This window comes from Clarias gariepinus, chromosome 27, assembly GCF_024256425.1.
Source record: "Clarias gariepinus isolate MV-2021 ecotype Netherlands chromosome 27, CGAR_prim_01v2, whole genome shotgun sequence".
Taxonomy (NCBI): domain Eukaryota; kingdom Metazoa; phylum Chordata; class Actinopteri; order Siluriformes; family Clariidae; genus Clarias; species Clarias gariepinus.
Genome location: NC_071126.1, coordinates 585,160 through 729,338, shown reverse-complemented (window position 1 = coordinate 729,338; position 144,179 = coordinate 585,160).

Sequence of the window (144,179 nt, the reverse complement as noted above, 5' to 3'; positions counted from 1 at the left end):
CAACTTGTTCACATTTTGAAGCATAATTAGTCTTAGAAACTCGTTTTGTATGTTTTACAATGACCATACATTAGTTGTGTGAGAAAACTGCTTTCCTGAGCACGTACAGCGTTAAGAACGCAGCAAACGCTTTATCACCATCTAAAAATCTTATATATCTAATTTTGACAACATTCATGAATTTTGGCATACATGTGAAAAACATTTTTTTTTGTTATTGTATTTAATATTTTGACTATGAAAACTGTATATAAACTCGTTTTGTATGTTTTACAATGACCATTTCTTAGCAGTGTGAGAAAACCGCTTTCCTGAGCTCGTACAGCGCTAAGAACGCAGCAAACGCTTTATCACCATCTAAAAATCTTATATGTCTAATTTTGACAACATTCATGCATTTTGGCAAACATGGTGAAATACAAGTTTTTTGTTTTTCTTTGTCACATTTAGATGCCTAAAAATCTGATAAATGATCATTTCCACAATATTCATGCATTCTGGCATACATGCTGCAAAACAACTTTTTCGTTATTCTTGTTCACATTTTGAAGCAAAAAATGTATTAGAAACTTGTTTTGTATGTTTTACAATCAACGGGCATTAGTTGTGAGGGAAAACTGCTTTCTGAGCACGTACAGCGCTAAGAACGCAGCAAACGCTTTATCACCATCTAAAAATCTTATATATCTAATTTTGACAACATTCATGAATTTTGGCATACATGTGAAAAACATTTTTTTTTTGTTATTGTATTTAATATTTTGACTATGAAAACTGTATATAAACTCGTTTTGTATGTTTTACAATGACCATTTCTTAGTAGTGTGAGAAAACCGCTTTCCTGAGCTCGTACAGCGCTAAGAACGCAGCAAACGCTTTATCACCATCTTAAAAAGTCTAATGAATGATCATCTACACAACATTCATGCGTTTTGGCAAACATGTTGAAAAACCACTTTTTTGTTATTCCTTGTCACATTTTGATGCTTAAAAATCTTATAAATGATAATTTCCACAACATTTATGCATCCTGGCATACATGATGAAAAACAACTTGTTCACATTTTGAAGCATAATTAGTCTTAGAAACTCGTTTTGTATGTTTTACAATGACCATACATTAGTTGTGTGAGAAAACTGCTTTCCTGAGCACGTACAGCGTTAAGAACGCAGCAAACGCTTTATCACCATCTAAAAATCTTATATATCTAATTTTGACAACATTCATGAATTTTGGCATACATGTGAAAAACATTTTTTTTTTGTTATTGTATTTAATATTTTGACTATGAAAACTGTATATAAACTCGTTTTGTATGTTTTACAATGACCATTCCTTAGTAGTGTGAGAAAACCGCTTTCCTGAGCTCGTACAGCGTTAAGAACGCAGCAAACGCTTTATCACCATCTAAAAATCTTGTATGTCTAATTTTGACAACATTCATGAATTTTGGCATACATGTGAAAAACATTTTTTTTTTGTTATTGTATTTAATATTTTGACTATGAAAACTGTATATAAACTCGTTTTGTATGTTTTACAATGACCATTCCTTAGTAGTGTGAGAAAACCGCTTTCCTGAGCTCGTACAGCGCTAAGAACGCAGCAAACGCTTTATCACCATCTAAAAATCTTGTATGTCTAATTTTGACAACATTCATGAATTTTGGCATACATGTGAAAAACAATTTTTTTTTTGTTATTGTATTTAATATTTTGACTATGAAAACTGTATATAAACTCGTTTTGTATGTTTTACAATGACCATTTCTTAGCAGTGTGAGAAAACCGCTTTCCTGAGCTCGTACAGCGCTAAGAACGCAGCAAACGCTTTATCACCATCTTAAAAAGTCTAATGAATGATCATCTACACAACATTCATGCATTTTGGCAAACATGTTAAAAAAAGACTTTTTTGTTATTCTTTGTCACATTTTGATGCTTACAAATCTTATAAATGATCATTTCCACAACATTCATGCATTCTGGCATACATGCTGCAAAACAACTTTTTCGTTATTCTTGTTCACATTTTGAAGCAAAAAATGTATTAGAAACTTGTTTTGTATGTTTTACAATCAACGAGCATTTGTTGTGAGGGAAAACTGCTTTCCTAAGCACGTACAGCGCTAAGAACGCAGCAAACGCTTTATCACCATCTAAAAATCTTATATATCTAATTTTGACAACATTCATGAATTTTGGCATACATGTGAAAAACATTTTTTTTTTGTTATTGTATTTAATATTTTGACTATGAAAACTGTATATAAACTCGTTTTGTATGTTTTACAATGACCATTTCTCAGTAGTGTGAGAAAACCGCTTTCCTGAGCTCGTACAGCGCTAAGAACGCAGCAAGCGCTTTATCACCATCTCAAAATCTTATATGTCTAATTTTGACAACATTCATGAATTTTGGCAAACATGGTGAAATACAAGTTTTTTGTTTTTCTTTGTCACATTTAGATGCCTAAAAATCTGATAATTGATCATTTCCACAATATTCATGCATTCTGGCATACATGCTGCAAAACAACTTTTTCGTTATTCTTGTTCACATTTTGAAGCAAAAAATGTATTAGAAACTTGTTTTGTATGTTTTACAATCAACGGGCATTAGTTGTGAGGGAAAACTGCTTTCTGAGCACGTACAGCGCTAAGAACGCAGCAAACGCTTTATCACCATCTAAAAATCTTGTATGTCTAATTTTGACAACATTCATGAATTTTGGCATACATGTGAAAAACATTTTTTTTTTGTTATTGTATTTAATATTTTGACTATGAAAACTGTATATAAACTCGTTTTGTATGTTTTACAATGACCATTCCTTAGTAGTGTGAGAAAACCGCTTTCCTGAGCTCGTACAGCGTTAAGAACGCAGCAAACGCTTTATCACCATCTAAAAATCTTGTATGTCTAATTTTGACAACATTCATGAATTTTGGCATACATGTGAAAAACATTTTTTTTTTGTTATTGTATTTAATATTTTGACTATGAAAACTGTATATAAACTCGTTTTGTATGTTTTACAATGACCATTCCTTAGTAGTGTGAGAAAACCGCTTTCCTGAGCTCGTACAGCGCTAAGAACGCAGCAAACGCTTTATCACCATCTAAAAATCTTGTATGTCTAATTTTGACAACATTCATGAATTTTGGCATACATGTGAAAAACATTTTTTTTTTTGTTATTGTATTTAATATTTTGACTATGAAAACTGTATATAAACTCGTTTTGTATGTTTTACAATGACCATTTCTTAGCAGTGTGAGAAAACCGCTTTCCTGAGCTCGTACAGCGCTAAGAACGCAGCAAACGCTTTATCACCATCTTAAAAAGTCTAATGAATGATCATCTACACAACATTCATGCATTTTGGCAAACATGTTAAAAAAAGACTTTTTTGTTATTCTTTGTCACATTTTGATGCTTACAAATCTTATAAATGATCATTTCCACAACATTCATGCATTCTGGCATACATGCTGCAAAACAACTTTTTCGTTATTCTTGTTCACATTTTGAAGCAAAAAATGTATTAGAAACTTGTTTTGTATGTTTTACAATCAACGAGCATTTGATGTGAGGGAAAACTGCTTTCCTAAGCACGTACAGCGCTAAGAACGCAGCAAACGCTTTATCACCATCTAAAAATCTTATATATCTAATTTTGACAACATTCATGAATTTTGGCATACATGTGTAAAACATTTTTTTTTTGTTATTGTATTTAATATTTTGACTATGAAAACTGTATATAAACTCGTTTTGTATGTTTTACAATGACCATTTCTCAGTAGTGTGAGAAAACCGCTTTCCTGAGCTCGTACAGCGTTAAGAACGCAGCAAACGCTTTATCACCATCTAAAAATCTTGTATGTCTAATTTTGACAACATTCATGAATTTTGGCATACATGTGAAAAACATTTTTTTTTTGTTATTGTATTTAATATTTTGACTATGAAAACTGTATATAAACTCGTTTTGTATGTTTTACAATGACCATTCCTTAGTAGTGTGAGAAAACCGCTTTCCTGAGCTCGTACAGCGCTAAGAACGCAGCAAACGCTTTATCACCATCTAAAAATCTTGTATGTCTAATTTTGACAACATTCATGAATTTTGGCATACATGTGAAAAACAATTTTTTTTTTGTTATTGTATTTAATATTTTGACTATGAAAACTGTATATAAACTCGTTTTGTATGTTTTACAATGACCATTTCTTAGCAGTGTGAGAAAACCGCTTTCCTGAGCTCGTACAGCGCTAAGAACGCAGCAAACGCTTTATCACCATCTTAAAAAGTCTAATGAATGATCATCTACACAACATTCATGCATTTTGGCAAACATGTTAAAAAAAGACTTTTTTGTTATTCTTTGTCACATTTTGATGCTTACAAATCTTATAAATGATCATTTCCACAACATTCATGCATTCTGGCATACATGCTGCAAAACAACTTTTTCGTTATTCTTGTTCACATTTTGAAGCAAAAAATGTATTAGAAACTTGTTTTGTATGTTTTACAATCAACGAGCATTTGTTGTGAGGGAAAACTGCTTTCCTAAGCACGTACAGCGCTAAGAACGCAGCAAACGCTTTATCACCATCTAAAAATCTTATATATCTAATTTTGACAACATTCATGAATTTTGGCATACATGTGAAAAACATTTTTTTTTTGTTATTGTATTTAATATTTTGACTATGAAAACTGTATATAAACTCGTTTTGTATGTTTTACAATGACCATTTCTCAGTAGTGTGAGAAAACCGCTTTCCTGAGCTCGTACAGCGCTAAGAACGCAGCAAGCGCTTTATCACCATCTCAAAATCTTATATGTCTAATTTTGACAACATTCATGAATTTTGGCAAACATGGTGAAATACAAGTTTTTTGTTTTTCTTTGTCACATTTAGATGCCTAAAAATCTGATAATTGATCATTTCCACAATATTCATGCATTCTGGCATACATGCTGCAAAACAACTTTTTCGTTATTCTTGTTCACATTTTGAAGCAAAAAATGTATTAGAAACTTGTTTTGTATGTTTTACAATCAACGGGCATTAGTTGTGAGGGAAAACTGCTTTCTGAGCACGTACAGCGCTAAGAACGCAGCAAACGCTTTATCACCATCTAAAAATCTTGTATGTCTAATTTTGACAACATTCATGAATTTTGGCATACATGTGAAAAACATTTTTTTTTTGTTATTGTATTTAATATTTTGACTATGAAAACTGTATATAAACTCGTTTTGTATGTTTTACAATGACCATTCCTTAGTAGTGTGAGAAAACCGCTTTCCTGAGCTCGTACAGCGTTAAGAACGCAGCAAACGCTTTATCACCATCTAAAAATCATGTATGTCTAATTTTGACAACATTCATGAATTTTGGCATACATGTGAAAAACATTTTTTTTTTGTTATTGTATTTAATATTTTGACTATGAAAACTGTATATAAACTCGTTTTGTATGTTTTACAATGACCATTCCTTAGTAGTGTGAGAAAACCGCTTTCCTGAGCTCGTACAGCGCTAAGAACGCAGCAAACGCTTTATCACCATCTAAAAATCTTGTATGTCTAATTTTGACAACATTCATGAATTTTGGCATACATGTGAAAAACATTTTTTTTTTTGTTATTGTATTTAATATTTTGACTATGAAAACTGTATATAAACTCGTTTTGTATGTTTTACAATGACCATTTCTTAGCAGTGTGAGAAAACCGCTTTCCTGAGCTCGTACAGCGCTAAGAACGCAGCAAACGCTTTATCACCATCTTAAAAAGTCTAATGAATGATCATCTACACAACATTCATGCATTTTGGCAAACATGTTAAAAAAAGACTTTTTTGTTATTCTTTGTCACATTTTGATGCTTACAAATCTTATAAATGATCATTTCCACAACATTCATGCATTCTGGCATACATGCTGCAAAACAACTTTTTCGTTATTCTTGTTCACATTTTGAAGCAAAAAATGTATTAGAAACTTGTTTTGTATGTTTTACAATCAACGAGCATTTGATGTGAGGGAAAACTGCTTTCCTAAGCACGTACAGCGCTAAGAACGCAGCAAACGCTTTATCACCATCTAAAAATCTTATATATCTAATTTTGACAACATTCATGAATTTTGGCATACATGTGTAAAACATTTTTTTTTTGTTATTGTATTTAATATTTTGACTATGAAAACTGTATATAAACTCGTTTTGTATGTTTTACAATGACCATTTCTCAGTAGTGTGAGAAAACCGCTTTCCTGAGCTCGTACAGCGCTAAGAACGCAGCAAGCGCTTTATCACCATCTCAAAATCTTATATGTCTAATTTTGACAACATTCATGAATTTTGGCAAACATGGTGAAATACAAGTTTTTTGTTTTTCTTTGTCACATTTAGATGCCTAAAAATCTGATAATTGATCATTTCCACAATATTCATGCATTCTGGCATACATGCTGCAAAACAACTTTTTCGTTATTCTTGTTCACATTTTGAAGCAAAAAATGTATTAGAAACTTGTTTTGTATGTTTTACAATCAACGAGCATTTGTTGTGAGGGAAAACTGCTTTCCTGAGCACGTACAGCGCTAAGAACGCAGCAAACGCTTTATCACCATCTAAAAATCTTATATATCTAATTTTGACAACATTCATGAATTTTGGCATACATGTGAAAAACATTTTTTTTTTGTTATTGTATTTAATATTTTGACTATGAAAACTGTATATAAACTCGTTTTGTATGTTTTACAATGACCATTTCTCAGTAGTGTGAGAAAACCGCTTTCCTGAGCTCGTACAGCGCTAAGAACGCAGCAAACGCTTTATCACCATCTCAAAATCTTATATGTCTAATTTTGACAACATTCATGAATTTTGGCAAACATGGTGAAATACAAGTTTTTTGTTTTTCTTTGTCACATTTAGATGCCTAAAAATCTGATAATTGATCATTTCCACAATATTCATGCATTCTGGCATACATGCTGCAAAACAACTTTTTCGTTATTCTTGTTCACATTTTGAAGCAAAAAATGTATTAGAAACTTGTTTTGTATGTTTTACAATCAACGGGCATTAGTTGTGAGGGAAAACTGCTTTCTGAGCACGTACAGCGCTAAGAACGCAGCAAACGCTTTATCACCATCTAAAAATCTTATATATCTAATTTTGACAACATTCATGAATTTTGGCATACATGTAAAAAACATTTTTTTTTTGTTATTGTATTTAATATTTTGACTATGAAAACTGTATATAAACTCGTTTTGTATGTTTTACAATGACCATTTCTTAGTAGTGTGAGAAAACCGCTTTCCTGAGCTCGTACAGCGCTAAGAACGCAGCAAACGCTTTATCACCATCTTAAAAAGTCTAATGAATGATCATCTACACAACATTCATGCGTTTTGGCAAACATGTTGAAAAACCACTTTTTTGTTATTCCTTGTCACATTTTGATGCTTAAAAATCTTATAAATGATAATTTCCACAACATTTATGCATCCTGGCATACATGATGAAAAACAACTTTTTCGTTATTCTTGTTCACATTTTGAAGCATAATTAGTCTTAGAAACTCGTTTTGTATGTTTTACAATGACCATACATTAGTTGTGTGAGAAAACTGCTTTCCTGAGCACGTACAGCGTTAAGAACGCAGCAAACGCTTTATCACCATCTAAAAATCTTGTATGTCTAATTTTGACAACATTCATGAATTTTGGCATACATGTGAAAAACATTTTTTTTTTTGTTATTGTATTTAATATTTTGACTATGAAAACTGTATATAAACTCGTTTTGTATGTTTTACAATGACCATTTCTTAGCAGTGTGAGAAAACCGCTTTCCTGAGCTCGTACAGCGCTAAGAACGCAGCAAACGCTTTATCACCATCTTAAAAAGTCTAATGAATGATCATCTACACAACATTCATGCATTTTGGCAAACATGTTAAAAAAAGACTTTTTTGTTATTCTTTGTCACATTTTGATGCTTACAAATCTTATAAATGATCATTTCCACAACATTCATGCATTCTGGCATACATGCTGCAAAACAACTTTTTCGTTATTCTTGTTCACATTTTGAAGCAAAAAATGTATTAGAAACTTGTTTTGTATGTTTTACAATCAACGAGCATTTGATGTGAGGGAAAACTGCTTTCCTAAGCACGTACAGCGCTAAGAACGCAGCAAACGCTTTATCACCATCTAAAAATCTTATATATCTAATTTTGACAACATTCATGAATTTTGGCATACATGTGTAAAACATTTTTTTTTTGTTATTGTATTTAATATTTTGACTATGAAAACTGTATATAAACTCGTTTTGTATGTTTTACAATGACCATTTCTCAGTAGTGTGAGAAAACCGCTTTCCTGAGCTCGTACAGCGTTAAGAACGCAGCAAACGCTTTATCACCATCTAAAAATCTTGTATGTCTAATTTTGACAACATTCATGAATTTTGGCATACATGTGAAAAACATTTTTTTTTTGTTATTGTATTTAATATTTTGACTATGAAAACTGTATATAAACTCGTTTTGTATGTTTTACAATGACCATTCCTTAGTAGTGTGAGAAAACCGCTTTCCTGAGCTCGTACAGCGCTAAGAACGCAGCAAACGCTTTATCACCATCTAAAAATCTTGTATGTCTAATTTTGACAACATTCATGAATTTTGGCATACATGTGAAAAACAATTTTTTTTTTGTTATTGTATTTAATATTTTGACTATGAAAACTGTATATAAACTCGTTTTGTATGTTTTACAATGACCATTTCTTAGCAGTGTGAGAAAACCGCTTTCCTGAGCTCGTACAGCGCTAAGAACGCAGCAAACGCTTTATCACCATCTTAAAAAGTCTAATGAATGATCATCTACACAACATTCATGCATTTTGGCAAACATGTTAAAAAAAGACTTTTTTGTTATTCTTTGTCACATTTTGATGCTTACAAATCTTATAAATGATCATTTCCACAACATTCATGCATTCTGGCATACATGCTGCAAAACAACTTTTTCGTTATTCTTGTTCACATTTTGAAGCAAAAAATGTATTAGAAACTTGTTTTGTATGTTTTACAATCAACGAGCATTTGTTGTGAGGGAAAACTGCTTTCCTAAGCACGTACAGCGCTAAGAACGCAGCAAACGCTTTATCACCATCTAAAAATCTTATATATCTAATTTTGACAACATTCATGAATTTTGGCATACATGTGAAAAACATTTTTTTTTTGTTATTGTATTTAATATTTTGACTATGAAAACTGTATATAAACTCGTTTTGTATGTTTTACAATGACCATTTCTCAGTAGTGTGAGAAAACCGCTTTCCTGAGCTCGTACAGCGCTAAGAACGCAGCAAGCGCTTTATCACCATCTCAAAATCTTATATGTCTAATTTTGACAACATTCATGAATTTTGGCAAACATGGTGAAATACAAGTTTTTTGTTTTTCTTTGTCACATTTAGATGCCTAAAAATCTGATAATTGATCATTTCCACAATATTCATGCATTCTGGCATACATGCTGCAAAACAACTTTTTCGTTATTCTTGTTCACATTTTGAAGCAAAAAATGTATTAGAAACTTGTTTTGTATGTTTTACAATCAACGGGCATTAGTTGTGAGGGAAAACTGCTTTCTGAGCACGTACAGCGCTAAGAACGCAGCAAACGCTTTATCACCATCTAAAAATCTTGTATGTCTAATTTTGACAACATTCATGAATTTTGGCATACATGTGAAAAACATTTTTTTTTTGTTATTGTATTTAATATTTTGACTATGAAAACTGTATATAAACTCGTTTTGTATGTTTTACAATGACCATTCCTTAGTAGTGTGAGAAAACCGCTTTCCTGAGCTCGTACAGCGTTAAGAACGCAGCAAACGCTTTATCACCATCTAAAAATCTTGTATGTCTAATTTTGACAACATTCATGAATTTTGGCATACATGTGAAAAACATTTTTTTTTTGTTATTGTATTTAATATTTTGACTATGAAAACTGTATATAAACTCGTTTTGTATGTTTTACAATGACCATTCCTTAGTAGTGTGAGAAAACCGCTTTCCTGAGCTCGTACAGCGCTAAGAACGCAGCAAACGCTTTATCACCATCTAAAAATCTTGTATGTCTAATTTTGACAACATTCATGAATTTTGGCATACATGTGAAAAACATTTTTTTTTTTGTTATTGTATTTAATATTTTGACTATGAAAACTGTATATAAACTCGTTTTGTATGTTTTACAATGACCATTTCTTAGCAGTGTGAGAAAACCGCTTTCCTGAGCTCGTACAGCGCTAAGAACGCAGCAAACGCTTTATCACCATCTTAAAAAGTCTAATGAATGATCATCTACACAACATTCATGCATTTTGGCAAACATGTTAAAAAAAGACTTTTTTGTTATTCTTTGTCACATTTTGATGCTTACAAATCTTATAAATGATCATTTCCACAACATTCATGCATTCTGGCATACATGCTGCAAAACAACTTTTTCGTTATTCTTGTTCACATTTTGAAGCAAAAAATGTATTAGAAACTTGTTTTGTATGTTTTACAATCAACGAGCATTTGATGTGAGGGAAAACTGCTTTCCTAAGCACGTACAGCGCTAAGAACGCAGCAAACGCTTTATCACCATCTAAAAATCTTATATATCTAATTTTGACAACATTCATGAATTTTGGCATACATGTGTAAAACATTTTTTTTTTGTTATTGTATTTAATATTTTGACTATGAAAACTGTATATAAACTCGTTTTGTATGTTTTACAATGACCATTTCTCAGTAGTGTGAGAAAACCGCTTTCCTGAGCTCGTACAGCGCTAAGAACGCAGCAAGCGCTTTATCACCATCTCAAAATCTTATATGTCTAATTTTGACAACATTCATGAATTTTGGCAAACATGGTGAAATACAAGTTTTTTGTTTTTCTTTGTCACATTTAGATGCCTAAAAATCTGATAATTGATCATTTCCACAATATTCATGCATTCTGGCATACATGCTGCAAAACAACTTTTTCGTTATTCTTGTTCACATTTTGAAGCAAAAAATGTATTAGAAACTTGTTTTGTATGTTTTACAATCAACGAGCATTTGTTGTGAGGGAAAACTGCTTTCCTGAGCACGTACAGCGCTAAGAACGCAGCAAACGCTTTATCACCATCTAAAAATCTTATATATCTAATTTTGACAACATTCATGAATTTTGGCATACATGTGAAAAACATTTTTTTTTTGTTATTGTATTTAATATTTTGACTATGAAAACTGTATATAAACTCGTTTTGTATGTTTTACAATGACCATTTCTCAGTAGTGTGAGAAAACCGCTTTCCTGAGCTCGTACAGCGCTAAGAACGCAGCAAACGCTTTATCACCATCTCAAAATCTTATATGTCTAATTTTGACAACATTCATGAATTTTGGCAAACATGGTGAAATACAAGTTTTTTGTTTTTCTTTGTCACATTTAGATGCCTAAAAATCTGATAATTGATCATTTCCACAATATTCATGCATTCTGGCATACATGCTGCAAAACAACTTTTTCGTTATTCTTGTTCACATTTTGAAGCAAAAAATGTATTAGAAACTTGTTTTGTATGTTTTACAATCAACGGGCATTAGTTGTGAGGGAAAACTGCTTTCTGAGCACGTACAGCGCTAAGAACGCAGCAAACGCTTTATCACCATCTAAAAATCTTATATATCTAATTTTGACAACATTCATGAATTTTGGCATACATGTAAAAAACATTTTTTTTTTGTTATTGTATTTAATATTTTGACTATGAAAACTGTATATAAACTCGTTTTGTATGTTTTACAATGACCATTTCTTAGTAGTGTGAGAAAACCGCTTTCCTGAGCTCGTACAGCGCTAAGAACGCAGCAAACGCTTTATCACCATCTTAAAAAGTCTAATGAATGATCATCTACACAACATTCATGCGTTTTGGCAAACATGTTGAAAAACCACTTTTTTGTTATTCCTTGTCACATTTTGATGCTTAAAAATCTTATAAATGATAATTTCCACAACATTTATGCATCCTGGCATACATGATGAAAAACAACTTTTTCGTTATTCTTGTTCACATTTTGAAGCATAATTAGTCTTAGAAACTCGTTTTGTATGTTTTACAATGACCATACATTAGTTGTGTGAGAAAACTGCTTTCCTGAGCACGTACAGCGTTAAGAACGCAGCAAACGCTTTATCACCATCTAAAAATCTTATATATCTAATTTTGACAACATTCATGAATTTTGGCATACATGTGAAAAACATTTTTTTTTGTTATTGTATTTAATATTTTGACTATGAAAACTGTATATAAACTCGTTTTGTATGTTTTACAATGACCATTTCTTAGCAGTGTGAGAAAACCGCTTTCCTGAGCTCGTACAGCGCTAAGAACGCAGCAAACGCTTTATCACCATCTTAAAAAGTCTAATGAATGATCATCTACACAACATTCATGCATTTTGGCAAACATGTTAAAAAAAGACTTTTTTGTTATTCTTTGTCACATTTTGATGCTTACAAATCTTATAAATGATCATTTCCACAACATTCATGCATTCTGGCATACATGCTGCAAAACAACTTTTTCGTTATTCTTGTTCACATTTTGAAGCAAAAAAAGTATTAGAAACTTGTTTTGTATGTTTTACAATCAACGAGCATTTGTTGTGAGGGAAAACTGCTTTCCTAAGCACGTACAGCGCTAAGAACGCAGCAAACGCTTTATCACCATCTAAAAATCTTATATATCTAATTTTGACAACATTCATGAATTTTGGCATACATGTGAAAAACATTTTTTTTTGTTATTGTATTTAATATTTTGACTATGAAAACTGTATATAAACTCCTTTTTTAATTTTTTACAATGACCATTTCTCAGTAGTGTGAGAAAACCGCTTTCCTGAGCTCGTACAGCGCTAAGAACGCAGCAAACGCTTTATCACCATCTAAAAATCTTATATGTCTAATTTTGACAACATTCATGCATTTTGGCAAACATGGTGAAATACAAGTTTTTTGTTTTTCTTTGTCACATTTAGATGCCTAAAAATCTGATAAATGATCATTTCCACAATATTCATGCATTCTGGCATACATGCTGCAAAACAACTTTTTCGTTATTCTTGTTCACATTTTGAAGCAAAAAATGTATTAGAAACTTGTTTTGTATGTTTTACAATCAACGGGCATTAGTTGTGAGGGAAAACTGCTTTCTGAGCACGTACAGCGCTAAGAACGCAGCAAAAGCTTTATCACCATCTAAAAATCTTATATATCTAATTTTGACAACATTCATGAATTTTGGCATACATGTGAAAAACATTTTTTTTTTGTTATTGTATTTAATATTTTGACTATGAAAACTGTATATAAACTCGTTTTGTATGTTTTACAATGACCATTTCTTAGTAGTGTGAGAAAACCGCTTTCCTGAGCTCGTACAGCGCTAAGAACGCAGCAAACGCTTTATCACCATCTTAAAAAGTCTAATGAATGATCATCTACACAACATTCATGCGTTTTGGCAAACATGTTGAAAAACCACTTTTTTGTTATTCCTTGTCACATTTTGATGCTTAAAAATCTTATAAATGATAATTTCCACAACATTTATGCATCCTGGCATACATGATGAAAAACAACTTTTTCGTTATTCTTGTTCACATTTTGAAGCATAATTAGTCTTAGAAACTCGTTTTGTATGTTTTACAATGACCATACATTAGTTGTGTGAGAAAACTGCTTTCCTGAGCACGTACAGCGTTAAGAACGCAGCAAACGCTTTATCACCATCTAAAAATCTTATATATCTAATTTTGACAACATTCATGAATTTTGGCATACATGTGAAAAACATTTTTTTTTGTTATTGTATTTAATATTTTGACTATGAAAACTGTATATAAACTCGTTTTGTATGTTTTACAATGACCATTCCTTAGTAGTGTGAGAAAACCGCTTTCCTGAGCTCGTACAGCGCTAAGAACGCAGCAAACGCTTTATCACCATCTAAAAGTCTTGTATGTCTAATTTTGACAACATTCATGAATTTTGGCATACATGTGAAAAACATTTTTTTTTTTGTTATTGTATTTAATATTTTGACTATGAAAACTGTATATAAACTCGTTTTGTATGTTTTACAATGACCATTTCTTAGCAGTGTGAGAAAACCGCTTTCCTGAGCTCGTACAGCGCTAAGAACGCAGCAAACGCTTTATCACCATCTAAAAATCTTATATGTCTAATTTTGACAACATTCATGCATTTTGGCAAACATGGTGAAATACAAGTTTTTTGTTTTTCTTTGTCACATTTAGATGCCTAAAAATCTGATAAATGATCATTTCCACAATATTCATGCATTCTGGCATACATGCTGCAAAACAACTTTTTCGTTATTCTTGTTCACATTTTGAAGCAAAAAATGTATTAGAAACTTGTTTTGTATGTTTTACAATCAACGGGCATTAGTTGTGAGGGAAAACTGCTTTCTGAGCACGTACAGCGCTAAGAACGCAGCAAACGCTTTATCACCATCTAAAAATCTTATATATCTAATTTTGACAACATTCATGAATTTTGGCATACATGTGAAAAACATTTTTTTTTTGTTATTGTATTTAATATTTTGACTATGAAAACTGTATATAAACTCGTTTTGTATGTTTTACAATGACCATTTCTTAGTAGTGTGAGAAAACCGCTTTCCTGAGCTCGTACAGCGCTAAGAACGCAGCAAACGCTTTATCACCATCTTAAAAAGTCTAATGAATGATCATCTACACAACATTCATGCGTTTTGGCAAACATGTTGAAAAACCACTTTTTTGTTATTCCTTGTCACATTTTGATGCTTAAAAATCTTATAAATGATAATTTCCACAACATTTATGCATCCTGGCATACATGATGAAAAACAACTTGTTCACATTTTGAAGCATAATTAGTCTTAGAAACTCGTTTTGTATGTTTTACAATGACCATACATTAGTTGTGTGAGAAAACTGCTTTCCTGAGCACGTACAGCGTTAAGAACGCAGCAAACGCTTTATCACCATCTAAAAATCTTATATATCTAATTTTGACAACATTCATGAATTTTGGCATACATGTGAAAAACATTTTTTTTTTGTTATTGTATTTAATATTTTGACTATGAAAACTGTATATAAACTCGTTTTGTATGTTTTACAATGACCATTCCTTAGTAGTGTGAGAAAACCGCTTTCCTGAGCTCGTACAGCGCTAAGAACGCAGCAAACGCTTTATCACCATCTAAAAATCTTGTATGTCTAATTTTGACAACATTCATTAATTTTGGCATACATGGTGAAAAACATTTTTTTTTTGTTATTGTATTTAATATTTTGACTATGAAAACTGTATATAAACTCGTTTTGTATGTTTTACAATGACCATTTCTTAGCAGTGTGAGAAAACCGCTTTCCTGAGCTCGTACAGCGCTAAGAACGCAGCAAACGCTTTATCACCATCTTAAAAAGTCTAATGAATGATCATCTACACAACATTCATGCATTTTGGCAAACATGTTAAAAAAAGACTTTTTTGTTATTCTTTGTCACATTTTGATGCTTACAAATCTTATAAATGATCATTTCCACAACATTCATGCATTCTGGCATACATGCTGCAAAACAACTTTTTCGTTATTCTTGTTCACATTTTGAAGCAAAAAATGTATTAGAAACTTGTTTTGTATGTTTTACAATCAACGAGCATTTGTTGTGAGGGAAAACTGCTTTCCTAAGCACGTACAGCGCTAAGAACGCAGCAAACGCTTTATCACCATCTAAAAATCTTATATATCTAATTTTGACAACATTCATGAATTTTGGCATACATGTGAAAAACATTTTTTTTTTGTTATTGTATTTAATATTTTGACTATGAAAACTGTATATAAACTCGTTTTGTATGTTTTACAATGACCATTTCTCAGTAGTGTGAGAAAACCGCTTTCCTGAGCTCGTACAGCGCTAAGAACGCAGCAAACGCTTTATCACCATCTCAAAATCTTATATGTCTAATTTTGACAACATTCATGAATTTTGGCAAACATGGTGAAATACAAGTTTTTTGTTTTTCTTTGTCACATTTAGATGCCTAAAAATCTGATAATTGATCATTTCCACAATATTCATGCATTCTGGCATACATGCTGCAAAACAACTTTTTCGTTATTCTTGTTCACATTTTGAAGCAAAAAATGTATTAGAAACTTGTTTTGTATGTTTTACAATCAACGGGCATTAGTTGTGAGGGAAAACTGCTTTCTGAGCACGTACAGCGCTAAGAACGCAGCAAACGCTTTATCACCATCTAAAAATCTTGTATGTCTAATTTTGACAACATTCATGAATTTTGGCATACATGTGAAAAACATTTTTTTTTTTGTTATTGTATTTAATATTTTGACTATGAAAACTGTATATAAACTCGTTTTGTATGTTTTACAATGACCATTTCTTAGCAGTGTGAGAAAACCGCTTTCCTGAGCTCGTACAGCGCTAAGAACGCAGCAAACGCTTTATCACCATCTTAAAAAGTCTAATGAATGATCATCTACACAACATTCATGCATTTTGGCAAACATGTTAAAAAAAGACTTTTTTGTTATTCTTTGTCACATTTTGATGCTTACAAATCTTATAAATGATCATTTCCACAACATTCATGCATTCTGGCATACATGCTGCAAAACAACTTTTTCGTTATTCTTGTTCACATTTTGAAGCAAAAAATGTATTAGAAACTTGTTTTGTATGTTTTACAATCAACGAGCATTTGTTGTGAGGGAAAACTGCTTTCCTGAGCACGTACAGCGCTAAGAACGCAGCAAACGCTTTATCACCATCTAAAAATCTTATATATCTAATTTTGACAACATTCATGAATTTTGGCATACATGTGAAAAACATTTTTTTTTTGTTATTGTATTTAATATTTTGACTATGAAAACTGTATATAAACTCGTTTTGTATGTTTTACAATGACCATTTCTCAGTAGTGTGAGAAAACCGCTTTCCTGAGCTCGTACAGCGCTAAGAACGCAGCAAACGCTTTATCACCATCTCAAAATCTTATATGTCTAATTTTGACAACATTCATGAATTTTGGCAAACATGGTGAAATACAAGTTTTTTGTTTTTCTTTGTCACATTTAGATGCCTAAAAATCTGATAATTGATCATTTCCACAATATTCATGCATTCTGGCATACATGCTGCAAAACAACTTTTTCGTTATTCTTGTTCACATTTTGAAGCAAAAAATGTATTAGAAACTTGTTTTGTATGTTTTACAATCAACGGGCATTAGTTGTGAGGGAAAACTGCTTTCTGAGCACGTACAGCGCTAAGAACGCAGCAAACGCTTTATCACCATCTAAAAATCTTATATATCTAATTTTGACAACATTCATGAATTTTGGCATACATGTAAAAAACATTTTTTTTTTGTTATTGTATTTAATATTTTGACTATGAAAACTGTATATAAACTCGTTTTGTATGTTTTACAATGACCATTTCTTAGTAGTGTGAGAAAACCGCTTTCCTGAGCTCGTACAGCGCTAAGAACGCAGCAAACGCTTTATCACCATCTTAAAAAGTCTAATGAATGATCATCTACACAACATTCATGCGTTTTGGCAAACATGTTGAAAAACCACTTTTTTGTTATTCCTTGTCACATTTTGATGCTTAAAAATCTTATAAATGATAATTTCCACAACATTCATGCATTCTGGCATACATGATGAAAAACAACTTTTTCGTTATTCTTGTTCACATTTTGAAACATAATAAGTCTTAGAAACTCGTTTTGTATGTTTTACAATGACCATACATTAGTTGTGTGAGAAAACTGCTTTCCTGAGCACGTACAGCGTTAAGAAAGCAGCAAACGCTTTATCACCATCTAAAAATCTTATATATCTAATTTTGACAACATTCATGCATTTTGGCATACATGTTAAAAAACAACTTTTTTGTTATTGTTTTTAGGATTTTGACCATGAAAACTGTATATTAACTCGTTTTGTACGTTTTACAATGACGATGCATTAGTTGTGTGAGAAAACCGCTTTTCCGAGATCGTACAGAACGCAGCAAACGCTTTATCACGCTAACGTTTTGCTGATGTCATGAATCAGCAAGCGCTATTTTGCTTTTTTTGGATTATTATTTATTTATTCATTCATCTTCCTTAAAACATCTGGATTTTAAAGATCTAATAGAACTGAAAACACGTTTCACATTCACCTATCTCAACAGGCGGTCAAATACAAATACACGAACAAGAACACGCGCACTACACACAGTACCCAGACACTACACTTCCTACACAGACCCACACTGCACACACATTCTCTCTCTCTCTCTCTCTCTCTCTCTCGCTCTCACACACACACACACACACACCACACCCATCAGACTTTATACCCATACTACACAAACGATGTCCTGCTCATGCTCCTGTGGCATTACTGTCACATTAAAAATTATAAAGACACATCCAGCCATGAGGATGGCATAAAATCATGTCATATATGTTTAAGAGGTCTTGGTGTGCTGGAAAAGTACACGGTTCATGAGGTACACCCAAGAGGCCATGGTACAGGTGCTTGGGCCCACTAATTGTTGCTTGTAACAATTTTTCTTCTTTTTATTTTAAAAGGACACAGGAATAAACTGTGTCTTGGACAACCTTCAACGGATGGTTCTTGGGCAACTCCTAAACCCACTGTACTGTGTTAGGGTCTGGGCCTTGGGGGCGTGCACTGGAAAAATCGGTAGACGACAGCCAAATTGTCTGCACAGACCAGATCCTAAGATCTTTGCGGTGGGTATTGGGCCTGGTTTTTAACGGTAACCCCTTGAGAATGTCTCCTTTAAGTCCAACTGTTTGTAAAACACTGGCATGTGATTGGTTCAGATCGAACAACATACAGTGCTTCAGCGTCATCCACATGCTTTACATTTCTGTGAACCACAAGGTGGGTCCTAGGAAAGGTCGTGGCAGACAGCAGTGATAAACTGAGCTGGGGGTTTAGGGTAAGTTCCAGGAATACGGACAAATCCTGAACACACACACACTTACCACACATACTTACCACAGACGCAAGCACTATACATTTTACAAACACACATACACTGCACACACAAACATTACATAGGCATAGTACACACATATAAACACACACGGTCATTACAAAGACACATAACACACACAATACACATCCTAAATACACACAACAAATCGTACAGACAGACATACATATCATAAACACACACACACACACACACACACACACACACACACACAAAAACACACATACACACACACACACACACACACACACACACACATCTCACACACATCACATATCCTACGCATCATACACAAATGATGGCCTACTCAAGCACCTGAGCCATTACAGTCACCACCAAACCCTGACCACATTGAGTGACAGCTAGCAATGGCGTATCAGAAAGACATGTCCGAACATGACGATGACCTAAACTTATATCATATTTGTTTAAGAGATCTTAGCGTGCTGAAAAGGCACACATGTTGTGATGTGCATCTAAGTGGCGATGGCGCCATTACATTCGCCTCCAAACTCAGCCTACATTGAGTGACAGCTAGCAATGGTGTACCAGAAAGACATCCAGCCATGACGATGTATGTCATATTGGTCAAGAGGTCTTAGTGTGCTGAAAAGGCACACAAATTGTGAGGTGCGTCCAAGTGATGATAGCACAGGTGCTCGGGCCAGCTCATCGTAGCTTGTAACTATTTTTCTTCCTTTTTTTTAAAGGCCTCATGGCCTACTTCTTGGTTTTTACATTCCTTAGGGGCTTGCTCTGGGAACATGGGTAGATGGTAACACAATTGGGTGCAAATTGATTGTAGGAAAAGAAGAAAGCCAAATTTTTTTTGGCCCTAACTCCTTGAGAAGACCTCCTTTAAGCCCACCTGTTTGTGAAACACTGGGGAATGTGCTAGTGAGTGGTTGAGATAGCTCAGGCTTTATGACTCTATGTGCTCGACAAAATGGCACAAGTATCCTATGCATTTCCACAAGCCTCCTGCAGCCTACTATGGAACGCGCACCTCCTATCACATCCTACAGCCCTTCGGCCGTCTCCATGTGATTTGATTTTTGTAGCGCAAAGGGGGCTCCTAGCAGTAACACACACACATCCTTTACACTCACACACACACACACACACACACACACACACACACACACACTACAGACAATACATACACTATACACACACAAATACTACACATCATATACAGTACACACACAACCTTCAGACACACACTACACACACACTACATATCCTTTACATACTCAACACACACAAAGACATACCCCACACCCAACCATTTATGCCACACATACAGTAGAAATCCTACACACACACATACACACAATACACAGCCTACACATACCCTACGCATCCTACACAATCCATGATTAATAAAATGACACAGGCCATAAACTTATCACAATGCCTTAAACTTGTACAATATTTCGTGACATTCGTGTCCAGGGTCATTTTAGGGGTCTTAGCATCCTCGAAAGGCACACAGATGGTGTGGTGCGCCTGGGTGCCGATGGCACTGGTATACTATATTTCTTCTTTTAAAAAAAAAAAGGCCAAGAGACCAGAGTGCTGCACAGGTCTGGCTTGAGGTAGGGTTTATCTTCATCAACCAGAGAGTTAGCGGTGGTACACAACCGAAATTAACCCTTGTTGCATTTTAAATCGCCCGATGTACTTCTTGGCTTCCAACTTCAGGGAGGTTCTTGGGAACTTCCAGACCCACTGTCCCTGGGTGAGGGTCTGGGTCTTGGTCTCTTGCTCTGGAAAAACGGATGGACTGTGGCCTAATTGGCTGCACAAAGCAGATTGATCACACAATCCTAGTTTTTTTTGGGGGGGCGAGGGTGGCAGGTCTTGACCCTACCTCTTTGAAAATACCTCTGATAAGTCCACTTGTTTGTGACCCTATCCGCTTGACAAGATTTCACGAGTAACCCATGCATTTCCACAAACTTACTGCCGCCTTCTATGGAACACCCACCACCTAGCACATCATACAGCCCTTCGGCCTTGTCCATGTGCTTTTCATAGAAATACCTACTGCAGCAAAGCATGGTAATCTCCCTAGATGTGAAAGGCCTAGTTACAGGTTCGTGTTCTTGATCAACTGAGCAGTGTTTACAATTGATGATTCAGGGACACCTGGCCCTGAAGCAGATAAAAACCTGGCCAATAGACGCCATCTCTGCTGTTTAGGACTGTTTTGAGAACACTGACTGAAACAAGTTTAGGAAAGCTGCAACTTATGGCAACTTTGCTGACTTGAAGGAATACGTGACATCAACGACCAGCTAAAATCAAGTTCACCAATGACATCAGTGTCTCCAAAAACATCATCTCACGACCAACCAGAAACTGTGGATTACTGCGGAGGTGTGTGAACTTCTAAAGACCCAAGACACCACCATCAGAGCAGGGGCCCTGCATTTTAAATGGCCCGATGTACTTCTTGGCCTCCACCTTTAGAGGGAGGTTCTTGGGAACTTCCAGACCCACTGTCCCTGGGTGTGGGTCTGGGTCTTGGTCTCTTGCTCCAGGAAAATGGATGGACTCTGGTCTAATTTCCTAATTTAGCCTAGCATGATAAATCTATGATATCTATCTTGTCTCCCTATATGTGAAAGGCCTAGTTACAGGTTCGTAATCTTGATCAACTGAGCAGTGTTTACTCAGTGATGATTTAGGGACACCTGGCCCTGAAGCAGATAAAAACCTGGCCATCTCTGCTGTTTAACTGTGGATTACTGCGGAGGTGTGTGAACTTCTAAAGCGAGGGGCAAAGGGACAGCAAGGGGCAAACTTTCCTGGGCAATCAGAGAGGCAAAGCGTACACACGCCCAGAAAATCCTCAACCACTTCAGGAACAGCGGTGACGTACGGCACATGTGGCAGAGCATACAACCTGTTACCAACTACAAGACATCATCACATGCCTGTGACAGTGAAGGGTCACTTCCATATGCGCTAAATAGCTTCTACAATCAGTTCGACATGTAGAACTACGTGACAGCGAGGAAAACCTAGTTTTATTCGGTGAAAATTTTACATTTTAGCAAAAAGATTATTATTACTTATCCCAACATTCAATCTAGTCTAGCCCAAACCCATTTTTTTAGTTTTTTTACAAAATAATTTTCATTTATAACATATAACATATAATCTTAATATAACATTTTAAAATTGTTTTTTTTGTCTAATGTTTTCAGCTGATTGTATTTCTTTTTAAGCATCACAACTCCACAAAACAACTCCTGCATGTCCATGTTTTTGTAACTACAAAACAATAAAGCCACTATGGACAGTGTTTAAAACTTTTTTTTTATATATATAAGAATGTAGACACTTGGACTGTTGTAGCTCCTATAGGTCACAATCATTTGGTAACCTATAAGATTAATGATTTTGGCATCGGTTTAACTATCAAATAAAATAAAATACATCACAACATAATATCATGTAGTAGCATAATTATCACAGAGATGCCACAAAACTTTTGGTATACCTTGATGCATCTCTTCATTGTGTGCCCACATTGTTTCTCCTCTGATATTACTACACATCGGAGCTTTTTTCTCCGGTACAGTATAAAAAAAATGTATAAGGCGCCATATACGGCTTAAATCAAACTTCATTCATGCACATACATGAAACACTAGCATACACATATATGAAACTGTCATACATACATACATATATGTTACTAACTGCTCAAACAACTACATATGAAATGCCATGCACACCTATTAGACACACAAAGACACACAAACTCTGTGTGCACATAAAATGCTTTGGTTTCTCGTGACATCTCGTCAACAGACAGAACATTTCATTTCTGGGGTGGCTGAGGACCTTCATGATCTTCCTGGCCTTGGTGCAGCACCGCTTGCTGTATATTGAGTGCAGGTCAGGGAGCTCGGTGCGGATGATGCGCTCAGCTGAACGCACCATCCTCTGTAGAGCTCGTCTGGGCTCCAGGCGAATGGCAACAGGCGCCACCGAGCTCCTGTTGATGACGGAGGTCTGGTAGTTCCTCTTCTGCTTTGTACTAAAGTCCACTATCAACACCTTTGTCTTGCTGACGTTCAGGAGGAGATTGGCCCTCTGGCACCATTTTCCAGATTTCCAATCTCATCTAGGTAGGCCGTCTCATTGTTGTTCGTGATCAAGCCCACCACTACGGTGTCGTCAGCAAACTTGATGACTTGGTTGGTAGTGGCCATGCAGTCGTATGTGTACAAAGAGACAGCAGGGGGCTCAGAACACAAACTTAGGGGGCTCCAGTGCTGAGAGTGAGGAAGGCTGAGACATGTCCGCACATCCTTACTGCCTGTGCTCTGCCAGTTAGGAAAATGGAGATCCACTGACTCATAGATGAGCTGAGTCCCAGGTGCTTCATCTTGGTGGTTAAGTGTGGAGGGAATTATGGTATTAAATCATGAGCTCTGGTTGATGAAGAGCATTTTAAAATAATTCCCTACTTCGAGTGTCCAGGTGATTGAGAGATGTATGGAGGAGATGAGAGATGGCATCATCTGTAGAGCGGTTCGGGTGGTTTGCAAACTGTAATGGGTCCAGTGTGTCAGGTAGTGAAGAAACGTCCCCCGACCAGCCGTTCAAGACATTTTATTACAACTTAGGTGTGGGATACAGGGCAACAGTCATTGAGAGAAGCAGGATGGGGTTTCTTTGGAACAGTAACAATGGCAGTGCGAGATCTCAGAGCGTGGCGAATGGTATTATCCAGCCATGGCTACCGATTGGAAAACGTTCTGATTTTTCAACGGTATTATCTGCTAGTTTGGCCACCGATTAGTCTGTTGAGTGCGCGACCTCCCTCTGAACTGGAACTTTCTGTTTGAGTCTTTGTTGTATTTTGGCATGAAGAAGATGGCGGCATGGTCGGATTTCCCAAACGGAGGGTGAGATTTTGCCTTGTAGCTCTCCTTGACTGTAGTATAGCAATGATCCAGTGTCCTTTCGCCCCTGGTGGGTCAGGTGATGTGTTGATGAAAGTGTTTGAGGTTGGCGCTGTTAAAGTCCCCCGCCACAATGAGCGGAGTGTTGTGTCTGGTGCTGTGTGAGTCCCTAAGGCAGTGTTCGCGTTTGCTTGAGGTGGAGTATAAACGGAGCTGATTATGACCAATGTAATTGATTATTGACCAACTACTTTTCACCAAGGAAAGTAGTACAGTACCAAGTTGGGTGTGGAGGAGCATGTGAGAGGCACAATGCTCGCAGTGTTGCACCAGCTGTTGTTCACCATTAAACACACTCTGCCTCCCCTTGACTTCCCCGAGTCCCGAGACCTTGGAATGTGGTGAACTCGGCCGGCTGGATGGCGTGGTCCAGCACCGCTGGGGTCAGCCATGTCTCGGTGAAGCAGAGGAGATTGCAGTCTCGATTGTCTGGCCCTGAGGCAGTGGCGGACTGGCCATCTGGAGCAACGGGAGTTTTCTTATTTACTTCCCTAAAAAAGTACTAGTTTACTAGCGTGAGCTAATGCTGCTAGTGATTTTTTTCAGCTTACCTGTTCAGTTTTATTGCAATTCTTTTTACAATCTTGTCCTTATAGTTTTTTATATTTTTTGTCTTGATGTCCTTTCCTTAGTTTCTTTGTTTTATTAATATAACCTAATATATGTTTAGCGATACTTTAAATAATATGTTTAAATAGCATTGATTTCTGCATTGTGTTATATCTTTGTTAACATTAATTATCTCTACATTAATGAGCCAGTGTATTATGATGTGGGATGTGGTTGGCCGAGAAGTCCAGGGCCACTTTTTGCTTCCAGTCCGCCCCCGCCTTGAGACCATCGAGTTTGTTCTCCAGTGACTGGACGTTGGCGAGCAGGATGCTAGGCAGAGGTGTGCTGTGTGCACGGGCTCTCACCCTATTTCTGACGCCGGCTCGTTTCCCTTGAAACGCTTTGCTTCATGTCCTTTGTTTTCCCTCAGGATCTCACTCGGCCAGCTTGGATCCAGAGACAAAAACAAAAACAAAGTAAAAGGGTTCGGAGCAGTTGTGACGGCAGCCGATCTCACCACCGCCATCTTGAAACAGACACACAGAAACTACTTATCCTACACAAAAAGTACACATCCTACACAAAGACACACACAGTACACATCCAACACACACCCTATGCTTATGCTATGACTGGCCCAAGCGCCTCCTCCATTACAGTCGACATCAAGCACTCACTAGCAATAATGCAAGCAAAGACAATGTCCAACTATGACGATGCCTTAAACTTGTGCCATATTTAGTGACATCATTTTCAAAAGCCATACTGGTTGTATGGTGCACCTGGTGCCGATGGCACTGGTGCTTGGGCTCATCCCCTAAGACCCACAAGTGTTCCTCGCTTGACCGTGCATACGGAAGCCCCATCATGATATTGGTGGCAAAGAACTCCAGAGTGCTGCACAGGACTGCCTTGAGCAAGCATGAGGTGGGGTTTAACTTTATCAACCAGTGCATGACCGATGGTGCGCAACCAAAATTAATCGTTGTTGTATCTTAAATGGCCAGATGTACTTCTTGGCTTCCACCTTTGCCAGGAGGTTCTTGGGGAACTTCCAGACCCATTGTCCTGGGTGAGGCTCTGGGCCATGGTCTCTTGCTCTGGGAACATGTGGCCAAATCGGCTGCAGGGAGCAGATTGATCATACAATCCTAGGTTCTTTTGCAGTTTTGCCCTACCTCTTTGAGAATACTTCCGATAAGTTCACCTGTTTGTAATACACTGGGAAAGGTGGTTGTGGGAGGTTCAGATAGCTCAGACCCTGTGACTCTATCTGCTTGACAAGATGTTACAAGTAAACCACGAATTTTAACAAACGCTCTGTGGCCTTCTTTGGAACGCTCACCACTTAGCACATCATAATGCCCTTCAGCCTGTTCCATGTGTTTTACATTACTGGCTGCTTTTCATTCTTTGTGGCTCCTAGCGGAGTTTGTAGCAGACAAGAGGGGTAAGCTGAGCCAGCCAGACTCAGGGTTCCAGGAATTACATACTGTAGCCTAGCATGATAAATCTATGATATCTATCTTGTCTGCCTAGATGTGAAAGGCTTATTAGCAGGTTCTTGCTCTTAATCAACTGACCAGTGTTAAAAGTCGATGATTGAGGGACACCTGGTTCTGAAGCAGGTGAAAACCTGGCCAATAGAAGCAATCTCTGCTCTTCAGGACAGTTTTGAGAACTCTGTTTAGGAAGGCTGCAACATACGGCGCCTTCACTGAGTTGGAGGAGTTCACTGTCTCCAAGAACATCATCTCACGACCAACGAAAAACATTCAAGCACTCATATCCAGACTGTGCAACAGCTTCTTTTTGCAAGCCATCTGTTTCCTTAAAAAAATGAGACTGGACTGATAAACAAACACAAATTATTGTGTTACTGTGTGTAAGTTATAGTGTGTGTGTGTTATTGTGCGTGTGTTATTGTGTGTGTGTGTGTGTGTGTGTTTGTGTGTGTGTTTGTTTGTGTGTGTGCGTGTGTGTGTGTGTGTGTGTTTACAAAGTTTTCTAAAAACTTTTTACACTATAATTGCGCTTTTGCATAATATCCATTACTTGTCATTTGCACAAGCCTATTTGATATTTGCTGCTACTTTAAAGGAATTTGTCACGTTTACTGTTTCTCCTCCCACTACCTTAACTCATTACCTCATTATATCATTATCACGAAGTATTGAAATGTGTCACGTTGTTGCATTGAGTGACTTTGTCACTCTTTGTCACTATTTGCATGAGCACTTTATGTTGTCTCTTTTTTTGGTATAGAACTTTTTTTCTGTTAACTTAAAAATGTCAACCTGTCTTGTCTCAGTCAGTTAAGCTAATTAGGATGCTTAGTAAGCTAGTTAGTTTTTGTTCATTTATGTTGTTAATTTATGTTGGATGTAGGACCTTGGTCCTGGTTCTCCTTATGATGTTGTTCCTCCTCGGCTGTTTAAAGAAGTGTTTCCTACTGTTGGCCCAGCTGTTCTTCCTCTTGTTAACAGTAGTCTCTCTTCAGGTCTGGTACCTAAAACTTTTAAACATGCTGTAATCCAACCTCTCATTAAAAAACCTGTTTTAGATCCCACAGTTCTCGAGAACTACAGAACAATTTTGAAACTTCCCTTTCTTTCTAAAGTGATTGAGAAGATTGTGTACAGTCAATTAATTGCTTTTCTGGGAAAGTATAATATTTTAGAAGTTTTTCAATCTGGTTTTAAAACCTTGCACAGCACTGAGTCAGCTTTGTTAAAAGTGTTTAATGATATATTTTTAGCCACTGACTCCGGTGACTGTGCTGTTCTCGTCCTCTTAGATCTAACTGCTGCATTTGACACAGTGGATCATGAAATTCTGCTTTCTCGTTTGAAGCAGTGGGTGGGCATTAGGGGCATAGCATTGGAGTGGTTCCGATCCTACCTGGCGAACCGAACCGTCTGTGTGTCCCTTGGTGATTGTGTGTCCTCCTTTGCTCCTCTACTACATGGGGTGCCACAGGGATCAGTTTTAGGCCCCCTTCTCTTTTCAATCTATCTGCTTCCACTTGGCTCCATTCTTAGAAAGCATGGCATCTTATTCCACTGTTACGCTGATGATAGTCAGATCTATTTTCCTCTTAAAAAGAAAGATGCCTACTCGGTGAGACCTTTACTTAGGTGTTTTGAGGAAATAAAGTCCTGGTTGACCCTCAATTTTTTACAACTTAATGAAAAAAAGACAGAGGTGATGGTCTTTGGGGGATCTTCTGAGAACCCTTTTGTGGATCTGGGTTCTTTGTCCCAGTATGTAAAACCAGTCATCTCAAATTTAGGTGTCAAAGTGGATGCGGATCTTAGGTTTGACAGTCAGATTAGGGATGTTGTTAAATCAAGCTTCTTTCAATTGAGAAATCTGGCTAAAATAAAATCTGCTATCCCTAGGGAGCATTTTGAGACAGTAATTCATGCTTTTGTCACCACTCGAATTGATTACTGTAATGCACTCTAAGTGGGGGTTAATGCTTCCTCCATTGCTCAACTTCAGCGAGTACAAAATGCTGCCGCACGTCTTTTAACTGGCACACGGAAGTATGAGCACATTTCCCCAATTTTAGCCTCACTTCACTGGCTCCCTGTATATTTGAGGGTTCATTTTAAAATTCTCCTGTTTGCTTTTAAAGCATTAAATGGTCTAGCCACGACCTACCTGTCTGAGCTGCTTCACCCATATTCACCCTACCGCTCTCTTAGGTCAGCTGATCAGTGTGCCGAAAACTAAGCGTAAGCTTAGAGGGGATCGGGCTTTCGCTGTTGCAGCTCCAACAATGTGGAATAAATTGCCTTTGCACATTAGACAGGCTTTTTCCCTTGCTGTTTTTAAATCTCTTCTCAAAACCCATTTTTTTTCCATAGCCTTTGATGACTTGCGAGATGCTGGCATTTGATTCACTTGTTTTACTTTACTTATCTTATTTACTCTACTTTGTGTCATTTGTTCTTATTATACAGTGGTGTGAAAAACTATTTGCCCCCTTCCTGATTTCTTATTCTTTTGCATGTTTGTCACACAAAATGTTTCTGATCATCAAACACATTTAACTATTAGTCAAACATAACACAAGTAAACACAAAATGCAGTTTTTAAATGATGGTTTTTATTATTTAGGGAGAAAAAAAATCCAAATCTACATGGCCCTGTGTGAAAAAGTAATTGCCCCCTGAACCTAATAACTGGTTGGGCCACCCTTAGCAGCATAACTGCAATCAAGCGTTTGTGATAACTTGCAATGAGTCTTTTACAGCGCTCTGGAGGAATTTTGGCCCACTCATCTTTGCAGAATTGTTGTAATTCAGCTTTATTTGAGGGTTTTCTAGCTTTTTAAGGTCATGCCACAACATCTCAATAGGATTCAGGTCAGGACTTTGACTAGGCAGTGGCCTAAGTCTTAACTTTTGTCTTCATTTTGTTTTTCTTCAGCCATTCAGAGGTGGATTTGCTGGTGTGTTTTGGGTCATTGTCCTGCTGCAGCACCCAAGATCGCTTCAGCTTGAGTTGACGAACAGATGGCCGGACATTCTCCTTCAGGATTTTTTGGTACACAGTAGAATTCATGGTTCCATCTATCACAGCAAGCCTTTCAGGTCCTGAAGCAGCAAAACAACCCCAGACCATCACACTACCACCACCATATTTTACTGTTGGTATGATGTTCTTTTTCTGAAATGCTGTGTTACTTTTACGCCAGATGTAACGGGACACGCACCTTCCAAAAAGTTCAACTTTTGTCTCGTCGGTCCACAAGGTATTTTCCAAAATGTCTTGCCAATCAGTGAGATGTTTTTTTAGCAAATTGAGACGAGCCTTAATGTTCTTTTTGCTTAAAAGTGGTTTGAGCCTTGGAAATCTGCCATGCAGGCCGTTTTTGCCCAGTCTCTTTCTTATGGTGGAGTCGTAAACACTGACATTAATTAGGGCAAGTGAGGCCTGCAGTTCTTTAGATGTTGTCCTGGGGTCTTTTGTGGCCTCTTGGATAAGTTGTCTCTGCGCTCTTGGGGTAATTTTGGTCGGCTTTGGTTTGACTAATAGTTAACGTTTTTGATGAGCAGAAACATTTACGTGTGACAAACATGCAAAAGAATAAGAAATCAGGAAGGGGGCAAATAGTTTTTCACACCACTGTATAGTTGCTTTTTTAAAAAAATTTTTATGTCTTTTATTTGATTCTGTACAGCACTTTGGTCCAGTGTGGGTTTGTAAAGTGCTTTATAAATAAAGTTGATATGGTATGGTCCTGGAGGAAGGTGGTTTCGTTTAACTGTGTACTAAACTGTATATGGTTGAAAGAAAAATAAAATTCTACTTGAACTTGGTACCACACATAAAGCAAACAACAAGCTAAAGACCCATGATTAGTTTTGACCCGCATGTGAAAGCCTACACCTAGAAATTGGGGCACGCCCCATTCCTGGGATGCTGGGGTCCAGTTCGATGTGTCTCTCCACTACAGAAACATTAGCTCACACTGTCCCCAGGCTGACCCTCCATCAGAAGTAGTCATTGGGGCAGGCGGACGTCCGTAAGCCACCATTTCCCCATGGTTCCTCTCTTCTGTCCCTGCTCACCACTTACTGAAGGAGTCCTTATTATTTTCTTCTATAAACTATAAACAATGTGAAGTATATGTAATATGTAATAAAAATATATTCTTATTTCGTATTTATTTAAACGTTTTCTGATTTATACTGTATTTTTAAAAATTATTATAGTCATATTAATATTCTTAGTCATAGGAAGTTGTAAAAGCATTTTTTTTAATATCATATTGTATATGGCTGTGTATGTGACAAATTAAATTAAAATTTCATTTGAAATAAAAATTCATTTAAATTAACATTGGTGATACGGTCCCTTTTTTTTACTTTTTTTTTTAACTATTATATAAATGTCATGTTCGCAACTTCCGTCATTCATATTGCTTCCTTTTTAGCTGTATTTAACCACATAAGCGTGTAAATCTGCTTTCGAATAAAGTGAAAATCAGATTTCTCATAATGACTTATTATGAACATGTAGAAATCTTCATGTAATGAAATCTTTTGGATTATTTGACCGAGGTCAATTTACTGATTGTTTGGTAAACAATGACGTGTGTAAATTCTAATTCATTATTAATGTGTCAAACACTACTTTTTAAAACTTTATTTTACTCAATGATGTACAAGTGTTGCAAGATCTCTGGGGTTCTAAGCTTGAACAATGTGTAGAACTCGCATGCTTTGTGCGTCTGCTTACCAATAATAATTATAAAATATCATAATTAGAACTAATAATCAATATTTAAGTGATAAGTTCCTTAATTCTAATTTATTTTATTTTAAGTTAAATCTTTAAAGTTGTCTTTTTGTTGACAATTTGTCAAAACAAATTTGATGGCATATTAAACAATAATAAAAATGTCATAAACATGATTGAATTACTAGAACGATGTATTTCAATTGAAGGAATTTCTTTGTTCCATGTTTACAAAATCTCAAAAATTTTAATGTATATTAAAAATGTTTTTCCGACAATTCGTCATTCATTATATGCATAATTTCAGCATCAGCAGTATAATTTCAGCATCAGCAGCCAAAAAGAATGATGAGATCTAGCATAAATGTTGAAAAAAACATTTGTTTGTTAATCTTTTTTCACATTTTAATGAATAAAAATGTATATGGCTTATCTCAGCGTAACAATGCAAAAAATCTAATAAATGATCAACTCCACAACATTCATGCATTTTAGCATACATGTTGAAAAAAAATTTTTGTTATTGTTTTTAAGATCTTGACCATGAAAACTGTATATAAACTCGTTGTGTGAGAAAAACGCTTACCTGAGCTCGTACAGTGCTAAGAACGCTTTATCACCATCTAAAAATCTTACACATCTAATTTTGACAACATTCATGCATTTTGGCATACATGTTGAACATTTTTTTTTTGTTATTGTTTTTAAGATCTTGACCATGAAAACTGTATATAAACTCGTTGTGTGAGAAAACCGCTTACCTGAGCTCGTACAGTGCTAGTTTTGACAACATTCATGAATTTTGGCATGCATGTTGAAAAACATTTTTTTGTTATTGTCTTTACGATTTTGACTATGAAAACTGCATATAAACTGGTTTTGTATGTTTTAAAATGACCATACATTAGTTGTGTGAGAAAACCGCAAGTTTTTTGTTTTTTGTTGTCCTTTGTCACATTTTGATGCATAAAATCTGATAAATAATCATTTCCACAGCATTCATGCATTCTGGCATACATGCTGCAAAACAACTTTTTCGTTACTCTTGTTCACATTTTGAAGCAAAAAAAGTATTAGAAACTCGTTCTGTATGTTTTACAATGACCAGGCATTAGTTGTGAGGGAAAACTGCTTTCCAGAAGACGTACAGCGCTAAGAACGCAGCAAACGCTTTATCACCATCTAAAAATCTTATATATCTAATTTTGACAACATTCATGAATTTTGGCATTCGTGTTTGAAAAACATTATTTTTTGTTATTGTATTTAATATTTTGACTATGAAAACTGTATATAAACTCGTTTGATATGTTTTACAATGACCATTTCTTAGTAGTGTGAGAAAACCGCTTTCCTGAGCTCGTACAGCGCTAAGAACGCAGCAAACGCTTTATCACCATCTAAAAATCTTATATGTCTAATTTTGAAAACACTCATGCATTTTGGCAAACATGGTGAAATACAAGTTTTTTGTTGTTCTTTGTCACATTTTGATGCATAAAATCTGATAAATAATAATTTCCACAACATTCATGCATTCTGGCATACATGCTGCAAAACAACTTTTTCGTTACTCTTGTTCACATTTTGAAGCAAAAAAAGTATTAGAAACTTGTTTTGTATGTTCTACAATCGACGAGCATTTGTTGTGAGGGAAAACTGCTTTCCTGAGCACGTACAGCGCTAAGAACGCAGCAAACGCTTTATCACCATCTAAAAATCTTATATATCTAATTTTGACAACATTCATGAATTTTGGCATACATGTGAAAAACATTTATTTTTGTTATTGTATTTAATATTTTGACTATGAAAACTGTATATAAACTCGTTTTGTATGTTTTACAATGACCATTTCTTAGTAGTGTGAGAAAACCGCTTTCCTGAGCTCGTACAGCGCTAAGAACGCAGCAAACGCATAATCACCATCTAAAAAAATCTTATATATCTAATTTTGACAACATTCATGCATTTTGGCAAACATGGTGAAATACAAGTTTTTTGTTGTTCTTTGTCACATTTAGATGCCTAAAAATCTGATAAATGATCATTTCCACAATATTCATGCATTCTGGCATACATGCTGCAAAACAACTTTTTCGTTATTCTTGTTTACATTTTGAAGCAAAAAAAGTATTAGAAACTTGTTTTGTATGTTTTACAATCAACGGGCATTAGTTGTGATGAAAACCTGCTTTTCTTGAGCACGTACAGCGCTAAGAACGCAGCAAACGCTTTATCACCATCTAAAAATCTTATATATCTAATTTTGACAACAATCATGAATTTTGGCATACATGTGAAAAACATTTTTTTTTGTTATTGTATTTAATATTTTGACTATGAAAACTGTATATAAACTCGTTTTGTATGTTTTACAATGACCATTTCTTAGTAGTGTGAGAAAACCGCTTTCCTGAGCTCGTACAGCGCTAAGAACGCAGCAAACGCATAATCACCATCTAAAAATCTTATATGTCTAATTTTGAAAACACTCATGCATTTTGGCAAACATGGTGAAATACAAGTTTTTTGTTGTTCTTTGTCACATTTTGATGCATAAAATCTGATAAATAATCATTTCCACAGCATTCATGCATTCTGGCATACATGCTGCAAAACAACTTTTTCGTTACTCTTGTTCACATTTTGAAGCAAAAAAAGTATTAGAAACTCGTTCTGTATGTTTTACAATGACCAGGCATTAGTTGTGAGCGAAAACTGCTTTCCTGAGGACGTACAGCGCTAAGGACGCAGCAAACGCTTTAATCACCATCTAAAAATCTTATATATCTAATTTTGACAACATTCATGAATTTTGCCATGCGTGTTTGAAAAACATTATTTTTTGTTATTGTATTTAATATTTTGACTATGAAAACTGTATATAAACTCGTTTTGTATGTTTTACAATGACCATTTCTTAGTAGTGTGAGAAAACCGCTTTCCTGAGCTCGTACAGCGCTAAGAACGCAGCAAACGCATAATCACCATCTAAAAATCTTATATATCTAATTTTGACAACATTCATGCATTTTGGGAAACATGGTGAAATACAAGTTTTTTGTTATTCTTTGTCACATTTAGATGCTTAAAAATCTGATAAATGATCATTTCCACAACACTAATGCATTCTGGCATACATGCTGCAAAACAACTTTTTCGTTATTCTTGTTCACATTTTGAAGCAAAAAAAGTATTAGAAACTTGTTTTGTATGTTTTACAATCGACGAGCATTTGTTGTGAGGGAAAACTGCTTTCCCGAGCACGTACAGCGCTAAGAACGCAGCAAACGCTTTATCACCATCTAAAAATCTTATATATCTAATTTTGACAACATTCATGAATTTTGGCATACATGTGAAAAACATTTTTTTTTGTTATTGTATTTAATATTTTGACTATGAAAACTGTATATAAACTCGTTTTGTATGTTTTACAATGACCATTTCTTAGTAGTGTGAGAAAACCGCTTTCCTGAGCTCGTACAGCGCTAAGAACGCAGCAAACGCTTTATCACCATCTAAAAATCTTATATGTCTAATTTTGAAAACACTCATGCATTTTGGCAAACATGGTGAAATACAAGTTTTTTGTTGTTCTTTGTCACATTTTGATGCATAAAATCTGATAAATAATAATTTCCACAACATTCATGCATTCTGGCATACATGCTGCAAAACAACTTTTTCGTTACTCTTGTTCACATTTTGAAGCAAAAAAAGTATTAGAAACTTGTTTTGTATGTTCTACAATCGACGAGCATTTGTTGTGAGGGAAAACTGCTTTCCTGAGCACGTACAGCGCTAAGAACGCAGCAAACGCTTTATCACCATCTAAAAATCTTATATATCTAATTTTGACAACATTCATGAATTTTGGCATACATGTGAAAAACATTTATTTTTGTTATTGTATTTAATATTTTGACTATGAAAACTGTATATAAACTCGTTTTGTATGTTTTACAATGACATTTCTTAGTAGTGTGAGAAAACCGCTTTCCTGAGCTCGTACAGCGCTAAGAACGCAGCAAACGCATAATCACCATCTAAAAAAATCTTATATATCTAATTTTGACAACATTCATGCATTTTGGCATACATGTGAAAAACATTTTTTTTTGTTATTGTATTTAATATTTTGACTATGAAAACTGTATATAAACTCGTTTGGTGTGTTTTACAATGACCATTTCTTAGTAGTGTGAGAAAACCGCTTTCCTGAGCTCGTACAGCGCTAAGAACGCAGCAAACGCTTTATCACCATCTAAAAATCTTATATGTCTAATTTTGACAACATTCATGCATTTTGGCAAACATGGTGAAATACAAGTTTTTTGTTGTTCTTTGTCACATTTAGATGCCTAAAAATCTGATAAATGATCATTTCCACAATATTCATGCATTCTGGCATACATGCTGCAAAACAACTTTTTCGTTATTCTTGTTTACATTTTGAAGCAAAAAAAGTATTAGAAACTTGTTTTGTATGTTTTACAATCAACGGGCATTAGTTGTGAGGAAAACCTGCTTTTCTTGAGCACGTACAGCGCTAAGAACGCAGCAAACGCTTTATCACCATCTAAAAATCTTATATATCTAATTTTGACAACAATCATGAATTTTGGCATACATGTGAAAAACATTTTTTTTTGTTATTGTATTTAATATTTTGACTATGAAAACTGTATATAAACTCGTTTTGTATGTTTTACAATGACCATTTCTTAGTAGTGTGAGAAAACCGCTTTCCTGAGCTCGTACAGCGCTAAGAACGCAGCAAACGCATAATCACCATCTAAAAATCTTATATGTCTAATTTTGAAAACACTCATGCATTTTGGCAAACATGGTGAAATACAAGTTTTTTGTTGTTCTTTGTCACATTTTGATGCATAAAATCTGATAAATAATCATTTCCACAGCATTCATGCATTCTGGCATACATGCTGCAAAACAACTTTTTCGTTACTCTTGTTCACATTTTGAAGCAAAAAAAGTATTAGAAACTCGTTCTGTATGTTTTACAATGACCAGGCATTAGTTGTGAGCGAAAACTGCTTTCCTGAGGACGTACAGCGCTAAGGACGCAGCAAACGCTTTAATCACCATCTAAAAATCTTATATATCTAATTTTGACAACATTCATGAATTTTGCCATGCGTGTTTGAAAAACATTATTTTTTGTTATTGTATTTAATATTTTGACTATGAAAACTGTATATAAACTCGTTTTGTATGTTTTACAATGACCATTTCTTAGTAGTGTGAGAAAACCGCTTTCCTGAGCTCGTACAGCGCTAAGAACGCAGCAAACGCATAATCACCATCTAAAAATCTTATATATCTAATTTTGACAACATTCATGCATTTTGGGAAACATGGTGAAATACAAGTTTTTTGTTATTCTTTGTCACATTTAGATGCTTAAAAATCTGATAAATGATCATTTCCACAACACTAATGCATTCTGGCATACATGCTGCAAAACAACTTTTTCGTTATTCTTGTTCACATTTTGAAGCAAAAAAAGTATTAGAAACTTGTTTTGTATGTTTTACAATCGACGAGCATTTGTTGTGAGGGAAAACTGCTTTCCTGAGCACGTACAGCGCTAAGAACGCAGCAAACGCTTTATCACCATCTAAAAATCTTATATATCTAATTTTGACAACATTCATGAATTTTGGCATACATGTGAAAAACATTTTTTTTTGTTATTGTATTTAATATTTTGACTATGAAAACTGTATATAAACTCGTTTTGTATGTTTTACAATGACCATTTCTTAGTAGTGTGAGAAAACCGCTTTCCTGAGCTCGTACAGCGCTAAGAACGCAGCAAACGCTTTATCACCATCTAAAAATCTTATATGTCTAATTTTGAAAACACTCATGCATTTTGGCAAACATGGTGAAATACAAGTTTTTTGTTGTTCTTTGTCACATTTTGATGCATAAAATCTGATAAATAATAATTTCCACAACATTCATGCATTCTGGCATACATGCTGCAAAACAACTTTTTCGTTACTCTTGTTCACATTTTGAAGCAAAAAAAGTATTAGAAACTTGTTTTGTATGTTCTACAATCGACGAGCATTTGTTGTGAGGGAAAACTGCTTTCCTGAGCACGTACAGCGCTAAGAACGCAGAAAACGCTTTATCACCATCTAAAAATCTTATATATCTAATTTTGACAACATTCATGAATTTTGGCATACATGTGAAAAACATTTATTTTTGTTATTGTATTTAATATTTTGACTATGAAAACTGTATATAAACTCGTTTTGTATGTTTTACAATGACATTTCTTAGTAGTGTGAGAAAACCGCTTTCCTGAGCTCGTACAGCGCTAAGAACGCAGCAAACGCATAATCACCATCTAAAAAAATCTTATATATCTAATTTTGACAACATTCATGCATTTTGGCATACATGTGAAAAACATTTTTTTTTGTTATTGTATTTAATATTTTGACTATGAAAACTGTATATAAACTCGTTTGGTGTGTTTTACAATGACCATTTCTTAGTAGTGTGAGAAAACCGCTTTCCTGAGCTCGTACAGCGCTAAGAACGCAGCAAACGCTTTATCACCATCTAAAAATCTTATATGTCTAATTTTGACAACATTCATGCATTTTGGCAAACATGGTGAAATACAAGTTTTTTGTTGTTCTTTGTCACATTTAGATGCCTAAAAATCTGATAAATGATCATTTCCACAATATTCATGCATTCTGGCATACATGCTGCAAAACAACTTTTTCGTTATTCTTGTTTACATTTTAAAGCAAAAAAAGTATTAGAAACTTGTTTTGTATGTTTTACAATCAACGGGCATTAGTTGTGAGGAAAACCTGCTTTTCTTGAGCACGTACAGCGCTAAGAACGCAGCAAACGCTTTATCACCATCTAAAAATCTTATATATCTAATTTTGACAACAATCATGAATTTTGGCATACATGTGAAAAACATTTTTTTTTGTTATTGTATTTAATATTTTGACTATGAAAACTGTATATAAACTCGTTTTGTATGTTTTACAATGACCATTTCTTAGTAGTGTGAGAAAACCGCTTTCCTGAGCTCGTACAGCGCTAAGAACGCAGCAAACGCATAATCACCATCTAAAAATCTTATATGTCTAATTTTGAAAACACTCATGCATTTTGGCAAACATGGTGAAATACAAGTTTTTTGTTGTTCTTTGTCACATTTTGATGCATAAAATCTGATAAATAATCATTTCCACAGCATTCATGCATTCTGGCATACATGCTGCAAAACAACTTTTTCGTTACTCTTGTTCACATTTTGAAGCAAAAAAAGTATTAGAAACTCGTTCTGTATGTTTTACAATGACCAGGCATTAGTTGTGAGCGAAAACTGCTTTCCTGAGGACGTACAGCGCTAAGGACGCAGCAAACGCTTTAATCACCATCTAAAAATCTTATATATCTAATTTTGACAACATTCATGAATTTTGCCATGCGTGTTTGAAAAACATTTTTTTTTGTTATTGTATTTAATATTTTGACTATGAAAACTGTATATAAACTCGTTTTGTATGTTTTACAATGACCATTTCTTAGTAGTGTGAGAAAACCGCTTTCCTGAGCTCGTACAGCGCTAAGAACGCAGCAAACGCATAATCACCATCTAAAAATCTTATATGTCTAATTTTGAAAACACTCATGCATTTTGGCAAACATGGTGAAATACAAGTTTTTTGTTGTTCTTTGTCACATTTTGATGCATAAAATCTGATAAATAATCATTTCCACAGCATTCATGCATTCTGGCATACATGCTGCAAAACAACTTTTTCGTTACTCTTGTTCACATTTTGAAGCAAAAAAAGTATTAGAAACTCGTTCTGTATGTTTTACAATGACCAGGCATTAGTTGTGAGCGAAAACTGCTTTCCTGAGGACGTACAGCGCTAAGGACGCAGCAAACGCTTTAATCACCATCTAAAAATCTTATATATCTAATTTTGACAACATTCATGAATTTTGCCATGCGTGTTTGAAAAACATTATTTTTTGTTATTGTATTTAATATTTTGACTATGAAAACTGTATATAAACTCGTTTTGTATGTTTTACAATGACCATTTCTTAGTAGTGTGAGAAAACCGCTTTCCTGAGCTCGTACAGCGCTAAGAACGCAGCAAACGCATAATCACCATCTAAAAATCTTATATATCTAATTTTGACAACATTCATGCATTTTGGGAAACATGGTGAAATACAAGTTTTTTGTTATTCTTTGTCACATTTAGATGCTTAAAAATCTGATAAATGATCATTTCCACAACACTAATGCATTCTGGCATACATGCTGCAAAACAACTTTTTCGTTATTCTTGTTCACATTTTGAAGCAAAAAAAGTATTAGAAACTTGTTTTGTATGTTTTACAATCGACTAGCATTTGTTGTGAGGGAAAACTGCTTTCCTGAGCACGTACAGCGCTAAGAACGCAGCAAACGCTTTATCACCATCTAAAAATCTTATATATCTAATTTTGACAACATTCATGAATTTTGGCATACATGTGAAAAACATTTTTTTTTGTTATTGTATTTAATATTTTGACTATGAAAACTGTATATAAACTCGTTTTGTATGTTTTACAATGACCATTTCTTAGTAGTGTGAGAAAACCGCTTTCCTGAGCTCGTACAGCGCTAAGAACGCAGCAAACGCTTTATCACCATCTAAAAATCTTATATGTCTAATTTTGAAAACACTCATGCATTTTGGCGAACATGGTGAAATACAAGTTTTTTGTTGTTCTTTGTCACATTTTGATGCATAAAATCTGATAAATAATAATTTCCACAACATTCATGCATTCTGGCATACATGCTGCAAAACAACTTTTTCGTTACTCTTGTTCACATTTTGAAGCAAAAAAAGTATTAGAAACTTGTTTTGTATGTTCTACAATCGACGAGCATTTGTTGTGAGGGAAAACTGCTTTCCTGAGCACGTACAGCGCTAAGAACGCAGCAAACGCTTTATCACCATCTAAAAATCTTATATATCTAATTTTGACAACATTCATGAATTTTGGCATACATGTGAAAAACATTTATTTTTGTTATTGTATTTAATATTTTGACTATGAAAACTGTATATAAACTCGTTTTGTATGTTTTACAATGACCATTTCTTAGTAGTGTGAGAAAACCGCTTTCCTGAGCTCGTACAGCGCTAAGAACGCAGCAAACGCATAATCACCATCTAAAAATCTTATATATCTAATTTTGACAACATTCATGAATTTTGGCATACATGTGAAAAACATTTTTTTTTGTTATTGTATTTAATATTTTGACTATGAAAACTGTATATAAACTCGTTTGGTGTGTTTTACAATGACCATTTCTTAGTAGTGTGAGAAAACCGCTTTCCTGAGCTCGTACAGCGCTAAGAACGCAGCAAACGCTTTATCACCATCTAAAAATCTTATATGTCTAATTTTGACAACATTCATGCATTTTGGCAAACATGTTGAAAAACCACTTTTTTGTTATTCCTTGTCACATTTTGATGCTTAAAAATCTTATAAATGATCATTTCCACAACATTCATGCATTCTGGCATACATGTTAAAAAACAACTTTTTTGTTATTGTTTTTAGGATTTTGACCATGAAAACTTTATATTAACTCGTTTTGTATGTTTTACATGTCGATGCATTAGTTGTGTGAGAAAACCGCTTTTCCGAGATCGTTCAGAACGCAGCAAACGCTTTATCACGCTAACGTTTTGCTGATGTCATGAATCAGCAAGCGCTATTTTGCTTTTTTTGGATTATTATTTATTTATTCATTCATCTTCCTTAAAACATCTGGATTTTAAAGATCTAATAGAACTGAAAACACGTTTCACATTCACCTATCTCAACAGGCGGTCAAATACAAATACACTAACAAGGACACGCGCACTACACACAGTACCCAGACACTACACTTCCTACACAGACCCACACTGCACACACATTCTCTCTCTCTCTCTCTCTCTCTCTCACACACACACACACACACACACACACACACCACACCCATCAGACTTTATACCCATACTACACAAACGATGTCCTGCTCATGCCCCTGTGGCATTACTGTCACATTAAAAATTATAAAGACACATCCAGCCATGAGGATGGCATAAAATCATGTCATATATGTTTAAGAGGTCTTGGTGTGCTGGAAAAGTACACGGTTCATGAGGTACACCCAAGAGGCCATGGTACAGGTGCTTGGGCCCACTAATTGTTGCTTGTAACAATTTTTCTTCTTTTTATTTTAAAAGGACACAGGAATAAACTGTGTCTTGGACAACCTTCAACGGATGGTTCTTGGGCAACTCCTAAACCCACTGTACTGTGTTAGGGTCTGGGCCTTGGGGGCGTGCACTGGAAAAATCGGTAGACGACAGGCAAATTGTCTGCACAGACCAGATCCTAAGATCTTTGCGGTGGGTATTGGGCCTGGTTTTTAACGGTAACCCCTTGAGAATGTCTCCTTTAAGTCCAACTGTTTGTAAAACACTGGCATGTGATTGGTTCAGATCGAACAACATACAGTGCTTCAGCGTCATCCACATGCTTTACATTTCTGTGAACCACAAGGTGGGTCCTAGGAAAGGTCGTGGCAGACAGCAGTGATAAACTGAGCTGGGGGTTTAGGGTAAGTTCCAGGAATACGGACAAATCCTGAACACACACACACTTACCACACATACTTACCACAGACGCAAACACTATACATTTTACAAACAGACATACACTGCACACACAAACATTACATAGGCATAGTACACACATATAAACACACACGGTCATTACAAAGACACATAACACACACAATACACATCCTAAATACACACAACAAATCGTACAGACAGACATACATATCATAAACACACACACACACACACACACACACACACACACACACAAAAACACACATACACACACACACACACACACACACACACACACATCTCACACACATCACATATCCTACGCATCATACACAAATGATGGCCTACTCAAGCACCTGAGCCATTACAGTCACCACCAAACCCTGACCACATTGAGTGACAGCTAGCAATGGCGTATCAGAAAGACATGTCCGAACATGACGATGACCTAAACTTATATCATATTTGTTTAAGAGATCTTAGCGTGCTGAAAAGGCACACATGTTGTGATGTGCATCTAAGTGGCGATGGCGCCATTACATTCGCCTCCAAACTCAGCCTACATTGAGTGACAGCTAGCAATGGTGTACCAGAAAGACATCCAGCCATGACGATGTATGTCATATTGGTCAAGAGGTCTTAGTGTGCTGAAAAGGCACACAAATTGTGAGGTGCGTCCAAGTGATGATAGCACAGGTGCTCGGGCCAGCTCATCGTAGCTTGTAACTATTTTTCTTCCTTTTTTTTAAAGGCCTCATGGCCTACTTCTTGGATTTTACATTCCTTAGGGGCTTGCTCTGGGAACATGGGTAGATGGTAACACAATTGGGTGCAAATTGATTGTAGGAAAAGAAGAAAGCAAATTTTTTTTTGGCCCTAACTCCTTGAGAAGACCTCCTTTAAGCCCACCTGTTTGTGAAACACTGGGGAATGTGCTAGTGAGTGGTTGAGATAGCTCAGGCTTTATGACTCTATGTGCTCGACAAAATGGCACAAGTATCCTATGCATTTCCACAAGCCTCCTGCAGCCTACTATGGAACGCGCACCTCCTATCACATCCTACAGCCCTTCGGCCGTCTCCATGTGATTTGAATTTTGTAGCGCAAAGGGGGCTCCTAGCAGGAACACACACACATCCTTTACACTCACACACACACACACACACACACACACACACACACTACAGACAATACAAACACTATACACACACAAATACTACACATCATATACAGTACACACACACTACATATCCTTTACATACTCAACACACACAAAGACATACCCCACACCCAACCATTTATGCCACACATACAGTAGAAATCCTACACACACACATACACACAATACACAGCCTACACATACCCTACGCATCCTACACAATCCATGATTAATAAAATGACACAGGCCATAAACTTATCACAATGCCTTAAACTTGTACAATATTTTGTGACATTCGTGTCCAGGGTCATTTTAGGGGTCTTAGCATCCTCAAAAGGCACAAAGATGGTGTGGTGCGCCTGGGTGCCGATGGCACTGGTATACTATATTTCTTCTTTAAAAAAAAAAAAGGCCAAGAGACCAGAGTGCTGCACAGGTCTGGCTTGAGGTAGGGTTTATCTTCATCAACCAGAGAGTTAGCGGTGGTACACAACCGAAATTAACCCTTGTTGCATTTTAAATCGCCCGATGTACTTCTTGGCTTCCAACTTCAGAGGGAGGTTCTTGGGAACTTCCAGACCCACTGTCCCTGGGTGAGGGTCTGGGTCTTGGTCTCTTGCTCTGGAAAAATGGATGGACTGTGGCCTAATTGGCTGCACAAAGCAGATTGATCACACAATCCTAGTTTTTTTGGGGGGGGCGAGGGTGGCAGGTCTTGACCCTACCTCTTTGAAAATACCTCTGATAAGTCCACTTGTTTGTGACCCTATCCGCTTGACAAGATTTCACGAGTAACCCATGCATTTCCACAAACTTACTGCCGCCTTCTATCGAACACCCACCACCTAGCACATCATACAGCCCTTCGGCCTTGTCCATGTGCTTTTCATAGAAATACCTACTGCAGCAAAGCATGGTAATCTCCCTAGATGTGAAAGGCCTAGTTACAGGTTCGTGTTCTTGATCAACTGAGCAGTGTTTACAATTAATGATTCAGGGACACCTGGCCCTGAAGCAGATAAAAACCTGGCCAATAGACGCCATCTCTGCTGTTTAGGACTGTTTTGAGAACACTGACTGAAACAAGTTTAGGAAAGCTGCAACTTATGGCAACTTTGCTGACTTGAAGGAATACGTGACATCAACGACCAGCTAAAATCAAGTTCACCAATGACATCAGTGTCTCCAAAAACATCATCTCACGACCAACCAGAAACTGTGGATTACTGCGGAGGTGTGTGAACTTCTAAAGACCCAAGACACCGCCATCAGAGCAGGGGCCCTGCATTTTAAATGGCCCGATGTACTTCTTGGCCTCCACCTTTAGAGGGAGGTTCTTGGGAACTTCCAGACCCACTGTCCCTGGGTGTGGGTCTGGGTCTTGGTCTCTTGCTCCAGGAAAATGGATGGACTCTGGTCTAATTTCCTAATTTAGCCTAGCATGATAAATCTATGATATCTATCTTGTCTCCCTAGATGTGAAAGGCCTAGTTACAGGTTCGTAATCTTGATCAACTGAGCAGTGTTTACTCAGTGATGATTCAGGGACACCTGGCCCTGAAGCAGATAAAAACCTGGCCATCTCTGCTGTTTAACTGTGGATTACTGCGGAGGTGTGTGAACTTCTAAAGCGAAGGGCAAAGGGACAGCAAGGGGCAAACTTTCCTGGGCAATCAGAGAGGCAAAGCGTACACACGCCCAGAAAATCCTCAACCACTTCAGGAACAGCGGTGACGTACGGCACATGTGGCAGAGCATACAACCTGTTACCAACTACAAGACATCATCACATGCCTGTGACAGTGAAGGGTCACTTCCATATGCGCTAAATAGCTTCTACAATCAGTTCGACATGTAGAACTACGTGACAGCAAGGAAAACCTAGTTTTATTCGGTGAAAATTTTACATTTTAGCAAAAAGATTATTATTACTTATCCCAACATTCAATCTAGTCTAGCCCAAACCCATTTTTTTAGTTTTTTTACAAAATAATTTTCATTTATAACATATAACATATAATCTTAATATAACATTTTAAAATTGTTTTTTTTTGTCTAATGTTTTCAGCTGATTGTATTTCTTTTTAAGCATCACAACTCCACAAAACAACTCCTGCATGTCCATGTTTTTGTAACTACAAAACAATAAAGCCACTATGGACAGTGTTTAAAACTTTTTTTTTTTATATATATAAGAATGTAGACACTTGGACTGTTGTAGCTCCTATAGGTCACAATCATTTGGTAACCTATAAGATTAATGATTTTGGCATCGGTTTAACTATCAAATAAAATAAAATACATCACAACATAATATCATGTAGTAGCATAATTATCACAGAGACGCCACAAAACTTTTGGTATACCTTGATGCATCTCTTCATTGTGTGCCCACATTGTTTCTCCTCTGATATTACTACACATTAAAGCTTTTTTCTCCGGTACAGTATAAAAAAAATGTATAAGGCGCCATATACGGCTTAAATCAAACTTCATTCATGCACATACATGAAACACTAGCATACACATATATGAAACTGTCACACATACATACATATATGTTACTAACTGCTCAAACAACTACATATGAAATGCCATGCACACTTATTAGACACACAAAGACACACAAACTCTGTGTGCACATAAAATGCTTTGGTTTCTCGTGACATCTCGTCAACAGACAGAACATTTCATTTCTGGGGTGGCTGAGGACCTTCATGATCTTCCTGGCCTTGGTGCAGCACCGCTTGCTGTATATTGAGTGCAGGTCAGGGAGCTCGGTGCGGATGATGCGCTCAGCTGAACGCACCATCCTCTGTAGAGCTCGTCTGGGCTCCAGGCGAATGGCAACAGGCGCCACCGAGCTCCTGTTGATGACGGAGGTCTGGTAGTTCCTCTTCTGCTTTGTACTAAAGTCCACTATCAACACCTTTGTCTTGCTGACGTTCAGGAGGAGATTGGCCCTCTGGCACCATTTTCCAGATTTCCAATCTCATCTAGGTAGGCCGTCTCATTGTTGTTCGTGATCAAGCCCACCACTACGGTGTCGTCAGCAAACTTGATGACTTGGTTGGTAGTGGCCATGCAGTCGTATGTGTACAAAGAGACAGCAGGGGGCTCAGAACACAAACTTGGGGGGCTCCAGTGCTGAGAGTGAGGAAGGCTGAGACATGTCCGCACATCCTTACTGCCTGTGCTCTGCCAGTTAGGAAAATGGAGATCCACTGACTCATAGATGAGCTGAGTCCCAGGTGCTTCATCTTGGTGGTTAAGTGTGGAGGGAATTATGGTATTAAATCATGAGCTCTGGTTGATGAAGAGCATTTTAAAATAATTCCCTACTTCGAGTGTCCAGGTGATTGAGAGATGTATGGAGGTGATTGAGAGATGGCATCATCTGTAGAGCGGTTCGGGTGGTTTGCAAACTGTAATGGGTCCAGTGTATCAGGTAGTGAAGAAACGTCCCCCGACCAGCCGTTCAAGACATTTTATTACAACTTAGGTGTGGGATACAGGGCAATAGTCATTGAGAGAAGCAGGATGGGGTTTCTTCGGAACAGTAACAATGGCAGTGCGAGATCTCAGAGTGTGGCGAATGGTATTATCCAGCCATGGCTCCCGATTGGAAAACGTTCTGATTTTTCAACGGTATTATCTGCTAGTTTGGCCACCGATTAGTCTGTTGAGCGCGCGACCTCCCTCTGAACTGGAACTTTCTGTTTGAGTCTTTGTTGTATTTTGGCATGAAGAAGATGGCGGCATGGTCGGATTTCCCAAACGGAGGGTGAGATTTTGCCTTGTAGCTCTCCTTGACTGTAGTATAGCAATGATCCAGTGTCCTTTCGCCCCTGGTGGGTCAGGTGATGTGTTGATGAAAGTGTTTGAGGTTGGCGCTGTTAAAGTCCCCCGCCACAATGAGCGGAGTGTTGTGTCTGGTGCTGTGTGAGTCCCTAAGGCAGTGTTCGTGTTTGCTTGAGGTGGAGTATAAACGGAGCTGATTATGACCAATGTAATTGATTATTGACCAACTACTTTTCACCAAGGAAAGTAGTACAGTACCAAGTTGGGTGTGGAGGAGCATGTGAGAGGCACAATGCTCGCAGTGTTGCACCAGCTGTTGTTCACCATTAAACACACTCTGCCTCCCCTTGACTTCCCCGAGTCCCGAGACCTTGGAATGTGGTGAACTCGGCCGGCTGGATGGCGTGGTCCAGCACCGCTGGGGTCGGCCAATCTCTCGGTGAAGCAGAGGAGATTGCAGTCTCGAACGTCTGGCCCTGAGGCAGTGCCGGACTGGCCATCTGGAGCAACGGGAGTTTTCTTATTTACTTCCCTAAAAAAGTACTAGTTTACTAGCGTGAGCTAATGCTGCTAGTGATTTTTTTCAGCTTACCTGTTCAGTTTTATTGCAATTCTTTTTACAATCTTGTCCTTATAGTTTTTTATATTTTTTGTCTTGATGTCCTTTCCTTAGTTTCTTTGTTTTATTAATATGACCTAATATATGTTTAGCGATACTTCAAATAATATGTTTAAATAGCATTGATTTCTGCATTGTGTTATATCTTTGTTAACATTAATTATCTCTACATTAATGAGCCAGTGTATTATGATGTGGGATGTGGTTGGCCGAGAAGTCCAGGGCCACTTTTTGCTTCCAGTCCGCCCCCGCCTTGAGACCATCGAGTTTGTTCTCCAGTGACTGGACGTTGGCGAGCAGGATGCTAGGCAGAGGTGTGCTGTGTGCACGGGCTCTCACCCTATTTCTGACGCCGGCTCGTTTCCCTTGAAACGCTTTGCTTCATGTCCTTTGTTTTCCCTCAGGATCTCACTCGGCCAGCTTGGATCCAGAGACAAAAACAAAAACAAAGTAAAAGGGTTCGGAGCAGTTGTGACGGCAGCCGATCTCACCACCGCCATCTTGAAACAGACACACAGAAACTACTTATCCTACACAAAAAGTACACATCCTACACAAAGACACACACAGTACACATCCAACACACACCCTATGCTTATGCTATGACTGGCCCAAGCGCCTCCTCCATTACAGTCGACATCAAGCACTCACTAGCAATAATGCAAGCAAAGACAATGTCCAACTATGACGATGCCTTAAACTTGTGCCATATTTAGTGACATCATTTTCAAAAGCCATACTGGTTGTATGGTGCACCTGGTGCCGATGGCACTGGTGCTTGGGCTCATCCCCTAAGACCCACGAGTGTTCCTCGCTTGACCGTGCATACGGAAGCCCCATCATGATATTGGTGGCAAAGAACTCCAGAGTGCTGCACAGGACTGCCTTGAGCAAGCTTGAGGTGGGGTTTAACTTTATCAACCAGTGCATGACCGATGGTGCGCAACCAAAATTAATCGTTGTTGTATCTTAAATGGCCAGATGTACTTCTTGGCTTCCACCTTTGCCAGGAGGTTCTTTGGGAACTTCCAGACCATTGTCCTGGGTGAGGCTCTGGGCCATGGTCTCTTCCTCTGGGAACATGTGGCCAAATCGGCTGCAGGGAGCAGATTGATCATACAATCCTAGGTTCTTTTGCAGTTTTGCCCTACCTCTTTGAGAATACTTCCGATAAGTTCACCTGTTTGTAATACACTGGGAAAGGTGGTTGTGGGAGGTTCAGATAGCTCAGACCCTATGACTCTATCTGCTTGACAAGATGTCACAAGTAAACCACGAATTTTAACAAATGCTCTGTGGCCTTCTTTGGAACGCTCACCACTTAGCACATCATAATGCCCTTCAGCCTGTTCCATGTGTTTTACATTACTGGCTGCTTTTCATTCTTTGTGGCTCCTAGCGGAGTTTGTAGCAGACAAGAGGGGTAAGCTGAGCCAGCCAGACTCAGGGTTCCAGGAATTACATACTGTAGCCTAGCATGATAAATCTATGATATCTATCTTGTCTGCCTAGATGTGAAAGGCTTATTAGCAGGTTCTTGCTCTTAATCAACTGACCAGTGTTAAAAGTCGATGATTGAGGGACACCTGGTTCTGAAGCAGGTGAAAACCTGGCCAATAGAAGCAATCTCTGCTCTTCAGGACAGTTTTGAGAACTCTGTTTAGGAAGGCTGCAACATACGGCACCTTCACTGAGTTGGAGGAGTTCACTGTCTCCAAGAACATCATCTCATGACCAACGAAAAACATTCAAGCACTCACATCCAGACTGTGCAACAGCTTCTTTTTGCAAGCCATCTGTTTCCTTAAAAAAATGAGACTGGACTGATAAACAAACACAAATTATTGTGTTACTGTGTGTAAGTTATAGTGTGTGTGTGTTATTGTGCGTGTGTTATTGTGTTTGTGTGTGTGTGTGTGTGTGTGTGTGTGTTTGTGTGTGTGTTTATTTGTGTGTGTGTGTGTGTGTGTGTGTGTGTGTGTGTGTGTTTACAAAGTTTTCTAAAAACTTTTTACACTATAATTGCGCTTTTGCATAATATCCATTACTTGTCATTTGCACAAGCCTATTTTATATTTGCTGCTACTTTAAAGGAATTTGTCACATTTACTGTTTCTCCTCCCACTACCTTAACTCATTACCTCATTATATCATTATCACGAAGTATTGAAATGTGTCACGTTGTTGCATTGAGTGACTTTGTCACTCTTTGTCACTATTTGCATGAGCACTTTATGTTGTCTCTTTTTTTGGTATAGAACTTTTTTCTGTTAACTTAAAAATGTCAACCTGTCTTGTCTCAGCCAGTTAAGCTAATTAGGATGCTTAGTGAGCTAGTTAGTTTTTGTTCATTTATGTTGTTAATTTATGTTGGATGTAGGACCTTGGTCCTGGTTCTCCTTATGATGTTGTTCCTCCTCGGCTGTTTAAAGAAGTGTTTCCTACTGTTGGCCCAGCTGTTCTTCCTCTTGTTAACAGTAGTCTCTCTTCAGGTCTGGTACCTAAAACTTTTAAACATGCTGTAATCCAACCTCTCATTAAAAAACCTGTTTTAGATTCCACAGTTCTCGAGAACTACAGACCAATTTCGAAACTTCCCTTTCTTTCTAAAGTGATTGAGAAGATTGTGTACAGTCAATTAATTGCTTTTCTGGGAAAGTATAATATTTTAGAAGTTTTTCAATCTGGTTTTAAAACCTTGCACAGCACTGAGTCAGCTTTGTTAAAAGTGTTTAATGATATATTTTTAGCCACTGACTCCGGTGACTGTGCTGTTCTCGTCCTCTTAGATCTAACTGCTGCATTTGACACAGTGGATCATGAAATTCTGCTTTCTCGTTTGAAGCAGTGGGTGGGCATTAGGGGCATAGCATTGGAGTGGTTCCGATCCTACCTGGCGAACCGAACCGTCTGTGTGTCCCTTGGTGATTGTGTGTCCTCCTTTGCTCCTCTACTACATGGGGTGCCACAGGGATCAGTTTTAGGCCCCCTTCTCTTTTCAATCTATCTGCTTCCACTTGGCTCCATTCTTAAAAAAGCATGGCATCTTATTCCACTGTTACGCTGATGATAGTCAGATCTATTTTCCTCTTAAAAAGAAAGATGCCTCGGTGAGACCTTTACTTAGGTGTTTTGAGGAAATAAAGTCCTGGTTGACCCTCAATTTTTTACAACTTAATGAAAAAAAGACAGAGGTGATGGTCTTTGGGGGATCTTCTGAGAACCCTTTTGTGGATCTGGGTTCTTTGTCCCAGTATGTAAAACCAGTCATCTCAAATTTAGGTGTCAAAGTGGATGCGGATCTTAGGTTTGACAGTCAGATTAGGGATGTTGTTAAATCAAGCTTCTTTCAATTGAGAAATCTGGCTAAAATAAAATATGCTATCCCTAGGGAGCATTTTGAGACAGTAATTCATGCTTTTGTCACCACTCGAATTGATTACTGTAATGCACTCTATGTGGGGGTTAATGCTTCCTCCATTGCTCAACTTCAGCGAGTACAAAATGCTGCCGCACGTCTTTTAACTGGCACACGGAAGTATGAGCACATTTCCCCAATTTTAGCCTCACTTCACTGGCTCCCTGTATATTTGAGGGTTCATTTTAAAATTCTCCTGTTTGCTTTTAAAGCATTAAATGGTCTAGCCCCGACCTACCTGTCTGAGCTGCTTCACCCATATTCACCCTACCGCTCTCTTAGGTCAGCTGATCAGTGTGCCGAAAACTAAGCGTAAGCTTAGAGGGGATCGGGCTTTCGCTGTTGCAGCTCCAACAATGTGGAATAAATTGCCTTTGCACATTAGACAGGCTTTTTCCCTTGCTGTTTTTAAATCTCTTCTCAAAACCCATTTTTTTTCCATAGCCTTTGATGACTTGCGAGATGCTGGCATTTGATTCACTTGTTTTACTTTACTTATCTTATTTACTCTACTTTGTGTCATTTGTTCTTATTATACAGTGGTGTGAAAAACTATTTGCCCCCTTCCTGATTTCTTATTCTTTTGCATGTTTGTCACACAAAATGTTTCTGATCATCAAACACATTTAACTATTAGTCAAACATAACACAAGTAAACACAAAATGCAGTTTTTAAATGATGGTTTTTATTATTTAGGGAGAAAAAAAATCCAAATCTACATGGCCCTGTGTGAAAAAGTAATTGCCCCCTGAACCTAATAACTGGTTGGGCCACCCTTAGCAGCATAACTGCAATCAAGCGTTTGTGATAACTTGCAATGAGTCTTTTACAGCGCTCTGGAGGAATTTTGGCCCACTCATCTTTGCAGAATTGTTGTAATTCAGCTTTATTTGAGGGTTTTCTAGCTTTTTAAGGTCATGCCACAACATCTCAATAGGATTCAGGTCAGGACTTTGACTAGGCAGTGGCCTAAGTCTTAACTTTTGTCTTCATTTTGTTTTTCTTCAGCCATTCAGAGGTGGATTTGCTGGTGTGTTTTGGGTCATTGTCCTGCTGCAGCACCCAAGATCGCTTCAGCTTGAGTTGACGAACAGATGGCCGGACATTCTCCTTCAGGATTTTTTGGTACACAGTAGAATTCATGGTTCCATCTATCACAGCAAGCCTTTCAGGTCCTGAAGCAGCAAAACAACCCCAGACCATCACACTACCACAACCATATTTTACTGTTGGTATGATGTTCTTTTTCTGAAATGCTGTGTTACTTTTACGCCAGATGTAACGGGACACGCACCTTCCAAAAAGTTCAACTTTTGTCTCGTCGGTCCACAAGGTATTTTCCAAAATGTCTTGCCAATCAGTGAGATGTTTTTTTAGCAAATTGAGACGAGCCTTAATGTTCTTTTTGCTTAAAAGTGGTTTGAGCCTTGGAAATCTGCCATGCAGGCCGTTTTTGCCCAGTCTCTTTCTTATGGTGGAGTCGTAAACACTGACATTAATTAGGGCAAGTGAGGCCTGCAGTTCTTTAGATGTTGTCCTGGGGTCTTTTGTGGCCTCTTGGATAAGTTGTCTCTGCGCTCTTGGGGTAATTTTGGTCGGCCGGCCACTCCTGGGAAGGTTCACCACTGTTCCATGTTTTTGCCATTTGTGGATAATGGCTCTCACTGTGGTTCGCTGGAGTCCCAAAGCTTTAGAAATGGCTTTATAACCTTTAACAGACTGATAGATCTCAATTACTTTTGTTCTCATTTGTTCCTGAATTTCTTTGGATCTTGGCATGATGTCTAGCTTTTGAGGTACTTTTAGTCTACTTCTCTGTGTCAGGTAGCTCCAATTTAAGTGATTTCTTGATTGAAACAGGTGTGGCAGAATCAGGCCTGGGGGTGACTACAGAAATTGAACTCAGGTCTGATAAACCACAGTTAAGGTATTTTTTAACAAGGGGGGCAATCACTTTTTCACACAGGGCCATGTAGATTTGGAGTTTTTTTCTCCCTTAATAACGTAAACCTTCATTTAAAAACTGCATTTTGTGTTCATTTATGTTATCTTTGACTAATAGTTAACGTTTTTGATGAGCAGAAACATTTACGTGTGACAAACATGCAAAAGAATAAGAAATCAGGAAGGAAGCAAATAGTTTTTCACACCACTGTATAGTTGCTTTTTTTTATTTTTTTTTATGTCTTTTATTTGATTCTGTACAGCACTTTGGTCCAGTGTGGGTTTGTAAAGTGCTTTATAAATAAAGTTGATATGGTATGGTCCTGGAGGAAGGTGGTTTCGTTTAACTGTGTACTAAACTGTATATGGTTGAAAGTAAAAAATAAAATTCTACTTGAACTTGGTACCACACATAAAGCAAACAACAAGCTAAAGACCCATGATTAGTTTTGACCCGCATGTGAAAGCCTACACCTAGAAATTGGGGCACGCCCCATTCCTGGGATGCTGGGGTCCAGTTCGATGTGTCTCTCCACTACAGAAACATTAGCTCACACTGTCCCCAGGCTGACCCTCCATCAGAAGTAGTCATTGGGGCAGGCGGACGTCCGTAAGCCACCATTTCCCCATGGTTCCTCTCTTCTGTCCCTGCTCACCACTTACTGAAGGAGTCCTTATTATTTTCTTCTATAAACTATAAACAATGTGAAGTATATGTAATATGTAATAAAAATATATTCTTATTTCGTATTTATTTAAACGTTTTCTTATTTATACTGTATTTTTAAAAATTATTATAGTCATATTAATATTCTTAGTCATAGGAAGTTGTAAAAGCATTTTTTTTAATATCATATTGTATATGGCTGTGTATGTGACAAATTAAATTAAAATTTCATTTGAAATAAAAATTCATTTAAATTAACATTGGTGATACGGTCCCTTTTTTTTTTAACTATTATATAAATGTCATGTTCGCAACTTCCGTCATTCATATTGCTTCCTTTTTAGCTGTATTTAACCACATAAGCGTGTAAATGGGTCAGGGGTAGCTCAGTGGTTAAGGCATTGGACTACGGTTCGGAAGATCCCAGGTTCAAACCCCACAACCACCAAGTTGCCACTGTTGGGCCCTTGAGCAAGGCCCTTAACCCTCAACTGCTCAGATGTGTAATAAGATAAAAATGTAAGTCGCTCTGGATAAGAGCGTCTGCCAAATGACTAAATGTAAATGTAAATGTAAATCTGCTTTCGAATAAAGTGAAAATCAGATTTCTCATAATGACTTATTATGAACATGTAGAAATCTTCATGTAATGAAATCTTTTGGATTATTTGACCGAGGTCAATTTACTGATTGTTTGGTAGACAATGACGTGTGTAAATTCTAATTCATTATTAATGTGTCAAACACTACTTTTTAAAACTTTATTTTACTCAACGATGTACAAGTGTTGCAAGATCTCTGGGGTTCTAAGCTTGAACAATGTGTAGAACTCGCATGCTTTGTGCGTCTGCTTACCAATAATAATTATAAAATATCATAATTAGAACTAATAATCAATATTTAAGTGATAAGTTCCTTAATTCTAATTTATTTTATTTTAAGTTAAATCTTTAAAGTTGTCTTTTTGTTGACAATTTGTCAAAACAAATTTGATGGCATATCAAACAATAATAAAAAATGTCATAAACATGATTGAATTACTAGAACGATGTATTTCAATTGAAGGAATTTCTTTGTTCCATGTTTACAAAATCTCAAAAATTTTAATGTATATTAAAAATGTCTTTCAGACAATTCGTCATTCATTATATGCATAATTTCAGCATCAGCAGTATAATTTCAGCATCAGCAGCCAAAAAGAATGATGAGATCTAGCATAAATGTTGAAAAAAACATTTGTTTGTTAATCTTTTTTCACATTTTAATGAATAAAAATGTATATGGCTTATCTCAGCGTAACAATGCAAAAAATCTAATAAATGATCAACTCCACAACATTCATGCATTTTAGCATACATGTTGAAAAAAAATTTTTGTTATTGTTTTTAAGATCTTGACCATGAAAACTGTATATAAACTCGTTGTGTGAGAAAAACGCTTACCTGAGCTCGTACAGTGCTAAGAACGCTTTATCACCATCTAAAAATCTTATACATCTAATTTTGACAACATTCATGCATTTTGGCATACATGTTGAACATTTTTTTTTTGTTATTGTTTTTAAGATCTTGACCATGAAAACTGTATATAAACTCGTTGTGTGAGAAAACCGCTTACCTGAGCTCGTACAGTGCTAGTTTTGACAACATTCATGAATTTTGGCATGCATGTTGAAAAACATTTTTTTGTTATTGTCTTTACGATTTTGACTATGAAAACTGCATATAAACTGGTTTTGTATGTTTTAAAATGACCATACATTAGTTGTGTGAGAAAACCGCTTTCCTGAGCTCGTACAGCGCTAAGAACGCAGCAAACGCTTTATCACCATCTAAAAATCTTATATATCTAATTTTGACAACATTCATGCATTTTGGCAAACGTTGAAAAAACACTTTTTTGTTATTCTTTGTCACATTTTGATGCTTAAAAATCTAATAAATGATCATCTCCACAACATTAATGCATTCTGGCATATTCTTGTTCACATTTTGAAGCATAAAAAGTCTTATAAACTCGTTTTGTATGTTTTACAATGACCATGCATTAGTTGTGTGAGATATCTAACAAATTATCATCTCCACAACATTCTTGCATTCTGGCATACATGCTGAAAAACAACTTTTTCGTTATTCTTGTTCACATTTTGAAGCAGAAAAAGTCTTATAAACCCGTTTTGTACGTTTTACAATGACCAGGCATTAGTTGTGAGGGAAAACTGCTTTCCTGAGCACGTACAGCGCTAAGAACGCAGCAAACGCTTTATCACCATCTAAAAATCTTATATATCTAATTTTGACAAAATTCATGCATTTTGGCAAACATGTTGAAATACAAGTTTTTTGTTATTCTTTGTCACATTTTGAGCTTAAAAATCTAATAAATGATCATCTCCACAACATTCATGCATTCTGGCACACATGCTGAAAAACAACTTTTTCGTTATTCTTGTTCACATTTTGAAGCAAAAAAAGTATTAGAAACTCGTTTTGTTTGTTTTACAATGACCAGGCATTAGTTGTGAGGGAAAACTGTTTCCTGAGCACGTACAGTGCTAAGAACGCAGCAAACGCTTTAAAATCATCTAAAAATCTTAGATTTCAAATTTTGACAACATTCATGCATTTTGGCAAACATGTTAAAAAACCACTTTTTTGTTATTCTTTGTCACATTTAGATGCTTAAAAATCTGATTAATGATCATTTCCACAACACTAATGCATTCTGGCATACATGCTGCAAAACAACTTTTTCGTTATTCTTGTTCACATTTTGAAGCAAAAAAAGTATTAGAAACTTGTTTTGTATGTTTTACAATCGACGAGCATTTGTTGTGAGGGAAAACTGCTTTCCTGAGCACGTACAGCGCTAAGAACGCAGCAAACGCTTTATCACCATCTAAAAATCGTATATGTCTAATTTTGACAACATTCAAGAATTTTGGCATACATGTGAAAAACATTTTTTTTTTGTTATTGTATTTAATATTTTGACTATGAAAACTGTATATAAACTCGTTTCGTATGTTTTACAATGACCATTTCTTAGTAGTGTGAGAAAACCGCTTTCCAGAGCTCGTACAGCGCTAAGAACGCAGCAAACGCTTTATCACCATCTAAAAATCTTATATGTCTAATTTTGAAAACACTCATGCATTTTGGCAAACATGGTGAAATACAAGTTTTTTGTTGTCCTTGGTCACATTTTGATGCATAAAATCTGATAAATAATCATTTCCACAGCATTCATGCATTCTGGCATACATGCTGCAAAACAACTTTTTCGTTACTCTTGTTCACATTTTGAAGCAAAAAAAGTATTAGAAACTCGTTCTGTATGTTTTACAATGACCAGGCATTAGTTGTGAGGGAAAACTGCTTTCCAGAAGACGTGCAGCGCTAAGAACGCAGCAAACGCTTTATCACCATCTAAAAATCTTATATATCTAATTTTGACAACATTCATGAATTTTGGCATTCGTGTTTGAAAAACATTATTTTTTGTTATTGTATTTAATATTTTGACTATGAAAACTGTATATAAACTCGTTTTGTATGTTTTACAATGACCATTTCTTAGTAGTGTGAGAAAACCGCTTTCCTGAGCTCGTACAGCGCTAAGAACGCAGCAAACGCATAATCACCATCTAAAAATCTTATATATCTAATTTTGACAACATTCATGCATTTTGGGAAACATGGTGAAATACAAGTTTTTTGTTATTCTTTGTCACATTTAGATGCTTAAAAATCTGATAAATGATCATTTCCACAACACTAATGCATTCTGGCATACATGCTGCAAAACAACTTTTTCGTTATTCTTGTTCACATTTTGAAGCAAAAAAAGTATTAGAAACTTGTTTTGTATGTTTTACAATCGACGAGCATTTGTTGTGAGGGAAAACTGCTTTCCTGAGCACGTACAGCGCTAAGAACGCAGCAAACGCTTTATCACCATCTAAAAATCTTATATATCTAATTTTGACAACATTCATGAATTTTGGCATACATGTGAAAAACATTTTTTTTTGTTATTGTATTTAATATTTTGACTATGAAAACTGTATATAAACTCGTTTTGTATGTTTTACAATGACCATTTCTTAGTAGTGTGAGAAAACCGCTTTCCTGAGCTCGTACGGCGCTAAGAACGCAGCAAACGCTTTATCACCATCTAAAAATCTTATATGTCTAATTTTGAAAACACTCATGCATTTTGGCAAACATGGTGAAATACAAGTTTTTTGTTGTTCTTTGTCACATTTTGATGCATAAAATCTGATAAATAATAATTTCCACAACATTCATGCATTCTGGCATACATGCTGCAAAACAACTTTTTCGTTACTCTTGTTCACATTTTGAAGCAAAAAAAGTATTAGAAACTTGTTTTGTATGTTCTACAATCGACGAGCATTTGTTGTGAGGGAAAACTGCTTTCCTGAGCACGTACAGCGCTAAGAACGCAGCAAACGCTTTATCACCATCTAAAAATCTTATATATCTAATTTTGAAAACATTCATGAATTTTGGCATACATGTGAAAAACATTTATTTTTGTTATTGTATTTAATATTTTGACTATGAAAACTGTATATAAACTCGTTTTGTATGTTTTACAATGACCATTTCTTAGTAGTGTGAGAAAACCGCTTTCCTGAGCTCGTACAGCGCTAAGAACGCAGCAAACGCATAATCACCATCTAAAAAAATCTTATATATCTAATTTTGACAACATTCATGCATTTTGGGAAACATGGTGAAATACAAGTTTTTTGTTATTCTTTGTCACATTTAGATGCTTAAAAATCTGATAAATGATCATTTCCACAACACTAATGCATTCTGGCATACATGCTGCAAAACAACTTTTTCGTTATTCTTGTTCACATTTTGAAGCAAAAAAAGTATTAGAAACTTGTTTTGTATGTTTTACAATCGACGAGCATTTGTTGTCAAGGAAAACTGCTTTCCTGAGCACGTACAGCGCTAAGAACGCAGCAAACGCTTTATCACCATCTAAAAATCTTATATATCTTATTTTGACAACATTCATGAATTTTGGCATACATGTGAAAAACATTTTTTTTTTGTTATTGTATTTAATATTTTGACTATGAAAACTGTATATAAACTCGTTTCGTATGTTTTACAATGACCATTTCTTAGTAGTGTGAGAAAACCGCTTTCCAGAGCTCGTACAGCGCTAAGAACGCAGCAAACGCTTTATCACCATCTAAAAATCTTATATGTCTAATTTTGAAAACACTCATGCATTTTGGCAAACATGGTGAAATACAAGTTTTTTGTTGTCCTTTGTCACATTTTGATGCATAAAATCTGATAAATAATCATTTCCACAGCATTCATGCATTCTGGCATACATGCTGCAAAACAACTTTTTCGTTACTCTTGTTCACATTTTGAAGCAAAAAAAGTATTAGAAACTCGTTCTGTATGTTTTACAATGACCAGGCATTAGTTGTGAGGGAAAACTGCTTTCCAGAAGACGTACAGCGCTAAGAACGCAGCAAACGCTTTATCACCATCTAAAAATCTTATATATCTAATTTTGACAACATTCATGAATTTTGGCATTCGTGTTTGAAAAACATTATTTTTTGTTATTGTATTTAATATTTTGACTATGAAAACTGTATATAAACTCGTTTTGTATGTTTTACAATGACCATTTCTTAGTAGTGTGAGAAAACCGCTTTCCTGAGCTCGTACAGCGCTAAGAACGCAGCAAACGCATAATCACCATCTAAAAAAATCTTATATATCTAATTTTGACAACATTCATGCATTTTGGGAAACATGGTGAAATACAAGTTTTTTGTTATTCTTTGTCACATTTAGATGCTTAAAAATCTGATAAATGATCATTTCCACAACACTAATGCATTCTGGCATACATGCTGCAAAACAACTTTTTCGTTATTCTTGTTCACATTTTGAAGCAAAAAAAGTATTAGAAACTTGTTTTGTATGTTTTACAATCGACGAGCATTTGTTGTGAAGGAAAACTGCTTTCCTGAGCACGTACAGCGCTAAGAACGCAGCAAACGCTTTATCACCATCTAAAAATCTTATATATCTTATTTTGACAACATTCATGAATTTTGGCATACATGTGAAAAACATTTTTTTTTTGTTATTGTATTTAATATTTTGACTATGAAAACTGTATATAAACTCGTTTCGTATGTTTTACAATGACCATTTCTTAGTAGTGTGAGAAAACCGCTTTCCAGAGCTCGTACAGCGCTAAGAACGCAGCAAACGCTTTATCACCATCTAAAAATCTTATATGTCTAATTTTGAAAACACTCATGCATTTTGGCAAACATGGTGAAATACAAGTTTTTTGTTGTCCTTTGTCACATTTTGATGCATAAAATCTGATAAATAATCATTTCCACAGCATTCATGCATTCTGGCATACATGCTGCAAAACAACTTTTTCGTTACTCTTGTTCACATTTTGAAGCAAAAAAAGTATTAGAAACTCGTTCTGTATGTTTTACAATGACCAGGCATTAGTTGTGAGGGAAAACTGCTTTCCAGAAGACGTACAGCGCTAAGAACGCAGCAAACGCTTTATCACCATCTAAAAATCTTATATATCTAATTTTGACAACATTCATGAATTTTGGCATTCGTGTTTGAAAAACATTATTTTTTGTTATTGTATTTAATATTTTGACTATGAAAACTGTATATAAACTCGTTTTGTATGTTTTACAATGACCATTTCTTAGTAGTGTGAGAAAACCGCTTTCCTGAGCTCGTACAGCGCTAAGAACGCAGCAAACGCATAATCACCATCTAAAAATCTTATATATCTAATTTTGACAACATTCATGCATTTTGGCAAACATGGTGAAATACAAGTTTTTTGTTATTCTTTGTCACATTTAGATGCTTAAAAATCTGATAAATGATCATTTCCACAACACTAATGCATTCTGGCATACATGCTGCAAAACAACTTTTTCGTTATTCTTGTTCACATTTTGAAGCAAAAAAAGTATTAGAAACTTGTTTTGTATGTTTTACAATCGACGAGCATTTGTTGTGAGGGAAAACTGCTTTCCTGAGCACGTACAGCGCTAAGAACGCAGCAAACGCTTTATCACCATCTAAAAATCTTATATATTTAATTTTGACAACATTCATGAATTTTGGCATACATGTGAAAAACATTTATTTTTGTTATTGTATTTAATATTTTGACTATGAAAACTGTATATAAACTCGTTTTGTATGTTTTACAATGACCATTTCTTAGTAGTGTGAGAAAACCGCTTTCCTGAGCACGTACAGCGCTAAGAACGCAGCAAACGCATAATCACCATCTAAAAATCTTATATATCTAATTTTGACAACATTCATGCATTTTGGCAAACATGGTGAAATACAAGTTTTTTGTTATTCTTTGTCACATTTAGATGCTTAAAAATCTGATAAATGATCATTTCCACAACACTAATGCATTCTGGCATACATGCTGCAAAACAACTTTTTCGTTATTCTTGTTCACATTTTGAAGCAAAAAAAGTATTAGAAACTTGTTTTGTATGTTTTACAATCGACGAGCATTTGTTGTGAGGGAAAACTGCTTTCCTGAGCACGTACAGCGCTAAGAACGCAGCAAACGCTTTATCACCATCTAAAAATCTTATATATCTAATTTTGACAACATTCATGAATTTTGGCATACATGTGAAAAACATTTATTTTTGTTATTGTATTTAATATTTTGACTATGAAAACTGTATATAAACTTCTTTTGTATGTTTTACAATGACCATTTCTTAGTAGTGTGAGAAAACCGCTTTCCTGAGCACGTACAGCGCTAAGAACGCAGCAAACGCATAATCACCATCTAAAAATCTTATATATCTAATTTTGACAACATTCATGAATTTTGGCATCCATGTAAAAAACATTTTTTTTTTGTTATTGTATTTAATATTTTGACTATGAAAACTGTATATAAACTCGTTTTGTATGTTTTACAATGACCATTTCTTAGTAGTGTGAGAAAACCGCTTTCCTGAGCTCGTACAGCGCTAAGAACGCAGCAAACGCTTTATCACCATCTCAAAATCTTATATGTCTAATTTTGACAACATTCATGAATTTTGGCAAACATGGTGAAATACAAGTTTTTTGTTTTTCTTTGTCACATTTAGATGCCTAAAAATCTGATAATTGATCATTTCCACAATATTCATGCATTCTGGCATACATGCTGCAAAACAACTTTTTCGTTATTCTTGTTCACATTTTGAAGCAAAAAATGTATTAGAAACTTGTTTTGTATGTTTTACAATCAACGGGCATTAGTTGTGAGGGAAAACTGCTTTCTGAGCACGTACAGCGCTAAGAACGCAGCAAACGCTTTATCACCATCTAAAAATCTTATATATCTAATTTTGACAACATTCATGAATTTTGGCATACATGTAAAAAACATTTTTTTTTTGTTATTGTATTTAATATTTTGACTATGAAAACTGTATATAAACTCGTTTTGTATGTTTTACAATGACCATTTCTTAGTAGTGTGAGAAAACCGCTTTCCTGAGCTCGTACAGCGCTAAGAACGCAGCAAACGCTTTATCACCATCTTAAAAAGTCTAATGAATGATCATCTACACAACATTCATGCGTTTTGGCAAACATGTTGAAAAACCACTTTTTTGTTATTCCTTGTCACATTTTGATGCTTAAAAATCTTATAAATGATAATTTCCACAACATTCATGCATTCTGGCATACATGATGAAAAACAACTTTTTCGTTATTCTTGTTCACATTTTGAAGCATAATAAGTCTTAGAAACTCGTTTTGTATGTTTTACAATGACCATACATTAGTTGTGTGAGAAAACTGCTTTCCTGAGCACGTACAGCGTTAAGAAAGCAGCAAACGCTTTATCACCATCTAAAAATCTTATATATCTAATTTTGACAACATTCATGCATTTTGGCATACATGTTAAAAAACAACTTTTTTGTTATTGTTTTTAGGATTTTGACCATGAAAACTGTATATTAACTCGTTTTGTACGTTTTACAATGACGATGCATTAGTTGTGTGAGAAAACCGCTTTTCCGAGATCGTACAGAACGCAGCAAACGCTTTATCACGCTAACGTTTTGCTGATGTCATGAATCAGCAAGCGCTATTTTGCTTTTTTTGGATTATTATTTATTTATTCATTCATCTTCCTTAAAACATCTGGATTTTAAAGATCTAATAGAACTGAAAACACGTTTCACATTCACCTATCTCAACAGGCGGTCAAATACAAATACACGAACAAGAACACGCGCACTACACACAGTACCCAGACACTACACTTCCTACACAGACCCACACTGCACACACATTCTCTCTCTCTCTCTCTCTCTCTCTCTCTCTCTCTCGCTCTCACACACACACACACACACACCACACCCATCAGACTTTATACGCATACTACACAAACGATGTCCTGCTCATGCTCCTGTGGCATTACTGTCACATTAAAAATTATAAAGACACATCCAGCCATGAGGATGGCATAAAATCATGTCATATATGTTTAAGAGGTCTTGGTGTGCTGGAAAAGTACACGGTTCATGAGGTACACCCAAGAGGCCATGGTACAGGTGCTTGGGCCCACTAATTGTTGCTTGTAACAATTTTTCTTCTTTTTATTTTAAAAGGACACAGGAATAAACTGTGTCTTGGACAACCTTCAACGGATGGTTCTTGGGCAACTCCTAAACCCACTGTACTGTGTTAGGGTCTGGGCCTTGGGGGCGTGCACTGGAAAAATCGGTAGACGACAGGCAAATTGTCTGCACAGACCAGATCCTAAGATCTTTGCGGTGGGTATTGGGCCTGGTTTTTAACGGTAACCCCTTGAGAATGTCTCCTTTAAGTCCAACTGTTTGTAAAACACTGGCATGTGATTGGTTCAGATCGAACAACATACAGTGCTTCAGCGTCATCCACATGCTTTACATTTCTGTGAACCACAAGGTGGGTCCTAGGAAAGGTCGTGGCAGACAGCAGTGATAAACTGAGCTTGGGGTTTAGGGTAAGTTCCAGGAATACGGACAAATCCTGAACACACACACACTTACCACACATACTTACCACAGACGCAAGCACTATACATTTTACAAACACACATACACTGCACACACAAACATTACATAGGCATAGTACACACATATAAACACACACGGTCATTACAAAGACACATAACACACACAATACACATCCTAAATACACACAACAAATCGTACAGACAGACATACATATCATAAACACACACACACACACACACACACACACACACACACACAAAAACACACATACACACACACACACACACACACACACACACATCTCACACACATCACATATCCTACGCATCATACACAAATGATGGCCTACTCAAGCACCTGAGCCATTACAGTCACCACCAAACCCTGACCACATTGAGTGACAGCTAGCAATGGCGTATCAGAAAGACATGTCCGAACATGACGATGACCTAAACTTATATCATATTTGTTTAAGAGATCTTAGCGTGCTGAAAAGGCACACATGTTGTGATGTGCATCTAAGTGGCGATGGCGCCATTACATTCGCCTCCAAACTCAGCCTACATTGAGTGACAGCTAGCAATGGTGTACCAGAAAGACATCCAGCCATGACGATGTATGTCATATTGGTCAAGAGGTCTTAGTGTGCTGAAAAGGCACACAAATTGTGAGGTGCGTCCAAGTGATGATAGCACAGGTGCTCGGGCCAGCTCATCGTAGCTTGTAACTATTTTTCTTCCTTTTTTTTAAAGGCCTCATGGCCTACTTCTTGGTTTTTACATTCCTTAGGGGCTTGCTCTGGGAACATGGGTAGATGGTAACACAATTGGGTGCAAATTGATTGTAGGAAAAGAAGAAAGCCAAATTTTTTTTGGCCCTAACTCCTTGAGAAGACCTCCTTTAAGCCCACCTGTTTGTGAAACACTGGGGAATGTGCTAGTGAGTGGTTGAGATAGCTCAGGCTTTATGACTCTATGTGCTCGACAAAATGGCACAAGTATCCTATGCATTTCCACAAGCCTCCTGCAGCCTACTATGGAACGCGCACCTCCTATCACATCCTACAGCCCTTCGGCCGTCTCCATGTGATTTGAATTTTGTAGCGCAAAGGGGGCTCCTAGCAGGAACACACACACATCCTTTACACTCACACACACACACACACACACACACACACACACACACACACACACACTACAGACAATACATACACTATACACACACAAATACTACACATCATATACAGTACACACACAACCTTCAGACACACACTACACACACACTACATATCCTTTACATACTCAACACACACAAAGACATACCCCACACCCAACCATTTATGCCACACATACAGTAGAAATCCTACACACACACATACACACAATACACAGCCTACACATACCCTACGCATCCTACACAATCCATGATTAATAAAATGACACAGGCCATAAACTTATCACAATGCCTTAAACTTGTACAATATTTCGTGACATTCGTGTCCAGGGTCATTTTAGGGGTCTTAGCATCCTCGAAAGGCACACAGATGGTGTGGTGCGCCTGGGTGCCGATGGCACTGGTATACTATATTTCTTCTTTTAAAAAAAAAAAGGCCAAGAGACCAGAGTGCTGCACAGGTCTGGCTTGAGGTAGGGTTTATCTTCATCAACCAGAGAGTTAGCGGTGGTACACAACCGAAATTAACCCTTGTTGCATTTTAAATCGCCCGATGTACTTCTTGGCTTCCAACTTCAGGGAGGTTCTTGGGAACTTCCAGACCCACTGTCCCTGGGTGAGGGTCTGGGTCTTGGTCTCTTGCTCTGGAAAAACGGATGGACTGTGGCCTAATTGGCTGCACAAAGCAGATTGATCACACAATCCTAGTTTTTTTTGGGGGGGCGAGGGTGGCAGGTCTTGACCCTACCTCTTTGAAAATACCTCTGATAAGTCCACTTGTTTGTGACCCTATCCGCTTGACAAGATTTCACGAGTAACCCATGCATTTCCACAAACTTACTGCCGCCTTCTATGGAACACCCACCACCTAGCACATCATACAGCCCTTCGGCCTTGTCCATGTGCTTTTCATAGAAATACCTACTGCAGCAAAGCATGGTAATCTCCCTAGATGTGAAAGGCCTAGTTACAGGTTCGTGTTCTTGATCAACTGAGCAGTGTTTACAATTGATGATTCAGGGACACCTGGCCCTGAAGCAGATAAAAACCTGGCCAATAGACGCCATCTCTGCTGTTTAGGACTGTTTTGAGAACACTGACTGAAACAAGTTTAGGAAAGCTGCAACTTATGGCAACTTTGCTGACTTGAAGGAATACGTGACATCAACGACCAGCTAAAATCAAGTTCACCAATGACATCAGTGTCTCCAAAAACATCATCTCACGACCAACCAGAAACTGTGGATTACTGCGGAGGTGTGTGAACTTCTAAAGACCCAAGACACCACCATCAGAGCAGGGGCCCTGCATTTTAAATGGCCCGATGTACTTCTTGGCCTCCACCTTTAGAGGGAGGTTCTTGGGAACTTCCAGACCCACTGTCCCTGGGTGTGGGTCTGGGTCTTGGTCTCTTGCTCCAGGAAAATGGATGGACTCTGGTCTAATTTCCTAATTTAGCCTAGCATGATAAATCTATGATATCTATCTTGTCTCCCTATATGTGAAAGGCCTAGTTACAGGTTCGTAATCTTGATCAACTGAGCAGTGTTTACTCAGTGATGATTTAGGGACACCTGGCCCTGAAGCAGATAAAAACCTGGCCATCTCTGCTGTTTAACTGTGGATTACTGCGGAGGTGTGTGAACTTCTAAAGCGAGGGGCAAAGGGACAGCAAGGGGCAAACTTTCCTGGGCAATCAGAGAGGCAAAGCGTACACACGCCCAGAAAATCCTCAACCACTTCAGGAACAGCGGTGACGTACGGCACATGTGGCAGAGCATACAACCTGTTACCAACTACAAGACATCATCACATGCCTGTGACAGTGAAGGGTCACTTCCATATGCGCTAAATAGCTTCTACAATCAGTTCGACATGTAGAACTACGTGACAGCGAGGAAAACCTAGTTTTATTCGGTGAAAATTTTACATTTTAGCAAAAAGATTATTATTACTTATCCCAACATTCAATCTAGTCTAGCCCAAACCCATTTTTTTAGTTTTTTTACAAAATAATTTTCATTTATAACATATAACATATAATCTTAATATAACATTTTAAAATTGTTTTTTTTGTCTAATGTTTTCAGCTGATTGTATTTCTTTTTAAGCATCACAACTCCACAAAACAACTCCTGCATGTCCATGTTTTTGTAACTACAAAACAATAAAGCCACTATGGACAGTGTTTAAAACTTTTTTTTTATATATATAAGAATGTAGACACTTGGACTGTTGTAGCTCCTATAGGTCACAATCATTTGGTAACCTATAAGATTAATGATTTTGGCATCGGTTTAACTATCAAATAAAATAAAATACATCACAACATAATATCATGTAGTAGCATAATTATCACAGAGATGCCACAAAACTTTTGGTATACCTTGATGCATCTCTTCATTGTGTGCCCACATTGTTTCTCCTCTGATATTACTACACATCGGAGCTTTTTTCTCCGGTACAGTATAAAAAAAATGTATAAGGCGCCATATACGGCTTAAATCAAACTTCATTCATGCACATACATGAAACACTAGCATACACATATATGAAACTGTCATACATACATACATATATGTTACTAACTGCTCAAACAACTACATATGAAATGCCATGCACACCTATTAGACACACAAAGACACACAAACTCTGTGTGCACATAAAATGCTTTGGTTTCTCGTGACATCTCGTCAACAGACAGAACATTTCATTTCTGGGGTGGCTGAGGACCTTCATGATCTTCCTGGCCTTGGTGCAGCACCGCTTGCTGTATATTGAGTGCAGGTCAGGGAGCTCGGTGCGGATGATGCGCTCAGCTGAACGCACCATCCTCTGTAGAGCTCGTCTGGGCTCCAGGCGAATGGCAACAGGCGCCACCGAGCTCCTGTTGATGACGGAGGTCTGGTAGTTCCTCTTCTGCTTTGTACTAAAGTCCACTATCAACACCTTTGTCTTGCTGACGTTCAGGAGGAGATTGGCCCTCTGGCACCATTTTCCAGATTTCCAATCTCATCTAGGTAGGCCGTCTCATTGTTGTTCGTGATCAAGCCCACCACTACGGTGTCGTCAGCAAACTTGATGACTTGGTTGGTAGTGGCCATGCAGTCGTATGTGTACAAAGAGACAGCAGGGGGCTCAGAACACAAACTTAGGGGGCTCCAGTGCTGAGAGTGAGGAAGGCTGAGACATGTCCGCACATCCTTACTGCCTGTGCTCTGCCAGTTAGGAAAATGGAGATCCACTGACTCATAGATGAGCTGAGTCCCAGGTGCTTCATCTTGGTGGTTAAGTGTGGAGGGAATTATGGTATTAAATCATGAGCTCTGGATGATGAAGAGCATTTTAAAATAATTCCCTACTTCGAGTGTCCAGGTGATTGAGAGATGTATGGAGGAGATGAGAGATGGCATCATCTGTAGAGCGGTTCGGGTGGTTTGCAAACTGTAATGGGTCCAGTGTGTCAGGTAGTGAAGAAACGTCCCCCGACCAGCCGTTCAAGACATTTTATTACAACTTAGGTGTGGGATACAGGGCAACAGTCATTGAGAGAAGCAGGATGGGGTTTCTTTGGAACAGTAACAATGGCAGTGCGAGATCTCAGAGCGTGGCGAATGGTATTATCCAGCCATGGCTACCGATTGGAAAACGTTCTGATTTTTCAACGGTATTATCTGCTAGTTTGGCCACCGATTAGTCTGTTGAGTGCGCGACCTCCCTCTGAACTGGAACTTTCTGTTTGAGTCTTTGTTGTATTTTGGCATGAAGAAGATGGCGGCATGGTCGGATTTCCCAAACGGAGGGTGAGATTTTGCCTTGTAGCTCTCCTTGACTGTAGTATAGCAATGATCCAGTGTCCTTTCGCCCCTGGTGGGTCAGGTGATGTGTTGATGAAAGTGTTTGAGGTTGGCGCTGTTAAAGTCCCCCGCCACAATGAGCGGAGTGTTGTGTCTGGTGCTGTGTGAGTCCCTAAGGCAGTGTTCGCGTTTGCTTGAGGTGGAGTATAAACGGAGCTGATTATGACCAATGTAATTGATTATTGACCAACTACTTTTCACCAAGGAAAGTAGTACAGTACCAAGTTGGGTGTGGAGGAGCATGTGAGAGGCACAATGCTCGCAGTGTTGCACCAGCTGTTGTTCACCATTAAACACACTCTGCCTCCCCTTGACTTCCCCGAGTCCCGAGACCTTGGAATGTGGTGAACTCGGCCGGCTGGATGGCGTGGTCCAGCACCGCTGGGGTCAGCCATGTCTCGGTGAAGCAGAGGAGATTGCAGTCTCGATTGTCTGGCCCTGAGGCAGTGGCGGACTGGCCATCTGGAGCAACGGGAGTTTTCTTATTTACTTCCCTAAAAAAGTACTAGTTTACTAGCGTGAGCTAATGCTGCTAGTGATTTTTTTCAGCTTACCTGTTCAGTTTTATTGCAATTCTTTTTACAATCTTGTCCTTATAGTTTTTTATATTTTTTGTCTTGATGTCCTTTCCTTAGTTTCTTTGTTTTATTAATATAACCTAATATATGTTTAGCGATACTTTAAATAATATGTTTAAATAGCATTGATTTCTGCATTGTGTTATATCTTTGTTAACATTAATTATCTCTACATTAATGAGCCAGTGTATTATGATGTGGGATGTGGTTGGCCGAGAAGTCCAGGGCCACTTTTTGCTTCCAGTCCGCCCCCGCCTTGAGACCATCGAGTTTGTTCTCCAGTGACTGGACGTTGGCGAGCAGGATGCTAGGCAGAGGTGTGCTGTGTGCACGGGCTCTCACCCTATTTCTGACGCCGGCTCGTTTCCCTTGAAACGCTTTGCTTCATGTCCTTTGTTTTCCCTCAGGATCTCACTCGGCCAGCTTGGATCCAGAGACAAAAACAAAAACAAAGTAAAAGGGTTCGGAGCAGTTGTGACGGCAGCCGATCTCACCACCGCCATCTTGAAACAGACACACAGAAACTACTTATCCTACACAAAAAGTACACATCCTACACAAAGACACACACAGTACACATCCAACACACACCCTATGCTTATGCTATGACTGGCCCAAGCGCCTCCTCCATTACAGTCGACATCAAGCACTCACTAGCAATAATGCAAGCAAAGACAATGTCCAACTATGACGATGCCTTAAACTTGTGCCATATTTAGTGACATCATTTTCAAAAGCCATACTGGTTGTATGGTGCACCTGGTGCCGATGGCACTGGTGCTTGGGCTCATCCCCTAAGACCCACAAGTGTTCCTCGCTTGACCGTGCATACGGAAGCCCCATCATGATATTGGTGGCAAAGAACTCCAGAGTGCTGCACAGGACTGCCTTGAGCAAGCATGAGGTGGGGTTTAACTTTATCAACCAGTGCATGACCGATGGTGCGCAACCAAAATTAATCGTTGTTGTATCTTAAATGGCCAGATGTACTTCTTGGCTTCCACCTTTGCCAGGAGGTTCTTGGGGAACTTCCAGACCCATTGTCCTGGGTGAGGCTCTGGGCCATGGTCTCTTGCTCTGGGAACATGTGGCCAAATCGGCTGCAGGGAGCAGATTGATCATACAATCCTAGGTTCTTTTGCAGTTTTGCCCTACCTCTTTGAGAATACTTCCGATAAGTTCACCTGTTTGTAATACACTGGGAAAGGTGGTTGTGGGAGGTTCAGATAGCTCAGACCCTGTGACTCTATCTGCTTGACAAGATGTTACAAGTAAACCACGAATTTTAACAAACGCTCTGTGGCCTTCTTTGGAACGCTCACCACTTAGCACATCATAATGCCCTTCAGCCTGTTCCATGTGTTTTACATTACTGGCTGCTTTTCATTCTTTGTGGCTCCTAGCGGAGTTTGTAGCAGACAAGAGGGGTAAGCTGAGCCAGCCAGACTCAGGGTTCCAGGAATTACATACTGTAGCCTAGCATGATAAATCTATGATATCTATCTTGTCTGCCTAGATGTGAAAGGCTTATTAGCAGGTTCTTGCTCTTAATCAACTGACCAGTGTTAAAAGTCGATGATTGAGGGACACCTGGTTCTGAAGCAGGTGAAAACCTGGCCAATAGAAGCAATCTCTGCTCTTCAGGACAGTTTTGAGAACTCTGTTTAGGAAGGCTGCAACATACGGCGCCTTCACTGAGTTGGAGGAGTTCACTGTCTCCAAGAACATCATCTCACGACCAACGAAAAACATTCAAGCACTCATATCCAGACTGTGCAACAGCTTCTTTTTGCAAGCCATCTGTTTCCTTAAAAAAATGAGACTGGACTGATAAACAAACACAAATTATTGTGTTACTGTGTGTAAGTTATAGTGTGTGTGTGTTATTGTGCGTGTGTTATTGTGTGTGTGTGTGTGTGTGTGTTTGTGTGTGTGTTTGTTTGTGTGTGTGCGTGTGTGTGTGTGTGTGTGTTTACAAAGTTTTCTAAAAACTTTTTACACTATAATTGCGCTTTTGCATAATATCCATTACTTGTCATTTGCACAAGCCTATTTGATATTTGCTGCTACTTTAAAGGAATTTGTCACGTTTACTGTTTCTCCTCCCACTACCTTAACTCATTACCTCATTATATCATTATCACGAAGTATTGAAATGTGTCACGTTGTTGCATTGAGTGACTTTGTCACTCTTTGTCACTATTTGCATGAGCACTTTATGTTGTCTCTTTTTTTGGTATAGAACTTTTTTTCTGTTAACTTAAAAATGTCAACCTGTCTTGTCTCAGCCAGTTAAGCTAATTAGGATGCTTAGTAAGCTAGTTAGTTTTTGTTCATTTATGTTGTTAATTTATGTTGGATGTAGGACCTTGGTCCTGGTTCTCCTTATGATGTTGTTCCTCCTCGGCTGTTTAAAGAAGTGTTTCCTACTGTTGGCCCAGCTGTTCTTCCTCTTGTTAACAGTAGTCTCTCTTCAGGTCTGGTACCTAAAACTTTTAAACATGCTGTAATCCAACCTCTCATTAAAAAACCTGTTTTAGATCCCACAGTTCTCGAGAACTACAGAACAATTTTGAAACTTCCCTTTCTTTCTAAAGTGATTGAGAAGATTGTGTACAGTCAATTAATTGCTTTTCTGGGAAAGTATAATATTTTAGAAGTTTTTCAATCTGGTTTTAAAACCTTGCACAGCACTGAGTCAGCTTTGTTAAAAGTGTTTAATGATATATTTTTAGCCACTGACTCCGGTGACTGTGCTGTTCTCGTCCTCTTAGATCTAACTGCTGCATTTGACACAGTGGATCATGAAATTCTGCTTTCTCGTTTGAAGCAGTGGGTGGGCATTAGGGGCATAGCATTGGAGTGGTTCCGATCCTACCTGGCGAACCGAACCGTCTGTGTGTCCCTTGGTGATTGTGTGTCCTCCTTTGCTCCTCTACTACATGGGGTGCCACAGGGATCAGTTTTAGGCCCCCTTCTCTTTTCAATCTATCTGCTTCCACTTGGCTCCATTCTTAGAAAGCATGGCATCTTATTCCACTGTTACGCTGATGATAGTCAGATCTATTTTCCTCTTAAAAAGAAAGATGCCTACTCGGTGAGACCTTTACTTAGGTGTTTTGAGGAAATAAAGTCCTGGTTGACCCTCAATTTTTTACAACTTAATGAAAAAAAGACAGAGGTGATGGTCTTTGGGGGATCTTCTGAGAACCCTTTTGTGGATCTGGGTTCTTTGTCCCAGTATGTAAAACCAGTCATCTCAAATTTAGGTGTCAAAGTGGATGCGGATCTTAGGTTTGACAGTCAGATTAGGGATGTTGTTAAATCAAGCTTCTTTCAATTGAGAAATCTGGCTAAAATAAAATCTGCTATCCCTAGGGAGCATTTTGAGACAGTAATTCATGCTTTTGTCACCACTCGAATTGATTACTGTAATGCACTCTAAGTGGGGGTTAATGCTTCCTCCATTGCTCAACTTTAGCGAGTACAAAATGCTGCCGCACGTCTTTTAACTGGCACACGGAAGTATGAGCACATTTCCCCAATTTTAGCCTCACTTCACTGGCTCCCTGTATATTTGAGGGTTCATTTTAAAATTCTCCTGTTTGCTTTTAAAGCATTAAATGGTCTAGCCACGACCTACCTGTCTGAGCTGCTTCACCCATATTCACCCTACCGCTCTCTTAGGTCAGCTGATCAGTGTGCCGAAAACTAAGCGTAAGCTTAGAGGGGATCGGGCTTTCGCTGTTGCAGCTCCAACAATGTGGAATAAATTGCCTTTGCACATTAGACAGGCTTTTTCCCTTGCTGTTTTTAAATCTCTTCTCAAAACCCATTTTTTTTCCATAGCCTTTGATGACTTGCGAGATGCTGGCATTTGATTCACTTGTTTTACTTTACTTATCTTATTTACTCTACTTTGTGTCATTTGTTCTTATTATACAGTGGTGTGAAAAACTATTTGCCCCCTTCCTGATTTCTTATTCTTTTGCATGTTTGTCACACAAAATGTTTCTGATCATCAAACACATTTAACTATTAGTCAAACATAACACAAGTAAACACAAAATGCAGTTTTTAAATGATGGTTTTTATTATTTAGGGAGAAAAAAAATCCAAATCTACATGGCCCTGTGTGAAAAAGTAATTGCCCCCTGAACCTAATAACTGGTTGGGCCACCCTTAGCAGCATAACTGCAATCAAGCGTTTGTGATAACTTGCAATGAGTCTTTTACAGCGCTCTGGAGGAATTTTGGCCCACTCATCTTTGCAGAATTGTTGTAATTCAGCTTTATTTGAGGGTTTTCTAGCTTTTTAAGGTCATGCCACAACATCTCAATAGGATTCAGGTCAGGACTTTGACTAGGCAGTGGCCTAAGTCTTAACTTTTGTCTTCATTTTGTTTTTCTTCAGCCATTCAGAGGTGGATTTGCTGGTGTGTTTTGGGTCATTGTCCTGCTGCAGCACCCAAGATCGCTTCAGCTTGAGTTGACGAACCGATGGCCGGACATTCTCCTTCAGGATTTTTTGGTACACAGTAGAATTCATGGTTCCATCTATCACAGCAAGCCTTTCAGGTCCTGAAGCAGCAAAACAACCCCAGACCATCACACTACCACCACCATATTTTACTGTTGGTATGATGTTCTTTTTCTGAAATGCTGTGTTACTTTTACGCCAGATGTAACGGGACACGCACCTTCCAAAAAGTTCAACTTTTGTCTCGTCGGTCCACAAGGTATTTTCCAAAATGTCTTGCCAATCAGTGAGATGTTTTTTTAGCAAATTGAGACGAGCCTTAATGTTCTTTTTGCTTAAAAGTGGTTTGAGCCTTGGAAATCTGCCATGCAGGCCGTTTTTGCCCAGTCTCTTTCTTATGGTGGAGTCGTAAACACTGACATTAATTAGGGCAAGTGAGGCCTGCAGTTCTTTAGATGTTGTCCTGGGGTCTTTTGTGGCCTCTTGGATAAGTTGTCTCTGCGCTCTTGGGGTAATTTTGGTCGGCTTTGGTTTGACTAATAGTTAACGTTTTTGATGAGCAGAAACATTTACGTGTGACAAACATGCAAAAGAATAAGAAATCAGGAAGGGGGCAAATAGTTTTTCACACCACTGTATAGTTGCTTTTTTAAAAAAAAATTTATGTCTTTTATTTGATTCTGTACAGCACTTTGGTCCAGTGTGGGTTTGTAAAGTGCTTTATAAATAAAGTTGATATGGTATGGTCCTGGAGGAAGGTGGTTTCGTTTAACTGTGTACTAAACTGTATATGGTTGAAAGAAAAATAAAATTCTACTTGAACTTGGTACCACACATAAAGCAAACAACAAGCTAAAGACCCATGATTAGTTTTGACCCGCATGTGAAAGCCTACACCTAGAAATTGGGGCACGCCCCATTCCTGGGATGCTGGGGTCCAGTTCGATGTGTCTCTCCACTACAGAAACATTAGCTCACACTGTCCCCAGGCTGACCCTCCATCAGAAGTAGTCATTGGGGCAGGCGGACGTCCGTAAGCCACCATTTCCCCATGGTTCCTCTCTTCTGTCCCTGCTCACCACTTACTGAAGGAGTCCTTATTATTTTCTTCTATAAACTATAAACAATGTGAAGTATATGTAATATGTAATAAAAATATATTCTTATTTCGTATTTATTTAAACGTTTTCTGATTTATACTGTATTTTTAAAAATTATTATAGTCATATTAATATTCTTAGTCATAGGAAGTTGTAAAAGCATTTTTTTTAATATCATATTGTATATGGCTGTGTATGTGACAAATTAAATTAAAATTTCATTTGAAATAAAAATTCATTTAAATTAACATTGGTGATACGGTCCCTTTTTTTTTTAACTATTATATAAATGTCATGTTCGCAACTTCCGTCATTCATATTGCTTCCTTTTTAGCTGTATTTAACCACATAAGCGTGTAAATGGGTCAGGGGTAGCTCAGTGGTTAAGGCATTGGACTACGGTTCGGAAGATCCCAGGTTCAAACCCCACAACCACCAAGTTGCCACTGTTGGGCCCTTGAGCAAGGCCCTTAACCCTCAACTGCTCAGATGTGTAATAAGATAAAAATGTAAGTCGCTCTGGATAAGAGCGTCTGCCAAATGACTAAATGTAAATGTAAATGTAAATCTGCTTTCGAATAAAGTGAAAATCAGATTTCTCATAATGACTTATTATGAACATGTAGAAATCTTCATGTAATGAAATCTTTTGGATTATTTGACCGAGGTCAATTTACTGATTGTTTGGTAGACAATGACGTGTGTAAATTCTAATTCATTATTAATGTGTCAAACACTACTTTTTAAAACTTTATTTTACTCAACGATGTACAAGTGTTGCAAGATCTCTGGGGTTCTAAGCTTGAACAATGTGTAGAACTCGCATGCTTTGTGCGTCTGCTTACCAATAATAATTATAAAATATCATAATTAGAACTAATAATCAATATTTAAGTGATAAGTTCCTTAATTCTAATTTATTTTATTTTAAGTTAAATCTTTAAAGTTGTCTTTTTGTTGACAATTTGTCAAAACAAATTTGATGGCATATTAAACAATAATAAAAATGTCATAAACATGATTGAATTACTAGAACGATGTATTTCAATTGAAGGAATTTCTTTGTTCCATGTTTACAAAATCTCAAAAATTTTAATGTATATTAAAAATGTCTTTCAGACAATTCGTCATTCATTATATGCATAATTTCAGCATCAGCAGTATAATTTCAGCATCAGCAGCCAAAAAGAATGATGAGATCTAGCATAAATGTTGAAAAAAACATTTGTTTGTTAATCTTTTTTCACATTTTAATGAATAAAAATGTATATGGCTTATCTCAGCGTAACAATGCAAAAAATCTAATAAATGATCAACTCCACAACATTCATGCATTTTAGCATACATGTTGAAAAAAAATTTTTGTTATTGTTTTTAAGATCTTGACCATGAAAACTGTATATAAACTCGTTGTGTGAGAAAAACGCTTACCTGAGCTCGTACAGTGCTAAGAACGCTTTATCACCATCTAAAAATCTTATACATCTAATTTTGACAACATTCATGCATTTTGGCATACATGTTGAACATTTTTTTTTTGTTATTGTTTTTAAGATCTTGACCATGAAAACTGTATATAAACTCGTTGTGTGAGAAAACCGCTTACCTGAGCTCGTACAGTGCTAGTTTTGACAACATTCATGAATTTTGGCATGCATGTTGAAAAACATTTTTTTGTTATTGTCTTTACGATTTTGACTATGAAAACTGCATATAAACTGGTTTTGTATGTTTTAAAATGACCATACATTAGTTGTGTGAGAAAACCGCTTTCCTGAGCTCGTACAGCGCTAAGAACGCAGCAAACGCTTTATCACCATCTAAAAATCTTATATATCTAATTTTGACAACATTCATGCATTTTGGCAAACGTTGAAAAAACACTTTTTTGTTATTCTTTGTCACATTTTGATGCTTAAAAATCTAATAAATGATCATCTCCACAACATTAATGCATTCTGGCATATTCTTGTTCACATTTTGAAGCATAAAAAGTCTTATAAACTCGTTTTGTATGTTTTACAATGACCATGCATTAGTTGTGTGAGATATCTAACAAATTATCATCTCCACAACATTCTTGCATTCTGGCATACATGCTGAAAAACAACTTTTTCGTTATTCTTGTTCACATTTTGAAGCAGAAAAAGTCTTATAAACCCGTTTTGTACGTTTTACAATGACCAGGCATTAGTTGTGAGGGAAAACTGCTTTCCTGAGCACGTACAGCGCTAAGAACGCAGCAAACGCTTTATCACCATCTAAAAATCTTATATATCTAATTTTGACAAAATTCATGCATTTTGGCAAACATGTTGAAATACAAGTTTTTTGTTATTCTTTGTCACATTTTGAGCTTAAAAATCTAATAAATGATCATCTCCACAACATTCATGCATTCTGGCACACATGCTGAAAAACAACTTTTTCGTTATTCTTGTTCACATTTTGAAGCAAAAAAAGTATTAGAAACTCGTTTTGTTTGTTTTACAATGACCAGGCATTAGTTGTGAGGGAAAACTGTTTCCTGAGCACGTACAGTGCTAAGAACGCAGCAAACGCTTTAAAATCATCTAAAAATCTTAGATTTCAAATTTTGACAACATTCATGCATTTTGGGAAACATGTTAAAAAACCACTTTTTTGTTATTCTTTGTCACATTTAGATGCTTAAAAATCTGATTAATGATCATTTCCACAACACTAATGCATTCTGGCATACATGCTGCAAAACAACTTTTTCGTTATTCTTGTTCACATTCTGAAGCAAAAAAAGTATTAGAAACTTGTTTTGTATGTTTTACAATCGACGAGCATTTGTTGTGAGGGAAAACTGCTTTCCTGAGCACGTACAGCGCTAAGAACGCAGCAAACGCTTTATCACCATCTAAAAATCGTATATGTCTAATTTTGACAACATTCAAGAATTTTGGCATACATGTGAAAAACATTTTTTTTTTGTTATTGTATTTAATATTTTGACTATGAAAACTGTATATAAACTCGTTTCGTATGTTTTACAATGACCATTTCTTAGTAGTGTGAGAAAACCGCTTTCCAGAGCTCGTACAGCGCTAAGAACGCAGCAAACGCTTTATCACCATCTAAAAATCTTTGATGTCTAATTTTGAAAACACTCATGCATTTTGGCAAACATGGTGAAATACAAGTTTTTTGTTGTCCTTGGTCACATTTTGATGCATAAAATCTGATAAATAATCATTTCCACAGCATTCATGCATTCTGGCATACATGCTGCAAAACAACTTTTTCGTTACTCTTGTTCACATTTTGAAGCAAAAAAAGTATTAGAAACTCGTTCTGTATGTTTTACAATGACCAGGCATTAGTTGTGAGGGAAAACTGCTTTCCAGAAGACGTGCAGCGCTAAGAACGCAGCAAACGCTTTATCACCATCTAAAAATCTTATATATCTAATTTTGACAACATTCATGAATTTTGGCATTCGTGTTTGAAAAACATTATTTTTTGTTATTGTATTTAATATTTTGACTATGAAAACTGTATATAAACTCGTTTTGTATGTTTTACAATGACCATTTCTTAGTAGTGTGAGAAAACCGCTTTCCTGAGCTCGTACAGCGCTAAGAACGCAGCAAACGCATAATCACCATCTAAAAATCTTATATATCTAATTTTGACAACATTCATGCATTTTGGGAAACATGGTGAAATACAAGTTTTTTGTTATTCTTTGTCACATTTAGATGCTTAAAAATCTGATAAATGATCATTTCCACAACACTAATGCATTCTGGCATACATGCTGCAAAACAACTTTTTCGTTATTCTTGTTCACATTTTGAAGCAAAAAAAGTATTAGAAACTTGTTTTGTATGTTTTACAATCGACGAGCATTTGTTGTGAGGGAAAACTGCTTTCCTGAGCACGTACAGCGCTAAGAACGCAGCAAACGCTTTATCACCATCTAAAAATCTTATATATCTAATTTTGACAACATTCATGAATTTTGGCATACATGTGAAAAACATTTTTTTTTGTTATTGTATTTAATATTTTGACTATGAAAACTGTATATAAACTCGTTTTGTATGTTTTACAATGACCATTTCTTAGTAGTGTGAGAAAACCGCTTTCCTGAGCTCGTACGGCGCTAAGAACGCAGCAAACGCTTTATCACCATCTAAAAATCTTATATGTCTAATTTTGAAAACACTCATGCATTTTGGCAAACATGGTGAAATACAAGTTTTTTGTTGTTCTTTGTCACATTTTGATGCATAAAATCTGATAAATAATAATTTCCACAACATTCATGCATTCTGGCATACATGCTGCAAAACAACTTTTTCGTTACTCTTGTTCACATTTTGAAGCAAAAAAAGTATTAGAAACTTGTTTTGTATGTTCTACAATCGACGAGCATTTGTTGTGAGGGAAAACTGCTTTCCTGAGCACGTACAGCGCTAAGAACGCAGCAAACGCTTTATCACCATCTAAAAATCTTATATATCTAATTTTGACAACATTCATGAATTTTGGCATACATGTGAAAAACATTTATTTTTGTTATTGTATTTAATATTTTGACTATGAAAACTGTATATAAACTCGTTTTGTATGTTTTACAATGACCATTTCTTAGTAGTGTGAGAAAACCGCTTTCCTGAGCTCGAACAGCGCTAAGAACGCAGCAAACGCATAATCACCATCTAAAAAAATCTTATATATCTAATTTTGACAACATTCATGCATTTTGGCATACATGTGAAAAACATTTTTTTTTGTTATTGTATTTAATATTTTGACTATGAAAACTGTATATAAACTCGTTTGGTGTGTTTTACAATGACCATTTCTTAGTAGTGTGAGAAAACCGCTTTCCTGAGCTCGTACAGCGCTAAGAACGCAGCAAACGCTTTATCACCATCTAAAAATCTTATATGTCTAATTTTGACAACATTCATGCATTTTGGCAAACATGGTGAAATACAAGTTTTTTGTTGTTCTTTGTCACATTTAGATGCCTAAAAATCTGATAAATGATCATTTCCACAATATTCATGCATTCTGGCATACATGCTGCAAAACAACTTTTTCGTTATTCTTGTTTACATTTTGAAGCAAAAAAAGTATTAGAAACTTGTTTTGTATGTTTTACAATCAACGGGCATTAGTTGTGAGGAAAACCTGCTTTTCTTTAGCATGTACAGCGCTAAGAACGCAGCAAACGCTTTATCACCATCTAAAAATCTTATATATCTAATTTTGACAACAATCATGAATTTTGGCATACATGTGAAAAACATTTTTTTTTGTTATTGTATTTAATATTTTGACTATGAAAACTGTATATAAACTCGTTTTGTATGTTTTACAATGACCATTTCTTAGGAGTGTGAGAAAACCGCTTTCCTGAGCTCGTACAGCGCTAAGAACGCAGCAAACGCATAATCACCATCTAAAAATCTTATATGTCTAATTTTGAAAACACTCATGCATTTTGGCAAACATTGTGAAATACAAGTTTTTTGTTGTTCTTTGTCACATTTTGATGCATAAAATCTGATAAATAATCATTTCCACAGCATTCATGCATTCTGGCATACATGCTGCAAAACAACTTTTTCGTTACTCTTGTTCACATTTTGAAGCAAAAAAAGTATTAGAAACTCGTTCTGTATGTTTTACAATGACCAGGCATTAGTTGTGAGCGAAAACTGCTTTCCTGAGGACGTACAGCGCTAAGGACGCAGCAAACGCTTTAATCACCATCTAAAAATCTTATATATCTAATTTTGACAACATTCATGAATTTTGCCATGCGTGTTTGAAAAACATTATTTTTTGTTATTGTATTTAATATTTTGACTATGAAAACTGTATATAAACTCGTTTTGTATGTTTTACAATGACCATTTCTTAGTAGTGTGAGAAAACCGCTTTCCTGAGCTCGTCCAGCGCTAAGAACGCAGCAAACGCATAATCACCATCTAAAAATCTTATATATCTAACTTTGACAACATTCATGCATTTTGGGAAACATGGTGAAATACAAGTTTTTTGTTATTCTTTGTCACATTTAGATGCTTAAAAATCTGATAAATGATCATTTCCACAACACTAATGCATTCTGGCATACATGCTGCAAAACAACTTTTTCGTTATTCTTGTTCACATTTTGAAGCAAAAAAAGTATTAGAAACTTGTTTTGTATGTTTTACAATCGACGAGGATTTGTTGTGAGGGAAAACTGCTTTCCTGAGCACGTACAGCGCTAAGAACGCAGCAAACGCTTTATCACCATCTAAAAATCTTATATATCTAATTTTGACAACATTCATGAATTTTGGCATACATGTGAAAAACATTTTTTTTTGTTATTGTATTTAATATTTTGACTATGAAAACTGTATATAAACTCGTTTTGTATGTTTTACAATGACCATTTCTTAGTAGTGTGAGAAAACCGCTTTCCTGAGCTCGTACAGCGCTAAGAACGCAGCAAACGCTTTATCACCATCTAAAAATCTTATATGTCTAATTTTGAAAACACTCATGCATTTTGGCAAACATGGTGAAATACAAGTTTTTTGTTGTTCTTTGTCACATTTTGATGCATAAAATCTGATAAATAATAATTTCCACAACATTCATGCATTCTGGCATACATGCTGCAAAACAACTTTTTCGTTATTCTTGTTCACATTTTGAAGCAAAAAAAGTATTAGAAACTTGTTTTGTATGTTTTACAATCGACGAGCATTTGTTGTGAGGGAAAACTGCTTTCCTGAGCACGTACAGCGCAAAGAACGCAGCAAACGCTTTATCACCATCTAAAAATCTTATATATCTAATTTTGACAACATTCATGAATTTTGGCATACATGTGAAAAACATTTATTTTTGTTATTGTATTTAATATTTTGACTATGAAAACTGTATATAAACTCGTTTTGTATGTTTTACAATGACCATTTCTTAGTAGTGTGAGAAAACCGATTTCCTGAGCTCGTACAGCGCTAAGAACGCAGCAAACGCATAATCACCATCTAAAAATCTTATATATCTAATTTTGACAAACATTCATGAATTTTGGCATACATGTGAAAAACATTTTTTTTTGTTATTGTATTTAATATTTTGATCATGAAAACTGTATATAAACTCGTTTGGTGCGTTTTACAATGACCATTTCTTAGTAGTGTGAGAAAACCGCTTTCCTGAGCTCGTACAGCGCTAAGAACGCAGCAAACGCTTTATCACCATCTAAAAATCTTATATGTCTAATTTTGACAACATTCATGCATTTTGGCAAACATGTTGAAAAACCACTTTTTTGTTATTCCTTGTCACATTTTGATGCTTAAAAATCTTATAAATGATCATTTCCACAACATTCATGCATTCTGGCATACATGTTAAAAAACAACTTTTTTGTTATTGTTTTTAGGATTTTGACCATGAAAACTTTATATTAACTCGTTTTGTATGTTTTACAATGTCGATGCATTAGTTGTGTGAGAAAACCGCTTTTCCGAGATCGTTCAGAACGCAGCAAACGCTTTATCACGCTAACGTTTTGCTGATGTCATGAATCAGCAAGCGCTATTTTGCTTTTTTTGGATTATTATTTATTTATTCATTCATCTTCCTTAAAACATCTGGATTTTAAAGATCTAATAGAACTGAAAACACGTTTCACATTCACCTATCTCAACAGGCGGTCAAATACAAATACACTAACAAGGACACGCGCACTACACACAGTACCCAGACACTACACTTCCTACACAGACCCACACTGCACACACATTCTCTCTCTCTCTCTCTCTCTCTCTCTCTCTCACACACACACACACACACACACACACACACACACACACACACCACACCCATCAGACTTTATACCCATACTACACAAACGATGTCCTGCTCATGCCTCTGTGGGATTACTGTCACATTAAAAATTATAAAGACACATCCAGCCATGAGCATGGCATAAAATCATGTCATATATGTTTAAGAGGTCTTGGTGTGCTGGAAAAGTACACGGTTCATGAGGTACACCCAAGAGGCCATGGTACAGGTGCTTGGGACCACTAATTGTTGCTTGTAACAATTTTTCTTCTTTTTATTTTAAAAGGACACAGGAATAAACTGTGTCTTGGACAACCTTCAACGGATGGTTCTTGGGCAACTCCTAAACCCACTGTACTGTGTTAGGGTCTGGGCCTTGGGGGCGTGCACTGGAAAAATCGGTAGACGACAGGCAAATTGTCTGCACAGACCAGATCCTAAGATCTTTGCGGTGGGTATTGGGCCTGGTTTTTAACGGTAACCCCTTGAGAATGTCTCCTTTAAGTCCAACTGTTTGTAAAACACTGGCATGTGATTGGTTCAGATCGAACAACATACAGTGCTTCAGCGTCATCCACATGCTTTACATTTCTGTGAACCACAAGGTGGGTCCTAGGAAAGGTCGTGGCAGACAGCAGTGATAAACTGAGCTTGGGGTTTAGGGTAAGTTCCAGGAATATGGACAAATCCTGAACACACACACACTTACCACACATACTTACCACAGACGCAAACACTATACATTTTACAAACACACATACACTGCACACACAAACATTACATAGGCATAGTACACACATATAAACACACACGGTCATTACAAAGACACATAACACACACAATACACATCCTAAATACACACAACAAATCGTACAGACAGACATACATATCATAAACACACACACACACACACACACACACACACACACACACACAAAAACACACATACACACACACACACACACACATCTCACACACATCACATATCCTACGCATCATACACAAATGATGGCCTACTCAAGCACCTGAGCCATTACAGTCACCACCAAACCCTGACCACATTGAGTGACAGCTAGCAATGGCGTATCAGAAAGACATGTCCGAACATGACGATGGCCTAAACTTATATCATATTTGTTTAAGAGATCTTAGCGTGCTGAAAAGGCACACATGTTGTGATGTGCATCTAAGTGGCGATGGCGCCATTACATTCGCCTCCAAACTCAGCCTACATTGAGTGACAGCTAGCAATGGTGTACCAGAAAGACATCCAGCCATGACGATGTATGTCATATTGGTCAAGAGGTCTTAGTGTGCTGAAAAGGCACACAAATTGTGAGGTGCGTCCAAGTGATGATAGCACAGGTGCTCGGGCCAGCTCATCGTAGCTTGTAACTATTTTTCTTCCTTTTTTTTAAAGGCCTCATGGCCTACTTCTTGGTTTTTACATTCCTTAGGGGCTTGCTCTGGGAACATGGGTAGATGGTAACACAATTGGGTGCAAATTGATTGTAGGAAAAGAAGAAAGCAAATTTTTTTTTGGCCCTAACTCCTTGAGAAGACCTCCTTTAAGCCCACCTGTTTGTGAAACACTGGGGAATGTGCTAGTGAGTGGTTGAGATAGCTCAGGCTTTATGACTCTATGTGCTCGACAAAATGGCACAAGTATCCTATGCATTTACACAAGCCTCCTGCAGCCTACTATGGAACGCGCACCTCCTATCACATCCTACAGCCCTTCGGCCGTCTCCATGTGATTTGAATTTTGTAGCGCAAAGGGGGCTCCTAGCAGGAACACACACACATCCTTTACACTCACACACACACACACACACACACACACACACACACACACACTACAGACAATACATACACTATACACACACAAATACTACACATCATATACAGTACACACACAACCTTCAGACACACACTACACACACACTACATATCCTTTACATACTCAACACACACAAAGACATACCCCACACCCAACCATTTATGCCACACATACAGTAGAAATCCTACACACACACATACACACAATACACAGCCTACACATACCCTACGCATCCTACACAATCCATGATTAATAAAATGACACAGGCCATAAACTTATCACAATGCCTTAAACTTGTACAATATTTTGTGACATTCGTGTCCAGGGTCATTTTAGGGGTGTACTTCTTGGCTTCCAACTTCAGAGGGAGGTTCTTGGGAACTTCCAGACCCACTGTCCCTGGGTGAGGGTCTGGGTCTTGGTCTCTTGCTCTGGAAAAATGGATGGACTGTGGCCTAATTGGCTGCACAAAGCAGATTGATCACACAATCCTAGTTATTTTTGGGGGGGCGAGGGTGGCAGGTCTTGACCCTACCTCTTTGAAAATACCTCTGATAAGTCCACTTGTTTGTGACCCTATCCGCTTGACAAGATTTCACGAGTAACCCATGCATTTCCACAAACTTACTGCCGCCTTCTATGGAACACCCACCACCTAGCACATCATACAGCCCTTCGGCCTTGTCCATGTGCTTTTCATAGAAATACCTACTGCAGCAAAGCATGGTAATCTCCCTAGATGTGAAAGGCCTAGTTACAGGTTCGTGTTCTTGATCAACTGAGCAGTGTTTACAATTGATGATTCAGGGACACCTGGCCCTGAAGCAGATAAAAACCTGGCCAATAGACGCCATCTCTGCTGTTTAGGACTGTTTTGAGAACACTGACTGAAACAAGTTTAGGAAAGCTGCAACTTATGGCAACTTTGCTGACTTGAAGGAATACGTGACATCAACGACCAGCTAAAATCAAGTTCACCAATGACATCAGTGTCTCCAAAAACATCATCTCACGACCAACCAGAAACTGTGGATTACTGCGGAGGTGTGTGAACTTCTAAAGACCCAAGACACCGCCATCAGAGCAGGGGCCCTGCATTTTAAATGGCCCGATGTACTTCTTGGCCTCCACCTTTAGAGGGAGGTTCTTGGGAACTTCCAGACCCACTGTCCCTGGGTGTGGGTCTGGGTCTTGGTCTCTTGCTCCAGGAAAATGGATGGACTCTGGTCTAATTTCCTAATTTAGCCTAGCATGATAAATCTATGATATCTATCTTGTCTCCCTAGATGTGAAAGGCCTAGTTACAGGTTCGTAATCTTGATCAACTGAGCAGTGTTTACTCAGTGATGATTCAGGGACACCTGGCCCTGAAGCAGATAAAAACCTGGCCATCTCTGCTGTTTAACTGTGGATTACTGCGGAGGTGTGTGAACTTCTAAAGCGAAGGGCAAAAGGACAGCAAGGGGCAAACTTTCCTGGGCAATCAGAGAGGCAAAGCGTACACACGCCCAGAAAATCCTCAACCACTTCAGGAACAGCGGTGACGTACGGCACATGTGGCAGAGCATACAACCTGTTACCAACTACAAGACATCATCACATGCCTGTGACAGTGAAGGGTCACTTCCATATGCGCTAAATAGCTTCTACAATCAGTTCGACATGTAGAACTACGTGACAGCGAGGAAAACCTAGTTTTATTCGGTGAAAATTTTACATTTTAGCAAAAAGATTATTATTACTTATCCCAACATTCAATCTAGTCTAGCCCAAACCCATTTTTTTAGTTTTTTTACAAAATAATTTTCATTTATAACATATAACATATAATCTTAATATAACATTTTAAAATTGTTTTTTTTGTCTAATGTTTTCAGCTGATTGTATTTCTTTTTAAGCATCACAACTCCACAAAACAACTCCTGCATGTCCATGTTTTTGTAACTACAAAACAATAAAGCCACTATGGACAGTGTTTAAAACTTTTTTTTTTTATATATAAGAATGTAGACACTTGGACTGTTGTAGCTCCTATAGGTCACAATCATTTGGTAACCTATAAGATTAATGATTTTGGCATCGGTTTAACTATCAAATAAAATAAAATACATCACAACATAATATCATGTAGTAGCATAATTATCACAGAGATGCCACAAAACTTTTGGTATACCTTGATGCATCTCTTCATTGTGTGCCCACATTGTTTCTCCTCTGATATTACTACACATCGGAGCTTTTTTCTCCGGTACAGTATAAAAAATATACGGCTTAAATCAAACTTCATTCATGCACATACATGAAACACTAGCATACACATATATGAAACTGTCACACATACATACATATATGTTACTAACTGCTCAAACAACTACATATGAAATGCCATGCACACCTATTAGACACACAAAGACACACAAACTCTGTGTGCACATAAAATGCTTTGGTTTCTCGTGACATCTCGTCAACAGACAGAACATTTCATTTCTGGGGTGGCTGAGGACCTTCATGATCTTCCTGGCCTTGGTGCAGCACTGCTTGCTGTATATTGAGTGCAGGTCAGGGAGCTCGGTGCGGATGATGCGCTCAGCTGAACGCACCATCCTCTGTAGAGCTCGTCTGGGCTCCAGGCGAATGGCAACAGGCGCCACCGAGCTCCTGTTGATGACGGAGGTCTGGTAGTTCCTCTTCTGCTTTGTACTAAAGTCCACTATCAACACCTTTGTCTTGCTGACGTTCAGGAGGAGATTGGCCCTCTGGCACCATTTTCCAGATTTCCAATCTCATCTAGGTAGGCCGTCTCATTGTTGTTCGTGATCAAGCCCACCACTACGGTGTCGTCAGCAAACTTGATGACTTGGTTGGTAGTGGCCATGCAGTCGTATGTGTACAAAGAGACAGCAGGGGGCTCAGAACACAAACTTGGGGGGCTCCAGTGCTGAGAGTGAGGAAGGCTGAAACATGTCCGCACATCCTTACTGCCTGTGCTCTGCCAGTTAGGAAAATGGAGATCCACTGACTCATAGATGAGCTGAGTCCCAGGTGCTTCATCTTGGTGGTTAAGTGTGGAGGGAATTATGGTATTAAATCATGAGCTCTGGTTGATGAAGAGCATTTTAAAATAATTCCCTACTTCGAGTGTCCAGGTGATTGAAAGATGTATGGAGGAGATGAGAGATGGCATCATCTGTAGAGCGGTTCGGGTAGTTTGCAAACTGTAATGGGTCCAGTGTATCAGGTAGTGAAGAAACGTCCCCCGACCAGCCGTTCAAGACATTTTATTACAACTTAGGTGTGGGATACAGGGCAATAGTCATTGAGAGAAGCAGGATGGGGTTTCTTCGGAACAGTAACAATGGCAGTGCGAGATCTCAGAGTGTGGCGAATGGTATTATCCAGCCATGGCTCCCGATTGGAAAACGTTCTGATTTTTCAACGGTATTATCTGCTAGTTTGGCCACCGATTAGTCTGTTGAGCGCGCGACCTCCCTCTGAACTGGAACTTTCTGTTTGAGTCTTTGTTGTATTTTGGCATGAAGAAGATGGCGGCATGGTCGGATTTCCCAAACGGAGGGTGAGATTTTGCCTTGTAGCTCTCCTTGACTGTAGTATAGCAATGATCCAGTGTCCTTTCGCCCCTGGTGGGTCAGGTGATGTGTTGATGAAAGTGTTTGAGGTTGGCGCTGTTAAAGTCCCCCGCCACAATGAGCGGAGTGTTGTGTCTGGTGCTGTGTGAGTCCCTAAGGCAGTGTTCGTGTTTGCTTGAGGTGGAGTATAAACGGAGCTGATTATGACCAATGTAATTGATTATTGACCAACTACTTTTCACCAAGGAAAGTAGTACAGTACCAAGTTGGGTGTGGAGGAGCATGTGAGAGGCACAATGCTCGCAGTGTTGCACCAGCTGTTGTTCACCATTAAACACACTCTGCCTCCCCTTGACTTCCCCGAGTCCCGAGACCTTGGAATGTGGTGAACTCGGCCGGCTGGATGGCGTGGTCCAGCACCGCTGGGGTCGGCCAATCTCTCGGTGAAGCAGAGGAGATTGCAGTCTCGAACGTCTGGCCCTGAGGCAGTGCCGGACTGGCCATCTGGAGCAACGGGAGTTTTCTTATTTACTTCCCTAAAAAAGTACTAGTTTACTAGCGTGAGCTAATGCTGCTAGTGATTTTTTTCAGCTTACCTGTTCAGTTTTATTGCAATTCTTTTTACAATCTTGTCCTTATAGTTTTTTATATTTTTTGTCTTGATGTCCTTTCCTTAGTTTCTTTGTTTTATTAATATGACCTAATATATGTTTAGCGATACTTCAAATAATATGTTTAAATAGCATTGATTTCTGCATTGTGTTATATCTTTGTTAACATTAATTATCTCTACATTAATGAGCCAGTGTATTATGATGTGGGATGTGGTTGGCCGAGAAGTCCAGGGCCACTTTTTGCTTCCAGTCCGCCCCCGCCTTGAGACCATCGAGTTTGTTCTCCAGTGACTGGACGTTGGCGAGCAGGATGCTAGGCAGAGGTGTGCTGTGTGCACGGGCTCTCACCCTATTTCTGACGCCGGCTCGTTTCCCTTGAAACGCTTTGCTTCATGTCCTTTGTTTTCCCTCAGGATCTCACTCGGCCAGCTTGGATCCAGAGACAAAAACAAAAACAAAGTAAAAGGGTTCGGAGCAGTTGTGACGGCAGCCGATCTCACCACCGCCATCTTGAAACAGACACACAGAAACTACTTATCCTACACAAAAAGTACACATCCTACACAAAGACACACACAGTACACATCCAACACACACCCTATGCTTATGCTATGACTGGCCCAAGCGCCTCCTCCATTACAGTCGACATCAAGCACTCACTAGCAATAATGCAAGCAAAGACAATGTCCAACTATGACGATGCCTTAAACTTGTGCCATATTTAGTGACATCATTTTCAAAAGCCATACTGGTTGTATGGTGCACCTGGTGCCGATGGCACTGGTGCTTGGGCTCATCCCCTAAGACCCACGAGTGTTCCTCGCTTGACCGTGCATACGGAAGCCCCATCATGATATTGGTGGCAAAGAACTCCAGAGTGCTGCACAGGACTGCCTTGAGCAAGCTTGAGGTGGGGTTTAACTTTATCAACCAGTGCATGACCGATGGTGCGCAACCAAAATTAATCGTTGTTGTATCTTAAATAGCCAGATGTACTTCTTGGCTTCCACCTTTGCCAGGAGGTTCTTCGGGAACTTCCAGACCCATTGTCCTGGGTGAGGCTCTGGGCCATGGTCTCTTCCTCTGGGAACATGTGGCCAAATCGGCTGCAGGGAGCAGATTGATCATACAATCCTAGGTTCTTTTGCAGTTTTGCCCTACCTCTTTGAGAATACTTCCGATAAGTTCACCTGTTTGTAATACACTGGGAAAGGTGGTTGTGGGAGGTTCAGATAGCTCAGACCCTATGACTCTATCTGCTTGACAAGATGTCACAAGTAAACCACGAATTTTAACAAATGCTCTGTGGCCTTCTTTGGAACGCTCACCACTTAGCACATCATAATGCCCTTCAGCCTGTTCCATGTGTTTTACATTACTGGCTGCTTTTCATTCTTTGTGGCTCCTAGCGGAGTTTGTAGCAGACAAGAGGGGTAAGCTGAGCCAGCCAGACTCAGGGTTCCAGGAATTACATACTGTAGCCTAGCATGATAAATCTATGATATCTATCTTGTCTGCCTAGATGTGAAAGGCTTATTAGCAGGTTCTTGCTCTTAATCAACTGACCAGTGTTAAAAGTCGATGATTGAGGGACACCTGGTTCTGAAGCAGGTGAAAACCTGGCCAATAGAAGCAATCTCTGCTCTTCAGGACAGTTTTGAGAACTCTGTTTAGGAAGGCTGCAACATACGGCACCTTCACTGAGTTGGAGGAGTTCACTGTCTCCAAGAACATCATCTCATGACCAACGAAAAACATTCAAGCACTCACATCCAGACTGTGCAACAGCTTCTTTTTGCAAGCCATCTGTTTCCTTAAAAAAATGAGACTGGACTGATAAACAAACACAAATTATTGTGTTACTGTGTGTAAGTTATAGTGTGTGTGTGTTATTGTGCGTGTGTTATTGTGTTTGTGTGTGTGTGTGTGTGTGTGTTTGTGTGTGTGTGTGTGTGTGTGTGTGTGTTTACAAAGTTTTCTAAAAACTTTTTACACTATAATTGCGCTTTTGCATAATATCCATTACTTGTCATTTGCACAAGCCTATTTGATATTTGCTGCAACTTTAAAGGAATTTGTCACATTTACTGTTTCTCCTCCCACTACCTTAACTCATTACCTCATTATATCATTATCACGAAGTATTGAAATGTGTCACGTTGTTGCATTGAGTGACTTTGTCACTCTTTGTCACTATTTGCATGAGCACTTTATGTTGTCTCTTTTTTTGGTATAGAACTTTTTTCTGTTAACTTAAAAATGTCAACCTGTCTTGTCTCAGCCAGTTAAGCTAATTAGGATGCTTAGTAAGCTAGTTAGTTTTTGTTCATTTATGTTGTTAATTTATGTTGGATGTAGGACCTTGGTCCTGGTTCTCCTTATGATGTTGTTCCTCCTCGGCTGTTTAAAGAAGTGTTTCCTACTGTTGGCCCAGCTGTTCTTCCTCTTGTTAACAGTAGTCTCTCTTCAGGTCTGGTACCTAAAACTTTTAAACATGCTGTAATCCAACCCCTCATTAAAAAACCTGTTTTAGATCCCACAGTTCTCGAGAACTACAGACCAATTTCGAAACTTCCCTTTCTTTCTAAAGTGATTGAGAAGATTGTGTACAGTCAATTAATTGCTTTTCTGGGAAAGTATAATATTTTAGAAGTTTTTCAATCTGGTTTTAAAACCTTGCACAGCACTGAGTCAGCTTTGTTAAAAGTGTTTAATGATATATTTTTAGCCACTGACTCCGGTGACTGTGCTGTTCTCGTCCTCTTAGATCTAACTGCTGCATTTGACACAGTGGATCATGAAATTCTGCTTTCTCGTTTGAAGCAGTGGGTGGGCATTAGGGGCATAGCATTGGAGTGGTTCCGATCCTACCTGGCGAACCGAACCGTCTGTGTGTCCCTTGGTGATTGTGTGTCCTCCTTTGCTCCTCTACTACATGGGGTGCCACAGGGATCAGTTTTAGGCCCCCTTCTCTCTTCAATCTATCTGCTTCCACTTGGCTCCATTCTTAGAAAGCATGGCATCTTATTCCACTGTTACGCTGATGATAGTCAGATCTATTTTCCTCTTAAAAAGAAAGATGCCTCGGTGAGACCTTTACTTAGGTGTTTTGAGGAAATAAAGTCCTGGTTGACCCTCAATTTTTTACAACTTAATGAAAAAAAGACAGAGGTGATGGTCTTTGGGGGATCTTCTGAGAACCCTTTTGTGGATCTGGGTTCTTTGTCCCAGTATGTAAAACCAGTCATCTCAAATTTAGGTGTCAAAGTGGATGCGGATCTTAGGTTTGACAGTCAGATTAGGGATGTTGTTAAATCAAGCTTCTTTCAATTGAGAAATCTGGCCAAAATAAAATCTGCTATCCCTAGGGAGCATTTTGAGACAGTAATTCATGCTTTTGTCACCACTCGAATTGATTACTGTAATGCACTCTATGTGGGGGTTAATGCTTCCTCCATTGCTCAACTTTAGCGAGTACAAAATGCTGCCGCACGTCTTTTAACTGGCACACGGAAGTATGAGCACATTTCCCCAATTTTAGCCTCACTTCACTGGCTCCCTGTATATTTGAGGGTTCATTTTAAAATTCTCCTGTTTGCTTTTAAAGCATTAAATGGTCTAGCCCCGACCTACCTGTCTGAGCTGCTTCACCCATATTCACCCTACCGCTCTCTTAGGTCAGCTGATCAGTGTGCCGAAAACTAAGCGTAAGCTTAGAGGGGATCGGGCTTTCGCTGTTGCAGCTCCAACAATGTGGAATAAATTGCCTTTGCACATTAGACAGGCTTTTTCCCTTGCTGTTTTTAAATCTCTTCTCAAAACCCATTTTTTTTCCATAGCCTTTGATGACTTGCGAGATGCTGGCATTTGATTCACTTGTTTTACTTTACTTATCTTATTTACTCTACTTTGTGTCATTTGTTCTTATTATACAGTGGTGTGAAAAACTATTTGCCCCCTTCCTGATTTCTTATTCTTTTGCATGTTTGTCACACAAAATGTTTCTGATCATCAAACACATTTAACTATTAGTCAAACATAACACAAGTAAACACAAAATGCAGTTTTTAAATGATGGTTTTTATTATTTAGGGAGAAAAAAAATCCAAATCTACATGGCCCTGTGTGAAAAAGTAATTGCCCCCTGAACCTAATAACTGGTTGGGCCACCCTTAGCAGCATAACTGCAATCAAGCGTTTGTGATAACTTGCAATGAGTCTTTTACAGCGCTCTGGAGGAATTTTGGCCCACTCATCTTTGCAGAATTGTTGTAATTCAGCTTTATTTGAGGGTTTTCTAGCTTTTTAAGGTCATGCCACAACATCTCTAGGATTCAGGTCAGGACTTTGACTAGGCAGTGGCCTAAGTCTTAACTTTTGTCTTCATTTTGTTTTTCTTCAGCCATTCAGAGGTGGATTTGCTGGTGTGTTTTGGGTCATTGTCCTGCTGCAGCACCCAAGATCGCTTCAGCTTGAGTTGACGAACAGATGGCCGGACATTCTCCTTCAGGATTTTTTGGTACACAGTAGAATTCATGGTTCCATCTATCACAGCAAGCCTTTCAGGTCCTGAAGCAGCAAAACAACCCCAGACCATCACACTACCACCACCATATTTTACTGTTGGTATGATGTTCTTTTTCTGAAATGCTGTGTTACTTTTACGCCAGATGTAACGGGACACGCACCTTCCAAAAAAGTTCAACTTTTGTCTCTTCGGTCCACAAGGTATTTTCCAAAATGTCTTGCCAATCAGTGAGATGTTTTTTTAGCAAATTGAGACGAGCCTTAATGTTCTTTTTGCTTAAAAGTGGTTTGAGCCTTGGAAATCTGCCATGCAGGCCGTTTTTGCCCAGTCTCTTTCTTATGGTGGAGTCGTAAACACTGACATTAATTAGGGCAAGTGAGGCCTGCAGTTCTTTAGATGTTGTCCTGGGGTCTTTTGTGGCCTCTTGGATAAGTTGTCTCTGCGCTCTTGGGGTAATTTTGGTCGGCCGGCCACTCCTGGGAAGGTTCACCACTGTTCCATGTTTTTGCCATTTGTGGATAATGGCTCTCACTGTGGTTCGCTGGAGTCCCAAAGCTTTAGAAATGGCTTTATAACCTTTAACAGACTGATAGATCTCAATTACTTTTGTTCTCATTTGTTCCTGAATTTCTTTGGATCTTGGCATGATGTCTAGCTTTTGAGGTACTTTTAGTCTACTTCTCTGTGTCAGGTAGCTCCAATTTAAGTGATTTCTTGATTGAAACAGGTGTGGCAGAATCAGGCCTGGGGGTAACTACAGAAATTGAACTCAGGTCTGATAAACCACAGTTAAGGTATTTTTTAACAAGGGGGGCAATCACTTTTTCACACAGGGCCATGTAGATTTGGAGTTTTTTTCTCCCTTAATAACGTAAACCTTTATTTAAAAACTGCATTTTGTGTTCATTTATGTTTTTTTTTGACTAATAGTTAACGTTTTTGATGAGCAGAAACATTTATGTGTGACAAACATGCAAAAGAATAAGAAATCAGGAAGGGGGCAAATAGTTTTTCACACCACTGTATAGTTGCTTTTTTAAAAAAAATTTTATGTCTTTTATTTGATTCTGTACAGCACTTTGGTCCAGTGTGGGTTTGTAAAGTGCTTTATAAATAAAGTTGATATGGTATGGTCCTGGAGGAAGGTGGTTTCGTTTAACTGTGTACTAAACTGTATATGGTTGAAAGAAAAATAAAATTCTACTTGAACTTGGTACCACACATAAAGCAAACAACAAGCTAAAGACCCATGATTAGTTTTGACCCGCATGTGAAAGCCTACACCTAGAAATTGGGGCACGCCCCATTCCTGGGATGCTGGGGTCCAGTTCGATGTGTCTCTCCACTACAGAAACATTAGCTCACACTGTCCCCAGGCTGACCCTCCATCAGAAGTAGTCATTGGGGCAGGCGGACGTCCGTAAGCCACCATTTCCCCATGGTTCCTCTCTTCTGTCCCTGCTCACCACTTACTGAAGGAGTCCTTATTATTTTCTTCTATAAACTATAAACAATGTGAAGTATATGTAATATGTAATAAAAATATATTCTTATTTCGTATTTATTTAAACGTTTTCTTATTTATACTGTATTTTTAAAAATTATTATAGTCATATTAATATTCTTAGTCATAGGAAGTTGTAAAAGCATTTTTTTTAATATCATATTGTATATGGCTGTGTATGTGACAAATTAAATTAAAATTTCATTTGAAATAAAAATTCATTTAAATTAACATTGGTGATACGGTCCCTTTTTTTTACTTTTTTTTTTTAACTATTATATAAATATCATGTTCGCAACTTCCGTCATTCATATTGCTTCCTTTTTAGCTGTATTTAACCACATAAGCGTGTAAATCTGCTTTCGAATAAAGTGAAAATCAGATTTCTCATAATGACTTATTATGAACATGTAGAAATCTTCATGTAATGAAATCTTTTGGATTATTTGACCGAGGTCAATTTACTGATTGTTTGGTAAACAATGACGTGTGTAAATTCTAATTCATTATTAATGTGTCAAACACTACTTTTTAGAACTTTATTTTACTCAACGATGTACAAGTGTTGCAAGATCTCTGGGGTTCTAAGCTTGAACAATGTGTAGAACTCGCATGCTTTGTGCGTCTGCTTACCAATAATAATTATAAAATATCATAATTAGAACTAATAATCAATATAAGTGCTTTAAGTGATAAGTTCCTTAATTCTAATTTATTTTATTTTAAGTTAAATCTTTAAAGTTGTCTTTTTGTTGACAATTTGTCAAAACAAATTTGATGGCATATTAAACAATAATAAAAATGTCATAAACATGATTGAATTACTAGAACGATGTATTTCAATTGAAGGAATTCCTTGTTCCATGTTTACAAAATCTCAAAAATTTTAATGTATATTAAAAATGTCTTTCCGACAATTCGTCATTCATTATATGCATAATTTCAGCATCAGCAGTATAATTTCAGCATCAGCAGCCAAAAAGAATGATGAGATCTAGCATAAATGTTGAAAAAAACATTTGTTTGTTAATCTTTTTTCACATTTTAATGAATAAAAATGTATATGGCTTATCTCAGCGTAACAATGCAAAAAATCTAATAAATGATCAACTCCACAACATTCATGCATTTTGGCATACATGTTGAAAAAAAATTTTTGTTATTGTTTTTAAGATCTTGACCATGAAAACTGTATATGAACTCGTTGTGTGAGAAAAACGCTTACCTGAGCTCGTACAGTGCTAAGAACGCTTTATCACCATCTAAAAATCTTATACATCTAATTTTGACAACATTCATGCATTTTGGCATACATGTTGAACATTTTTTTTTTGTTATTGTTTTTAAGATCTTGACTATGAAAACTGCATATAAACTGGTTTTGTATGTTTTAAAATGACCATACATTAGTTGTGTGAGAAAACCGCTTTCCTGAGCTCGTACAGCGCTAAGAACGCAGCAAACGCTTTATCATATTCTAAAAATCTTATATATCTAATTTTGACAACATTCATGCATTTTGGCAAACGTTGGAAAAAAACTTTTTTGTTATTCTTTGTCACATTTTGATGCTTAAAAATCTAATAAATGATCATCTCCACAACATTAATGCATTCTGGCATATTCTTGTTCACATTTTGAAGCATAAAAAGTCTTATAAACTCGTTTTGTATGTTTTACAATGACCATGCATTAGTTGTGTGAGATATCTAACAAATTATCATCTCCACAACATTCTTGCATTCTGGCATACATGCTGAAAAACAACTTTTTCGTTATTCTTGTTCACATTTTGAAGCAGAAAAAGTCTTATAAACCCGTTTTGTACGTTTTACAATGACCAGGCATTAGTTGTGAGGGAAAACTGCTTTCCTGAGCACGTACAGCGCTAAGAACGCAGCAAACGCTTTATCACCATCTAAAAATCTTATATATCTAATTTTGACAACATTCATGCATTTTGGCAAACATGTTGAAATACAAGTTTTTTGTTATTCTTTGTCACATTTTGAGCTTTAAAATCTAATAAATGATCATCTCCACAACATTCATGCATTCTGGCACACATGCTGAAAAACAACTTTTTCGTTATTCTTGTTCACATTTTGAAGCAAAAAAAGTATTAGAAACTCGTTTTGTTTGTTTTACAATGACCAGGCATTAGTTGTGAGGGAAAACTGCTTCCTGAGCACGTACAGTGCTAAGAACGCAGCAAACGCTTTAAAACCATCTAAAAATCTTAGATTTCAAATTTTGACAACATTCATGCATTTTGGCAAACATGTTAAAAAACCACTTTTTTGTTATTCTTTGTGACATTTTGATGCATAAAAATCTTAGAAATGATCATCTCCACAACATTCATGCATTCTTGGTATACATGCTGAAAAACAACTTTTTCGTTATTATTGTTCACATTTTGAAGCAAAAAAGGTATTAGAAACTCGTTTTGTATGTTTCACAATGACCAGGCATTAGTAGTGTGAGAAAACCGCTTTCCTGAGCTCGTTCAGCGCTAAGAACGCAGCAAACGCATAATCACCATCTAAAAATCTTATATATCTAATTTTGACAACATTCATGCATTTTGGCAAACATGGTGAAATACAAGTTTTTTGTTGTTCTTTGTCACATTTAGATGCTTAAAAATCTGATAAATGATCATTTCCACAACACTCATGCATTCTGGCATACATGCTGCAAAACAACTTTTTCGTTATTCTTGTTTACATTTTGAAGCAAAAAAAGTATTAGAAACTTGTTTTGTATGTTTTACAATCAACGGGCATTAGTTGTGAGGGAAACCTGCTTTTCTTGAGCACGTACAGCGCTAAGAACGCAGCAAACGCATAATCACCATCTAAAAATCTTTTATATCTAATTTTGACAACATTCATGCATTTTGGCAAACATGGTGAAATACAAGTTTTTTGTTATTCTTTGTCACATTTAGATGCTTAAAAATCTGATAAATGATCATTTTCACAACACTAATGCATTCTGGCATACATGCTGCAAAACAACTTTTTCGTTATTCTTGTTCACATTTTGAAGCAAAAATAGTATTAGAAACTTGTTTTGTATGTTTTACAATCAACGAGCATTTGTTGTGAGGGAAAACTGCTTTCCTGAGCACGTACAGCGCTAAGAACGCAGCAAACGCTTTATCACCATCTAAAAATCTTATATATCTAATTTTGACAACATTCATGAATTTTGGCATACATGTGAAAAACATTTTTTTTTGTTATTGTATTTAATATTTTGACTATGAAAACTGTATATAAACTCGTTTTGTATGTTTTACAATGAGCATGCCTTAGTAGTGTGAGAAAACCGCTTTCCTGAGCTCGTACAGCGCTAAGAACGCAGCAAACTCTTTATCACCATCGAAAAATCTTATATACCTAATTTTGACAACATTCATGCATTTTGGCAAACATGGTGAAATACAAGTTTTTTGTTATTCTTTGTCACATTTAGATGCTTAAAAATCTGATAAATGATCATTTCCACAACACTAATGCATTCTGGCATACATGCTGCAAAACAACTTTTTCGTTATTCTTGTTTACATTTTGAAGCAAAAAAAGTATTAGAAACTTGATTTGTATGTTTTACAATCAACGGGCATTAGTTGTGAGGGAAACCTGCTTTTCTTGAGCACGTACAGCGCTAAGAACGCAGCAAACGCTTTATCAACATCTAAAAATCTTATATATCTAATTTTGACAACAATCATGAATTTTGGCATACATGTGAAAAACATTATTTTTTGTTATTGTATTTAATATTTTGACTATGAAAACTGTATATAAACTCGTTTTGTATGTTTTACAATGACCATTTCTTAGTAGTGTAAGAAAACCGCTTTCCTGAGCTCGTACAGCGCTAAGAACGCAGCAAACGCATAATCACCATCTAAAAATCTTATATATCTAATTTTGACAACATTCATGAATTTTGGCATACATGTGAAAAACATTTTTTTTTTGTTATTGTATTTAATATTTTGACTATGAAAACTGTATATAAACTCGTTTTGTATGTTTTACAATGACCATTTCTTAGTAGTGTGAGAAAACCGCTTTCCTGAGCTCGTACAGCGCTAAGAACGCAGCAAACTCTTTATCACCATCGAAAAATCTTATATATCTAATTTTGACAACATTCATGTATTTTGGCAAACATGGTGAAATACAAGTTTTTTGTTATCCTTTGTCACATTTAGATGCTTAAAAATCTGATAAATGATAATTTCCACAACACTCATGCATTCTGACATACATGCTGCAAAACAACTTTTTCGTTATTCTTGTTCACATTTTGAAGCAAAAAAAGTATTAGAAACTTGTTTTGTATGTTTTACAATCGACGAGCATTTGTTGTGAGGGAAAACTGCTTTCCTGAGCACGTACAGCGCTAAGAACGCAGCAAACGCTTTATCACCATCTAAAAATCTTATATGTCTAATTTTGACAACATTCATGCATTTTGGCAAACATGGTGAAATACAAGTTTTTTGTTATTCTTTGTCACATTTAGATGCTTAAAAATCTGATAAATGATCATTTTCACAACACTAATGCATTCTGGCATACATGCTGCAAAACAACTTTTTCGTTATTCTTGTTCACATTTTGAAGCAAAAATAGTATTAGAAACTTGTTTTGTATGTTTTACAATCAACGAGCATTTGTTGTGAGGGAAAACTGCTTTCCTGAGCACGTACAGCGCTAAGAACGCAGCAAACGCTTTATCACCATCTAAAAATCTTATATATCTAATTTTGACAACATTCATGAATTTTGGCATACATGTGAAAAACATTTTTTTTTGTTATTGTATTTAATATTTTGACTATGAAAACTGTATATAAACTCGTTTTGTATGTTTTACAATGAGCATGCCTTAGTAGTGTGAGAAAACCGCTTTCCTGAGCTCGTACAGCGCTAAGAACGCAGCAAACTCTTTATCACCATCGAAAAATCTTATATATCTAATTTTGACAACATTCATGCATTTTGGCAAACATGGTGAAATACAAGTTTTTTGTTATTCTTTGTCACATATAGATGCTTAAAAATCTGATAAATGATCATTTCCACAACACTAATGCATTCTGGCATACATGCTGCAAAACAACTTTTTCGTTATTCTTGTTTACATTTTGAAGCAAAAAAAGTATTAGAAACTTGATTTGTATGTTTTACAATCAACGGGCATTAGTTGTGAGGGAAACCTGCTTTTCTTGAGCACGTACAGCGCTAAGAACGCAGCAAACGCTTTATCAACATCTAAAAATCTTATATATCTAATTTTGACAACAATCATGAATTTTGGCATACATGTGAAAAACATTATTTTTTGTTATTGTATTTAATATTTTGACTATGAAAACTGTATATAAACTCGTTTTGTATGTTTTACAATGACCATTTCTTAGTAGTGTAAGAAAACCGCTTTCCTGAGCTCGTACAGCGCTAAGAACGCAGCAAACGCATAATCACCATCTAAAAATCTTATATATCTAATTTTGACAACATTCATGAATTTTGGCATACATGTGAAAAACATTTTTTTTTTGTTATTGTATTTAATATTTTGACTATGAAAACTGTATATAAACTCGTTTTGTATGTTTTACAATGACCATTTCTTAGTAGTGTGAGAAAACCGCTTTCCTGAGCTCGTACAGCGCTAAGAACGCAGCAAACTCTTTATCACCATCGAAAAATCTTATATATCTAATTTTGACAACATTCATGTATTTTGGCAAACATGGTGAAATACAAGTTTTTTGTTATCCTTTGTCACATTTAGATGCTTAAAAATCTGATAAATGATAATTTCCACAACACTCATGCATTCTGACATACATGCTGCAAAACAACTTTTTCGTTATTCTTGTTCACATTTTGAAGCAAAAAAAGTATTAGAAACTTGTTTTGTATGTTTTACAATCGACGAGCATTTGTTGTGAGGGAAAACTGCTTTCCTGAGCACGTACAGCGCTAAGAACGCAGCAAACGCTTTATCACCATCTAAAAATCTTATATGTCTAATTTTGACAACATTCATGCATTTTGGCAAACATGGTGAAATACAAGTTTTTTGTTGTTCTTTGTCACATTTAGATGCCTAAAAATCTGATAAATGATAATTTCCACAACACTCATGCATTCTGGCATACATGCTGCAAAACAACTTTTTCGTTATTCTTGTTCACATTTTGAAGCAAAGAAAGTATTAGAAACTTGTTTTGTATGTTTTACAATCGACGAGCATTTGTTGTGAGGGAAAACTGCTTTCCTGAGCACGTACAGCGCTAAGAACGCAGCAAACGCTTTATCACCATCTAAAAATCTTATATATCTAATTTTGACAACATTCATGAATTTTGGCATACATGTGAAAAACATTTTTTTTTGTTATTGTATTTAATATTTTGACTATGAAAACTGTATATAAACTCGTTTTGTATGTTTTACAATGACCATTTCTTAGTAGTGTGACAAAACCGCTTTCCTGAGCTCGTACAGCGCTAAGAACGCAGCAAACGCATAATCACCATCTAAAAATCTTATATATCTAATTTTGACAACATTCATGAATTTTGGCATACATGTGAAAAACATTTTTTTTGTTATTGTATTTAATATTTTGACTATGAAAACTGTATATAAACTCGTTTTGTATGTTTTACAATGACCATTTCTTAGTAGTGTGAGAAAACCGCTTTCCTGAGCTCGTACAGCGCTAAGAACGCAGCAAACGCATAATCACCATCTAAAAACTTATATATCTAATTTTGACAACATTCATGTATTTTGGCAAACATGGTGAAATACAAGTTTTTTGTTATTCTTTGTCACATTTAGATGCTTAAAAATCTGATAAATGATAATTTCCACAACACTCATGCATTCTGGCATACATGCTGCAAAACAACTTTTTCGTTATTCTTGTTCACATTTTGAAGCAAAGAAAGTATTAGAAACTTGTTTTGTATGTTTTACAATCGACGAGCATTTGTTGTGAGGGAAAACTGCTTTCCTGAGCACGTACAGCGCTAAGAACGCAGCAAACGCTTTATCACCATCTAAAAATCTTATATATCTAATTTTGACAACATTCATGAATTTTGGCATACATGTGAAAAACATTTTTTTTTGTTATTGTATTTAATATTTTGACTATGAAAACTGTATATAAACTCGTTTTGTATGTTTTACAATGACCATTTCTTAGTAGTGTGACAAAACCGCTTTCCTGAGCTCGTACAGCGCTAAGAACGCAGCAAACGCTTTATCACCATCTAAAAATCTTATATGTCTAAATTTGACAACATTCATGAATTTTGGCAAACATGGTGAAATACAAGTTTTTTGTTATTCTTTGTCACATTTAGATGCTTAAAAATCTGATAAATGATCATTTCCACAACACTCATGCATTCTGGCATACATGCTGCAAAACAACTTATTCGTTATTCTTGTTGATATTTTGAAGCAAAAAAAGTATTAGAAACTTGTTTTGTATGTTTTACAATGACCATTTCTTAGTAGTCTGAGAAAACCGCTTTCCTGAGCTCGTACAGCGCTAAGAACGCAGCAAACGATTTATCACCATCTTAAAAAGTCTAATGAATGATCATCTACACAACATTCATGTGTTTTGGCAAACATGTTGAAAAACCACTTTTTTGTTATTCCTTGTCACATTTTGATGCTTAAAAATCTTATAAATGATAATTTTCACAACATTCATGCATTCTGGCATACATGTAAAAAAAACAACTTTTTTGTTATTGTTTTTAGGATTTTGACCATGAAAACTTTATATTAACTCGTTTTGTATGTTTTACAATGTCGATGCATTAGTTGTGTGAGAAAACCGCTTTTCCGAGATCGTTCAGAACGCAGCAAACGCTTTATCACGCTAACGTTTTGCTGATGTCATGAATCAGCAAGCGCTATTTTGCTTTTTTTGGATTATTATTTATTTATTCATTCATCTTCCTTAAAACATCTGGATTTTAAAGATCTAATAGAACTGAAAACACGTTTCACATTCACCTATCTCAACAGGCGGTCAAATACAAATACACTAACAAGAACACGCGCACTACACACAGTACCCAGACACTACTCTTCCTACACAGACCCACACTGCACACACATTCTCTCTCTCTCTCTATCTCTCTCTCTCTCTCACACACACACACACACACACACACACACACACACACACCACACCCATCAGACTTTATACCCATACTACACAAACGATGTCCTGCTCATGCCTCTGTGGCATTACTGTCACATTAAAAATTATAAAGACACATCCAGCCATGAGCATGGCATAAAATCATGTCATATATGTTTAAGAGGTCTTGGTGTGCTGGAAAAGTACACGGTTCATGAGGTACACCCAAGAGGCCATGGTACAGGTGCTTGGGCCCACTAATTGTTGCTTGTAACAATTTTTCTTCTTTTTATTTTAAAAGGACACAGGAATAAACTGTGTCTTGGACAACCTTCAACGGATGGTTCTTGGGCAACTCCTAAACCCACTGTACTGTGTTAGGGTCTGGGCCTTGGGGGCGTGCACTGGAAAAATCGGTAGACGACAGGCAAATTGTCTGCACAGACCAGATCCTAAGATCTTTGCGGTGGGTATTGGGCCTGGTTTTTAACGGTAACCCCTTGAGAATGTCTCCTTTAAGTCCAACTGTTTGTAAAACACTTGCATGTGATTGGTTCAGATCGAACAACATACAGTGCTTCAGCGTCATCCACATGCTTTACATTTCTGTGAACCACAAGGTGGGTCCTAGGAAAGGTCGTGGCAGACAGCAGTGATAAACTGAGCTTGGGGTTTAGGGTAAGTTCCAGGAATACGGACAAATCCTGAACACACACACACTTACCACACATACTTACCACAGACGCAAACACTATACATTTTACAAACACACATACACTGCACACACAAACATTACATAGGCATAGTACACACATATAAACACACACGGTCATTACAAAGACACATAACACACACAATACACATCCTAAATACACACAACAAATCGTACAGACAGACATACATATCATAAACACACACACACACACACACACACACACACACAAAAACACACATACACACACACACACACACACATCTCACACACATCACATATCCTACGCATCATACACAAATGATGGCCTACTCAAGCACCTGAGCCATTACAGTCACCACCAAACCCTGACCACATTGAGTGACAGCTAGCAATGGCGTATCAGAAAGACATGTCCGAACATGACGATGGCCTAAACTTATATCATATTTGTTTAAGAGATCTTAGCGTGCTGAAAAGGCACACATGTTGTGATGTGCATCTAAGTGGCGATGGCGCCATTACATTCGCCTCCAAACTCAGCCTACATTGAGTGACAGCTAGCAATGGTGTACCAGAAAGACATCCAGCCATGACGATGTATGTCATATTGGTCAAGAGGTCTTAGTGTGCTGAAAAGGCACACAAATTGTGAGGTGCGTCCAAGTGATGATAGCACAGGTGCTCGGGCCAGCTCATCGTAGCTTGTAACTATTTTTCTTCCTTTCTTTTAAAGGCCTCATGGCCTACTTCTTGGTTTTTACATTCCTTAGGGGCTTGCTCTGGGAACATGGGTAGATGGTAACACAATTGGGTGCAAATTGATTGTAGGAAAAGAAGAAAGCAAATTTTTTTTTGGCCCTAACTCCTTGAGAAGACCTCCTTTAAGCCCACCTGTTTGTGAAACACTGGGGAATGTGCTAGTGAGTGGTTGAGATAGCTCAGGCTTTATGACTCTATGTGCTCGACAAAATGGCACAAGTATCCTATGCATTTCCACAAGCCTCCTGCAGCCTACTATGGAACGCGCACCTCCTATCACATCCTACAGCCCTTCGGCCGTCTCCATGTGATTTGAATTTTGTAGCGCAAAGGGGGCTCCTAGCAGGAACACACACACATCCTTTACACTCACACACACACACACACACACACACACACACACACACACACTACAGACAATACATACACTATACACACACAAATACTACATATACAGTACACACACAACCTTCAGACACACACTACACACACACTACATATCCTTTACATACTCAACACACACAAAGACATACCCCACACCCAACCATTTATGCCACACATACAGTAGAAATCCTACACACACACATACACACAATACACAGCCTACACATACCCTACGCATCCTACACAATCCATGATTAATAAAATGACACAGGCCATAAACTTATCACAATGCCTTAAACTTGTACAATATTTTGTGACATTCGTGTCCAGGGTCATTTTAGGGGTCTTAGCATCCTCAAAAGGCACAAAGATGGTGTGGTGCGCCTGGGTGCCGATGGCACTGGTATACTATATTTCTTCTTTAAAAAAAAAAAAGGCCAAGAGACCAGAGTGCTGCACAGGTCTGGCTTGAGGTAGGGTTTATCTTCATCAACCAGAGAGTTAGCGGTGGTACACAACCGAAATTAACCCTTGTTGCATTTTAAATCGCCCGATGTACTTCTTGGCTTCCAACTTCAGAGGGAGGTTCTTGGGAACTTCCAGACCCACTGTCCCTGGGTGAGGGTCTGGGTCTTGGTCTCTTGCTCTGGAAAAACGGATGGACTGTGGCCTAATTGGCTGCACAAAGCAGATTGATCACACAATCCTAGTTTTTTTTGGGGGGGCGAGGGTGGCAGGTCTTGACCCTACCTCTTTGAAAATACCTCTGATAAGTCCACTTGTTTGTGACCCTATCCGCTTGACAAGATTTCACGAGTAACCCATGCATTTCCACAAACTTACTGCCGCCTTCTATGGAACACCCACCACCTAGCACATCATACAGCCCTTCGGCCTTGTCCATGTGCTTTTCATAGAAATACCTACTGCAGCAAAGCATGGTAATCTCCCTAGATGTGAAAGGCCTAGTTACAGGTTCGTGTTCTTGATCAACTGAGCAGTGTTTACAATTAATGATTCAGGGACACCTGGCCCTGAAGCAGATAAAAACCTGGCCAATAGACGCCATCTCTGCTGTTTAGGACTGTTTTGAGAACACTGACTGAAACAAGTTTAGGAAAGCTGCAACTTATGGCAACTTTGCTGACCTGAAGGAATACGTGACATCAACGACCAGCTAAAATCAAGTTCACCAATGACATCAGTGTCTCCAAAAACATCATCTCACGACCAACCAGAAACTGTGGATTACTGCGGAGGTGTGTGAACTTCTAAAGACCCAAGACACCGCCATCAGAGCAGGGGCCCTGCATTTTAAATGGCCCGATGTACTTCTTGGCCTCCACCTTTAGAGGGAGGTTCTTGGGAACTTCCAGACCCACTGTCCCTGGGTGTGGGTCTGGGTCTTGGTCTCTTGCTCCAGGAAAATGGATGGACTCTGGTCTAATTTCCTAATTTAGCCTAGCATGATAAATCTATGATATCTATCTTGTCTCCCTAGATGTGAAAGGCCTAGTTACAGGTTTGTAATCTTGATCAACTGAGCAGTGTTTACTCAGTGATGATTCAGGGACACCTGGCCCTGAAGCAGATAAAAACCTGGCCATCTCTGCTGTTTAACTGTGGATTACTGCGGAGGTGTGTGAACTTCTAAAGCGAAGGGCAAAGGGACAGCAAGGGGCAAACTTTCCTGGGCAATCAGAGAGGCAAAGCGTACACACGCCTAGAAAATCCTCAACCACTTCAGGAACAGCGGTGACGTACGGCACATGTGGCAGAGCATACAACCTGTTACCAACTACAAGACATCATCACATGCCTGTGACAGTGAAGGGTCACTTCCATATGCGCTAAATAGCTTCTACAATCAGTTCGACATGTAGAACTACGTGACAGCAAGGAAAACCTAGTTTTATTCGGTGAAAATTTTACATTTTAGCAAAAAGATTATTATTACTTATCCCAACATTCAATCTAGTCTAGCCCAAACCCATTTTTTTAGTTTTTTTACAAAATAATTTTCATTTATAACATATAACATATAATCTTAATATAACATTTTAAAATTGTTTTTTTTTGTCTAATGTTTTCAGCTGATTGTATTTCTTTTTAAGCATCACAACTCCACAAAACAACTCCTGCATGTCCATGTTTTTGTAACTACAAAACAATAAAGCCACTATGGACAGTGTTTAAAACTTTTTTTTTTTTATATATAAGAATGTAGACACTTGGACTGTTGTAGCTCCTATAGGTCACAATCATTTGGTAACCTATAAGATTAATGATTTTGGCATCGGTTTAACTATCAAATAAAATAAAATACATCACAACATAATATCATGTAGTAGCATAATTATCACAGAGACGCCACAAAACTTTTGGTATACCTTGATGCATCTCTTCATTGTGTGCCCACATTGTTTCTCCTCTGATATTACTACACATTAAAGCTTTTTTCTCCGGTACAGTATAAAAAAAATGTATAAGGCGCCATATACGGCTTAAATCAAACTTCATTCATGCACATACATGAAACACTAGCATACACATATATGAAACTGTCACACATACATACATATATGTTACTAACTGCTCAAACAACTACATATGAAATGCCATGCACACCTATTAGACACACAAAGACACACAAACTCTGTGTGCACATAAAATTCTTTGGTTTCTCGTGACATCTCGTCAACAGACAGAACATTTCATTTCTGGGGTGGCTGAGGACCTTCATGATCTTCCTGGCCTTGGTGCAGCACCGCTTGCTGTATATTGAGTGCAGGTCAGGGAGCTCGGTGCGGATGATGCGCTCAGCTGAACGCACCATCCTCTGTAGAGCTCGTCTGGGCTCCAGGCGAATGGCAACAGGCGCCACCGAGCTCCTGTTGATGACGGAGGTCTGGTAGTTCCTCTTCTGCTTTGTACTAAAGTCCACTATCAACACCTTTGTCTTGCTGACGTTCAGGAGGAGATTGGCCCTCTGGCACCATTTTCCAGATTTCCAATCTCATCTAGGTAGGCCGTCTCATTGTTGTTCGTGATCAAGCCCACCACTACGGTGTCGTCAGCAAACTTGATGACTTGGTTGGTAGTGGCCATGCAGTCGTATGTGTACAAAGAGACAGCAGGGGGCTCAGAACACAAACTTGGGGGGCTCCAGTGCTGAGAGTGAGGAAGGCTGAGACATGTCCGCACATCCTTACTGCCTGTGCTCTGCCAGTTAGGAAAATGGAGATCCACTGACTCATAGATGAGCTGAGTCCCAGGTGCTTCATCTTGGTGGTTAAGTGTGGAGGGAATTATGGTATTAAATCATGAGCTCTGGTTGATGAAGAGCATTTTAAAATAATTCCCTACTTCGAGTGTCCAGGTGATTGAAAGATGTATGGAGGAGATGAGAGATGGCATCATCTGTAGAGCGGTTCGGGTGGTTTGCAAACTGTAATGGGTCCAGTGTATCAGGTAGTGAAGAAACGTCCCCCGACCAGCCGTTCAAGACATTTTATTACAACTTAGGTGTGGGATACAGGGCAATAGTCATTGAGAGAAGCAGGATGGGGTTTCTTCGGAACAGTAACAATGGCAGTGCGAGATCTCAGAGTGTGGCGAATGGTATTATCCAGCCATGGCTCCCGATTGGAAAACGTTCTGATTTTTCAACGGTATTATCTGCTAGTTTGGCCACCGATTAGTCTGTTGAGCGCGCGACCTCCCTCTGAACTGGAACTTTCTGTTTGAGTCTTTGTTGTATTTTGGCATGAAGAAGATGGCGGCATGGTCGGATTTCCCAAACGGAGGGTGAGATTTTGCCTTGTAGCTCTCCTTGACTGTAGTATAGCAATGATCCAGTGTCCTTTCGCCCCTGGTGGGTCAGGTGATGTGTTGATGAAAGTGTTTGAGGTTGGCGCTGTTAAAGTCCCCCGCCACAATGAGCGGAGTGTTGTGTCTGGTGCTGTGTGAGTCCCTAAGGCAGTGTTCGTGTTTGCTTGAGGTGGAGTATAAACGGAGCTGATTATGACCAATGTAATTGATTATTGACCAACTACTTTTCACCAAGGAAAGTAGTACAGTACCAAGTTGGGTGTGGAGGAGCATGTGAGAGGCACAATGCTCGCAGTGTTGCACCAGCTGTTGTTCACCATTAAACACACTCTGCCTCCCCTTGACTTCCCCGAGTCCCGAGACCTTGGAATGTGGTGAACTCGGCCGGCTGGATGGCGTGGTCCAGCACCGCTGGGGTCGGCCAATCTCTCGGTGAAGCAGAGGAGATTGCAGTCTCGAACGTCTGGCCCTGAGGCAGTGCCGGACTGGCCATCTGGAGCAACGGGAGTTTTCTTATTTACTTCCCTAAAAAAGTACTAGTTTACTAGCGTGAGCTAATGCTGCTAGTGATTTTTTTCAGCTTACCTGTTCAGTTTTATTGCAATTCTTTTTACAATCTTGTCCTTATAGTTTTTTATATTTTTTGTCTTGATGTCCTTTCCTTAGTTTCTTTGTTTTATTAATATGACCTAATATATGTTTAGCGATACTTCAAATAATATGTTTAAATAGCATTGATTTCTGCATTGTGTTATATCTTTGTTAACATTAATTATCTCTACATTAATGAGCCAGTGTATTATGATGTGGGATGTGGTTGGCCGAGAAGTCCAGGGCCACTTTTTGCTTCCAGTCCGCCCCCACCTTGAGACCATCGAGTTTGTTCTCCAGTGACTGGACGTTGGCGAGCAGGATGCTAGGCAGAGGTGTGCTGTGTGCACGGGCTCTCACCCTATTTCTGACGCCGGCTCGTTTCCCTTGAAACGCTTTGCTTCATGTCCTTTGTTTTCCCTCAGGATCTCACTCGGCCAGCTTGGATCCAGAGACAAAAACAAAAACAAAGTAAAAGGGTTCGGAGCAGTTGTGACGGCAGCCGATCTCACCACCGCCATCTTGAAACAGACACACAGAAACTACTTATCCTACACAAAAAGTACACATCCTACACAAAGACACACACAGTACACATCCAACACACACCCTATGCTTATGCTATGACTGGCCCAAGCGCCTCCTCCATTACAGTCGACATCAAGCACTCACTAGCAATAATGCAAGCAAAGACAATGTCCAACTATGACGATGCCTTAAACTTGTGCCATATTTAGTGACATCATTTTCAAAAGCCATACTGGTTGTATGGTGCACCTGGTGCCGATGGCACTGGTGCTTGGGCTCATCCCCTAAGACCCACGAGTGTTCCTCGCTTGACCGTGCATACGGAAGCCCCATCATGATATTGGTGGCAAAGAACTCCAGAGTGCTGCACAGGACTGCCTTGAGCAAGCTTGAGGTGGGGTTTAACTTTATCAACCAGTGCATGACCGATGGTGCGCAACCAAAATTAATCGTTGTTGTATCTTAAATGGCCAGATGTACTTCTTGGCTTCCACCTTTGCCAGGAGGTTCTTTGGGAACTTCCAGACCCATTGTCCTGGGTGAGGCTCTGGGCCATGGTCTCTTCCTCTGGGAACATGTGGCCAAATCGGCTGCAGGGAGCAGATTGATCATACAATCCTAGGTTCTTTTGCAGTTTTGCCCTACCTCTTTGAGAATACTTCCGATAAGTTCACCTGTTTGTAATACACTGGGAAAGGTGGTTGTGGGAGGTTCAGATAGCTCAGACCCTATGACTCTATCTGCTTGACAAGATGTCACTAGTAAACCACGAATTTTAACAAACGCTCTGTGGCCTTCTTTGGAACGCTCACCACTTAGCACATCATAATGCCCTTCAGCCTGTTCCATGTGTTTTACATTACTGGCTGCTTTTCATTCTTTGTGGCTCCTAGCGGAGTTTGTAGCAGACAAGAGGGGTAAGCTGAGCCAGCCAGACTCAGGGTTCCAGGAATTACATACTGTAGCCTAGCATGATAAATCTATGATATCTATCTTGTCTGCCTGGATGTGAAAAGCTTATTAGCAGGTTCTTGCTCTTAATCAACTGACCAGTGTTAAAAGTCGATGATTGAGGGACACCTGGTTCTGAAGCAGGTGAAAACCTGGCCAATAGAAGCAATCTCTGCTCTTCAGGACAGTTTTGAGAACTCTGTTTAGGAAGGCTGCAACATACGGCACCTTCACTGAGTTGGAGGAGTTCACTGTCTCCAAGAACATCATCTCATGACCAACGAAAAACATTCAAGCACTCACATCCAGACTGTGCAACAGCTTCTTTTTGCAAGCCATCTGTTTCCTTAAAAAAATGAGACTGGACTGATAAACAAACACAAATTATTGTGTTACTGTGTGTAAGTTATAGTGTGTGTGTGTTATTGTGCGTGTGTTATTGTGTTTGTGTGTGTGTGTGTGTGTGTTTGTGTGTGTGTTTATTTGTGTGTGTGTGTGTGTGTGTGTGTGTGTGTTTACAAAGTTTTCTAAAAACTTTTTACACTATAATTGCGCTTTTGCATAATATCCATTACTTGTCATTTGCACAAGCCTATTTGATATTTGCTGCAACTTTAAAGGAATTTGTCACATTTACTGTTTCTCCTCCCACTACCTTAACTCATTACCTCATTATATCATTATCACGAAGTATTGAAATGTGTCACGTTGTTGCATTGAGTGACTTTGTCACTCTTTGTCACTATTTGCATGAGCACTTTATGTTGTCTCTTTTTTTGGTATAGAACTTTTTTCTGTTAACTTAAAAATGTCAACCTGTCTTGTCTCAGCCAGTTAAGCTAATTAGGATGCTTAGTAAGCTAGTTAGTTTTTGTTCATTTATGTTGTTAATTTATGTTGGATGTAGGACCTTGGTCCTGGTTCTCCTTATGATGTTGTTCCTCCTCGGCTGTTTAAAGAAGTGTTTCCTACTGTTGGCCCAGCTGTTCTTCCTCTTGTTAACAGTAGTCTCTCTTCAGGTCTGGTACCTAAAACTTTTAAACATGCTGTAATCCAACCTCTCATTAAAAAACCTGTTTTAGATCCCACAGTTCTCGAGAACTACAGACCAATTTCGAAACTTCCCTTTCTTTCTAAAGTGATTGAGAAGATTGTGTACAGTCAATTAATTGCTTTTCTGGGAAAGTATAATATTTTAGAAGTTTTTCAATCTGGTTTTAAAACCTTGCACAGCACTGAGTCAGCTTTGTTAAAAGTGTTTAATGATATATTTTTAGCCACTGACTCCGGTGACTGTGCTGTTCTCGTCCTCTTAGATCTAACTGCTGCATTTGACACAGTGGATCATGAAATTCTGCTTTCTCGTTTGAAGCAGTGGGTGGGCATTAGGGGCATAGCATTGGAGTGGTTCCGATCCTACCTGGCGAACCGAACCGTCTGTGTGTCCCTTGGTGATTGTGTGTCCTCCTTTGCTCCTCTACTACATGGGGTGCCACAGGGATCAGTTTTAGGCCCCCTTCTCTCTTCAATCTATCTGCTTCCACTTGGCTCCATTCTTAGAAAGCATGGCATCTTATTCCACTGTTACGCTGATGATAGTCAGATCTATTTTCCTCTTAAAAAGAAAGATGCCTCGGTGAGACCTTTACTTAGGTGTTTTGAGGAAATAAAGTCCTGGTTGACCCTCAATTTTTTACAACTTAATGAAAAAAAGACAGAGGTGATGGTCTTTGGGGGATCTTCTGAGAACCCTTTTGTGGATCTGGGTTCTTTGTCCCAGTATGTAAAACCAGTCATCTCAAATTTAGGTGTCAAAGTGGATGCGGATCTTAGGTTTGACAGTCAGATTAGGGATGTTGTTAAATCAAGCTTCTTTCAATTGAGAAATCTGGCTAAAATAAAATCTGCTATCCCTAGGGAGCATTTTGAGACAGTAATTCATGCTTTTGTCACCACTCGAATTGATTACTGTAATGCACTCTATGTGGGGGTTAATGCTTCCTCCATTGCTCAACTTCAGCGAGTACAAAATGCTGCCGCACGTCTTTTAACTGGCACACGGAAGTATGAGCACATTTCCCCAATTTTAGCCTCACTTCACTGGCTCCCTGTATATTTGAGGGTTCATTTTAAAATTCTCCTGTTTGCTTTTAAAGCATTAAATGGTCTAGCCCCGACCTACCTGTCTGAGCTGCTTCACCCATATTCACCCTACCGCTCTCTTAGGTCAGCTGATCAGTGTGCCGAAAACTAAGCGTAAGCTTAGAGGGGATCGGGCTTTCGCTGTTGCAGCTCCAACAATGTGGAATAAATTGCCTTTGCACATTAGACAGGCTTTTTCCCTTGCTGTTTTTAAATCTCTTCTCAAAACCTATTTTTTTTCCATAGCCTTTGATGACTTGCGAGATGCTGGCATTTGATTCACTTGTTTTACTTTACTTATCTTATTTACTCTACTTTGTGTCATTTGTTCTTATTATACAGTGGTGTAAAAAAACTATTTGCCCCCTTCCTGATTTCTTATTCTTTTGCATGTTTGTCACACAAAATGTTTCTGATCATCAAACACATTTAACTATTAGTCAAACATAACACAAGTAAACACAAAATGCAGTTTTTAAATGATGGTTTTTATTATTTAGGGAGAAAAAAAATCCAAATCTACATGGCCCTGTGTGAAAAAGTAATTGCCCCCTGAACCTAATAACTGGTTGGGCCACCCTTAGCAGCATAACTGCAATCAAGCGTTTGTGATAACTTGCAATGAGTCTTTTACAGCGCTCTGGAGGAATTTTGGCCCACTCATCTTTGCAGAATTGTTGTAATTCAGCTTTATTTGAGGGTTTTCTAGCTTTTTAAGGTCATGCCACAACATCTCAATAGGATTCAGGTCAGGACTTTGACTAGGCAGTGGCCTAAGTCTTAACTTTTGTCTTCATTTTGTTTTTCTTCAGCCATTCAGAGGTGGATTTGCTGGTGTGTTTTGGGTCATTGTCCTGCTGCAGCACCCAAGATCGCTTCAGCTTGAGTTGACGAACAGATGGCCGGACATTCTCCTTCAGGATTTTTTGGTACACAGTAGAATTCATGGTTCCATCTATCACAGCAAGCCTTTCAGGTCCTGAAGCAGCAAAACAACCCCAGACCATCACACTACCACCACCATATTTTACTGTTGGTATGATGTTCTTTTTCTGAAATGCTGTGTTACTTTTACGCCAGATGTAACGGGACACGCACCTTCCAAAAAGTTCAACTTTTGTCTCGTCGGTCCACAAGGTATTTTCCAAAATGTCTTGCCAATCAGTGAGATGTTTTTTTAGCAAATTGAGACGAGCCTTAATGTTCTTTTTGCTTAAAAGTGGTTTGAGCCTTGGAAATCTGCCATGCAGGCCGTTTTTGCCCAGTCTCTTTCTTATGGTGGAGTCGTAAACACTGACATTAATTAGGGCAAGTGAGGCCTGCAGTTCTTTAGATGTTGTCCTGGGGTCTTTTGTGGCCTCTTGGATAAGTTGTCTCTGCGCTCTTGGGGTAATTTTGGTCGGCCGGCCACTCCTGGGAAGGTTCACCACTGTTCCATGTTTTTGCCATTTGTGGATAATGGCTCTCACTGTGGTTCGCTGGAGTCCCAAAGCTTTAGAAATGGCTTTATAACCTTTAACAGACTGATAGATCTCAATTACTTTTGTTCTCATTTGTTCCTGAATTTCTTTGGATCTTGGCATGATGTCTAGCTTTTGAGGTACTTTTAGTCTACTTCTCTGTGTCAGGTAGCTCCAATTTAAGTGATTTCTTGATTGAAACAGGTGTGGCAGAATCAGGCCTGGGGGTGACTACAGAAATTGAACTCAGGTCTGATAAACCACAGTTAAGGTATTTTTTAACAAGGGGGGCAATCACTTTTTCACACAGGGCCATGTAGATTTGGAGTTTTTTTCTCCCTTAATAACGTAAACCTTCATTTAAAAACTGCATTTTGTGTTCATTTATGTTTTTTTTTGACTAATAGTTAACGTTTTTGATGAGCAGAAACATTTACGTGTGACAAACATGCAAAAGAATAAGAAATCAGGAAGGGGGCAAATAGTTTTTCACACCACTGTATAGTTGCTTTTTTAAATTTTTTTTTATGTCTTTTATTTGATTCTGTACAGCACTTTGGTCCAGTGTGGGTTTGTAAAGTGCTTTATAAATAAAGTTGATATGGTATGGTCCTGGAGGAAGTTGGTTTCGTTTAACTGTGTACTAAACTGTATATGGTTGAAAGAAAAATAAAATTCTACTTGAACTTGGTACCACACATAAAGCAAACAACAAGCTAAAGACCCATGATTAGTTTTGACCCGCATGTGAAAGCCTACACCTAGAAATTGGGGCACGCCCCATTCCTGGGATGCTGGGGTCCAGTTCGATGTGTCTCTCCACTACAGAAACATTAGCTCACACTGTCCCCAGGCTGACCCTCCATCAGAAGTAGTCATTGGGGCAGGCGGACGTCCGTAAGCCACCATTTCCCCATGGTTCCTCTTTTCTGTCCCTGCTCACCACTTACTGAAGGAGTCCTTATTATTTTCTTCTATAAACTATAAACAATGTGAAGTATATGTAATATGTAATAAAAATATATTCTTATTTCGTATTTATTTAAACGTTTTCTTATTTATACTGTATTTTTAAAAATTATTATAGTCATATTAATATTCTTAGTCATAGGAAGTTGTAAAAGCATTTTTTTTAATATCATATTGTATATGGCTGTGTATGTGACAAATTAAATTAAAATTTCATTTGAAATAAAAATTCATTTAAATTAACATTGGTGATACGGTCCCTTTTTTTAACTTTTTTTTTAACTATTATATAAATGTCATGTTCGCAACTTCCGTCATTCATATTGCTTCCTTTTTAGCTGTATTTAACCACATAAGCGTGTAAATCTGCTTTCGAATAAAAAGAAAATCAGATTTCTCATAATGACTTATTATGAACATGTAGAAATCTTCATGTAATGAAATCTTTTGGATTATTTGACCGAGGTCAATTTACTGATTGTTTGGTAAACAATGACGTGTGTAAATTCTAATTCATTATTAATGTGTCAAACACTACTTTTTAGAACTTTATTTTACTCAACGATGTACAAGTGTTGCAAGATCTCTGGGGTTCTAAGCTTGAACAATGTGTAGAACTCGCATGCTTTGTGCGTCTGCTTACCAATAATAATTATAAAATATCATAATTAGAACTAATAATCAATATAAGTGTTTTAAGTGATAAGTTCCTTAATTCTAATTTATTTTATTTTAAGTTAAATCTTTAAAGTTGTCTTTTTGTTGACAATTTGTCAAAACAAATTTGATGGCATATTAAACAATAATAAAAATGTCATAAACATGATTGAATTACTAGAACGATGTATTTCAATTGAAGTAATTCCTTGTTCCATGTTTACAAAATCTCAAAAATTTTAATGTATATTAAAAATGTCTTTCAGACAATTCGTCATTCATTATATGCATAATTTCAGCATCAGCAGTATAATTTCAGCATCAGCAGCCAAAAAGAATGATGAGATCTAGCATAAATGTTGAAAAAAACATTTGTTTGTTAATCTTTTTTCACATTTTAATGAATAAAAATGTATATGGCTTATCTCAGCGTAACAATGCAAAAAATCTAATAAATGATCAACTCCACAACATTCATGCATTTTGGCATACATGTTGAAAAAAAATTTTTGTTATTGTTTTTAAGATCTTGACCATGAAAACTGTATATAAACTCGTTGTGTGAGAAAAACGCTTACCTGAGCTCGTACAGTGCTAATTTTGACAACATTCATGAATTTTGGCATGCATGTTGAAAAAAATTTTTTTGTTATTGTCTTTACGATTTTGACTATGAAAACTGCATATAAACTGGTTTTGTATGTTTTAAAATGACCATACATTAGTTGTGTGAGAAAACCGCTTTCCTGAGCTCGTACAGCGCTAAGAACGCAGCAAACGCTTTATCACCATCTAAAAATCTTATATATCTAATTTTGACAACATTCATGCATTTTGGCAAACGTTAAAAAAAACACTTTTTTGTTATCCTTTGTCACATTTTGATGCTTAAAAATCTAATAAATGATCATCTCCACAACATTAATGCATTCTGGCATATTCTTCTTCACATTTTGAAGCATAAAAAGTCTTATAAACTCGTTTTGTATGTTTTACAATGACCATGCATTAGTTGTGTGAGATATCTAACAAATGATCATCTCCACAACATTCTTGCATTCTGGCATACATGCTGAAAAACAACTTTTTCGTTATTCTTGTTCACATTTTGAAGCATAAAAAGTCTTATAAACCCGTTTTGTACGTTTTACAATGACCAGGCATTAGTTGTGAGGGAAAACTGCTTTCCTGAGCACGTACAGCGCTAAGAACGCAGCAAACGCTTTATCACCATCTAAAAATCTTATATATCTAATTTTGACAACATTCATACATTTTGGCAAACATGTTGAAATACAAGTTTTTTGTTATTCTTTGTCACATTTTGAGCTTAAAAATCTAATAAATTATCATCTCCACAACATTCATGCATTCTGGCACACATGCTGAAAAACAACTTTTTCGTTATTCTTGTTCACATTTTGAAGCAAAAAAAGTATTAGAAACTCGTTTTGTTTGTTTTACAATGACCAGGCATTAGTTGTGAGGGAAAACTGCTTTCCTGAGCTCGTTCAGCGCTAAGAACGCAGCAAACGCATAATCACCATCTAAAAATCTTATATATCTAATTTTGACAACATTCATGCATTTTGGCAAACATGGTGAAATACAAGTTTTTTGTAGTTCTTTGTCACATTTAGATGCTTAAAAATCTGATAAATGATCATTTCCACAACACTCATGCATTCTGGCATACATGCTGCAAAACAACTTTTTCGTTATTCTTGTTTACATTTTGAAGCAAAAAAAGTATTAGAAACTTGTTTTGTATGTTTTACAATCAACGGGCATTAGTTGTGAGGGAAACCTGCTTTTCTTGAGCACGTACAGCGCTAAGAACGCAGCAAACGCATAATCACCATCTAAAAATCTTTTATATCTAATTTTGACAACATTCATGCATTTTGGCAAACATGGTGAAATACAAGTTTTTTGTTATTCTTTGTCACATTTAGATGCTTAAAAATCTGATAAATGATCATTTCCACAACACTAATGCATTCTGGCATACATGCTGCAAAACAACTTTTTCGTTATTCTTGTTCACATTTTGAAGCAAAAAAAGTATTAGAAACTTGTTTTGTATGTTTTACAATCGACGAGCATTTGTTGTGAGGGAAAACTGCTTTCCAGAGCACGTACAGCGCTAAGAACGCAGCAAACGCTTTATCACCATCTAAAAATCTTATATATCTAATTTTGACAACATTCATGAATTTTGGCATACATGTGAAAAACATTTTTTTTTGTTATTGTATTTAATATTTTGACTATGAAAACTGTATATAAACTCGTTTTGTATGTTTTACAATGAGCATGCCTTAGTAGTGTGAGAAAACCGCTTTCCTGAGCTCGTACAGCGCTAAGAACGCAGCAAACTCTTTATCACCATCGAAAAATCTTATATATCTAATTTTGACAACATTCATGCATTTTGGCAAACATGGTGAAATACAAGTTTTTTGTTGTTCTTTGTCACATTTAGATGCCTAAAAATCTGATAAATGATCATTTCCACAATATTCATGCATTCTGGCATACATGCTGCAAAACAACTTTTTCGTTATTCTTGTTCACATTTTGAAGCAAAAAAAGTATTAGAAACTTGTTTTGTATGTTTTACAATCAACGGGCATTAGTTGTGAGGGAAACCTGCTTTTCTTGAGCACGTACAGCGCTAAGAACGCAGCAAACGCTTTATCACCATCTAAAAATCTTATATATCTAATTTTGACAACAATCATGAATTTTGGCATACATGTGAAAAACATTTTTTTTTGTTATTGTATTTAATATTTTGACTATGAAAACTGTATATAAACTCGTTTTGTATGTTTTACAATGACCATTTCTTAGTAGTGTAAGAAAACCGCTTTCCTGAGCTCGTACAGCGCTAAGAACGCAGCAAACGCATAATCACCATCTAAAAATCTTATATATCTAATTTTGACAACATTCATGTATTTTGGCAAACATGGTGAAATACAAGTTTTTTGTTATTCTTTGTCACATTTAGATGCTTAAAAATCTGATAAATGATAATTTCCACAACACTCATGCATTCTGGCATACATGCTGCAAAACAACTTTTTCGTTATTCTTGTTCACATTTTGAAGCAAAAAAAGTATTAGAAACTTGTTTTGTATGTTTTACAATCGACGAGCATTTGTTGTGAGGGAAAACTGCTTTCCTGAGCACGTACAGCGCTAAGTACGCAGCAAACGCTTCATCACCATCTAAAAATCTTATATATCTAATTTTGACAACATTCATGAATTTTGGCATACATGTGAAAAACATTTTTTTTTGTTATTGTATTTAATATTTTGACTATGAAAACTGTATATAAACTCGTTTGGTATGTTTTACAATGACCATTTCTTAGTAGTGTGACGAAACCGCTTTCCTGAGCTCGTACAGCGCTAAGAAGGCAGCAAACGCTTTATCACCATCTAAAAATCTTATATGTCTAATTTTGACAACATTCATGCATTTTGGCAAACATGGTGAAATACAAGTTTTTTGTTGTTCTTTGTCACATTTAGATGCCTAAAAATCTGATAAATGATCATTTCCACAATATTCATGCATTCTGGCATACATGCTGCAAAACAACTTTTTCGTTATTCTTGTTTACATTTTGAAGCAAAAAAAGTATTAGAAACTTGTTTTGTATATTTTACAATCAACGGGCATTAGTTGTGAGGGAAACCTGCTTTTCTTGAGCACGTACAGCGCTAAGAACGCAGCAAACGCTTTATCACCATCTAAAAATCTTATATATCTAATTTTGACAACATTCATGAATTTTGGCATACATGTGAAAAACATTTTTTTTTGTTATTGTATTTAATATTTTGACTATGAAAACTGTATATAAACTCGTTTGGTATGTTTTACAATGACCATTTCTTAGTAGTGTGACAAAACCGCTTTCCTGAGCTCGTACAGCGCTAAGAACGCAGCAAACGCTTTATCACCATCTAAAAATCTTATATGTCTAAATTTGACAAAATTCATGCATTTTGGCAAACATGGTGAAATACAAGTTTTTTGTTTTTCTTTGTCACATTTAGATGCCTAAAAATCTGATAAATGATCATTTCCACAATATTCATGCATTCTGGCATACATGCTGCAAAACAACTTATTCGTTATTCTTGTTCACATTTTGAAGCAAAAAAAGTATTAGAAACTTGTTTTGTATGTTTTACAATGACCATTTCTTAGTAGTGTGAGAAAACCGCTTTCCTGAGCTCGTACAGCGCTAAGAACGCAGCAAACGATTTATCACCATCTTAAAAAGTCTAATGAATGATCATCTACACAACATTCATGTGTTTTGGCAAACATGTTGAAAAACCACTTTTTTGTTATTCCTTGTCACATTTTGATGCTTAAAAATCTTATAAATGATAATTTTCACAACATTCATGCATTCTGGCATACATGTAAAAAAAACAACTTTTTTGTTATTGTTTTTAGGATTTTGACCATGAAAACTGTATATAAACTCGTTTTGTATGTTTTACAATGACCATTTCTTAGTAGTGTGAGAAAACCGCTTTCCTGAGCTCGTACAGCGCTAAGAACGCAGCAAACGCATAATCACCATCTAAAAATCTTATATATCTAATTTTGACAACATTCATGAATTTTGGCATACATGTGAAAAACATTTTTTTTTGTTATTGTATTTAATATTTTGACTATGAAAACTGTATATAAACTCGTTTGGTGTGTTTTACAATGACCATTTCTTAGTAGTGTGAGAAAACCGCTTTCCTGAGCTCGTACAGCGCTAAGAACGCAGCAAACGCTTTATCACCATCTAAAAATCTTATATGTCTAAATTTGACAACATTCATGCATTTTGGCAAACATGGTGAAATACAAGTTTTTTGTTGTTCTTTGTCACATTTAGATGCCTAAAAATCTGATAAATGATCATTTCCACAATATTCATGCATTCTGGCATCCATGCTGCAAAACAACTTTTTCGTTATTCTTGTTTACATTTTGAAGCAAAAAAAGTATTAGAAACTTGTTTTGTATGTTTTACAATGACCATTTCTTAGTAGTGTGAGAAAACCGCTTTCCTGAGCTCGTACAGCGCTAAGAACGCAGCAAACGATTTATCACCATGTTAAAAAGTCTAATGAATGATCATCTACACAACATTCATGTGTTTTGGCAAACATGTTGAAAAACCACTTTTTTGTTATTCCTTGTCACATTTTGATGCTTAAAAATCTTATAAATGATAATTTTCACAACATTCATGCATTCTGGCATACATGTAAAAAAAACAACTTTTTTGTTATTGTTTTTAGAATTTTTGACCATGAAAACTGTATATAAACTCGTTTTGTATGTTTTACAATGACCATTTCTTAGTAGTGTGAGAAAACCGCTTTCCTGAGCTCGTACAGCGCTAAGAACGCAGCAAACGCTTTATCACCATCTAAAAATCTTATATATCTAATTTTGACAACAATCATGAGTTTTGGCAAACATGGTGAAATACAAGTTTTTTGTTGTTCTTTGTCACATTTAGATGCCTAAAAATCTGATAAATGATCATTTCCACAATATTCATGCATTCTGGCATACATGCTGCAAAACAACTTTTTCGTTATTCTTGTTTACATTTTGAAGCAAAAAATGTATTAGAAACTTGTTTTGTATGTTTTACAATGACCATTTCTTAGTAGTGTGAGAAAACCGCTTTCCTGAGCTCGTACAGCGCTAAGAACGCAGCAAACGCTTTATCACCATCTAAAAATCTTATATATCTAATTTTGACCACAATCATGAATTTTGGCATACATGTGAAAAACATTATTTTTTGTTATTGTATTTAATATTTTGACTATGAAAACTGTATATAAACTCGTTTTGTATGTTTTACAATGACCATTTCTTGGTAGTGTGAGAAAACCGCTTTCCTGAGCTCGTACAGCGCTAAGAACGCAGCAAACGCATAATCACCATCTAAAAATCTTATATATCTAATTTTGACAACATTCATGTATTTTGGCAAACATGGTGAAATACAAGTTTTTTGTTATTCTTTGTCACATTTAGATGCTTAAAAATCTGATAAATGATAATTTCCACAACACTCATGCATTCTGGCATACATGCTGCAAAACAACTTTTTCGTTATTCTTGTTCACATTTTGAAGCAAAAAAAGTATTAGAAACTTGTTTTGTATGTTTTACAATGACCATTTCTTAGTAGTGTGAGAAAACCGCTTTCCTGAGCTCGTACAGCGCTAAGAACGCAGCAAACGATTTATCACCATGTTAAAAAGTCTAATGAATGATCATCTACACAACATTCATGTGTTTTGGCAAACATGTTGAAAAACCACTTTTTTGTTATTCCTTGTCACATTTTGATGCTTAAAAATCTTATAAATGATAATTTTCACAACATTCATGCATTCTGGCATACATGTAAAAAAAACAACTTTTTTGTTATTGTTTTTAGAATTTTTGACCATGAAAACTGTATATAAACTCGTTTTGTATGTTTTACAATGACCATTTCTTAGTAGTGTGAGAAAACCGCTTTCCTGAGCTCGTACAGCGCTAAGAACGCAGCAAACGCTTTATCACCATCTAAAAATCTTATATATCTAATTTTGACAACAATCATGAATTTTGGCAAACATGGTGAAATACAAGTTTTTTGTTGTTCTTTGTCACATTTAGATGCCTAAAAATCTGATAAATGATCATTTCCACAATATTCATGCATTCTGGCATACATGCTGCAAAACAACTTTTTCGTTATTCTTGTTTACATTTTGAAGCAAAAAATGTATTAGAAACTTGTTTTGTATGTTTTACAATGACCATTTCTTAGTAGTGTGAGAAAACCGCTTTCCTGAGCTCGTACAGCGCTAAGAACGCAGCAAACGATTTATCACCATCTTAAAAAGTCTAATGAATGATCATCTACACAACATTCATGTGTTTTGGCAAACACGTTGAAAAACCACTTTTTTGTTATTCCTTGTCACATTTTGATGCTTAAAAATCTTATAAATGATAATTTTCACAACATTCATGCATTCTGGCATACATGTAAAAAAAACAACTTTTTTGTTATTGTTTTTAGGATTTTGACCATGAAAACTGTATATAAACTCGTTTTGTATGTTTTACAATGACCATTTCTTAGTAGTGTGAGAAAACCGCTTTCCTGAGCTCGTACAGCGCTAAGAACGCAGCAAACGCTTTATCACCATCTAAAAATCTTATATATCTAATTTTGACAACAATCATGAATTTTGGCAAACATGGTGAAATACAAGTTTTTTGTTGTTCTTTGTCACATTTAGATGCCTAAAAACCTGATAAATGATCATTTCCACAATATTCATGCATTCTGGCATACATGCTGCAAAACAACTTTTTCGTTATTCTTGTTTACATTTTGAAGCAAAAAATGTATTAGAAACTTGTTTTGTATGTTTTACAATGACCATTTCTTAGTAGTGTGAGAAAACCGCTTTCCTGAGCTCGTACAGCGCTAAGAACGCAGCAAACGATTTATCACCATCTTAAAAAGTCTAATGAATGATCATCTACACAACATTCATGTGTTTTGGCAAACATGTTGAAAAACCACTTTTTTGTTATTCCTTGTCACATTTTGATGCTTAAAAATCTTATAAATGATAATTTTCACAACATTCATGCATTCTGGCATACATGTAAAAAAAACAACTTTTTTGTTATTGTTTTTAGGATTTTGACCATGAAAACTGTATATAAACTCGTTTTGTATGTTTTACAATGACCATTTCTTAGTAGTGTGAGAAAACCGCTTTCCTGAGCTCGTACAGCGCTAAGATTGCAGCAAACGCTTTATCACCATCTAAAAATCTTATATATCTAATTTTGACCACAATCATGAATTTTGGCATACATGTGAAAAACATTATTTTTTGTTATTGTATTTAATATTTTGACTATGAAAACTGTATATAAACTCGTTTTGTATGTTTTACAATGACCATTTCTTGGTAGTGTGAGAAAACCGCTTTCCTGAGCTCGTACAGCGCTAAGAACGCAGCAAACGCATAATCACCATCTAAAAATCTTATATATCTAATTTTGACAACATTCATGTATTTTGGCAAACATGGTGAAATACAAGTTTTTTGTTATTCTTTGTCACATTTAGATGCTTAAAAATCTGATAAATGATAATTTCCACAACACTCATGCATTCTGGCATACATGCTGCAAAACAACTTTTTCGTTATTCTTGTTCACATTTTGAAGCAAAAAAAGTATTAGAAACTTGTTTTGTATGTTTTACAATGACCATTTCTTAGTAGTGTGAGAAAACCGCTTTCCTGAGCTCGTACAGCGCTAAGAACGCAGCAAACGATTTATCACCATCTTAAAAAGTCTAATGAATGATCATCTACACAACATTCATGTGTTTTGGCAAACATGTTGAAAAACCACTTTTTTGTTATTCCTTGTCACATTTTGATGCTTAAAAATCTTATAAATGATAATTTTCACAACATTCATGCATTCTGGCATACATGTAAAAAAAACAACTTTTTTGTTATTGTTTTTAGGATTTTGACCATGAAAACTGTATATAAACTCGTTTTGTATGTTTTACAATGACCATTTCTTAGTAGTGTGAGAAAACCGCTTTCCTGAGCTCGTACAGCGCTAAGATTGCAGCAAACGCTTTATCACCATCTAAAAATCTTATATATCTAATTTTGACCACAATCATGAATTTTGGCATACATGTGAAAAACATTATTTTTTGTTATTGTATTTAATATTTTGACTATGAAAACTGTATATAAACTCGTTTTGTATGTTTTACAATGACCATTTCTTAGTAGTGTGAGAAAACCGCTTTCCTGAGCTCGTACAGCGCTAAGAACGCAGCAAACGCATAATCACCATCTAAAAATCTTATATGTCTAAATTTGACAACATTCATGCATTTTGGCAAACATGGTGAAATACAAGTTTTTTGTTATTCTTTGTCACATTTAGATGCTTAAAAATCTGATAAATGATCATTTCCACAACACTCATGCATTCTGGCATACATGCTGCAAAACAACTTTTTCGTTATTCTTGTTCACATTTTGAAGCAAAAAAAGTATTAGAAACTTGTTTTGTATGTTTTACAATCGACGAGCATTTGTTGTGAGGGAAAACTGCTTTCCTGAGCACGTACAGCGCTAAGAACGCAGCAAACGCTTTATCACCATCTAAAAATCTTATATATCTAATTTTGACAACATTCATGAATTTTGGCATACATGTGAAAATCATTTTTTTTTGTTATTGTATTTAATATTTTGACTATGAAATCTGTATATAAACTCGTTTGGTGTGTTTTACAATGACCATTTCTTAGTAGTGTGAGAAAACCGCTTTCCTGAGCTCGTACAGCGCTAAGAACGCAGCAAACGCTTTATCACCATCTAAAAATCTTATATGTCTAATTTTGACAACATTCATGCATTTTGGCAAACATGGTGAAATACAAGTTTTTTGTTGTTCTTTGTCACATTTAGATGCCTAAAAATCTGATAAATGATCATTTCCACAATATTCATGCATTCTGGCATACATGCTGCAAAACAACTTTTTCGTTATTCTTGTTTACATTTTGAAGCAAAAAAAATATTAGAAACTTGTTTTGTATGTTTTACAATCAACGGGCATTAGTTGTGAGGGAAACCTGCTTTTCTTGAGCATGTACAGCGCTAAGAACGCAGCAAACGCTTTATCACCATCTAAAAATCTTATATATCTAATTTTGACAACAATCATGAATTTTGGCATACATGTGAAAAACATTATTTTTTGTTATTGTATTTAATATTTTGACTATGAAAACTGTATATAAACTCGTTTTGTATGTTTTACAATGACCATTTCTTAGTAGTGTGAGAAAACCGCTTTCCTGAGCTCGTACAGCGCTAAGAACGCAGCAAACGCATAATCACCATCTAAAAATCTTATATATCTAATTTTGACAACATTCATGAATTTTGGCATACATGTGAAAAAATTTTTTTTTTGTTATTGTATTTAATATTTTGACTATGAAAACTGTATATAAACTCGTTTTGTATGTTTTACAATGACCATTTCTTAGTAGTGTGACAAAACCGCTTTCGTGAGCTCGTACAGCGCTAAGAACGCAGCAAACGCTTTATCACCATCTAAAAATCTTATATGTCTAAATTTGACAACATTCATGCATTTTGGCAAACATGGTGAAATACAAGTTTTTTGTTATTCTTTGTCACATTTAGATGCTTAAAAATCTGATAAATGATCATTTCCACAACACTCATGCATTCTGGCATACATGCTGCAAAACCACTTTTTCGTTATTCTTGTTCACATTTTGAAGCAAAAAAAGTATTAGAAACTTGTTTTGTATGTTTTACAATCGACGAGCATTTGTTGTGAGGGAAAACTGCTTTCCTGAGCACGTACAGCGCTAAGAACGCAGCAAACGCTTTATCACCATCTAAAAATCTTATATATCTAATTTTGACAACATTCATGAATTTTGGCATACATGTGAAAATCATTTTTTTTTGTATTGTATTTAATATTTTGACTATGAAATCTGTATATAAACTCGTTTGGTGTGTTTTACAATGACCATTTCTTAGTAGTGTGAGAAAACCGCTTTCCTGAGCTCGTACAGCGCTAAGAACGCAGCAAACGCTTTATCACCATCTAAAAATCTTATATGTCTAATTTTGACAACATTCATGCATTTTGGCAAACATGGTGAAATACAAGTTTTTTGTTGTTCTTTGTCACATTTAGATGCCTAAAAATCTGATAAATGATCATTTCCACAATATTCATGCATTCCGGCATACATGCTGCAAAACAACTTTTTCGTTATTCTTGTTTACATTTTGAAGCAAAAAAAATATTAGAAACTTGTTTTGTATGTTTTACAATCAACGGGCATTAGTTGTGAGGGAAACCTGCTTTTCTTGAGCACGTACAGCGCTAAGAACGCAGCAAACGCTTTATCACCATCTAAAAATCTTATATATCTAATTTTGACAACATTCATGAATTTTGGCATACATGTGAAAAACATTATTTTTTGTTATTGTATTTAATATTTTGACTATGAAAACTGTATATAAACTCGTTTTGTATGTTTTACAATGACCATTTCTTAGTAGTGTGAGAAAACCGCTTTCCTGAGCTCGTACAGCGCTAAGAACGCAGCAAACGCATAATCACCATCTAAAAATCTTATATATCTAATTTTGACAACATTCATGAATTTTGGCATACATGTGAAAAAAATTTTTTTTTGTTATTGTATTTAATATTTTGACTATGAAAACTGTATATAAACTCGTTTTGTATGTTTTACAATGACCATTTCTTAGTAGTGTGACAAAACCGCTTTCCTGAGCTCGTACAGCGCTAAGAACGCAGCAAACGCTTTATCACCATCTAAAAATCTTATATGTCTAAATTTGACAACATTCATGCATTTTGGCAAACATGGTGAAATACAAGTTTTTTGTTATTCTTTGTCACATTTAGATGCTTAAAAATCTGATAAATGATCATTTCCACAACACTCATGCATTCTGGCATACATGCTGCAAAACAACTTTTTCGTTATTCTTGTTCACATTTTGAAGCAAAAAAAGTATTAGAAACTTGTTTTGTATGTTTTACAATCGACGAGCATTTGTTGTGAGGGAAAACTGCTTTCCTGAGCACGTACAGCGCTAAGAACGCAGCAAACGCTTTATCACCATCTAAAAATCTTATATATCTAATTTTGACAACATTCATGAATTTTGGCATACATGTGAAAATCATTTTTTTTTGTTATTGTATTTAATATTTTGACTATGAAATCTGTATATAAACTCGTTTGGTGTGTTTTACAATGACCATTTCTTAGTAGTGTGAGAAAACCGCTTTCCTGAGCTCGTACAGCGCTAAGAACGCAGCAAACGCTTTATCACCATCTAAAAATCTTATATGTCTAATTTTGACAACATTCATGCATTTTGGCAAACATGGTGAAATACAAGTTTTTTGTTGTTCTTTGTCACATTTAGATGCCTAAAAATCTGATAAATGATCATTTCCACAATATTCATGCATTCTGGCATACATGCTGCAAAACAACTTTTTCGTTATTCTTGTTTACATTTTGAAGCAAAAAAAATATTAGAAACTTGTTTTGTATGTTTTACAATCAACGGGCATTAGTTGTGAGGGAAACCTGCTTTTCTTGAGCACGTACAGCGCTAAGAACGCAGCAAACGCTTTATCACCATCTAAAAATCTTATATATCTAATTTTGACAACAATCATGAATTTTGGCATACATGTGAAAAACATTATTTTTTGTTATTGTATTTAATATTTTGACTATGAAAACTGTATATAAACTCGTTTTGTATGTTTTACAATGACCATTTCTTAGTAGTGTGAGAAAACCGCTTTCCTGAGCTCGTACAGCGCTAAGAACGCAGCAAACGCATAATCACCATCTAAAAATCTTATATATCTAATTTTGACAACATTCATGAATTTTGGCATACATGTGAAAAAAATTTTTTTTTGTTATTGTATTTAATATTTTGACTATGAAAACTGTATATAAACTCGTTTTGTATGTTTTACAATGACCATTTCTTAGTAGTGTGACAAAACCGCTTTCCTGAGCTCGTACAGCGCTAAGAACGCAGCAAACGCTTTATCACCATCTAAAAATCTTATATGTCTAAATTTGACAACATTCATGCATTTTGGCAAACATGGTGAAATACAAGTTTTTTGTTATTCTTTGTCACATTTAGATGCTTAAAAATCTGATAAATGATCATTTCCACAACACTCATGCATTCTGGCATACATGCTGCAAAACAACTTTTTCGTTATTCTTGTTCACATTTTGAAGCAAAAAAAGTATTAGAAACTTGTTTTGTATGTTTTACAATCGACGAGCATTTGTTGTGAGGGAAAACTGCTTTCCTGAGCACGTACAGCGCTAAGAACGCAGCAAACGCTTTATCACCATCTAAAAATCTTATATATCTAATTTTGACAACATTCATGAATTTTGGCATACATGTGAAAAACATTTTTTTTTGTTATTGTATTTAATATTTTGACTATGAAAACTGTATATAAACTCGTTTGGTATGTTTTACAATGACCATTTCTTAGTAGTGTGACAAAACCGCTTTCCTGAGCTCGTACAGCGCTAAGAACGCAGCAAACGCTTCATCACCATCAAAAAATCTTATATGTCTAATTTTGACAACATTCATGAATTTTGGCATACATGTGAAAAACATTTTTTTTTGTTATTGTATTTAATATTTTGACTATGAAAACTGTATATAAACTCGTTTTGTATGTTTTACAATGACCATTTCTTAGTAGTGTGAGAAAACCGCTTTCCTGAGCTCGTACAGCGCTAAGAACGCAGCAAACGCTTTATCACCATCTAAAAATCTTATATGTCTAAATTTGACAACATTCATGCATTTTGGCAAACATGGTGAAATACAAGTTTTTTGTTTTTCTTTGTCACATTTAGATGCCTAAAAATCTGATAAATGATCATTTCCACAATATTCATGCATTCTGGCATACATGCTGCAAAACAACTTATTCGTTATTCTTGTTCACATTTTGAAGCAAAAAAAGTATTAGAAACTTGTTTTGTATGTTTTACAATGACCATTTCTTAGTAGTGTGAGAAAACCGCTTTCCTGAGCTCGTACAGCGCTAAGAACGCAGCAAACGATTTATCACCATCTTAAAAAGTCTAATGAATGATCATCTACACAACATTCATGTGTTTTGGCAAACATGTTGAAAAACCACTTTTTTGTTATTCCTTGTCACATTTTGATGCTTAAAAATCTTATAAATGATAATTTTCACAACATTCATGCATTCTGGCATACATGTAAAAAAAACAACTTTTTTGTTATTGTTTTTAGGATTTTGACCATGAAAACTTTATATTAACTCGTTTTGTATGTTTTACAATGTCGATGCATTAGTTGTGTGAGAAAACCGCTTTTCCGAGATCGTTCAGAACGCAGCAAACGCTTTATCACGCTAACGTTTTGCTGATGTCATGAATCAGCAAGCGCTATTTTGCTTTTTTTGGATTATTATTTATTTATTCATTCATCTTCCTTAAAACATCTGGATTTTAAAGATCTAATAGAACTGAAAACACGTTTCACATTCACCTATCTCAACAGGCGGTCAAATACAAATACACTAACAAGAACACGCGCACTACACACAGTACCCAGACACTACACTTCCTACACAGACCCACACTGCACACACATTCTCTCTCTCTCTTTCTCTCTCTCTCTCTCTCTCGCTCTCACACACACACACACACACCACACCCATCAGACTTTATACCCATACTACACAAACGATGTCCTGCTCATGCCTCTGTGGCATTACTGTCACATTAAAAATTATAAAGACACATCCAGCCATGAGCATGGCATAAAATCATGTCATATATGTTTAAGAGGTCTTGGTGTGCTGGAAAAGTACACGGTTCATGAGGTACACCCAAGAGGCCATGGTACAGGTGCTTGGGCCCACTAATTGTTGCTTGTAACAATTTTTCTTCTTTTTATTTTAAAAGGACACAGGAATAAACTGTGTCTTGGACAACCTTCAACGGATGGTTCTTGGGCAACTCCTAAACCCACTGTACTGTGTTAGGGTCTGGGCCTTGGGGGCGTGCACTGGAAAAATCGGTAGACGACAGGCAAATTGTCTGCACAGACCAGATCCTAAGATCTTTGCGGTGGGTATTGGGCCTGGTTTTTAACGGTAACCCCTTGAGAATGTCTCCTTTAAGTCCAACTGTTTGTAAAACACTGGCATGTGATTGGTTCAGATCGAACAACATACAGTGCTTCAGCGTCATCCACATGCTTTACATTTCTGTGAACCAGAAGGTGGGTCCTAGGAAAGGTCGTGGCAGACAGCAGTGATAAACTGAGCTTGGGGTTTAGGGTAAGTTCCAGGAATACGGACAAATCCTGAACACACACACACTTACCACACATACTTACCACAGACGCAAACACTATACATTTTACAAACACACATACACTGCACACACAAACATTACATAGGCATAGTACACACATATAAACACACACGGTCATTACAAAGACACATAACACACACAATACACATCCTAAATACACACAACAAATCGTACAGACAGACATACATATCATAAACACACACACACACACACACACACACACACACACACAAAAACACACATACACACACACACACACACACATCTCACACACATCACATATCCTACGCATCATACACAAATGATGGCCTACTCAAGCACCTGAGCCATTACAGTCACCACCAAACCCTGACCACATTGAGTGACAGCTAGCAATGGCGTATCAGAAAGACATGTCCGAACATGACGATGGCCTAAACTTATATCATATTTGTTTAAGAGATCTTAGCGTGCTGAAAAGGCACACATGTTGTGATGTGCATCTAAGTGGCGATGGCGCCATTACATTCGCCTCCAAACTCAGCCTACATTGAGTGACAGCTAGCAATGGTGTACCAGAAAGACATCCAGCCATGACGATGTATGTCATATTGGTCAAGAGGTCTTAGTGTGCTGAAAAGGCACACAAATTGTGAGGTGCGTCCAAGTGATGATAGCACAGGTGCTCGGGCCAGCTCATCGTAGCTTGTAACTATTTTTCTTCCTTTCTTTTAAAGGCCTCATGGCCTACTCCTTGGTTTTTACATTCCTTAGGGGCTTGCTCTGGGAACATGGGTAGATGGTAACACAATTGGGTGCAAATTGATTGTAGGAAAAGAAGTAAGCAAATTTTTTTTTGGCCCTAACTCCTTGAGAAGACCTCCTTTAAGCCCACCTGTTTGTGAAACACTGGGGAATGTGCTAGTGAGTGGTTGAGATAGCTCAGGCTTTATGACTCTATGTGCTCGACAAAATGGCACAAGTATCCTACAAGCCTCCTGCAGCCTACTATGGAACGCGCACCTCCTATCACATCCTACAGCCCTTCGGCCGTCTCCATGTGATTTGAATTTTGTAGCGCAAAGGGGGCTCCTAGCAGGAACACACACACATCCTTTACACTCACACACACACACACACACACACACACACACACACACTACAGACAATACATACACTATACACACACAAATACTACACATCATATACAGTACACACACAACCTTCAGACACACACTACACACACACTACATATCCTTTACATACTCAACACACACAAAGACATACCCCACACCCAACCATTTATGCCACACATACAGTAGAAATCCTACACACACACATACACACAATACACAGCCTACACATACCCTACGCATCCTACACAATCCATGATTAATAAAATGACACAGGCCATAAACTTATCACAATGCCTTAAACTTGTACAATATTTTGTGACATTCGTGTCCAGGGTCATTTTAGGGGTCTTAGCATCCTCAAAAGGCACAAAGATGGTGTGGTGCGCCTGGGTGCCGATGGCACTGGTATACTATATTTCTTCTTTAAAAAAAAAAAAGGCCAAGAGACCAGAGTGCTGCACAGGTCTGGCTTGAGGTAGGGTTTATCTTCATCAACCAGAGAGTTAGCGGTGGTACACAACCGAAATTAACCCTTGTTGCATTTTAAATCGCCCGATGTACTTCTTGGCTTCCAACTTCAGAGGGAGGTTCTTGGGAACTTCCAGACCCACTGTCCCTGGGTGAGGGTCTGGGTCTTGGTCTCTTGCTCTGGAAAAATGGATGGACTGTGGCCTAATTGGCTGCACAAAGCAGATTGATCACACAATCCTAGTTTTTTTTGGGGGGGGCGAGGGTGGCAGGTCTTGACCCTACCTCTTTGAAAATACCTCTGATAAGTCCACTTGTTTGTGACCCTATCCGCTTGACAAGATTTCACGAGTAACCCATGCATTTCCACAAACTTACTGCCGCCTTCTATGGAACACCCACCACCTAGCACATCATACAGCCCTTCGGCCTTGTCCATGTGCTTTTCATAGAAATACCTACTGCAGCAAAGCATGGTAATCTCCCTAGATGTGAAAGGCCTAGTTACAGGTTCGTGTTCTTGATCAACTGAGCAGTGTTTACAATTAATGATTCAGGGACACCTGGCCCTGAAGCAGATAAAAACCTGGCCAATAGACGCCATCTCTGCTGTTTAGGACTGTTTTGAGAACACTGACTGAAACAAGTTTAGGAAAGCTGCAACTTATGGCAACTTTGCTGACTTGAAGGAATACGTGACATCAACGACCAGCTAAAATCAAGTTCACCAATGACATCAGTGTCTCCAAAAACATCATCTCACGACCAACCAGAAACTGTGGATTACTGCGGAGGTGTGTGAACTTCTAAAGACCCAAGACACCGCCATCAGAGCAGGGGCCCTGCATTTTAAATGGCCCAATGTACTTCTTGGCCTCCACCTTTAGAGGGAGGTTCTTGGGAACTTCCAGACCCACTGTCCCTGGGTGTGGGTCTGGGTCTTGGTCTCTTGCTCCAGGAAAATGGATGGACTCTGGTCTAATTTCCTAATTTAGCCTAGCATGATAAATCTATGATATCTATCTTGTCTCCCTAGATGTGAAAGGCCTAGTTACAGGTTCGTAATCTTGATCAACTGAGCAGTGTTTACTCAGTGATGATTCAGGGACACCTGGCCCTGAAGCAGATAAAAACCTGGCCATCTCTGCTGTTTAACTGTGGATTACTGCGGAGGTGTGTGAACTTCTAAAGCGAAGGGCAAAGGGACAGCAAGGGGCAAACTTTCCTGGGCAATCAGAGAGGCAAAGCGTACACACGCCTAGAAAATCCTCAACCACTTCAGGAACAGCGGTGACGTACGTGTCGTACGTATGTGGCAGAGCATACAACCTGTTACCAACTACAAGACATCATCACATGCCTGTGACAGTGAAGGGTCACTTCCATATGCGCTAAATAGCTTCTACAATCAGTTCGACATGTAGAACTACGTGACAGCAAGGAAAACCTAGTTTTATTCGGTGAAAATTTTACATTTTAGCAAAAAGATTATTATTACTTATCCCAACATTCAATCTAGTCTAGCCCAAACCCATTTTTTTAGTTTTTTTACAAAATAATTTTCATTTATAACATATAACATATAATCTTAATATAACATTTTAAAATTGTTTTTTTTGTCTAATGTTTTCAGCTGATTGTATTTCTTTTTAAGCATCACAACTCCACAAAACAACTCCTGCATGTCCATGTTTTTGTAACTACAAAACAATAAAGCCACTATGGACAGTGTTTAAAACTTTTTTTTTTTATATATAAGAATGTAGACACTTGGACTGTTGTAGCTCCTATAGGTCACAATCATTTGGTAACCTATAAGATTAATGATTTTGGCATCGGTTTAACTATCAAATAAAATAAAATACATCACAACATAATATCATGTAGTAGCATAATTATCACAGAGACGCCACAAAACTTTTGGTATACCTTGATGCATCTCTTCATTGTGTGCCCACATTGTTTCTCCTCTGATATTACTACACATTAAAGCTTTTTTCTCCGGTACAGTATAAAAAAAATGTATAAGGCGCCATATACGGCTTAAATCAAACTTCATTCATGCACATACATGAAACACTAGCATACACATATATGAAACTGTCACACATACATACATATATGTTACTAACTGCTCAAACAACTACATATGAAATGCCATGCACACCTATTAGACACACAAAGACACACAAACTCTGTGTGCACATAAAATGCTTTGGTTTCTCGTGACATCTCGTCAACAGACAGAACATTTCATTTCTGGGGTGGCTGAGGACCTTCATGATCTTCCTGGCCTTGGTGCAGCACCGCTTGCTGTATATTGAGTGCAGGTCAGGGAGCTCGGTGCGGATGATGCGCTCAGCTGAACGCACCATCCTCTGTAGAGCTCGTCTGGGCTCCAGGCGAATGGCAACAGGCGCCACCGAGCTCCTGTTGATGACGGAGGTCTGGTAGTTCCTCTTCTGCTTTGTACTAAAGTCCACTATCAACACCTTTGTCTTGCTGACGTTCAGGAGGAGATTGGCCCTCTGGCACCATTTTCCAGATTTCCAATCTCATCTAGGTAGGCCGTCTCATTGTTGTTCGTGATCAAGCCCACCACTACGGTGTCGTCAGCAAACTTGATGACTTGGTTGGTAGTGGCCATGCAGTCGTATGTGTACAAAGAGACAGCAGGGGGCTCAGAACACAAACTTGGGGGGCTCCAGTGCTGAGAGTGAGGAAGGCTGAGACATGTCCGCACATCCTTACTGCCTGTGCTCTGCCAGTTAGGAAAATGGAGATCCACTGACTCATAGATGAGCTGAGTCCCAGGTGCTTCATCTTGGTGGTTAAGTGTGGAGGGAATTATGGTATTAAATCATGAGCTCTGGTTGATGAAGAGCATTTTAAAATAATTCCCTACTTCGAGTGTCCAGGTGATTGAAAGATGTATGGAGGAGATGAGAGATGGCATCATCTGTAGAGCGGTTCGGGTAGTTTGCAAACTGTAATGGGTCCAGTGTATCAGGTAGTGAAGAAACGTCCCCCGACCAGCCGTTCAAGACATTTTATTACAACTTAGGTGTGGGATACAGGGCAATAGTCATTGAGAGAAGCAGGATGGGGTTTCTTCGGAACAGTAACAATGGCAGTGCGAGATCTCAGAGTGTGGCGAATGGTATTATCCAGCCATGGCTCCCGATTGGAAAACGTTCTGATTTTTCAACGGTATTATCTGCTAGTTTGGCCACCGATTAGTCTGTTGAGCGCGCGACCTCCCTCTGAACTGGAACTTTCTGTTTGAGTCTTTGTTGTATTTTGGCATGAAGAAGATGGCGGCATGGTCGGATTTCCCAAACGGAGGGTGAGATTTTGCCTTGTAGCTCTCCTTGACTGTAGTATAGCAATGATCCAGTGTCCTTTCGCCCCTGGTGGGTCAGGTGATGTGTTGATGAAAGTGTTTGAGGTTGGCGCTGTTAAAGTCCCCCGCCACAATGAGCGGAGTGTTGTGTCTGGTGCTGTGTGAGTCCCTAAGGCAGTGTTCGTGTTTGCTTGAGGTGGAGTATAAACGGAGCTGATTATGACCAATGTAATTGATTATTGACCAACTACTTTTCACCAAGGAAAGTAGTACAGTACCAAGTTGGGTGTGGAGGAGCATGTGAGAGGCACAATGCTCGCAGTGTTGCACCAGCTGTTGTTCACCATTAAACACACTCTGCCTCCCCTTGACTTCCCCGAGTCCCGAGACCTTGGAATGTGGTGAACTCGGCCGGCTGGATGGCGTGGTCCAGCACCGCTGGGGTCGGCCAATCTCTCGGTGAAGCAGAGGAGATTGCAGTCTCGAACGTCTGGCCCTGAGGCAGTGCCGGACTGGCCATCTGGAGCAACGGGAGTTTTCTTATTTACTTCCCTAAAAAAGTACTAGTTTACTAGCGTGAGCTAATGCTGCTAGTGATTTTTTTCAGCTTACCTGTTCAGTTTTATTGCAATTCTTTTTACAATCTTGTCCTTATAGTTTTTTATATTTTTTGTCTTGATGTCCTTTCCTTAGTTTCTTTGTTTTATTAATATGACCTAATATATGTTTAGCGATACTTCAAATAATATGTTTAAATAGCATTGATTTCTGCATTGTGTTATATCTTTGTTAACATTAATTATCTCTACATTAATGAGCCAGTGTATTATGATGTGGGATGTGGTTGGCTGAGAAGTCCAGGGCCACTTTTTGCTTCCAGTCCGCCCCCGCCTTGAGACCATCGAGTTTGTTCTCCAGTGACTGGACGTTGGCGAGCAGGATGCTAGGCAGAGGTGTGCTGTGTGCACGGGCTCTCACCCTATTTCTGACGCCGGCTCGTTTCCCTTGAAACGCTTTGCTTCATGTCCTTTGTTTTCCCTCAGGATCTCACTCGGCCAGCTTGGATCCAGAGACAAAAACAAAAACAAAGTAAAAGGGTTCGGAGCAGTTGTGACGGCAGCCGATCTCACCACCGCCATCTTGAAACAGACACACAGAAACTACTTATCCTACACAAAAAGTACACATCCTACACAAAGACACACACAGTACACATCCAACACACACCCTATGCTTATGCTATGACTGGCCCAAGCGCCTCCTCCATTACAGTCGACATCAAGCACTCACTAGCAATAATGCAAGCAAAGACAATGTCCAACTATGACGATGCCTTAAACTTGTGCCATATTTAGTGACATCATTTTCAAAAGCCATACTGGTTGTATGGTGCACCTGGTGCCGATGGCACTGGTGCTTGGGCTCATCCCCTAAGACCCACGAGTGTTCCTCGCTTGACCGTGCATACGGAAGCCCCATCATGATATTGGTGGCAAAGAACTCCAGAGTGCTGCACAGGACTGCCTTGAGCAAGCTTGAGGTGGGGTTTAACTTTATCAACCAGTGCATGACCGATGGTGCGCAACCAAAATTAATCGTTGTTGTATCTTAAATGGCCAGATGTACTTCTTGGCTTCCACCTTTGCCAGGAGGTTCTTTGGGAACTTCCAGACCCATTGTCCTGGGTGAGGCTCTGGGCCATGGTCTCTTCCTCTGGGAACATGTGGCCAAATCGGCTGCAGGGAGCAGATTGATCATACAATCCTAGGTTCTTTTGCAGTTTTGCCCTACCTCTTTGAGAATACTTCCGATAAGTTCACCTGTTTGTAATACACTGGGAAAGGTGGTTGTGGGAGGTTCAGATAGCTCAGACCCTATGACTCTATCTGCTTGACAAGATGTCACAAGTAAACCACGAATTTTAACAAACGCTCTGTGGCCTTCTTTGGAACGCTCACCACTTAGCACATCATAATGCCCTTCAGCCTGTTCCATGTGTTTTACATTACTGGCTGCTTTTCATTCTTTGTGGCTCCTAGCGGAGTTTGTAGCAGACAAGAGGGGTAAGCTGAGCCAGCCAGACTCAGGGTTCCAGGAATTACATACTGTAGCCTAGCATGATAAATCTATGATATCTATCTTGTCTGCCTGGATGTGAAAAGCTTATTAGCAGGTTCTTGCTCTTAATCAACTGACCAGTGTTAAAAGTCGATGATTGAGGGACACCTGGTTCTGAAGCAGGTGAAAACCTGGCCAATAGAAGCAATCTCTGCTCTTCAGGACAGTTTTGAGAACTCTGTTTAGGAAGGCTGCAACATACGGCACCTTCACTGAGTTGGAGGAGTTCACTGTCTCCAAGAACATCATCTCATGACCAACGAAAAACATTCAAGCACTCACATCCAGACTGTGCAACAGCTTCTTTTTGCAAGCCATCTGTTTCCTTAAAAAAATGAGACTGGACTGATAAACAAACACAAATTATTGTGTTACTGTGTGTAAGTTATAGTGTGTGTGTGTTATTGTGCGTGTGTTATTGTGTTTGTGTGTGTGTGTGTGTGTGTTTGTGTGTGTGTTTATTTGTGTGTGTGTGTGTGTGTGTGTGTGTGTGTTTACAAAGTTTTCTAAAAACTTTTTACACTATAATTGCGCTTTTGCATAATATCCATTACTTGTCATTTGCACAAGCCTATTTGATATTTGCTGCAACTTTAAAGGAATTTGTCACATTTACTGTTTCTCCTCCCACTACCTTAAATCATTACCTCATTATATCATTATCACGAAGTATTGAAATGTGTCACGTTGTTGCATTGAGTGACTTTGTCACTCTTTGTCACTATTTGCATGAGCACTTTATGTTGTCTCTTTTTTTGGTATAGAACTTTTTTCTGTTAACTTAAAAATGTCAACCTGTCTTGTCTCAGCCAGTTAAGCTAATTAGGATGCTTAGTAAGCTAGTTAGTTTTTGTTCATTTATGTTGTTAATTTATGTTGGATGTAGGACCTTGGTCCTGGTTCTCCTTATGATGTTGTTCCTCCTCGGCTGTTTAAAGAAGTGTTTCCTACTGTTGGCCCAGCTGTTCTTCCTCTTGTTAACAGTAGTCTCTCTTCAGGTCTGGTACCTAAAACTTTTAAACATGCTGTAATCCAACCTCTCATTAAAAAACCTGTTTTAGATCCCACAGTTCTCGAGAACTACAGACCAATTTCGAAACTTCCCTTTCTTTCTAAAGTGATTGAGAAGATTGTGTACAGTCAATTAATTGCTTTTCTGGGAAAGTATAATATTTTAGAAGTTTTTCAATCTGGTTTTAAAACCTTGCACAGCACTGAGTCAGCTTTGTTAAAAGTGTTTAATGATATATTTTTAGCCACTGACTCCGGTGACTGTGCTGTTCTCGTCCTCTTAGATCTAACTGCTGCATTTGACACAGTGGATCATGAAATTCTGCTTTCTCGTTTGAAGCAGTGGGTGGGCATTAGGGGCATAGCATTGGAGTGGTTCCGATCCTACCTGGCGAACCGAACCGTCTGTGTGTCCCTTGGTGATTGTGTGTCCTCCTTTGCTCCTCTACTACATGGGGTGCCACAGGGATCAGTTTTAGGCCCCCTTCTCTCTTCAATCTATCTGCTTCTACTTGGCTCCATTCTTAGAAAGCATGGCATCTTATTCCACTGTTACGCTGATGATAGTCAGATCTATTTTCCTCTTAAAAAGAAAGATGCCTCGGTGAGACCTTTACTTAGGTGTTTTGAGGAAATAAAGTCCTGGTTGACCCTCAATTTTTTACAACTTAATGAAAAAAAGACAGAGGTGATGGTCTTTGGGGGATCTTCTGAGAACCCTTTTGTGGATCTGGGTTCTTTGTCCCAGTATGTAAAACCAGTCATCTCAAATTTAGGTGTCAAAGTGGATGCGGATCTTAGGTTTGACAGTCAGATTAGGGATGTTGTTAAATCAAGCTTCTTTCAATTGAGAAATCTGGCTAAAATAAAATCTGCTATCCCTAGGGAGCATTTTGAGACAGTAATTCATGCTTTTGTCACCACTCGAATTGATTACTGTAATGCACTCTATATGGGGGTTAATGCTTCCTCCATTGCTCAACTTCAGCGAGTACAAAATGCTGCCGCACGTCTTTTAACTGGCACACGGAAGTATGAGCACATTTCCCCAATTTTAGCCTCACTTCACTGGCTCCCTGTATATTTGAGGGTTCATTTTAAAATTCTCCTGTTTGCTTTTAAAGCATTAAATGGTCTAGCCCCGACCTACCTGTCTGAGCTGCTTCACCCATATTCACCCTACCGCTCTCTTAGGTCAGCTGATCAGTGTGCCGAAAACTAAGCGTAAGCTTAGAGGGGATCGGGCTTTCGCTGTTGCAGCTCCAACAATGTGGAATAAATTGCCTTTGCACATTAGACAGGCTTTTTCCCTTGCTGTTTTTAAATCTCTTCTCAAAACCCATTTTTTTTCCATAGCCTTTGATGACTTGCGAGATGCTGGCATTTGATTCACTTGTTTTACTTTACTTATCTTATTTACTCTACTTTGTGTCATTTGTTCTTATTATACAGTGGTGTGAAAAACTATTTGCCCCCTTCCTGATTTCTTATTCTTTTGCATGTTTGTCACACAAAATGTTTCTGATCATCAAACACATTTAACTATTAGTCAAACATAACACAAGTAAACACAAAATGCAGTTTTTAAATGATGGTTTTTATTATTTAGGGAAAAAAAAAATCCAAATCTACATGGCCCTGTGTGAAAAAGTAATTGCCCCCTGAACCTAATAACTGGTTGGGCCACCCTTAGCAGCATAACTGCAATCAAGCGTTTGTGATAACTTGCAATGAGTCTTTTACAGCGCTCTGGAGGAATTTTGGCCCACTCATCTTCGCAGAATTGTTGTAATTCAGCTTTATTTGAGGGTTTTCTAGCTTTTTAAGGTCATGCCACAACATCTCAATAGGATTCAGGTCAGGACTTTGACTAGGCAGTGGCCTAAGTCTTAACTTTTGTCTTCATTTTGTTTTTCTTCAGCCATTCAGAGGTGGATTTGCTGGTGTGTTTTGGGTCATTGTCCTGCTGCAGCACCCAAGATCGCTTCAGCTTGAGTTGACGAACAGATGGCCGGACAGTCTCCTTCAGGATTTTTTGGTACACAGTAGAATTCATGGTTCCATCTATCACAGCAAGCCTTTCAGGTCCTGAAGCAGCAAAACAACCCCAGACCATCACACTACCACCACCATATTTTACTGTTGGTATGATGTTCTTTTTCTGAAATGCTGTGTTACTTTTACGCCAGATGTAACGGGACACGCACCTTCCAAAAAGTTCAACTTTTGTCTCGTCAGTCCACAAGGTATTTTCCAAAATGTCTTGCCAATCAGTGAGATGTTTTTTTAGCAAATTGAGACGAGCCTTAATGTTCTTTTTGCTTAAAAGTGGTTTGAGCCTTGGAAATCTGCCATGCAGGCCGTTTTTGCCCAGTCTCTTTCTTATGGTGGAGTCGTAAACACTGACATTAATTAGGGCAAGTGAGGCCTGCAGTTCTTTAGATGTTGTCCTGGGGTCTTTTGTGGCCTCTTGGATAAGTTGTCTCTGCGCTCTTGGGGTAATTTTGGTCGGCCGGCCACTCCTGGGAAGGTTCACCACTGTTCCATGTTTTTGCCATTTGTGGATAATGGCTCTCACTGTGGTTCGCTGGAGTCCCAAAGCTTTAGAAATGGCTTTATAACCTTTAACAGACTGATAGATCTCAATTACTTTTGTTCTCATTTGTTCCTGAATTTCTTTGGATCTTGGCATGATGTCTAGCTTTTGAGGTACTTTTAGTCTACTTCTCTGTGTCAGGTAGCTCCAATTTAAGTGATTTCTTGATTGAAACAGGTGTGGCAGAATCAGGCCTGGGGGTGACTACAGAAATTGAACTCAGGTCTGATAAACCACAGTTAAGGTATTTTTTAACAAGGGGGGCAATCACTTTTTCACACAGGGCCATGTAGATTTGGAGTTTTTTTCTCCCTTAATAACGTAAACCTTCATTTAAAAACTGCATTTTGTGTTCATTTATGTTTTTTTTTGACTAATAGTTAACGTTTTTGATGAGCAGAAACATTTACGTGTGACAAACATGCAAAAGAATAAGAAATCAGGAAGGGGGCAAATAGTTTTTCACACCACTGTATAGTTGCTTTTTTAAATTTTTTTTTATGTCTTTTATTTGATTCTGTACAGCACTTTGGTCCAGTGTGGGTTTGTAAAGTGCTTTATAAATAAAGTTGATATGGTATGGTCCTGGAGGAAGGTGGTTTCGTTTAACTGTGTACTAAACTGTATATGGTTGAAAGAAAAATAAAATTCTACTTGAACTTGGTACCACACATAAAGCAAACAACAAGCTAAAGACCCATGATTAGTTTTGACCCGCATGTGAAAGCCTACACCTAGAAATTGGGGCACGCCCCATTCCTGGGATGCTGGGGTCCAGTTCGATGTGTCTCTCCACTACAGAAACATTAGCTCACACTGTCCCCAGGCTGACCCTCCATCAGAAGTAGTCATTGGGGCAGGCGGACGTCCGTAAGCCACCATTTCCCCATGGTTCCTCTCTTCTGTCCCTGCTCACCACTTACTGAAGGAGTCCTTATTATTTTCTTCTATAAACTATAAACAATGTGAAGTATATGTAATATGTAATAAAAATATATTCTTATTTCGTATTTATTTAAATGTTTTCTTATTTATACTGTATTTTTAAAAATTATTATAGTCATATTAATATTCTTAGTCATAGGAAGTTGTAAAAGCATTTTTTTTTATATCATATTGTATATGGCTGTGTATGTGACAAATTAAATTAAAATTTCATTTGAAATAAAAATTCATTTAAATTAACATTGGTGATACGGTCCCTTTTTTTTACTTTTTTTTTAACTATTATATAAATGTCATGTTCGCAACTTCCGTCATTCATATTGCTTCCTTTTTAGCTGTATTTAACCACATAAGCGTGTAAATCTGCTTTCGAATAAAGTGAAAATCAGATTTCTCATAATGACTTATTATGAACATGTAGAAATCTTCATGTAATGAAATCTTTTGGATTATTTGACCGAGGTCAATTTACTGATTGTTTGGTAAACAATGACGTGTGTAAATTCTAATTCATTATTAATGTGTCAAACACTACTTTTTAGAACTTTATTTTACTCAACGATGTACAAGTGTTGCAAGATCTCTGGGGTTCTAAGCTTGAACAATGTGTAGAACTCGCATGCTTTGTGCGTCTGCTTACCAATAATAATTATAAAATATCATAATTAGAACTAATAATCAATATAAGTGCTTTAAGTGATAAGTTCCTTAATTCTAATTTATTTTATTTTAAGTTAAATCTTTAAAGTTGTCTTTTTGTTGACAATTTGTCAAAACAAATTTGATGGCATATTAAACAATAATAAAAATGTCATAAACATGATTGAATTACTAGAACGATGTATTTCAATTGAAGTAATTCCTTGTTCCATGTTTACAAAATCTAAAAAATTTTAATGTATATTAAAAATGTCTTTCAGACAATTCGTCATTCATTATATGCATAATTTCAGCATCAGCAGTATAATTTCAGCATCAGCAGCCAAAAAGAATGATGAGATCTAGCATAAATGTTGAAAAAAACATTTGTTTGTTAATCTTTTTTCACATTTTAATGAATAAAAATGTATATGGCTTATCTCAGCGTAACAATGCAAAAAATCTAATAAATGATCAACTCCACAACATTCATGCATTTTGGCATACATGTTGAAAAAAAATTTTTGTTATTGTTTTTAAGATCTTGACCATGAAAACTGTATATAAACTCGTTGTGTGAGAAAAACGCTTAGCTGAGCTCGTACAGTGCTAAGAACGCTTTATCACCATCTAAAAATCTTATACATCTAATTTTGACAACATTCATGCATTTTGGCATACATGTTGAACATTTTTTTTTTGTTATTGTTTTTAAGATCTTGACCATGAAAACTGTATATAAACTCGTTGTGTGAGAAAACCGCTTACCTGAGCTCGTACAGTGCTAATTTTGACAACATTCATGAATTTTGGCATGCATGTTGAAAAAATTTTTTTTGTTATTGTCTTTACGATTTTGACTATGAAAACTGCATATAAACTGGTTTTGTATGTTTTAAAATGACCATACATTAGTTGTGTGAGAAAACCGCTTTCCTGAGCTCGTACAGCGCTAAGAACGCAGCAAACGCTTTATCACCATCTAAAAATCTTATATATCTAATTTTGACAACATTCATGCATTTTGGCAAACGTTAAAAA